This window comes from Notolabrus celidotus, chromosome 1 (assembly GCF_009762535.1).
Source record: "Notolabrus celidotus isolate fNotCel1 chromosome 1, fNotCel1.pri, whole genome shotgun sequence".
In the NCBI taxonomy this organism is placed as follows: domain Eukaryota; kingdom Metazoa; phylum Chordata; class Actinopteri; order Labriformes; family Labridae; genus Notolabrus; species Notolabrus celidotus.
The window spans coordinates 1,880,010-2,024,188 of record NC_048272.1 but is presented as its reverse complement, the minus strand read 5'-3'; the positions used below and the strand labels follow the sequence as shown (position 1 = coordinate 2,024,188).

Here is a 144,179-nt window from a genome sequence, read left to right as displayed (position 1 = left end):
TTTATTCACATACTGAGACCGACTTGCTGTATTTCTAAAATACACTGTTTTACCATAGAGTGCAGACAAACAGAGCAAACAGAGCATTAAGGACCACTCAATTGTTTACTGTATTAAGGCACCACACTAATTAGCCCCAATACAAAACATCTGTGTATCAGGAAAACAAGATCTCATGTTGCGTCATGCCATGTGGTAAAAATTTGGTGTTTACAACAAGTTGTTTACAACATGCAGGTGTTAACCTGAGAGCCGTTTATGTAGGAGTTTCAATTACTGAGTTGGCTGATGTGAAATATCCACATTTATTTTTTCCATATAGTATAAAAGACCAGGCAGGATATGGTACAGCTTCCAGAAAGTCATAGTCATATGATAATGCTGGGATGATGAAATGGATGTTTGTAATCTGCTTAAATGGCGTGCCAACTACCTCTGCCAGGAAAGCTAAGCTCACATTAGCACTGTGCTAGCAGCACTCTGAAAATGTCAGACTAAAATGAAAATTAAAAAAAGTCAAATGATATCTGGTTGATTGAGAAAACCTTTGTCTGTCACTTCATTCTAGCTATCCATTGTTTGAGCAAGTTAGCATAACCTGCTTCACCATTCAATGTACAACCTTGTTTGAGGACAGACTGGAGTGGCGTTTGAAGGGAACCCCTCCCCTCTCATGACAATTTGTGTCTTGGGCACACGATTCTGATGCATCAATGGAGCTAGTTATTCATGCAAATTAAGAGAGTAAACAAAATATTCTGGCATTTTGTTTCAGAAACTCCAGTTTCTTAAAGGTGACATATTCTGCTCTTTTTCATCAAAATATATTGGTCTAAGAGGTCCCCAAAAACATGTCTTTAAAGTTTATTGCTCAAAAAAAACACTTTGAAATCAGATTTTGGTCTGCCTGTAAACCCCTCTTTTTCAGCCCTGCTCAGAACAGGCTGTTTTCTGTGTCTGTGCCTTTAAATGAGAATGAGCTCTCTGACCACGCCCCCTCAGGAAGTGGATGTGGCCTCAGCTGTCCAGCACGTTGATCTAATGTTTACATGTTGGCTGCTCACTGACCCGCTTTACTTCAACCCTCTGAATCTGATCCGTGTGTCTTGGTACACAGCTACGAACATGTAGCTATGTGGCTATGCTAATTGACTTCTACAGCTTAAACATTTAGGAGGATGAAGAAATAAAGTTTGACGAGCTGAGTAAGAGTGGACCTGTGAATTTAATTTGAAGTGAGACTTGAAGTGATTGGGGATATTCCTTTCACGTTGCATTTTATACAAAAAAACACATATTTGAAAGATTTTGATGTTATAGATATTGAAGGTGACATATCATGCAAAATCGACTTTTTAATGGTTCTCTACCTGAAATATGTGTCCCTGTCTACAAACCCCCTGAAAATGAAAAGAATCCATTCTGCCCCTGTTCTGATTTCTCCACCTTTCTGTAAATGTGTGCTGAAACGAGCTGTTTCAGTTTTCAGTGTTTTTCATACGTCACAACGCCATCCGGTCTGTAACAGGAAGTCAGAGCTCGGAGCTTGTTCAGCCCATAGACTGTATAAAATACAAATCAACCCCTCCTCCGTTTTTCATTCCTGCACACACGTGTGCTAACAAGGAGCTTAGGAGGGAGGCATGCTAGTTGTAGGCTGTCTTAATAAACACAAAGGTCGGTTTTACTCCCCACGTCTGCAGATTTGAAGATCTAGTGGATGATTTTTATTTATCATGGAAAAGTGCTAGCGCTAGTTAGCATAGCCACATAGCTACATGTTCGTAGCTGTGTACCAAGACACACGTCGACATACTGACATATAAAACAACAAGAAACACTAAATCTGTGACCAATGGTTCAGAAAGGTCCTGCTGCAGGGCCTCTCCATCAGGATCAGATTCTGGATCAGATTCAGAGGGTTGAAGTAATGCTGGACAGCCGAGGCCACATCCACTTCCTGAGGGGGCGTGGTCAGAGAGCTCATTCTCATTTAAAGGCACAGACACAGAAAACAGCCTGTTCTGAGCAGGGCTGAAAAAGAGGGGTTTACAGGCAGACCAAAATCAGATTTCAAAGTGTTTTTTTGAGCAATAAACTTCAAAGACATGTTTTGGGGACCTCTTAGACCAATATATTTGATGAAAAAGAGCATAATATGTCACCTTTAAAACAACCTGACGACCAAAGTCAGCTTTTTGCTTCTGTTAAAATACTCAAATAACATCATAGTTTCACACAAACCATGAAAAGCATTACCTTATTTTCATGGTTCATCATATCTCAAGAGAAATTTCCTACATGACAGTAGTTTCTGTTCTCACAGGGATATTTGCCTACCAGATTATACTCACACTAATGCTTTGTCATTCACCCGACATTAACTCATGGTGATCAAGTGTTTATTTTTGAACAGCTGTTATCTAATAAGAATGCTGCCAATAAATGTTGGCAGTATCGACCTGTTCCAGCATGTCTGTCTCTTTATACCATGGCGTATGAAAAAGGTTTTAAGTGTCACGTCATCAAACGTGAAGTCATCTTAATGCAAAGAGTCAAAGACATAAAGACAATACAACTACACAGCAGGATGTGTTGGTACCAGCACATGTGATAGCTGTACATGTGTGTGAGTGGCGGGTTGAATGTCAGCTGTCAGATCGTGCCTGACAGTATCTCTTCTACCACATATAGCTGCATGTGTGAGTAGAGAGGAACCATCACTGTCCAGTCACGAGGTCTGCTGATACTTTATCAGCTTTACAAACAAAGAAGGTCTGAATAGTTTCGTGCCAATGTGACCAGAAAAGAAAGTGACATAGAGATCACAACTTCTCTAGGAACAATGTCCTCTCCTCAGGCTGCAGACGCTGCTGGTGACAAACAACTTCAAAGTCACTCATTTGGGTGAACTCAAATTCATTGGTTGATTATTATCTCTCAAATTATATATGTAAACTTATGTTGGAACATTATTGGAGCACTGATCCATGAAACTTTGAGTTGCACTATAGGAAACAAGTGTGTATTTTCTGAAGGCTTTACAAGCACACAGCACGTGATTACTTACTTGCAAAAGTTCCCTTTCCCTGTGTACACTTACTCTATTTGCAAATACTCCCTGAGCAAACAACTAAGGTGAGTTTGGTTGTTCCAGCAATCAACATGCAAACACCCACAGTTGTGTTTTGTGTAGCTTTGTTTATTGCTACTGTTTCTATCGCTTGCATCTCAAAGAAGAAAACACAGCATGAGTCCCATGGCGCTTGCAAAGAGGTCCCACAAGGTGTACCCGCCTTGAGATAAGGAAACTGAAGCCATGTTTTGAAAATGTGATTACAAAATGTGCATAAAGAATGATGCGACAAAAGATACACTGATTGGTATTCTTTTTCCAGAGAAGGGTCTCTCTGGTGTCATTACCCTAAAACAGAACACTGCACCCACTTCCTGATCAAAGTAACATTTATCCTAGAAGTGAGGCCTTGAGGTCCCATTTCAAAATGACACTGAAAACTGCCACAGAGAAAGAGAGAGAGAGAGAAAGGCCGTTAGCTTTGGCAGAAATCCAGCTGTGCCGAGGAGGTTGTCAGTATTGCGAATTCCTCTACAGCATCTGGAGGATTTGGTTGACATTCTCCATGCACCCACTTCGGGGCTCTGGGGAAGTGTCACACAGTAGTTCACACAAACACTGGGGAAATCCAAGAACATTTATGTAACTGTGAGTGTGGATAGTCTTATTGTCTTCTTTATGTTTTGCAGGCAAAATCCACCCAGTGGCACACATTTGTCCTCTCTCTGGAGTACTGTGGCACATTTTCTAAGATAATAAAAGATTTCAGGGTATTGTAAAAGTGAGATGAAGCTCTGGTTGCATTTGTTAGATATATGTTTATCTGTTGATAGCTTCCTTTGTTCACAAGACATACCGCCACACTTGTAGTCCTGTCTTTTCAATCACAGTATAAGCTCATCCAGACTACACTGTGCAAAGCTATCATACTGCTACTGCTAGAAAACTTTCTAAAGGCCTGTGTCCAGCTGTGATGTGAATGTTGTACACTGTAAAAAAAGGACTTTAGGTTGTAGTTACCTCAGCTCACTTTCTTTAGTCAGTTCAACTTAAATGCCAGTTGTACTTGAAATATTAAGTAAAATAGTGTCCAACTAATCAGTCCAACCAGAGTAGTTCAGGTAACATAGATTTCCTTGTTGATACAACTAGATGTAAGTATGGCCCCTGCACAAATGCACAGGAAACCCCTTATAGTGACTGGAGTGACCAACCTTTACAATGCCATGTGCTGCAAGAGACACTCTGATTGGATCAATGTTTGAATACTTCTCTGCATGCAGTGCAGAAGCTAAGTGTTTACCAGAATAGAAATGTTCAATGTGTGATATTTATAGACTTTTTTACTCCTTAGTTTCTATTTTTATACCTGCATAGTTCTTATATAGTGAGAGCACTCTTCTGTTATTCTGCTTACAGTGTTAGTGTAAGCTAAGTGTTTACTTCTAGATCAATATTGAACATAAGGCATATTAATCCATTCTTCATGATAGCATTCTGATGCCAAGTCAAATTCATACAGAAAAGCTGTTGTCAGTTTTGACATTGAATACAGTATTTTGAATGTTGTCCCATGTTGAGAAATCATTTTGATGTAGTATTTTTTTGAAAATTGAGGCTTAGGTTGTTTTACTAGTTTTACTGTGGGAAGTGAGACTTTGCTCCAAGTGGGGGAGTTTAAGTATCTCGGGGTCTTGTTCGCGAGTGGGGGTAAAATGGAGCGTGAGATCCACAGACGGATTGGTGCGGCGTCAGCAGTGATGCGGACGTTGTATCGGACCATTGTGGTGAAGAGGGAGCTGAGCCGGAAGGTAAAGCTTTCGATTTACCAGTCGGTCTGCGTTCCAACCCTCACCTATGGTCATGAGCTGTGGGTCATGACCGAAAGGATAAGATCGCGGATACAAGCGGCTGAAATGAGTTTCCTGCGAAGGGTGTCTGGGCTCGGCCTTAGAGATAGGGTCAGGAGCTCGGACATCCGGAGGTAGCTCGGAGTAGAGCCGCTGGTCCTCCGCATCGAAAGGATTTAGCTGAGGTGGTTCGGGCATCTGATATGGATGCCTCCCTGACGCCTCCCTTTAGAGGTGTTCCGGGCACGTCCAACTGGGAGAAGGCCCCGGGGTAGACCCAGAACGCGGTGGAGGGATTATATCCCCCGCCTGGTCTGGGAACGCCTCGGGATTCCCCAGGAGGAGCTGGAAAGTGTCGCCGGGGAGAGGGATGTCTGGGTCAATTTGCTTGGACTGCTACCCCAGCGACCCGACCCCGGATAAGCGGAAGAAAATGGATGGATGGATGGATGGATGGATGGATGGATGGAGGTTGTTTTAAGAAATGACTTGTTTTTTTAATGAACGTAATGTTACAAGTAAGATGAAGAAGTCAGGAAAAAAGTGACCTTGCTGCCTTAAAAGGAAAAGTTGATTCAACAGAACACTTTGTTGAGCTAACATTTTAGACATGTTTGCAGAAGTATTAATTATAAATTGATCCAACAAGATGCTTAGATCAGGCATGTTACATTTTCATGTTTTTACAACTGAATATACCTGTAGAAACATGTTGATCTAATTTTTTTTGTCATGTTGTTTCTGCTAAGATTTAGGTTTGTCAAACTTAGAATTGCTTGTTGGTGTCACTGAAAAGGCTTGTTGATTAAACTTAAAGTATGAAGTTGATAGAACTAATTCATCAGCGCTGTCTTTGTCACCCGAACTAATAAAACTAAGTTTAATGAACTAAGACAAAAGTGGAAACAACTTAAATGAACTTAACATTTTAAGGCAGCCAGGTTACAAATGATTTTAAGTTGAACTAACTTATTTTTTATGATCTCAGAAGACTACTTTGTAACCCAACAATATTTCCCTGAAAAAATGTTCAATATAGCCACAAAACAATCAAAAAGACAGCTTAAAAAAAAAGAGTGTTTTCAGCCTGCCACTGACATACTGTAGTTCAGGCTCAGAGAATCTGAAGAGCTGATGAAAGTGTGATAGTTAGTTGAATGAGGGGTGTGTTGAGTTTACTGAGGGCTTAATCCTAGCAAAGGATTCGACTGTTTACAGATCTGTTCCTGTTCCTAACAGGACATTCTTATCACCAACATGGGACCTGTGTGTCCAGGAAGTGTATGTACACACAGACACACACACACACACAGAAAACACTGCACTGTGGCGTCTCTCAATAAAGACACGCTTACTGCCACTATCCAAGAACTGGGCGTGACCTCAGAAATCCACTGTGCAAATTCTTTGCAAAAAGTTTAAACACAGACAGAAGCAGCAACATCATTTTCATGTGTGCAGCCTTAAGCTGCGTAAATATTTACCTGCTGATTAAACAACATACTTTTCACTCACTCAATGTCTGTCTGTCGTCTAATCTATCTCTGAATAAGCTGTTTGCTTGAAATACACAGGTGCTGTTAGTTAGGGAGTCTCTGTCACTACAAGCAACCTTTTCATGTGAGCATCCCACGACGCCTCACTCGGTGCATCAAAGGAATTTAAGACCAAGGAATTAGGATCTCAAATGCCACCATGCAATCATTTGTGCACACTCCCATAAACCAAACACACACAGCTCTAAGTCTAACATGTAAAAGCAGACCAGTAAGTCATAACACAACCAGCAAAAGCTCTAATACAAAAACAACAAACACCATAAACATGTCATCACTATGGGCTATGAGGACTTAAGATGTGTTCAGTTTCAGTACTTTTTCTTTCTTTGATTTTTCTACCTCTATTGATGGGACAGCTGTAGACAGACAGGAAACATGGGGAGTAGAGAGTGGGAAAAAACATGCAGCAAAGGGTCATGGCAGGGAGTCAAACCTGTGACCTCAGCGACGAGGACTACAGCCTCTGTAGATGGGGTGTGTCCTTAAACCCCTGGGCCAACTGGCGCCCCTACAGCCTTTTCTCTTGTTTTGATAACAAAGAAGCTATCCTTGTTTGCTAGTTCTTTTTGAGAAAACAGACCTCCCTTGACTCTCTGCCATGTATTATTTTCACACATTAGTCCCACATTTCTCCTACTCACAACAATTGTGCCATCTGTCCTGCTGGGACATTGAGGAATACGGTATAAAAGCTGATGACAAAATGGTAACTGTGGAAAGGTCAGAGAAACATAGGGAAGGACCATCTGGTCCAATGAAAAACTGAGAGATGCCCAACTGTGATACTGGCCCAAAAACATAAAAAGACCATCTTTGCTCTGTGGGCCATCCAAATACAGAGAACCATACAACCAAACCTAGATTTGGTGCTGGGACACTCTTTCCATTAGTCAAGTCAAGTAAAATGTATTCATAAAGCATATTTAAAAAGCAGCAGAGGCTGACCAAAGTGCTTTTAAATTCATAAAAGCATTAATGTCAAAAACCTTTGTGAAATATGAGACCGTAAAAGGTCATTTTTTCATTATCAATCAATCAATCAATCAATCAATCAATCAATCAATCAATCAATCAATCAATCAATCAATCAATCAATCAATCAATCAATCAATCAATCAATCAACCAACCTTTATTTGTATAGCGCCAAATCACAACAAACGTTATCTCAAGACTCTTTTACAAACATAGGAGGTCTAGACCACTCTATGTCAAATTATGAACAGAGACCCAACTTTAAGACAGGGTAAGACTCAGTCTGACCCCACCTTAATCCATCATGAGCATTGCACATTGCAGTATTTAGCTAGTTACAGTGGAGAGGACAAACTTCCTTTTAACAGGCAGAAACCTCCAGCAGGACCAGACTCATGTTAGACAGCCATCATGCCTCGACCGAGTTGGGTCTTGGAAGAGGGATAGAGGGGAGTAACAATGCATCAAGAGGATCAAAGTCATCAAATAGGATTTTTTATTTATTATTTGGATATAAAAACAATTAAAAGATCAAGTAAAATAATAAAAAGGAAGTGTTGGGGATTGACTATAAAAGCACTAAAATAAGAAGAGCAGATGATACAAACGATACAATAATATACACAGGTTAACCTAGCTTAAACAGTTACAGAGCGGGGTTGAAAGGTTAAAAATTAAGATTCTGAATTGTCCAAAAGTTAAAAGTGCATTTAATTCAAGATGCTGCAGCAACTTGTTCCAGGAGTCAGGAGGAGAGAAACAAAAGGCAGCTTTTCCCAGTTCTGACCGAACTCGAGGAACATGCAAAAGTAGCTGGTTGAGGTGCGAGTCTGATAAAAGCAGTCTAGGTATTGAAAAAGTTCAGTGAGGTATGGTGGTAATTGTCCTAAAACAGCTTTATAGATAAAAACATTCCAATGGATATTGCGTCTTTCATGGAGAGAGGGCCAGCCAACCTTATATTAAAGGTGACATATTATGCTCTTTTTCATCGAAATATATTGGTCTAAGAGGTCCCCAACAACATGTCTTTAAAGTTTATGCTCAAAAAAACACTTTGAAATCAGATTTTGGTCTGCCTGTAAACCCCTCTTTTTCAGCCCTGCTCAGAACAGGCTGTTTTCTGTGTCTGTGCCTTTAAATGAGAATGAGCTCTCTGACCACGCCCCCTCAGGAAGTGGATGTGGCCTCGGCTGTCCAGCATGTTGATCTAATGTTTACATGTTGGCTGAATATACACGGCTGCTCACAGACCCGCGTTACTTCAACCCTCTGAATCTGATCCAGAATCTGATCCTGACGGAGAGGCGCCTGCAGTAGGACCTTTCTGAAGGATTGGTCACAGATTTAGTGTTTCTTGTTGTTTTATTTGTCAGTATGTTGACGTGTGTCTTGGTACACAGCTACGAACATGTAGCTATGTGGCTATGCTAACTAGCGCTAGCACTTTTCCATGAAAACTAAAAATCATCCACTAGATCTTTAAATCTGCAGACGTGGGGAGTAAAACCGACCTTTGTGTTTATTAAGACAGCCTACAACTAGCATGCCTCCCTCCTAAGCTCCTTGTTCCAGATATCAAAGCAGTTTCACTGCAGACTTAGTTTTTTTTTAGCTGTTTCTAATGTAAAGTAGGTTGCACACTGGAGCACTCAGTAAGGCATTAATTGAGTTAAGGCAGCTAAACGGCTAATTTGTTGGCACACTGTTGCTCAAAACCACCACACTGTCCTTTCATTGGTGTCATGTTTCCGGCCGCCTGACCGGTTTTAAGTCCAACATTTGCTCTGTATTTGGCTGCATTTTCATCTCCTCCAACTCCTAAGGGGAATATTTGCAGAATGGTTTCAGCGTGCTAGGTTTTTTAACATTTTTAAACAGCTTGTTGCTTTAGTGGGTCGGTCAAGGATTACTGTTGTTTCTATTGTGTTTTATTTATTTTTTATTCTTTGGTTAGAAGTCTGGCCTCTTGTTAGAAACTGAGTGACAGCTGTGAGATTAATCTAGTTAAAGAATGAACTGGTGCTGCTTCACTGACCATTATACTACAACAGTGAGCAAAATACGGTTAATTCTCTGCAGAGCCGCTGAGTGGATTTTCAGTTTACTCAGGCGTCTTCACTTATCCATCCATCCATCCATCTTCTTCCTCTTATCCGGGTCTGGGTCGCGGGGGCAGCAGTCTCAGCAGGGAAGCCCAGACACTCCTCTCCCCGGCCACTTCCACCAGCTCTTCTGGGAGGATACCGAGGCGCTCCCAGGCCAGCTGAGAGACATAGTCTCGCCAGGGTGTCCTGGGCCTTTCCCGTGGCCTCCTCCCAGTCGGACATGCCCGAAACACCTCCCCAGGGAGACGCCCGGGAGGCATCCTAATCAGATGCCCGAACCACCTCATCTGGCTCCTCTCAATCTGGAGGAGCAGCGGCCCCACTATGAGCCTCTCCCGGATGTCTGAGCTCCTGACCCTATCTCTAAGGCTGAGCCCAGCCACCCTGCGGAGAAAGCCCATTTCGTCCGCTTGTATTCGCGATCTCGTTCTTTCAGTCACTACCCACAGCTCGTGACCATAGGTGAGGGTCGGAACGTAGATGGACCGGTAAATTGAGAGCTTTGCCTTCTGGCTCAGCTCTCTTTTCACCACGACAGACCGGTACAGCACCCGCATCACTGCAGACGCCGCCCCGATCCGTCTGTCAATCTCCCGCTCCCTTTTCCCCTCACTCGTGAACAAGACCCCAAGATACTTGAACTCCTCCGCCTGGGGCAAAGACTCCCCTCCGACCCGGAGAAGGCAGGCCACCCTTTTCCGACTGAGCACCATGGCCTCAGACTTGGAGGTGCTGATCCCCATCCCCGCTGCTTCACACTCAGCTGCAAACCGTCCCAGCGCGAGCTGGAGGTCACCGCTCGATGGAGCCAATAGGACGACATCATCTGCAAAGAGCAGAGACGGAATCCCAAGGCCACCGAACCGGAAACCCCCCGCCACTTGGCTGCGCCTAGAAATTCTGTCCATAAAAGTTATGAACAGAACCGGTGACAAAGGGCAGCCCTGGCGGAGTCCAACCCCCACTGGGAACGAATTCGACTTACTGCCGGCAATGCGAACCAGACTCTGGCTTTAGTTATAGCTCCTATTAAAACTAGCCACCCAGGAAGAGTTGCAAACAGTCCTCAAGCAATCTCTCAGTCTCTTTGGATGGTCTATCCAAAATATATACAGGAAAGGCATTGGGAGTCTTTCTTTTTGACCGGACCCATTAGAAATGCTTGTTCATGCATCTGTTTCCTCACGGCTTGACTACTGCAATTCTCTCTTCACCAGCCTCAATTAATTCAAAACGCTGCCGCAAGACTGTTAACCAGGTCCAGTAAAGCATCCCACATCACTCCCATCTTATTCTCCTTACACTGGCTACCAATCAATTCAGAATACAGTTTAAGATCCTCATATTAAAGGTGACATATCATGCTCTTTTTCATCAAAATATATTGGTCTAAGAGGTCCCCAAAACATGTCTTTAAAGTTTATGCTCAAAAAAACACTTTGAAATCAGATTTTGGTCTGCCTGTAAACCCCTCTTTTTCAGCCCTGGGTGGCTAGTTTTAATAGGAGCTATAAGTAAAGACGCCGGAGTAAACTGAAAATCCACTCAGCAGCTCTGCAGAGAATTAACCGTATTTAGCTCACTGTTGTAGTATAATGGTCAGTGAAGCAGCACCAGTTCATTCTTTAACTAGATTAATCTCACAGCTGTCACTCAGTTTCCAACAAGAGGCCAGACTTCTAACCAAAGAATAAAAAATAAATAAAACACAATAGAAACAACAGTAATCCTTGACCGACCTACTAAAGCAACAAGCTGTTTAAAAATGTTAAAAAAAAAACCTAGCACGCTGAAACCATTCTGCAAATATTCCCCTTAGGAATTGGAGGAGATGAAAATGCAGCCAAATACAGAGCAAATGTTGGACTTAAAACCGGTCAGGCGGCCGGAAACATGACACCAATGAAAGGACAGTGTGGTGGTTTTGAGCAACAGTGTGCCAACAAATTAGCCGTTTAGCCGCCTTAACTCAATTAATGCCTTACTGAGTGCTCCAGTGTGCAACCTACTTTACATTAGAAAGAGCTAAAAAAAAACTAAGTCTGCAATGAAACTGGTTTGATATCTGGAACAGCAGATAAAATCCACAAGAAAAGTGTTCCCAAGCAGCTTTGCCGATATGTGGACAGCTTGTAACTTTTAATCAAGTGGGGAATACGGGCAATGAGGGATTATAATGAGAAAGACTGTGGGAAGATGAACATGACAAGCCTGCAAGTGTACTTCAAATTATTAGAGGGGATACATTGCTGTGAGCAGATGGATATTCATAAGTGGGCCAGACAGTGGGCATACATGTGTGTGTGGTGTGTGAATTCCAGGAACAGCAGGGTATGCCATGCTGAGCTGCTCTGTGCTGAGATGAGAGCTTCTGTTTGAATTAGGTCAGACCAGGGCTGAAGGGCTGAGGGTGCTATAAGCGGGGATGGATTTTCAGGATTGGGTCGGGAGTTGGAAAAGGTCCCAAGTTGTCACTTTTCAAAAGAACGGATAAACTCTCATTGCTATGACTGCAGAACAAATCTGATAAGGTCTCCAAATGAGCCAGTGGATGTTCTTATTGTTGCCCTTTCAATGTATTTCACATTTTCAGACAACTAAAACGCTGACCAGGAGGGCTTGCATGAATGATATCCAGGATCTAGTTTTACAAAGATGTAGAGAGAAGACATGAGTAGGCAGATGAAGGGACAGAGAGTAGCGTGCCACTGGACTCACTCATTACTCTTTTGCTGTCTTAGCACTGGCTGAGACAGAATTACAAGGGCAGACACAGCAACATGTTGTCCTGCGCTTTGAGGTCCACAGGGCACTTTATAATGAAGGAAGGTCTTAGCTCTATCTTATCCAACAGCTTAGTCACAGTCACGCATAATGACAAAAGAATTGCTAAGAAAAGCAATGCGAGAAGCAAGGAAAAAGATAAGTGAATATAATGGGATAAAACTGATGAGTCGTAGTAAATGATGAGGAGCGAGGGAGAGTTAGTACAGAGCCAGCAAAGAGAAGCATGGAGGGAGATGAAAAATAGATGAAGTGGGACAGCTCTCATGCTGTGAGACTCATCTGCTCTATAAAGGTGGCTGTTTCCTTTTTCTCTGAACTGCTTTGTTAATCATTATTTTGAATTCATTAGATTCTGACTCTTCACACAAACAACAAAACATCAAAAATTGCTACAAAAGGACGCTAAAATTCCCTCAAATTCCTGTTTCTGCTTTCCTCGCTGTGTCTGCACATCAATTAACTTCTAGATTTGCATGATGACATTGAAGAGTGATGACTGAGGGATGTGTATGCTTCCCACTTAGGAAGATATGCATCACAGTAATGAAGAGAATAACAACATGGAGAGTCAGAGTCATCAGCAGTTTCACTGCTAGAAAAAAAAATCTGTGTTTCTCTGCCGCTCTCTTCATCGCACACAGGATGTAAGGACAGGCTGGGAGATGAGCTGCCACTAGCTTGTTTGATGGTAAGCAGGCTGTTTATGTGCTGTATGATTCGTTCAGGATTTCTTATTTAAGGGTAGAATATTGGCAGAGGTCGCCATCTTTTTCTCAAATAAAAAATAGTCATGAAAATTGTTAAAAACACTGAATTAAAAAACTGTGCAAAATTGAAAACTCTGTCTTCCCAACCCTCTTTCACTAGGATGTAGTCTCGGCTAGGAGCAGCAGTGCTGCTGATGTGATCTAAAGGTAAGTGAATAGTTGGCTGGTAACATCTGGCTGTCAGCTCTCATCCTTATGTATGGTAAAATATGAGACTAATGTAGCCCGACAAAAGATTTCAGAAGAATAAAAAGTGTAACAGCCAAATTCAATTTGAAAAAATTGTTTCTGGGTAAAGAAAGGCCCTGATCTGAGATGTTAGCAGTTTCCAGAGGTCTGGAAAAAGGTTTAACTAACTTAAGTAGCCTTTTAAAGGTGACATATCATGCTCTTTTTCATCAAAATATATTGATCTAAGAGGTCCCCAAAACATGTCTTTAAAGTTTATTGCTCAAAAAAACACTTTGAAATCAGATTTTGGTCTGCCTGTAAACCCCTCTTTTTCAGCCCTGCTCAGAACAGGCTGTTTTCTGTGTCTGTGCCTTTAAATGAGAATGAGCTCTCTGACCACGCCCCCTCAGGAAGTTGATGTGGCCTCGGCTCTCCAGCACTTTGATCGTTACTTCAACCCTCTGAATCTGATCCAGAATCTGATCCTGATGGAGAGGCGCCTGCAGCAGGACCTTTCTGAACCATTGGTCACAGATTTAGTGTTTCTTGTGGTTTTATTTGTCAGTATGTAGACGTGTGTCTTGGTACACAGCTACCAACATGTAGCTATGTGGCTATGCTAACTAGCGCTAGCACTTATCCATGAAAACTAAAAATCATCCATTAGATTTTCAAATCTGCAGACGTGGGGAGTAAAACCGACCTTTGTGTTTATTAAGACAGCCTACAACTAGCATGCCTCCCTCCTAAGCTCCTTGTTAGCACACATGTGTGCAGGGAATGAAAAACGGAGGAGGGGTTGAGTTGTATTTTATACAGTCTATGGGCTGAACAAGCTCCGAGCTCCGACTTCAGTTACAGACCGGATGGCGTTGTGACGTATGAAAAACACTGAAAACTGAAACGGCTGGTTTCAGCACACATTTACAGAAAGGTGGAGAAATCAGAACAGGGGCAGAATGGATTCTTTTCATTTTCGGGGGGTTTGTAGACAGGGACACAAATTTCAGGTAGAGAACCATTAAAAACGTTGATTTTGCATGATATGTCACCTTTAAAGATATACTACAATTAATAACCAGAAGCTGTATTTTGCACCACACTGTAAGAAAAATTAAGTTAGTTCAACTTAAATAATTTGTTACTTGGCTGCCTTAAAATGTTAAGTTCAGCAAGCCAAGAAATTTAAGTTGTTTCCACTTTTATCTTAGTTCATTAAACTTAGTTTTATTAGTTGGGGTGACAAAGACAGCGCTGATGAATTAGTTCTATCAACTTCATACTTTAAGTTTAATCAACAAGCCTTTTTAGCGACACCAACAAGCAATTCTAAGTTTTACAAACCTAAATCTTAGCAGAAACAACATGAAAAAACAAATTAGATCAACATGTTTCTACAGGTATATTCAGTTGTAAAAACATGAAAATGTAACTTGCCTGAACTAAGCATCTTGTTGGATCAATTTATAATTAATACTTCTGCAAACATGTCTAAAATGTTAGCTCAACAAAGTGTTCTGTTGAATCAACTTATATTTTTAAGGAAGCCTGGTCACTCTTTTACTAACTTGTAACATTACGTTCATTAAAAACAAGTACTTGTCATTTCTTAAAACAACCTAAACCTCAATTTTCAAAAAAATACTACATTAAAATGATTTCTCAACATGGGACAACATTCAAAATACTGTATTCAATGTCAAAACTGACCACAGCTTTTCTGTATGAATTTGACTTGGCATCAGAATGCTATCATGAAGAATGGATTAATATGCCTTATGTTTAATATTGATCTAGAAGTAAACACTTAGCTTACAACACTGTAAGCAGACTAACAGAAGAGTGCTCTCACTATATAAGAACTATGCAGGTATAAAAACAGAAACTAAGGAGTAAAAAAGTCTACAAATATCACACATTGAACATTTCTCTTCTGGTAAACACTTAGCTTCTGCCCTGCATGCAGAGAAGTATTCAAACATTGATCCAATCAGAGTGTCTCTTGCAGCACATGGCATTGTAAAGGTTGGTCACTCCAGTGACTATAAGGGGTTTCCTGTGCATTTGTGCAGGGGCCATATTTACATCTAGTTGTATCAACAAGGAAATCTATGTTACCTGAACTACTCTGCTTGGACTGATTAGTTGGACACTATTTTACTTAATATTTCAAGTAAAACTGACATTTAAGTGGAGCTGACTTCAGAAAGTGAGCTGAGGTAACTAAAACCTAAAATCCTTTTTTTACAGTGTAGTAATGCACTCATCCACACAGGGAGATTTACAAAGCAGATATTCTGATGCTTTTTATTCTCACTAAAAATAACTTGTTTTTCCTTTATTAAACTGGATTTGACATTTATCAAAGCATCATTTTTTTTGTCATACATCTTAGAATCTTTAAAAAGCCCATCTCAAGTGCACACAAAAACAACCGCTGAGTGGGGAGATACTTTTACTTTCCATTCGGAGGCAGAGAGCTCTCAGACAGCGTGCTAAATCAATGTCAAAACCTGTATAATGTAGCCAAGAGGGAACAAGAGGAGCAGAAGGTTCCTCTTTCAACTGCAGTTCAACAACAGTATCTGTGTGTATCATTGTTGTATCAGCAATTCTAAAACATTTAAAATAATGGAGCATGAAACCCTCTCAAACAGAGCTTTAGAAGAGATGTCTTCATAAAAATGTCAAGCATTAAAAAACAAGTTGTGTTTTAATTATTGTGAAAGTGTAGAAAGGCTGTAAGGATTACGTGATGTACAAAAATGTGTGGGAGATGTTGAAACGACAGCTTTTAGTCAGTTATATTAAAAAATTACAAGTCTGCAAACAAGAGGGCTTGTTGCTTTGTAAAACCAAAGGATATGCGTGTGTGACATGTGCTCATACAAAATGAAAACACAACACATTACCAAATATTACTTGTTCTGTTGTTGTTGATGTTAAAAGCCTTTCCCTCTCTCTGGCTCACCCAAGCGTACTCACACATGAACCCCTCTTTCCAAATCAATTGTGGCCCCACAGGCAGGGTACTGGGTCACTGTTCGACCTAGGCTACAGACTCAGGCCAGGGCCAATCCATCAGCCCAATTGATTTGAACTGATTATACCACTCTTTCCAACTCTCACACTCAACTTCTGTCGCTTGTTGCTCCATCCACTCTGTGTTTTGTAAATTATTCAGAGCTGTAACGTAGAATATTTCACTTTGCTGCTCACGGCATGAGAAGTTGGCGAGGCTTTCAAATGCCAGTGCAGGAAACATTGCTCATATGTGCAGCTTGCCATCATTAGACAAACATCTGAGTGAGGGAACAAAGCCATGACGATGCAGGCGATGATCTAATACAGTTGTTTTTTTTGCAGTATTTTACAGTTAAAGCAATAAAGCAAAGTTTGCACCTGATGTCTATATCTGTCGTGATACTTCCAAGCTATTCCTGGTGGATATGAAAGAAGAATTGGTGCAATGCTAAAAATAGTACCAGCTGTCACATCAGGAAACTGCTGCTTTTACCAAGAAATATCAAAAGCAATGTTCCAGGAATGGACCGATGAAATTATGATGAGCCGGGTTTGACTGTGACACGCTGTAACAACATATGCAGGAGAGTGCAGAAGAAGTCAATATTTGAACAACAGCCAAAGGAAACACTGGGAAAGCCAAGAGATCATAACCTTATAAGCAAGAAAGTCAGACTGGCTGTTTGTGTGTGTGTGTGGACTGGAATAAATATGATTTTAGACATATTCTATTTTTAGAGTTAGTTTTGGTGTTGCAGACAGATAGCTGTGAGGTTCCAGTTTCTAATTTTACCAATAGTTAAACTGTGAGACCAGATAGTAATTGACTACGCTTTGAGGCTTATTGTGGGGATTCCAATGAAACCAGAAAACATTCAGGGAGCAGGTGACAGGGCTGGAGAGCTGAAATGGAGCTTTACTCCTGACAGCAGGGATTTGGCTTTGGGTGGGTTGGACAGATAAAAATGAAAACAGGAAAACAAGAGAGAGACAGGGAGAGGGAGAGGGAGAGGAATAGATTAACATAAGTCACAGAAATGAGAAAAGAAGGATGGCTAAAGAGGATTTCAGTTGATTGCAGGGAAAGTGCTGTTGCCTGCTCGTGCATTATTAATTCCCATCTGTTTTGATTACAAATACATGTGGCAGCAGCTGGGGACTTAATGCGTAAACCCACACATGCCACGGCTGTGAGTACCAATTCATTCTTAAGAAGTAATCAAATATGATTTGTCATGTTAGCATGCAATTAAAAATGTCTGTATTGTATCATATCAACATACACCCAATATAACCAGATTTATAGTTTGTGTGAAGAAGCACAGAACATCTTGAAGGTGCTTATTCTTAATTGGTACAGACTGCCAGATATAGCATGTTTAAAAGACACATAACACTGTTTTCCAGTATCTTTACATCATAAAGTGAAAGCCTTATTCTGTTTGGGTTGTGCTGAAAGTGTGACTCAGAGATGAGATGATTCACAGCACCTACATTTCATTTTCATTAACATACGAGTGAAGCTTAAGTTCCTCTCTGGTGTGTGTCTGTCTTTGTGTTCTTGTAAAGACACAGAGAGAGGGTGAGTTTATGTCTTGCACAATGCACACATGTGAACCCGGTGGTGGATTATTAATAGCAAATCAAAAAACTTTGTTTCCATAGTGACTATTTGAGTCCATTATGGAAAGTGTTTCCTGTTGTTACCTAGACAACAATCCGGCAATGGCAAACGAATGTGGCACGCAGCTGAGTGATGCGGTGAGCGGGTGATCTCTCAATAAACAAGCTCAGCAGCAGACAGAGGGCAGGTAGAACACTGGAGAGGAGACAGTGAGAGGGTTGAAAGGATGGAAAAAAGCACGTTCTTTCTTTGCACCCTTCAGTTGTTCTTGTACGCTGATACATCTTTACTTTGGCTTGATTTTACAATATTTTCCTGTACTATAATATCCCACTATTGTTAATAAACATGAAGTCCTGGCAAAGTAGTTGTACTATCTCACCCTGAAGTATCTGGAAGTGCTACAAAAGCTGAATTTAGTTCCTCCTCTTCTTTATGAAAATGTTTACAGTAGAGATACAGACAAGAAAGAGGGGAAGAAGCTATTTAGGTGCTGACTGTTTGACTTTGTTAAGGTTTAAGTCCTCTTTATTGGTGCTTACAGTATTTCTTTTGACGCTCTTTGCATCAGTGCCTAAAGCCTATGGATGGTTGCATGACCTCGCTAAACAAGCTTGGATTTCATCTTGGATTCACACAACTTAATCCTGGATACACAAGGATGTGGGTGTGTGTAAGAAGTGGCACACCTTGGATAAACATCCTGTCTCATGTCACTCTGCATCCATGTTGGCGAGTCAAACAAAGGGTACCAGGATTTTAAAAAGTTACCTTTGACTGCTGGTCACTCAGGGGTTAATTTTTTCAATTGATTTTTTTTTCTGCTGCTAGTTTGGGAGAGTCAGAAAACATTTCATCCAGACAGGAGGACAGAGTCAACACATGAGGGAATTTTGGAAGACAGACATGATCCTGTCTCTGTGATGGAATATGCTTAGTTATTGCAAAAGACAAAACAACTTGGGGCTACCAGCATTGTACCCCAGCTTGCTTGCATAAAGAACAGACTGCCACATAAGTATATTGACTAGAACTAGGAAGAGGGAGCACATCTCTCCAGTGTTAGCTTCTCTTCACTGGCTCCCAATAAAATGTAGAATAGAATTTAAAATCCTTCTTTTAACCTACAAAGCCCTTAAAAATCAGGCACCCTTGTATCTTAAAGAGCTCATAGTGCCCTATTACCCCTCTAGAACTCTACGCTCCCAACATGCAGGCTTGCTAGTTGTACCTAAAATCTCTAAAAGTAGTATGGGAGGTAGAACCTTCAGTTATCAGGACCCTCTCCTTTGGAATCATCTACCAGTCAGGGTCCAGGAGGCAGACACCCTCTCCACTTTTAAGAGTAGGCTTCAAACTTTCCTTTTTGATAAAGCTTATAGTTAGAGCTGGATCAGGCTTGGACCAGCTTTTGTCATGCTGCTATAGGCCTAGACTGCCGGGGGAACTGGCACACTGACACACTGGGATCCTAGCTCACCCCTTTCACCCCCCACCCCCTCATCACTTACTTTAACTCTGCCTGTCCCATTAAAGTTACTAACCATAGACCTTTCTGGAGTCCCTGAGCTCCCTTGTCTCGTAGGTTCCTCTGAGCTGCCGTAGACGTCCTCCTGCTGCGGACGTGCTGGACTCAAGCTGATACGGACGTGCTGGACTCCAGCGGCAACAGCTTCTACTACTCGTCTCATCACTATCACCTCTCTCTCTTACTCCCCTCTATCTGTCTATCCAGACCCAACTCGGTCGTGGCATGATGGCTGTCTAACATGAGTCTGGTCCTGCTGGAGGTTTCTGCCTGTTAAAGGAAGTTTGTCCTCTCCACTGTAACTAGCTAAATACTGCAATGTGCAATGCTCATGATGGATTAAGATGGGGTCAGACTGAGTCTTACCCTGTCTTGAAGTTGGGTCTCTGTTCATAATTTGACATAGAGTGGTCTAGACCTCCTATGTTTGTAAAAGCGTCTTAAGATAACGTTTGTTGTGATTTGGCGCTATACAAATAAAGGTTGATGGATTGATTGATTGATTGATAAGTTGGGTTTGAGATGTGCAGGACATTAGTCACAGTCCTACAATTGACAAACAAGGGGCAGGCCATCTGCTCTGAAGTAACTAAGCATGTCCATTTCGAGACAAATGAATAACACCCACTCACACTCACACGCACAAATATTCAAACACTGTGCTTAAAAGTCAAGAGGTTTAAGAGCGATCCCAAGAAAAGCAGAGCAGAAGAGCAAACAAAAGTCAGGACATCATACACCATTAGCCTTCAGGATACATATGAGGACTGCCTCACATACTTAGGCAAAAACAAGCTAACAACAACTATTGTAGATGTGCCAGTTTTACAGCCAACAACCCTCTCCTTTTAATGAAAACTACACTGATCCCTTACAGTGCAAGAGAAGCCCAACCCCCCCTCTCTAAACTGTCTGACACTCACCAGCTATGCAGACATAAACACTGTGAAAGACTTAGAGGGTACAGTCCTTGACAGGAGCCAATGTCAAGTAAAAGTGATTACTATAAATATGCGGGGTGTGTCTATGGATAAGATGTTGAACGAGCAAAAAAAAAAAGGCATATGTTTGATGTAAGAGTTCAGTGAAAGTCCTACAGTCAAGGATACATTTCATGGTGAAAACATGCTACAGCAGAAGATGTTTTTTCTTCAGATTCCCACTTTAGGCTTTTCATGGCGTTCTTTACTATTGTTTCATGTTATGTTTAGCAGTATGATGTCTTTTTAAAGTCTTCAGGGGAATCCTTTAAGAGTTACAAGTCTCCCATCACAACTCTAAACTCTGATGTAATCCAGTCCAGCAGCTTGGCTATAGCTCTTATCGTTGTGAAGGGATAATGTTGGGTACTGTGTCAGAGGTGTGGACTGAACTCCACAATGCTTTATGGCAGCTGCATGTGTAGTGCTGTGTTTATCTAGGAGGTGTTTTCTACACTTCTGTGTACAATCATTTACATGCAGAGTTACTGACCTCTCTGTGTTAAGCCTGCGTGTTGGTTTGTGACACTGTGTCCAAGAAGTAAATGTACTATGTCAACAAATTACCTAAGGGTCTTTATAAAGATATACTGCAGAACTACTCTATCACAAAAAAAGTAGGGTTATTGAATTCAGCTGAATTATACTACACACACTGACCTCTCTCAATCTATCCTGTTTTCTTGATGGAAAATGTCTTTTTTTTTATTATCCAGAGGGATGGTTTCTGGACTTTTGCCCACACAAACATGTCACTAGATCTGTAATGGTGCTCAGGTCACATCCTGCTGACACCTCCTGCAGTCAAAATGATTCACTGAATAAATGTTTACCAGCAGAGAGAGGCTGTGTCTGTTGCTTTAAAGTGTGAGCTGCTGAGTAATGGTTAAAGCCAAAACAAATACTGAACCTTACTGCACCACCTTAACTAATCTAATACAAACTCTCCTGTGTCCCTCAACCTGGTGTCATTGTAAGATTTCTTTGAAGCTTTATCAGTGAAGAAGGTGCTAAACATGGCCCTAGGAACTATCACCAACACAGTCCTGGCTATACCTGGCCACATACCTGTGCAGCTTGCACCCTCTCTTTATCAGGTTGGAGCCTGATATGTCCAATTAGGCATGATTCCTGTTTATACTGGAGTATTGACTAGAGCAGCACTGCATTAGTTTACCTTAAGCAAAGACACATTAACAGAGTCAACAAAAACCCTGTCATGAGGTGAGTTTCACAGTAATAAATTCATTTGCAGTTGCTCCTTTGCAAACATCCAGTCATCACACAGACAGTTTTCTTTGCAAAAAATTGCACAATGATAAAAAATGAATCCATATTACCAGGATCCAAAACAAATGCAATTGTATAGTCTTCTGTCCATCTGACAGATCTGTGGAACCTCCTATAATGCTTCATTAAAAGTATACAGTGCGCACCCTTGACTCAAATGTTTTCAAGAATTCAAAAAAGCCACAAAAAAAAAACCAAAACTCTGAAATGAAAGGTCTTTAATATGCTGCTGGCACTGACACACTTACGTTCCCAAGACCTCCTTAAAGTCGTACTGATCCCTAACATCGGTGGTCTTCTTTTTCCAGGCATGGCAGTCATCCCCAAGAGGCATCTTCTTGTTGTTACGGTCAGAAACAATGCTGGGGAAGAAAGAGAAGAAAAGAGGAAGAGCTTGTTAGTGCTGACAGTTGAGCTGCCTGCAGGAAATGCAGAACTGACCTGACAGTTTTAGTTGTGTTGTGTTGTTGAAACTGAAAGCTGTTTCAAGATCTGCCACGGGACAACACAGTTATAAAATTGCCTTATGTGTGATGTCAATTATGACAAAAAAAGAAAAAGATATTTTAAGTGAGTCAGGTTTTTTTTAAAGCTCTTTTTAAAAAAAAGTGGAAATTCCCAGCACTTGATAAAAAACCATATGGAAAAAAACCCACCATGTAAAGGCAGGTCTCATTGTTGTCACGCTGTGAGCAGTGTTATAAATATGTGATGTGAATATTTTATTCTCTGGCCTTAACTGAAGATTTTTTGCAGAATTCATGAGGTAAAAAAGTTTCATCTGACACATTGAGGGTAGGAAGGAAGTATTCTAAAGGAAGTAGAGACATATTTATAAACAGCCAAACAGGTTGTTGCAAAATGGTGTCAGTTTGTTGCAAGGGACCAAAGAATGTGGTAAAGCCTGCCTCTTCTCTTAAACATTTCTTACACACATACATATCATAAAACACAGGGTACTAAACACTGAGACCGGACTGCATTACATCCACCTACAAAAAAAGGAAGTTGTGCATCCGTATCACAAGGGTGTTCAGTCCCTTCCAACACTGCAATGACTTCCATAGGAAAATAAATTTACAGAGGAGATCTCAAAAGTGTTTCATTCATGTCTCCTAGACAACAATGAGATCTGGTTGAAAGCAAAATGAGACTATAGCTTATGTCTCCTGTTTCTCATTCTTGCCTCCAGAAAAAAAGTTGCAAAAAGTCTCAGCTTAGTCTCCCTTTCAGTTCAAAAGGAGATCTGGTCAAAATCTGAAATGATTCTCAGGTATTTCTCAAGTGTTGTGACTCCTTTTGAGCTCAGGTGGAGAAATCAGGGAGCTCTCTCAATTGTCTCAATCTAACCTCATCCATTTGTTTTTGTCAGACTCAGTTTTTGTGTCTCAAGTTGAGCTCAGATGGAGCAAAGAAAGCGCCTGAGCTCATCTTTTCATGAACATTTATAGTGCCCTGCAAAATTAACATTTCAATGTAATTGTCCACAAACTTACAATTCTCATTAAAACAATTTAACTACTTGCAAGATCAGATATTTAGATGTGAAATGATCTCTTCTTTGACTTTACAATATGGTCCTTCCTTTACAAGTCTGTTTGGAACAAAACAACTTCACAAAGATTTAGTGGATTTGAGAGAAATTGCAAAAATAGAGATTTCATACCAGGTATGACAGACCATTTATTTAGAATATGGGCCGCAAAGGGCTGACCAGATTTAGACAGATTATTACAATTAAAGGGGTGGACTCTTTTGGGCACTGGTGGCATAGCGGTCTAAGCGCCCCACATACAGAGGCTACAGTCCTCGTCACAGGGGTCCCTGCTTTGATTCCCGGCCGGTCGACCATTTCCTGCATGTTTTCCCCCGCTCACTACTCCCCACATTTCCTGTCTCTCTTCATCTGTCCTGTCAAATAAAGGCAAAAAGGCCAAAAATATATTTTAAAAAAGAGAAGAAAATGAGCCATTAATGAGATCTCTCATTTAAGTCTCAAATAAGACTCATGTCATGGTCTCAACTATTTCTCCTAGTGAATTTTAGGAGAAACTAATGAGAAACAAATGAGAACAATTTGAAACTTGAATGAGGCTGAAGTGAGAATTTCAATTTTGTCTCCAGAGACTTAGAAGAGAAAGCCTTGAGTAGTAACATTTTCCTCTGGGAAACAGTGTAGATCTGGTCTGAATGTGTAGAGTTTCTCTTCTCCGTGCGTGCACAAAAGTTATGAAGAGTTATGTCATATTCAAGTATTTTATGATCAGTAAAAGTAACATTTATGACACGGCCGGTTGAAAGTCAAATCTGTCAGGTTAATATGTAAACTCAGTCTAAAAACAAATCCTCCAATTCGTATTTCACAGCAGAGCTGTCAGACCTGCTCACAGCACTGGTTGTAAGCTTGGCTGTGGATGCTGCTCGCATAACAAAGGTTGACAAATTCCTAATGACAACAGGCGAAGGCTTCTTCCTGGAGCTTACTTTGGCCTAACAATGGTATTGTTCAACTAATAGTGAGGCAGAAACTTGAGCGTTTGAAGAAGAACCCAAACGCATTAGCCCACCAGTCTATAAAATAGACTAAAAAGCAAGTGTAATGTGTGCAGGACTTTACTGAGCTTCAGTGAAGCGATAAGAATAGACTTTACAAGCTGTGCCCCATAAAATATCAAGCCAAGGTATAGAGTATACGAACTCTCCTGCACTAATGAGTCAGGAAAAGACAGAAATTAGTCTTTGGTTCTTTCTTTCTCAGCAGAAGCTCCAGATGTTTGTCTTCACCATAAAGAGGATCCTGCTGTTGTATTTTTTTTTCTTCATCTAAGCCATGAATGTGCCCATAACTCAAGACCTGAAGGACTAAAATAGCTCTCTTCATATCAGCATGCCTCCCTCCTCTTCTGTCCCTGCTGCCTGTCTGGCAACTTTACAGTCTGTCTGTATCAGATGATGTAACCTTTTGTTCTGGATTATACAGGAGATGTTTTTTTTTTAATAGCCAATATAACAACACAGTTTATCACGTTCTCAGGAAACAGACTATAAAAACTAGCTTAGGTGTGTATATGAGAGGCATTAAACAACAGACAGAGGAAAGGGCTGAACACTATCGTTATCTCAGAACAAATGTCAGTAGGACATGGCCTCTTCTAGCTGCATTGATTGATGCACACGTGCACAATGTAGCCTAGATCCAGTGACATTCTCGCACACACTCACAAACAGACACACAAATGCTTGGCCGTATGCTGCCCTCACTAATGTCAGAAGTCGGCTTCATATCTGTTGTCATGGGAACCCCAAGGAACTGCTATGGTAGCCGAGTCTCTAAATTGCGTTAGTGTCTAAAGGATTAGAAGGAGATATTACACACAGTACATATATATGCTTCTACATTTGTTCATAGACACTTAACTCTGTGTACTGATTTAAAGGTGACATATCACGCTTCTTTCATCAATATGTATTGGTCTAAGAGGTCCCCAAAACATGTCTTTAAAGTTTATGCTCAAAAAAACACTTTGAAATCAGATTTTGGCATGCCTGAAAAGCCCTCTTCTTCAGCCTTCCTCAGAACACTCTGTTTTCCCTCTGACCACGCCCCCTCAGGAAGTGAATGTGGCCTCTAATGTTTACATGTTGGCTGAATATACACGGCTGCTCACAGATAGCGTTACTTCAACCCTCTGAATCTGATCCAGAATCTGATCCTGACGGAGAGGCGCCTGCAGCAGGACCTTTCTGAACCATTGGTCACAGATTTAGTGTTTCTTGTTGTTTTATTTGTCAGCATGTCGACGTGTGTCTTGGTACACAGCTACGAACATGTAGCTATGTGGCTATGCTAACTAGCGCTAGCACTTATCCATGATAAGTAAAAATCATCCACCAGATCTTCAAATCTGCAGACGTGGGGAGTAAAACCAACCTCTGCCAGAAAGGCAGCAGGACCTTTCTGAAGGATTGGTCACAGATTCTGTGTTTCTTGTTGTTTTATTTGTCAGTATGTCGACGTGTGTCTTGGTACACAGCTACAGCAGCTACAGCTACAGCTACAGCTACAGCTACAGCTACAGCTACAGCTACAGCTACAGCTACAGCTACAGCTACAGCTACAGCTACAGCTACAGCTACGACATGTAGCTATGCTAACTAGCGCTAGCACTTTTCCATGAAAAATAAAAATCATCCACTAGATCTTCAAATCTGCAGACGTGGGGAGTAAAACCGACCTTTGTGTTTATTAAGACAGCCTACAACTAGCATGCCTCCCTCCTAAGCTCCTTGTTAGCACACATGTGTGCAGGGAATGAAAAACAGAGGAGGGGTTGAGTTGTATTTTATACAGTCTATGGCCTGAACAAGCTCCGAGCTCTGACTCCGTTACAGACCAGATATTGTTGTGACGTAACAAATCACAGAAGTCTGAAACAGCTGGTTTCAGCACACATTTACAGAAAGGTGTAGAAATCAGAACAGGGGCAGAATGGATTCTTTTCATTCTCGGGGGGTTTGTAGACATGCCAGGGACACATATTTCAGGTAGAGAACCATTAAAAAGTCGATTTTGCATGATATGTCACCTTTAAAACTTACATTGGTATCCGAGAAGTTCATCACTTCCTCCATGGCAATTTTCATACAATTTAAAGCAACTGAAGTAAAAGGAAGTGGCGCTAAATTAGGCACGAAACAGAAGCATGCAAAGTAACAAGGAAGTCCAGTGAAATGTGTGTAAAAGCTCAACTGCTTACTCTGGCGTGTTTAACTTCTGATCCTCAAGTCTATTAACTACTATGGTGGACCAAAACAATATGCAGCAATTGTAACTCTATTCCTGAGCACATCTTTAACTTGACACCAGTCTCTTTCTTTTAAAATTGAGGATCTGTTACACAGCATGATGTATTTCCCTTCAGGGTTTTCCATGTTAAATGGTCAGGAGTAAGCCAACATAATAACACCACAGTTTATGTGCTGAGAAAAAGGGGATTGCAATGCTTTTGTAAATCCAATGCTGAGTTTGAAAGGAAGGACTTGGACTTACTAAGTTGTAGCTGATTATATGCTTGATATTGAATTTCAGGATTTAGGGCATTTACAGACTACATGATGAATTGATGATACAGTTCTGACTTTGTTTCCTGGTCAGCGTTATTTGGACAGGACCTTGCATTTGTCATGTTCAAGACAAGCCACCTCTAGGTTAAAAATAACAACAAGAAGAGCAGGGCTAGTTTTGAGGACACTGAAGAAAGAGTGAAAAAGCCTCTCACGCACTGCTTGTTTGGAGCATCTCACCTTGCCCATATGGAGATTCATGGAGATGCATGGTAATTCATGCACTGAAAATGGTTGATATTCAACATCAAAGTCATTTAAACCCATAAATACATCAACCTTTTGCTTGTCCCTGGCTGTGTTCATTTTAGAACAGCAACATGCATCTAAATATACTCTATAACATTTAGATTTCACAAACACCTGGATATGTCTTAGATTAGGCGTCTACACAACACATTTTTAAACAACACATTTCAGAGGGAGTGTTGAATGGCATTGTTAAACTTGAGCAAGGGAGACTCAAACAGGCATATGCTATTAAGATTAAGGTTCAAGTGTAGGACACGTATAGGGGCAGATGGGGGCACGTTTGTAATATGTGGGAAAGTAGAGGAGAGTCACATGCAGATATCTGGTGAGCATGTAGAGGGCGAAGACAGCCCCTCCATGTCCACTGATGACATGACTTTTGGCTAGTGGGTGAAGATAAGCTGCTGACAAATTAAAACAAAAAAAGAAACAGGAAGCGACAGGATTGAAGAGGCTTGAGCTAGGGTAGCTACCATAACCATTACATCCCCTGAATTGAGTATGTCACATGCAGCATTCACTCTTGTTCAAGGTTTACACAGAAGAGAGCTGCTGTACTCACTGGTTTCCCATTCCTGTGATGTGCAGTGGACAGAAGAAACACACATAAACACATACACGTACTGGTACACACAACCAGAGTTAAATGTAACAAATGACAAACAGTTAGTGTGAAATTTAATTTGCAGAGGCGTGAAAACTTCAGCAACACTTGTATACACACTCTTGCACACAGAGTCAAACAGACATGTTGTAAATTAAAAGAAGACACATGATGTTCAAATGAAAAGAGACCAAACCGAATTATTGAACACATCACAACAAATCCACTTGTTCTTTCTGTGGGTCTCAAAGTAACATCCATACAAACTGGTCTTCTTTTATTTTAACACAACAGCAACACACATTGTGATTAAGCCTCCAATATACCAGGAATTCAGTTGCCAAGTTATGATACAGACCCAATCCCTGCCAGAGGTTGCGTTTCCATTAAGTTAGGTTTGCTTCTTTCTTTCTTATTAGGAAGCAAAATTGCTTTTTTAATAATTAGATTTTCCTCCTTCTTTCAGGTCTTAAAAAGGTCAGGCCTATGCATAGCCACATCCCCTGTCTTAATTTCGTCTTCAGAGCTCCAGAGGGAAGAGCCATCTTGATCAATATGACTTGAATCTAATGTTTTTCTAAAGACAGCAACCTCCTCTCTAAACTGACAAACATGTTTTGTTACCATAATGGTCTACCTCTTTGGAGACCTGATCTTGAACTCCTCAAGATCTTTGTAGCTAAATAGAAAAAAGTAAATTGGCCACAGTGAAATGCAACTCAAATAAACTCTGTTCACACATTTATTAAATTAAATAACTATAATTCATTGACCCAAACTGTGAGCTCTTGCAGCAGTGGTGGGCGAGCAGTTTTCCTGCAACATTTTAAATGTGACGAGAAGAAGATGTGAGGAAGCAGTTTGTGACTCTGTTTCTTTCCTTGTTAGTCTCTTAGCATAAGCTCCTCAGGGAATCAGAAAACTATCCAAGTAATCTACCCAGCCTGTCCAAAACTACCTGCCTCCCCCCCCATCCTCCACCAATCAACTATCCTGCACCCATTGGCTGACAGGCAAACACAGAGAGCTTCACTAACACTCTGATTGGTCAGCTGGTGTCAGTGACGCAAAACAAATCTCCTCTCAAAGTGGGCTTATTAATTGATAAACAGGCTAACTTCTCCTTACATCATCTCATTGATAGAGGTGTTGTGTGTGTGTGTGTGTGTGTGTGTGTGTGTGTGTGTGTGTGTGTGTGTGTGTGTGTGTGTGTGTGTGTGTGTAAGAGACAGGAAGAGAAAGAGAAAGAGAGGGGGTGCAGAATTTTGGAAGAAAAAAAAAAGAAAGAGGTGAAAACAAAGCAGAAACATAAGGAGTGTAAAATGACACATCCCTGCATGTATACTGAGACGAAATAAAACACAGCCAGGCTCTCTTAGGGAAAAAGCTTGTAGGACAAGGGGTCAGACCACCGACAGAACTTACCTCATTAAATTGATCAATGAAACACTCCTGTTTTCATTTTTCTTTGTACATGGAAATATGCATGTAAGCTATTATTAACCTTTCTAAAACTGCAGCTGCAACTACACAGAGGTCCCCTTTTGTGTGCATGGGATTATACATCTGCATAATGCAACCTAAGGATGCAGCGACAACTTTGGTATTTTACCCTGTAGTAAAACAGCTCATGGTATTAAAGACAATTAACCCTCCCACCAGAGATCATCTTCAAACAGACGCTCCCGCAACCAAAGAGTGAACGCGCGTTAAATGCGACGCTTCACGTTCGCTGAACGATCTGTTAAAAAAATCTGATAAGGAACACTTCTCTTGCCTTTTAAAGAGAGTCGTGGTTAAAAGTTATTCTGCATGACTGTTCTGCGGAATTCGGTTGTACCTGAAATGTGTCCGTCGGTAAGGTCCAGCGTCCGTCAGTCCTTCTGTCTCTCCAACTCAGAGCGCTCTCACCGGAATCCGTACTTGGCAACCTCACCAACAGAAGCGCTCCTACTGACGTCACAGGAGGGCGGGACCAGGACGTTCTGATGGACCAACCAGACGTCCGAGCTGCGGCTTACAGGTACACAGGTCTGCAACGTGATTGGTTACCTCTCTTCACCCGTGACTCCCCATGCTGCTGTGCTGAGGGTAAAATGCTCGGGGTTCTTGCAGCCTTGACAGGTTATGATAAACAACACCTGCTGAAAAGGAGACATGCAGGCATTGATTAAAAGCAGCTGTATGAGACATTTATGGTATGCACATGCATGGAGTTTTTAAGTTGCTCTCAGTACAGTCAAAAAAACATTTCACAGCAAGGAGAGACAGGCCTACAGCTGAAAACTGTCAAACTATGGACTACACAAGCAGTTTTCAAAGATCTAAATGTGTCTCAGCCAACACATGCACAACCACAAAGAGAGTATATATAATGTATTGTATGAATTTATGTGCTTTGGCAATAACATGTCTTTGTTAAGATAAGATATAAGATAAGATATACTTTATTTGTCCCCCATTGGGGGAAATTATTTTGTTACAGCAGTTTATAACACGGGACAGGGGAATACAACAATGTACTAACATAGTTAGAAATATAATAACAATAATAATAGCAATGACAAAGGTAAAATATAATATAATAAAATAAAATAAAATAAAATAAAATAAAATGAAATAGAATTAAATTAAATTAAATTAAATTAAATTAAATTAAATAGAATTAAATTAAATTAAATTAAATACAATAGAATAAAATAGAATAAAATAAAATAGAATAAAATAAAGTAAACATAAAATTAAATAAAATAGAATAAAATAGAATAGAATAGAATGAAATGAAATAAAATGAAATGAAATAAAATAAAATAAAATAAAATAAAGTAAAAATAAAATAAAATAAAAGATATATACAGATATATACACACTATGTACACTTCTATCTGATAAATAGATAAGGTAAGTTATTGCACAGATTAAATTGCACCAGGTTATTTAAAAACAAACATACACAGTATGAAGAACAGTGCGATTCAGATGGATACAGTAGTTATTTGTGAATGTGCCAAGTCACATAGTAACTTCCATGTAGTGGAATGAAAGATGAGAACAGCTGATTAACGGGACACAGCAGTGCTGGTGTTAAACAGTCTGATTGCAGATGGGATGAAGGACCTGCGGTAGCGCTCCGTCCTGCAGGGTGGGAGTCTCAGTTTGCTGCTGAAGGAGCTGCTCAGGGACCCCACAGTCTCATGCAGGGGGAGAGAGGCATTGTCCATGATGGCTAACATCCTCCTCTCACCCATCTCCTCTATGGAGTTTCCAGAGGACAGCCCAGGACTAGAATAGAATAGAATAGAATGTACTTTATTAATCCCCAAAGAGGGAAATTCAGGTGTCTGGCAGATAAAATGATAAAAATCACATAAAACAAGTAATGCAGGTGTCTGTCAGCTCATCTCCCATTGGTTGGAGAGGTATGAAGACCTAATGGCTGCGGGGATGAGTGTTTTTCTGTATCTCTCAGTCCTGCAGCGCAGAGAGATGAGCCGTCCACTGCTGCTGTTTCTCTGGTCCACAAAGAAGTTGTGAAGTAGATGATCTGTGTAATTTAGAATGGCCTCTAGCTTCTTCTGTGTGTATCTCTCCACCACAGCCCCCCAGTGAGTCCAACCTGGATCCAATCACAGTGCCAGCTCTTTTCACTAGTTTGTCCAGTAACCTCACATCCTTGTGTTTTATACTGCTTCCCCAGCAGACTGCCATATACCCATGGTACTAGATATTATAACTACTATAAGCGTTCTACAGGACTTCTACTGGTTGGCTAATTGTTAGAGTCAAACCTCTTAAGGGTGTAGCCAGAGGTTCAAACCTAAAACATCTTACATGCCGTGTTTTACAGTAGACTACTTGACCCTGATCCAATTTTTTCTCTTTTAGTGTTTGATGTTGTTTTTTGGTCATGTGACATGGTCTCAATTATTGCACAACATGTTTTCTACATTGTACTTCTTACTGGTGTAATGCTCTGGATTCTGACTTGTTATTTTGGTTGCATCCAGGGGCATGTCCAGAGGGATAGTCAGGGGTGGCACAGCCCCCTCTTGAAACCTTGTTGGCCACCCCAGGTGTCACCCCAAAATCCTGAACTAACCTAACATCATATTGCCCGTGGTTGTTTTTGCATTTTAATGTAGTCCATTTTCTTTTGTTAGGACTTTCAATAGTAAAAGGTTGGCAATGTTTAGAGTATTTTTTATTTTTTTGCAGTTAGTCGGCTTTAAGTACATTAAATTGCGACTTTCAGACAAACAGATATAATGGGTGTAGACAATAGACTGTATAAAATATGGATTTGGATCCGTGACGTCACCCATGTGTTTCTGAAGAGCTGTTTTGAGGCCAATCCTCATCGGCAGCCATATTGCTGCTGTCAGAGGCGGGCTTTGAGCCTCCTAGCCAACAGCTACAGTGTTCCTGCAGTCAGCTGTGCCTCTCATTGGAAGACTCTTAATCTCAATATCTTTGAAAATGCTGCTTTAGAAAAAAATCCACCCCCGTACAGTGTGTGCCGATCCAGAAATGAGCTATCCAGACTACACTCGTCTTTTGAACCAGGCTGTAAACATGTTTATTTCTGCTGTAAAGATCGCCTTTTTTGAATTGGTGTGTATGTGACTTCCAGTACTTCCTGATCAAGCGGATCCTCAATGAACTGCAGTTTTCAGCATTTCGGCATTGGACTCATATTTTCAGACCGGAGGTTGCTGCTTGGTGTAGACAGAGAGGGTAAATAATTGAGTGCGTACACACACAAAAATCATGCCACTAGGGGGGTCTGTGCACCATCTGGCCTTCCCTCATTCAAAAAAGTCTGGGCATGCATCTTGGATGTGTCTCTTGACAAGTGAGTGAGATGTTTGTTTTGTAAGCGAAAACATTGCCGTATAATTCTGTCCATTCACCCTGCTCCAGAGTTCTTGGTTCTCAGTTTGTAGTGGTCTAATGCTCCATCTAGTGGATTACACAGCCACAAACAGAGATAATTGTAATGGTAAAGCTGCACTAATACATCAATCCAAAGTCAATCTTAATGACATAGTATGGACACGTGTTTTTGTTCATAATTCAAGCTATAATTTTAGGCTAAGTAGATTTTTATTATTGGGCATTGTGTTAACTAATTACATGAAACATGACAGAAATAATATATTACACATGTATTATCATTATTCCTTAAATCACTTGATGATTTTAGGCTTGTTGCACTTACTTCCATTCGTCATGAAATAATTTGAGAAAGTTGTAAAAGATGCTCTTAAGAACACTGCACATACAAACTTAACCCTTTTTACTTTTGCACAAATGTAAATTACTGTATACCACCTGCTTTTTAAAGGATTCATGACCATAGACTGTGTATAGAAGTATATATTCTATATACAGTCTATGGTCTCAACTTCCATCAGCCTAATAAACTTCTATGTGATATTTATGATATTTATTTTATTGCCATTGTCTTCTTTTAATCAATCTAGGGTGTTGTTCTTTTCTGTTGTCCGTGTGATGGTTGTGATGTACTGCTAGTTGTAAAACAATCTGCCTCTCTGGGATAATAAAGATTTCTTTGTTCCTATTTAAACAACTCCTTTTAATTTTTCTTTATAATTGTTCACTTATTTTTAATGTAAAGGGAAACATATCCTCGTGTCAAACAAAAATGTAGAAGAAAATAGATTAGATTTGAATTTGTAGCCAAAATAATACATCTCAGGTTAAAATAGGAACTGATAAGGAAGCCCTTCCATTCAGGAAGCCACGATCATTTGACTATTAAAGGTGACATATCATGCAAAATCGACTTTTTAATGGTTCTCTACCTGAAATATGAAAAGAATCCATTCTGCCCCTGTTCTGATTTCTCCACCTTTCTGTAAATGTGTGCTGAAACCAGCCGTTTCAGTTTTCAGTGTTTTTCATACGTCACAACGCCATCCAGTCTGTAACAGGAAGTCAGAGCTGGGAGCTTGTTACAACTCAACCCCTCCTCCGTTTTTCATTACCTGCACACATGTGTGCTAACAAGGAGCTTAGGAGGGAGGCATGCTAGTTGTAGGCTGTCTTAATAAACACAAAGGTCGGTTTTACTCCCCACGTCTGCAGATTTGAAGATCTAGTGGATGATTTTTATTTTTCATGGAAAAGTGCTAGTGCTAGTTAGCATAGCCACATAGCTACATGTTGGTAGCTGTGTACCAAGACACACGTCGACATACTGACAAATAAAACAACAAGAAACACTAAATCTGTGACCAATGGTTCAGAAAGGTCCTGCTGCAGGCGCCTCTCCATCAGGATCAGATTCTGGATCAGATTCAGAGGGTTGAAGTAACGCGGGTCTGTGAGCAGCCGTGTATATTCAGCCAACATGCAAACATTAGATCAACGTGCTGGACAGCCGATGCCACATCCACTTCCTGAAGGGGCGTGGTCAGAGAGCTCATACTCATTTAAAGGCACAGACACAGAAAACAGCCTGTTCTGATCAGGGCTGAAAAAGAGGGGTTTACAGGCAGACCAAAGTCTGATTTCAATGTGTTTTTTTGAGCAATAAACTTTAAAGACATGTTTTGGGGACCTCTTAGACCAATATATTTTGATGAAAAAGAGCATAATATGTAACCTTTAAAAGAGTGAAATGTTGATGATTTTAACCAGTGGCGTACTCAGGCTGTTTGAGGGGCAGGGGCAAAAACCCCCATAAGGGGCACTTCCTTTCAAACACCTGGTACTCACAGTTTAGGTGAATTTAAATGTATTTAAAGGAAAACACAAAACATAAGTAACATAACATAACATAACATAACATAACATAACATAACATAACATAACATAACATAATGAACTACATGGGTATCCAGAGGGCAATTTTTCTACCTTTTTCTATCAAAACCACAGCTGGAAATATTGCTCCTTAAATATGATTAAGCATATTGATAAATATGACATAAATAAGGACAGAACACAGACAGTATAAGATGCATGTACAGTCCAAAAGTGTTGTTCCTCTGTTCTTCTTTGTGTGTGTTTTGGAGCCTTTAGAGTCGATATAATAAGATTCACATATTTCAAGTGAGGGAGTTCACAGTATTACACAACTGCAGCTAACTAGCAGCGTAGCTGGCGTTTTCTTTGCATGACAGTCAATGGGACACTTGTTTGTTGTTGTTTTCCTTTGGATTTGTTTTCTCATTTTCTACTGAATACTGTTTTACTCCACCTTTCTCCGTCTGTTTTCTCTGCTTTTAAAGTGCAGAGCTATTTTTGTCTCAAGATGATGTAATGAGAATGATGATAGTGAACAGGATGAAGATATGAAAGACTGTGGCACTATGGGGATGGTGAGAGTGATGATGATGATGATGATGAAGGTTGATGTGCATGCTTTTCTGCAGAGCTCTGTGTTGTCAGTGCAGAACAGCTGGAGTGCTCGTTGACCATCGGCACACAGGGTGAACTGGTGCTTCTCTCAGCCTGCATGTCACTTTGAGGAACAGCACCTGAGCTCCAGCAGGGGGCGCACTCACACAGAGGAACACACACACACACACACACACACACACGCACACACACACACAAATGTGGCTGCACAATAAACTGACAAACAAATATGACTAAACATGTTTCATGATGGAAAGATAACACAAACATTACAGCAACGCTCACTGTTTTTTTTATTTTGTAAACAAAAACAAAAATATTATTTAAACAAAGTTAAAAATTATTTATGTTATAAAAAATATTTTGAGTTATTTTCGAAACCTTGAAGTTTAAAGATGAAAAGTAATGATGAATTAAAATAAAATGAAATATTACAAATATGAGGAAATGCTACATCAACGCTCTCTGTTGTTTTCTTTTTGCATCAAAAACAAGATGATTTCTTTAAAGAAAAGATAAAAAAAAGTGAATAATTTGACAGATTATTTACAGACTTATTTACAGATTTACTTTCAAACATTTCAAATTCAAAATGAAAAGTTTTGGTGAAATAAAATAAAATCCAAATGTTTCAAAATGTCCAAATATGACATCAAAATTCACTGTTTTTCTATTTTTCAAACTGAAACAAGATGATTCATCAAATATAAAAATATAAAAATGTTAAAGGTGACATATCATGCTTTTTTCATCAATATGTATTGGTCTAAGAGGTCCCCAAAACATGTCTTTAAAGTTTATGCTCAAAAAAACACTTTAAAATCAGATTTTGGCATGCCTGAAAATCCCTCTTCTTCAGCAGTCCTCAGAATACTCTGTTTTCCCTCTGACCACGCCCCCTCCGGAAGTGGATGTGCCTCGGCTCTCCAGCACGTTGATCTAATGTTTACATGTTGGCTGAATATACACGGCTGCTCAGAGATCACATTACTTCAACCCTCTGAATCTGATCCAGAATCTGATCCTGACGGAGAGGCGCCTGTAGCAGGACCTTTCTGAAGGATTGGTCATAGATTTAGTGTTTCTTGTTGTTTTATTTATCAGTATGTAGACGTGTGTCTTGGTACACAGCTACGAACATGTAGCTATGTGGCTATGCTAACTAGCGCTAGCACTTATCCATGATAAATCAAAATAATCCACTAGATCTTCAAATCTGCAGACGTGGGGAGTAAAACCGACCTTTGTGTTTATTAAGACAGCCTACAACTAGCATGCCTCCCTCCTAAGCTCCTTGTTAGCACACATTTGTGCAGGTAATGAAAAACGGGGAGGGATTCAGTATTATTTTATACAGTCTATGGGCTGAACAAGCTCCGAGCTCTGATTCCGTGACAGACCGGATATTGTTGTTACGTAACAAAAACATGGAAGTCTGAAACGGCTCGTTTCACACACATTTACAGAAAGGTGGAGAAATCAAAACAGGGGCAGAATGGATTTTTTTCATTCTCGGGGGGTTTGTAGACAGGGACACATATTTCAGGTAAAGAACCATTAAAAAGTCAATTTTGCATGATATGTCACCTTTAAATGATTTAATCAAAAATATTCACATCAAGTATTTAATGATCTAAATGATTCTATGGAATCTAAATGGTCCAGTTTTTTCAACAGGTTTCCATCACATCAAACATTTCCAGCTAAACTGCTTTACATCAATAATAAAGCCTACTTTTCTAGATCAGCTTATTCTGTGTCTCTGGAATATTTTCTGGATTCTTTCTTTTTTTTAATTTTTTTTTAATTCTGTTTATTCATTTTTCTACATTCTTATTCGGACAAACAGTTTACAAAACACCATAGAGTACAACAACAAAACAAAAACAAAGAACAAAACCATGCCATGACAAGGAGAGTTGCACCCACAATCTTCAATGTAACATACACATACATATCTTCCCCTTACACCTTACTCACACATCTACAGGTGGCTGATATTTGAACACAGATGAAGTACGAGTACCAATAAGTTAAATATTGTATTGACCGGACTCTAGATAGGCCATCCAGGGGTCCCAGGTCTTGTGAAACAGCTGTGGACTACCTCTGATGGAATAGGTTATTTTCTCCAAAGGAGCACAGGAATTGACCTCATTAATCCATTGGATAATGTTTGGAGGGTCTACATGATTCCACTTAGATGTAATACATTTCTTGGCAGCTGTAATGGCTAGGCTCACAAAACCCTTTAAGCTTTGGGAGGGGAGCATTTTCTGGATTCTTCGGGAACTGCTGTTAAAGAGGGCCCGCTCTGTGGTTCTGTGGTTGGCCTAGAACTGGACAGTCTGGAGTCAGTGGCTGAGAGGAGGTTGATGGACAACCTGTGAGCCATCCTGGACAACCCCTCTCACCCTCTCCATGATGAGCTGTGGCGGATGGGGAGTGTTGCATGACTATCAGAAAACTAGATTAGTCACAGAGGGGAATACAGGGATCTTTCTGACGCGCTGACTCCAAGGGAGGAAACATGAAGCCATTACTGCAATTTGAGTGTTTTATTTAACCTACTCGATAAACATAAATTCAAACATATATTTCATGGAGGTAGGCTTGCAGAATTTGACTATGTGGTGGTAAGAAGTTTCAGCGGTCAACAGAAATAGCAGCACCCTGCCTCCTCTCTCCCTGCACCAGCCAAAACAGATTCACAGGCAGTGCAGGTGCTATTCATTAGGCAATCAGTGACACACACACAGACCCACACAGACACACCCACCCACACAGACACACCCACACTCCAAGTGAAAAGTGGGAAACCAGTCTGCCTCGCGTACTGTTTCCCATAATGCATAGCGCTCGTTCTGCTTTTTCTTTTTCCTCATTTTTTGACGGGAGAAAATCCGTTTTTGGGTGCTGTGAAAGTTATCAAATTACATATAAACCACTTCCTAACTTTTTAAATCATAAATGGATGCTAAATAAGCATTTTATTTATCGGCTTCGCCCTTGTTTACTTCCGCTTTCCGAAACCGGAAATCCAGCGAAGTCTGGCTCAGCATGCTGCATGACAGATCGGACAGAACAGTCATACATACTAAATTCAAACGCAGTATGTAGTAGGCAATACCTACTGCCTACTACATTAGTAAGTAGTATGTAGCAGGCCGTTTCGGAAACAGCCAACTGAGATATTTTCCCGAATCAGTAGACATCCGGGGAGTTTTGGCATACTGCAGATTTTGCTCTTGTTCACATACTACTTACTACATACGGAATTTTGGACATATCAGTACGTACTGCTAGTATAGTAGGCGATTTCGGAAACAGCCTATAGCTTATGTCTCCTGTTTCTCATTCTTGCCTTCAGAAAAAAAAGTTGTAAAAAGTCTCAGCTTAGTCTCCCTTTCAGTTCAAAAGGAGATCTGGTCAAAATCTGAAATGATTCTCAGCAGGGTTCCCACGCGTCCTGGAAAACCTGGAAAACCTGGAAATCAGTTGACCAGTTTTCCAGTACTGGAAAACACCTGGAAAATGGGATAAAAAGTCAAATGTCCTGGAAAATCACATATAGTCCTGGAAAATGATTCCAACATTGCTGAGTTTGACCTGCCCCGATTAACAAAACACATCCCCATTCATTGAAAGTTGAGTGCACGCTGTGCTGGAAAAGACAGCGACACTGCGCAACTTTTTCACATCTTTTCTCCTTCACTTCATAATCATGCATTCACAGAAAACGGGGGTATATTGTTTATGTTTTATGGTACATTTGGCTCAATTACCGTACTCTAGCTCAGATGTTCTCAAAGTGGGGTCCTGGGACCCCTGGGGGTCTGCGAACCATAGCGTGGGGGGCCGTGAAATAATTTGAATACATTTCTAATAAATTATAAAATTGTGCTGTGTCATTATAAAACAGCATATACACCATTGTTATGATACCATTTGGTGGCTTGAAGGGATATGTGAGTCTTGTTACTGTTAATTTTCTGAAAGCGTTTAAGATCAATTACTTGAAAAGTATAAATGCTGTCATGTTGAGTCCACAAGGAATGAAATGACCCTCTGTTTTAAAGGTTACAAGTGGTTTTTCCTTGATTCAAATTGAAGTGTTATCTGTTTATCACTATGGTACAGGTCTGAAGTATTTACATTGATAAGTTTAACAATACAAATAGTTCCGAGGGCAACTAAGAGTGCAAAAGGTAGTAAACATGTGCTTTAGTGATGGGAAGTTGGGCTCTTTTCAGAGAGCCGGCTCTTTCGACTCTCAAACGGCTCTTAATGTAGGATCTTTTGTAGCCGTATGTTTTACCTTAATTTTGCAAAAAATAATAGTTTGTGTTGTAAACCCTTTACGTACAGTGTTTTATGAGAAGCCTTATAATGCCCAATTGTGTGCATTTCTTCTGTTACAAAATCATTATCACCCTGATCCTAGGGTTAGGAGTAGGATTGTGGTTAGGGTTAGGATTGTGGTTAGGGTTAGGGTTAGGGTTAGGATTAGGGTTAGGGTTAGGGTTAGGGTTAGGATTAGGGTTAGGGTTATGATTAGGGTTAGGATTAGGGTTAGGATTAGGGTTATGATTAGGGTTAGGGTTAGGATTAGGGTTAAGCTTAGGGTTAGGGTTAGGATTAGGGTTAGGATTAGGGTTAGGGTTAGGGTTAGGATTAGGGTTAGGATTAGGGTTAGGGTTATGATTAGGGTTAGGATTAGGGTTAGGATTAGGGTTATGATTAGGGTTAGGGTTAGGATTAGGGTTAAGCTTAGGGTTAGGGTTAGGATTAGGGTTAGGGTTAGGGTTAGGGTTAGGGTTAGGGTTAGGATTAGGGTTAGGATTAGGGTTAGGGTTAGGATTAGGGTTATGATTAGGGTTAGGGTTAGGATTAGGGTTAAGCTTAGGGTTAGGGTTAGGATTAGGGTTAGGATTAGGGTTAGGGTTAGGATTAGGGTTAGGGTTAGGGTTAGGGTTAGGGTTAGGGTTATGATTAGGGTTAGGGTTAGGGTTATGATTAGGGTTAGGGTTAGGGTTAGGGTTATGATTAGGGTTAGGGTTAGGATTAGGGTTAGGGTTATGATTAGGGTTAGGGTTATGATTAGGGTTAGGATAAGGGTTACGGTTAGGGTTAGGGTTAGGATTAGGGTTAGGGTTAGGGTTAGGGTTAGGGTTATGATTAGGGTTAGGGTTAGGATTAGGGTTAGGGTTAGGATTAGGGTTAGGGTTATGATTAGGGTTAGGGTTAGGATAAGGGTTACGGTTAGGATTAGGGTTAGGGTTAGGGTTAGGATTAGGGTTAGGGTTAGGATTAGGGTTAGGGTTAGGATTAGGGTTAGGGTTAGGATTAGGGTTAGGGTTAGGATTAGGGTTAGGGTTAGGGTTAAGGTTAGGATTAGGGTTAGGACTAGGGTTAGGGTTATGATTAGGGTTAGGATTAGGGTTAGGGTTAGGGTTAGGGTTAGGGTTAGGATTAGGGTTAGGGTTAGGGTTAGGGTTAGGGTTATGATTAGAGTTAGGGTTAGGATTAGGGTTAGAATTGTGGTTAGGATTAGGGTTAGGGTTAGGATTAGGGTTAGGGTTAGGATTAGGGTTAGGGTTATGATTAGGGTTAGGGTTAGAATTGTGGTTAGGATTAGGATTAGGGTTAGGATTAGGGTTAGGGTTAGGATTAGGGTTAGGATTAGGGTTAGGGTTATGATTAGGGTTAGGGTTAGGATTAGGGTTAGGACTAGGGTTAGGGTTAGGGTTGTGGTTAGGGTTAGGATTAGGGTTATGATTAGGGTTAGGGTTAGGATTAGGGTTAGGCTTAGGGTTAGGGTTAGGATTAGGGTTAGGATTAGGGTTAGGGTTAGGATTAGGGTTAGGGTTAGGGTTAGGGTTAGGGTTATGATTAGGGTTAGGGTTAGGGTTATGATTAGGGTTAGGGTTAGGGTTAGGGTTATGATTAGGGTTAGGGTTAGGATTAGGGTTAGGGTTATGATTAGGGTTAGGGTTATGATTAGGGTTAGGATAAGGGTTACGGTTAGGGTTAGGGTTAGGATTAGGGTTAGGGTTAGGGTTAGGGTTAGGGTTATGATTAGGGTTAGGGTTAGGATTAGGGTTAGGGTTAGGGTTAGGGTTAGGATTAGGGTTAGGGTTATGATTAGGGTTAGGGTTAGGATAAGGGTTACGGTTAGGATTAGGGTTAGGGTTAGGGTTAGGATTAGGGTTAGGGTTAGGATTAGGGTTAGGGTTAGGATTAGGGTTAGGGTTAGGATTAGGGTTAGGGTTAGGGTTAGGGTTAGGATTAGGGTTAGGGTTAGGACTAGGGTTAGGGTTATGATTAGGGTTAGGGTTATGATTAGGGTTAGGGTTTTGATTAGGGTTAGGGTTAGGATTAGGGTTACGATTAGGGTTAGGATTAGGGTTATGATTAGGGTTAGGGTTAGTAATAGGGTTAGGGTTAGAATTGGGGTTAGGGTTAGGGTTAGGATTAGGGTTAGGGTTAGGGTTATGATTAGGGTTAGGGTTAGGATTAGGGTTAGGGTTAGGGTTGGGATTAGGGTTAGGGTTAAGATTAGGGTTAGGGTTAGGGTTAGGGTTATGATTAGGGTTAGGGTTAGGATTAGGGTTAGGGTTAGGGTTAGGATTAGGGTTAGGGTTAGGGTTAGGATTAGGGTTAGGGTTAGGGTTATGATTAGGGTTATGATTAGGGTTAGGGTTAGGGTTGGGATTAGGGTTAGGGTTATGATTAGGGTTATGATTAGGGTTAGGGTAAGGGTTAGGATTAGGGTTAGGTTAAGAACCAGATCTAAACTTAAGCATACAGAACTAGAACCAAACTCATGCAAACAGAACCAGAATCAAACTCAACCAGAATCAAACTCAACCAGAATCAAACTCAACCAGAACCAAACCAGAACCAAACCAAACCCGGACCAGAACCCTAATAGAACTGAACCAGAACCGACCCAGAACCGAACCAGACCCGAACTAGAACCGAACCAGAACCGAACCAGAAACGTACCAGAACTGAACCAGAACCGAACAGAACCAGAACCGAACAGGACCATACCAGAACCGAACCAGAGTTGAACCAGAACCGAACCAGACCCGAACCAGAACCGAACCGGAACCGAACCGAACCAGAACCGAATCCGAACCGAACCAGAACCGTACCAGAACCGTACCAGAACCATACCAGAACCGAACCACACTTGAACCAGAACCGAACCAGAACCGAACCAGACCCGAACCAGAACCGAACCAGAACCGAACCGGAACCGAATCGGAACCGAACCAGAACTGAAGCAGAACCGAACCGAACCAGAACTGAATCAGAACCGAATCAGAACCGAACCAGAACCGTACCAGAACCGTACCAGACGTGAACCAGAATCGAACCAGAACAGAACCAAACCAGAACCTTACCAGAACAGAACCAGAACCGAACTCAAGCAAACAGAACCAGAACCAAACTCAAGCAAACAGAACCAGAACCAACTCAGGTAAACCGAACCAGAACCAAACTCAAGCAAACAGAACCAGAACCAAACTCAAGCAAACAGAACCAGAACCAACTCAGGTAAACCGAACCAGAACCAAACTCAAGCAAACAGAACCAGAACCAAACTCAAGCAAACATTATTAATGTCCTCAGGTTGGTATTGAGAAAAATCAGATGCCTCAGCTTGGATGGGCTGATCTGATTTCTCATCTCAGTGAGTATTTGCCCGGTCTTTAAGAAGACTCTCTCTGAAGGAACAGGTGAAGCCACAATACACAGCCTCCCTTCCACCACCTGTATCCTATATCCTCACATATGATTGGCCACATGGCCGCCATGCTGACCAATCAAAACAAAGTTCTGCTGTGAGCAGAGCTGGGGCTGAGCACTGAGAGAGCTAAGGAGGGAAAGGAAAAAACTGGGAGCCGTCTCTCTCTTGATGCGAGCCGGCTCTTCTGATTCACTATAAAGCATCGACTCTCAGAGCCGCAGCTTTTGATCATGACACATCACTACTGTGCTTAATCTGTGTTACAATTATGAGGGGGCCTTGGACAATTTTCTCACCTGTAAGGGGTCCCTGGCTATTCTATTATCAATTTGCCATCATTTTTAAGTATGTAAGAGATGATTTCATTGATAGCCATAGACTACATGTCTTTCAATGTAGACTTCCACTGAGAGGAACATATTAGACTATTTAGGAACTAAATTAGGAACTAAATTTAGACAGTCATACCAGCTTGATCATCAATGAAAATGTCCTGGAAAATGATCTCTGGAAAAGAGTGGGAACCCTGTCTCAGGTATTTCTCAAGTGTTGTGACTCCTTTTGAGCTCAGGTGGAGAAATCAGGGAGCTCTCTCAATTGTCTCAATCTAACCTCATCCATTTGTTTTTGTCAGACTCAGTTTTTGTGTCTCAAGTTGAGCTCAGATGGAGCAAAGAAAGAGCCTGAGCTCATCTTTTCATGAACATTTATAGTGCCCTGCAAAATTAACATTTCAATGTAATTGTCCACAAACTTACAATTCTCATTAAAACATTTGAACCACTTCAAGATCAGCTATTTAGATGTGAAATGATCTCTTCTTTGACTTCACAATATGGTCCTTCCTTTACAAGTCTGTTTGGAACAAAACAACTTCACAAAGATTTAGTGGATTTGAGAGAAATTGCAAAAGATAGAGATTTCATACCAGGTATGACAGACCATTTATTTAAAATATGGGCCGCAAAAGGGCCGACCAGATTTAGCCAGATTATTACAATTAAAGGGGCAGATTATTTTGGGCCCTGGTGGCCTAGCGGTCTAAGCGCCCCACATACAGAGGCTACAGTCCTCTTCGCAGGGGTTGCCGGTTTGATTCCCGGACGGTCAACTATTTCCTGCGTGTCTTCCCCCGCTCACTACTCCCCACATTTCCTGTCTCTCTTCAGCTGTCCTGTCAAATAAAGGCAAAAAGGCCAAAAATATATTTAAAAAAAAGAGAAGAAAATGATCCATTAATGAGATCTCCCATTTAAGTCTCAAATAAGACTCATGTCATGGTCTCAACTATTTCTCCTAGTGAATTTTAGGAGAAACCAATGAGAACAATTTGAAACTTGAATGAGGCTGAAGTGAGCATCTCAATTTTGTCTCTGGAGACTTAGAAGAGAAAGCCTTGAGCAGTAAAATTTTATTCTGGGGAGGTCAAATAAGTGTGGATACATAATTATAAGAAAGAAGACAACCGATAGCCATTACACTGTCTGCTGAGTCTGTTGACAGCTTTTAAGATATTACTAAAAAAATAATTTGTATACTCAGGCCTTTATTGAACCTCCCATCTAACCTTTACTGTTGTCTGTCTGCTGCTTGCTTTGTTTGTCTTATTATTTCTGCATATGCATGCTCCGCCACGCTTTTCTCAACACTATATATGGATAGCAACTAGACATCATATCTTCGGCTCCATGAAACACGTTAATGCTCAGTAGTACACATATATGGTTCTTTAATGTATTTGCATTGTACACAAATGCGTTTATTTTCAATGGGCATAAATGCGGCTGAAACAGGTGCAACCCAAATATTTCAACATTAACGTATTCATATAACATTGTAGTCATTATGGCCTCTAGAAACATGGTTTTTTTGGAGGTGGGGTGGTGCACTATAGGCCCCTGTTGTGTAGCCTAAGCTTTTGTCCTTAATGGCATTTCTTTCCCCTTACATTACTTTTACTTTAAGTAGTTTTGAAACCAGAAAGCTTGAGTTGATACTTCAACTTCTACAGAAGTTTTTTTAAACCCTAGTATCTATACTTCTACTTGAATACTTTTGACACCTCTGATTACCATCAAGAAAACACGGGCTTCACTCAGGGCCGTAACCAGTATTTGACAAATACCGAGGTCAAAATTTGGTACAGATGGCACAAAATTTTGCATTCAGATGGCACAGTATGCACTATCTTCTGACACTGAATACCCCAACCATGGATATTTATCCTCCCATTTATTGCTGTATTACTTTCTTTGGGGGTAACTTTGATTAATCCACTTGTTGTTCAGAAGCCTGTCCTTCTCCTCATCATTTAGCTTTTTATTTCTGTATCTGGCAGGATCCAATTCATGTAGACAGACTCTCCCCTCTTCTGTCATCTCTCTTCCATCTTTGTCTCCCTCAGTGCTGCTCTCCCTCTCTTGTCCCTCTGAGTCTGCTTCACTCTTTCCCTCAGCCTCCTTTTCTGTGTCTCTCCCTTTCTCTCTTCTGCCTCCACGCTGTTCTCTTTCCATTCCTCCATCCTCTGTCTGTCCCTGTCTGTCCTCACTTGTCTCTCCTGCTAAATAGTAAGGAGGATCATGAAGTTAAATAAAATACACCTCCTTCATATCAACATTGAGACACATTTAAATCATTCAAATACTAAATAGTGACACAACAGCACAAGAGTAAAAGTAAAATGTAGGTTATGCAATGATCCTATTACTCTTACAGTTGTTGTTAAATTTAGGCTATATGAGTTCCATTATGATTGCCACAGAAAACCTCTATGGTCATTACATTGTTTGAACTGGATGAGGACAGTATTGTTTGTTTAACATCAGTGTGTGTGTACAGTATATGGTACAAGGATAATCCTGTCCTGGGTGGGGAACTGTGGGCAGCACTTGACTTCTCACTCCTCACTTTTCTTTGTTAAAAATACAGAGGACATGACCTCGGTGTCCTCAATGGTAGTTACAGCCCTGAAACTCACTGTAGCTTATTATCGTCCCAGTTAATACACTGCAGTACCCGGCGCATCCGCTAAGTGGCGCTGTGGTCTGGCCTGGCCTGTGTTTGGACTCCTCTTGGACCCTCTCATCGTCGTCGGCTGTGAGCTGCCAGTTGCCTAGTGACGAAAAACTATCGACTGCAGCTAATTTCCTGCGTTTTGAAAATCTTTTCTCTGGAGCAAAGTTTTCAAACAGACTTCATGTGTTTCTGTCGTTTCTGGAGCGTTTCTATGGGACGTGTTAAAACCTTTACTGTGGCTGAGGATGTCGTGTAACGTCACATTGTCTCAGGGTTTATGGTCGTACAGTAAGAGAGCTGCTGGAGGATGATGGATAATTATATTTTCATCAGGGTCGTTGGGAAAGGAAGCTACGGAGAGGTGAACTTGGTGAAACACAGAACAGACCGAAAACAGGTGAGACTCTAAAAAGAATGTTTAATAAAGCAACGTATTGTGTTAGTAAGTGTGTGGCTGCATGAACTTCTATCATAACAATGATGTCCCTCCTGACTTAGCTAGCTTAAAGTTAGCCAAAAATACAAAATAAAAGCATGCAAGTAGAAAAGAAGGAAGAGTTATACAACAGAAACAAAATGAATATTAACAAGCAGTGAAACAATTTACTTTACTTGTGAGAAAAGGAGTAGGAAGAAGTTAAATCTTATCTAATCCTCCCCCTCTATTCACTATTATCTGTCCTTATACAAATGCACTCCCACAAGTCAAATCTTCATATACACTGCGTGCACAATTATAAGGCACGTGAGTATTTTTGTGAATATATGTTAAAAACTATGTTAACAGTCGTTTTCAAATTTGTCAAGAAGTCAGATAGTGAATATATTTCTTCAACTGTGTGGTTAAAATTATGTTTTTCGGCTGTATTTTTAAGTCAATGCAGAATCTGCAGAAATGAGCGTGCCAAGTTATTATGCAAGTTGGTGATAAGAGCATATAACTTGTGAGAATTAAAAACTAGGCACCATTTTAAACGTTCTGTTGATTAAAAACAATGATATTTACTACAACTGTATTCAAACTTCAACAAAAACAACAGTTTTCTTTACATTTGTGTACAAAATAAAACTGTTAATGTCTTTAAAACATTTCAAATCTAAATCGTTCTCAAATGTCCAATATAACCTCCTTTTCTTTCAGTGAGGGTCAGAGGTCACTGTAAACTGATTTAGTGAGGTTTCTGATGACTTCTCTGCTGACACTGTGAGCTGTACCTTGTATTGCTTTCCAAAGAGGCTCTTTTGAGCTGTTTTTCTTGCCATTACTGTAAATTATATCCTTTATTATTGACCACAAGTTCTCAGTCGGGTTGGAATCAGGTGAGCAGGCAGGCCAGTTCATGAGGCGATCCTCTTTAAAGCCCTGAGATGCCATCCTGTCCTGAGAATAACGTGAGGCATGTGACGGTGCATTGTGCTCATGCAAGAACACTAGCATCTTTTTCACTTTAGCTGAATGTCTTTTCCTCCATGCAGGAAAATATAAAAGAGGATCTCTCTTTTGGATTACTGTAAATTATCTCCTTTATTATTGACCACAAGTTCTCAGTCTGTTTGAGATCAGGTGAGCAGGAAGGCCAGTTCATGAGGCGATCCTCTTTTGTACGTTGGCTGTATTTTCAAATAAATGCAGAATCTGCAGAAATGAGCGTGCCAAGTTATTATGCAAATTGGTGATAAGAGCATATAACTTGTGAGAATTAAAAACTAGGCACCATTTTAAACGTTCTATTGATTGAAAATAATAATATTTACTACAACTGTATTCAAACTTCAACAAAAACAACATTTTTCTTTACATTTGTATACAAAATAAAACTGTTAATGTCTTTGAAACATTTCAAATCTAAAGTTTTTCTTAAACGTCCAATATAACCTCCTTTTCTTTCAGTGAGGGTCAGAGGTCACTGTAAACTGATTTAGTGAGGTTTCTGATGACTTCTCTGCTGACACTGTGAGCTGTACCTTGTATGGCTTTCCAAAGAGGCTCTTTGAGCTGTATTTCTTGCCATCACTGTAAATTATCTTCTTCAGTATTGACCACAAGTTCTCAGTCGGGTTGAGATCAGGTGAGCAGGCAGGCCAGTTCATGAGGCGATCCTCTTTAAAGCCCTGAGATGCCATCCTGTCCTGGGAATAACGTTATGCATGTGACGGTGCATTGTGCTCATGCATGAACACTAGCATCTTTTTCACTTTAGCTGAATGTCTTTTCCTCCATGCAGGAAAATACAAAAGAGGATCGCCTCATGAACTGGCCTTCCTGCTCACCTGATCTTTTAGAAATATTGCACAAGTGAATATAGGCTTGTTGCTCTTATTTCATTTTGGCTTGTTTTCATTCCGGCTTGTCATCTTTAAAAAAAAAAAAAAAAGAAGTCAGCTCATGAATTTCCTCTTCTTTTCTGAAATCTGATCCCTAAGACAGTAAAATGTGTTTGTGTAGTTCTCCACGGTTGAATGTGGAGCAAACACAGAGCAAATTTCACTCAGATCAGGCAGCTCATTTAGAAGGTGGTAATGATGGCTATAATTCTCCACCTGAGCACCCATGTCCATATCTTCAGCCTGTGTTAGAGGTTTTTGAAATGAAGAATGACACATGTCCTTTAACTCTGCTCTTATGTATTCTTGACTGCACTTATGTATTGTGAAAATACAACATTTTGAGACATTTTTAAAAGTATTTGGAATACCTAAGTATTTTTAAAAGCAAGTACTCAAGTACTTTAACTCAAGTATTAATCTGACAGAGCAACTTTAACTTGCATTGGAGTAATATTTTGACCTGGATGATCTATACTTTGACTTAAAGGTGACATATCACGCTTTTTTCATCAATATATATTGGTCTAAGAGGTCCCCAAAACATGTCTTTAAAGTTTATGCTCAAAAAAACACTTTGAAATCAGATTTTGGTCTGCCTGAAAAGCCCTCTTCTTCAGTCCTCCTCAGAACACTCTGTTTTCTCTCTGACCACGCCCCCTCAGGAAGTGGATGTGCCTCAGCTCTCCAGCACGTTGATCTAATGTTTACATGTTGGCAGAATATACACGGCTGCTCACAGATCACGTTACTTCAACCCTCTGAATCTGATCCTGACGGAGAGGCGCCTGTAGCAGGACCTTCCTGAAGGATTGGTCACAGATTTAGTGTTTCTTGTTTCATTTATCAGTATGTAGACGTGTGTCTTGGTACACAGCTACGAACATGTAGCTATGTGGCTATGCTAACTAGCGCTAGCACTTATCCATGATAAATAAAAATCATACACTAGATCTTCAAATCTGCAGACGTGGGGAGTAAAACCGACCTCTGCCAGAAAGGCAGCTGGACCTTTTCTGAAGGATTGGTCACAGATTCTGTGTTTCTTGTTGTTTTATTTGTCAGTATGTAGACGTGTGTCTTGGTACACAGCTACAGCTACGACATGTAGCTATGCTAACTAGCGCTAGCACTTATCAATGATAAATAAAAATCATCCACTAGATCTTCAAATCTGCAGACGTGGGGAGTAAAACCGACCTTTGTGTTTATTAAGACAGCCTACAACTAGCATGCCTCCCTCCTAAGCTCCTTGTTACCACACATTTGTGCAGGGAATGAAAAACGGAGGAGGGGTTGAGTTGTATTTTATACAGTCTATGGGCTGAACAAGCTCCGAGCTCTGACTCCGTGACAGACCGGATATTGTTGTTACGTAACAAAATCACGGAAGTCTGAAACGGCTGGTTTCAGCACACATTTACAGAAAGGTGGAGAAATCAGAACAGGGGCAGAATGGATTCTTTTCATTCTCGGGGGGGTTTGTTGACAGGGACACATATTTCAGGTAGAGAACCATTAAAAAGTCCATTTTGCATGATATGTCACCTTTAAGTAATGAAGCTGTGAACTTTGTCCACCACTGAAATTGATTTAACCTAAGTTTATTTCATCCTGCTTGAACCACTTCAGTTCCTTCACATTGACATGTTTGATTTCTAGCATCTTTCTTTCTGAAGTGTCCATGCTCACCGATACAGATTAACAAACACTGCATATTTGTCTGGATTGTAATTCACACTGATTGATTACATGTCCCCTCTTTTTTTTTTTTGACAGTATGTTATTAAGAAGTTAAACTTAACCACCTCCTCCAAGCGTGAACGTCGAGCCGCAGAGCAGGAGGCGCAGCTTCTGTCCCGGCTTCGACACCCTAACATCGTGACGTACAGAGAGTCGTGGGAAGGAGACGACTGCCAGCTGTACATTGCGATGGGCTACTGTGAAGGCGGCGACCTTTATCATCGACTCAAACAGCAAAAGGGGGAACTCTTACCTGAGAGGCAGGTGGTGGAGTGGTTCGTTCAGATAGCCATGGCGCTCCAGGTATGGTGAAAGATTGAACGTGAAGGCCAGATGATTGATGATGATCAAACATAATTTGTTTCTTCCTAAATTGAAAGCATCCAACAACACTTTTTTTTTGCAGTACTTGCACGAGAGAAACATTCTTCACCGGGACCTTAAAACACAGAACATCTTTCTGACAAAGACCAACATCATCAAAGTCGGTGACCTGGGAATCGCACGAGTATTGGAAAACCAGAATGATATGGCCAGCACACTCATAGGAACTCCATACTACATGAGTCCAGAGCTCTTCTCTAATAAACCTTATAACTACAAGGTAAATCAGATCCCTCTGCATCTGTGTAGGTTATTTATAAATGATCATAATAATGGCCTTACACTTCTTTCTTTTATTTCTACAGTCAGATGTTTGGGCCCTGGGCTGCTGTGTGTATGAAATGTCCACTCTGAAGCATGCTTTTAATGCCAAGGACATGAACTCACTGGTCTATCGCATTGTGGAAGGAAAGGTAGGCTTCATCTCTTTCCAAGCTACAACCATATTAGTCAGGCTGATATATGGCTAATATATGGTCTCAGAATGATTTATAAGATTGTTCTCTGGTTTCCTCATCAGCTGCCACAGATGCCCAGCAGGTATGATCCCCAGCTGGGGGAGATAATCAAGAGCATGCTGTGTAAGAGACCTGAAGACAGGCCTGATGTCAAACTGATTCTGCGGCAACCCTACATCAAGAAACAAATTGCCATGTTTCTCGAGGCTACTAAAGAGTATGTAGCTCTGTCATCAGACCTCTCTATTGTTATCTGTAACTTCTTTAAAGGTGACATATCATGCAAAATCAACTTTTGAATGGTTCTCTACCGGAAATATGTGTCCCTGGCATGTCTACAAACCCCCCCTGAAAATGAAAAGAATCCATTCTGCCCCTGTTCTGATTCCTCCACCTTTCTGTAAATGTGTGCTGAAACGAGCCGTTTCAACCCCTCCTCTGTTTTTCATTACCTGCACACATGTGTGCTAACAAGGAGCTTAGGAGGGGGGCATGCTAGTTGTAGGCTGTCTTAATAAACACAAAGGTCGGTTTTACTCCCCACGTCTGCAGATTTGAAGATCTAGTGGATGATTTTTATTTATCATGGAAAAAGTGCTAGCGCTAGTTAGCATAGCCACATAGCTACATGTTATTGTAGCTGTGTACCAAGACACACGTCGACATACTGACAAATAAAACAGCAAGAAACACTAAATCTGTGACCAATGGTTCAGAAAGGTCCTGCTGCAGGCGCCTCTCCGTCAGGATCAGATTCTGGATCAGATTCAGAGGGTTGAAGTAACACGGGTCTGTGAGCAGCCAACATGTAAACATTAGATCAACATGCTGGACAGCCGAGGGCACATCCACTTCCTGAGGGGGCGTGGTCAGAGAGCTCATTCTCATTTAAAGCCACAGACACAGAAAACAGCCTGTTCTGAGCAGGGCTGAAAAAGAGGGGTTTACAGGCAGACCAAAATCTGATTTCAAAGTGTTTTATTTGAGCATAAACTTCAAAGACATGTTTTGGGGACCTCTTAGACCAATATATTTTGATGAAAAAGAGCATAATGTGTTACCTTTAAAGCCATTTATTTGATGTTGAAACCTCACCAATGTTTTCTGTTTACTCTCCCTTCTGTATACTTTTATTCTAACCATTTTCCATGGGTGTGTAGACTCATTACTATCCTGTTAAGTTGAGTGAGTCTCATTTTCTGAGATGTTTTTGTGTATTCTTGTTCCAACCAGAAAAACTGCCAAGTCAAGAAAGAAAGCTGTGGGTGGCGTTGGAGATTGTAAGGGTAACAGCGTATCACCCCCTGTGATGTCATCTCAGCCAAAACCTGAGAAAAGTCCCCAGCATGGAGCGCAAACCAGGGTGAAACGGGTGAGTGACTAGAGGATAGAGAGCAGGGTTGCAAAATACTGGGAGTGTGTTTGTCTGCCAGTGTGTTTGTCTGCCAGTGAACTGGCCCTCACTCCACTCTTGCAAACAAACACACTGGTTTCTATTCATTTACAAATCCCTCACTGGTAAAACCCCCTTATATCTACAGTCACTAATCAAACTTCACAGCACAAACTGTAGCCTGCGCTCAAGTAGCTTTATCAACCTCCATTTGGGCGGCAGTAGCTCAGTCCATGGGGACTTTGGCTTGGGAACCGAAGGGTCGCCGGTTCGAGTCCCGGTATGGATGAAGTTTGGCAAGTGGACTGGTGGCTGGAGAGGTGCTGGTTCACTTGCCTGGGCACTGCCGAGGTGCCCTTGAGCAAAGCACCAAACCCCCAACTCCTCTGGGTGCGCTGGTTGACGGCAGTATCCTCACTCTGACATCTCCCCCTAAGCATGTTCACTGCATGTGTGTGCATTTATATTTATATACCAAAAAAACTGTATGTGTAGCATGTCCAAAATAGCATAAGTGAAAATTGAATTTCCCCCCTGGGGATCAATAAAGTACCTTTCTTTCTTTCTTTCTTTCTTTCTTTCTTTCTTTCTTTCTTTCTTTCTTTCTTTCTTTCTTTCTTTCTTTCTTTCTTTCTTTCTTTCTTTCTTGTGGTCGCACCTCCTTCCAGGTGTTTGTCTGCAAGAGTGGCCCTCACTCCACTCTTGCAGACAAACACACTGGTTTCTATTCATTTACAAATCCCTCACTGGTAAAACCCCCTTATATCTACAGTCACTAATCAAACTTCACAGCACAAACTGTAGCCTACGCTCAAGTAGCTTTATCAACCTCCTTTTGGGCGGCAGTAGCTCAGCCCATAGGGACTTGGCTTGGGAACCAAAGGGTTGCCGGTTCGAGTCCCGGTATGGACGAAGTTTGGCAAGTGGACTGGTGGCTGGAGAGGTGCTGGTTCACTTGCCTGGGCACTGCCGAGGTGCCCTTGAGCAAAGCACCAAACCCCCAACTCTTCTGGGTGTGCTGGTTGACGGCAGTATCCTCACTCTGACATCTCTCCCTAAGCATGTTCACTGCATGTGTGTGCATTTATATGTATATCCCAAAAAAACTGTATGTGTAGCATGTCCAAAATAGCATGAGTGAAAATTGAATTTCCCCCCTGGGGATCAATAAAGTACCTTTCTTTCTTTCTTTCTTTCTTTCTTGTGGTTGCACCTCCTTCCAGTGTGTTTGTCTGCAAGAGTGGAGTGAGGGCCAGTGAACTGACACACTGGTTTCTATTCATTTACAAATCCCTCACTGGTAAAACCCTGTTATATCTACAGTCACTAATCAAACTTCACAGCACAAACCGTAGCCTGCGCTCAAGTAGCTTTATCAACCTCATCACACCCAAAGCCCGGACCTCCTTTGGATGCACCTCCTTCCAGTGTTCCTCTGTAAATGACTGGAATCACCTTCAACAATCCCTAAAGCTGAGCTCTCTCATTCCACTCGCCACTTTCAAAAACGTATTACATCCCATAACTCAACATCACTGCACTTGCTTTTAAATTGCTTTTAATTTGTTCACTGCTGTCATATTTTTGTGTTGTATTGTTCTGTCTCTAGGTTTCTCTGTATGTCCTCTCTGTTTTTTGTTTTGTCTTTTATATATTGTCATGCCACCTGTGTTGCCTTCTCGCCCAGGTCGTTATTGCAAATGAGAGTTGGTTCTCAATTAACTCACCTGGTTAAATTCTATTCTATTATTCCTGAGTTGCTGTTATTACTTGATATTTATCCTGAATATGTGTGTGTAGATTTATCTTGGTAATCAAAATTGTGAAAGTAGTCCAGTCGACTGTGGAGATTATTGTTGCAGTTGAAGCTTCTTAACTTTAATTTTCTTAAGGTTTTCATTTTGTTCCTTTCATCCTCAGAAAGAAGAAAAATCTCGACAACATAAAGTGCAGAACGGCGTCCCAGACTGCACCCCAGTCCACTCACCTCAGCCACCCAAACCCCCCTCACCTGATGCTCTTAAATCCAGCATTGTATTAACGGCAACAGTCAGCAACATTGACATTGATATCGAACAGCCGGAAGAAGAGGGTCTGGTAAGGAGAAAGGCACAGGGGCCTCAATCAGTAGCGTCACATCATCAAACAGGTAATGAGCCTGTGACTCACAGCGTGCACAATGAACACAAGGCAAGAGGGAAACCAGATCCTTCTCCTCTTCCATCCCCTCTGAAGCCCCCACTGAAGTCTGTATCGGGTGTAGGCAGTAAGGGAGGAGGAGAGAGGAGGTCCTCTAGTGAGTTGTCAGACATTCACTCAGAGGACAAATCAAACTCTGGGGAAACGATCTCTGTGGGTGCAGAAAGGAAAACGTCACCAGTGGATGACAAGGATGATACGATGGAGTTGCTCAAGGAGGCTGACATGCAGAACCCAAAGGTTGAAGTGGGGAAAGAAGCTGCTCTTTGTTACCCTCAGAGGAGAGTGGCGCAAAAATCAAACATGGAAAACACTAGAATGACTGTGGAGATGATTAAAGACAATAAAAGTGACACTGTTATGCTTCCCAGGGGAGCTCAGACACAGAACCATACCGCAGACATTCAAGTAAGTGCTCTTAGATCCAGATCAGTATTTGTGTTGTTTTATATTTTTCTATGTTCATTAATATATGTTCTTTTATGTGTTTACAGGAACACCTAGAGTCTACTGAAAAGCTGTTAGAGCCATTCCCTCCCATCTTGGTAAGAATATCAACACTTGCACTCACTAACTGTGAACTCTTTTTTAAACTATATTTTTATTAGGTTTCTCTGCTGTATACATCAATCAAAAAGTGCATGTTACCCAGTTTTATATTTTTTACAGACAAACAAGAACACGTCATACAATGACAACCACTAGAGTCCAATCTAATGTGTTTTGAATGTTATCTTAAAAATAAGAAAGCAGGAAGGACACATGGATCAGAAAGAAGATATGAAAATGAAAAAAAAAACCAAAAACCCCCAAAAACAAACAAAACAAATAATAATAATAATAAATACATAAATAAATAGATAAAATAAAAATGATTTCTTACAAACAAAAGCTTGAAATGAATTTCCACAACTTGGCCCACGAAACATACACCACATTAGTCCTCAAGAGAAGGACCCCAGCAGCCTGTTGCACCAGCTGTGTGTAAGTTGTGTCCTAAGTTAGGGTGTAAAGTCCACCCTAAACCATACATTGAAACTAGTTAGTTTGTAACTTAAGTTGTGTCATTGTTTGGCTGCAACCCGGAGACATAAGGTTCATCTTAAAGCTGGGGTTGGTGTTCAGATTTAGATCCACTTTTTGTTATACTGGTTAAAATGATCTTTATGTCCTGATGGTAATCAATACATAATGTGTTCTTAAAAAAGAGCGAAGAAAAGCTGCTATCTACAGCCGGAGTAAACCTGGGAAAACACCAATCAATCACCTGATGGCGGTTTAGGATCCTTCCATTGTAGAAGAATGCATCTGCGGGCCACAAGAGAGGCAAAAGCAATGATATTTCTTTCCCTAATAGAAAAGCAAGTTAAGTCCTCAGGGACACCGAAGATCAGAATCAGAATCAGAATCAGAGTCAGAATCAGCTTTATTGGCCAAGTATGCTTGAACACACAAGGAATTTGACTTTGGTAAACTGTGCTCTCTATGTACAAGGCATAAGAATAAGACATACAAATAAAAATAAAAATATAATAACAATAACATCAGCTATAAATACAAAGAACAACAAATAGGCATGACTAATATGTACAGACTAAAATAATATGATAATAGTGCAGTGGTGAGTAGCAGAGGTAGTTTTTACATTATGAAAATAGTAGTTAAATAATAAAATAAATAAAAATATGGAATTCTGCTTGGAGAATTGTTGCATTGTATATTTACAGAGAGTATTGATCTGACAGGTATGACACTGTTATGGTTTAGTGTTCATCAGAGTGACAGCCTGGGGGAAGAAACTGTTCTTATGGCGGGTTGTTTTGGCGCACAGTGATCTGTAGCGCCTGCAGGAGGGGAGGAGTTTGAAGAATTTGTGTCCAGGGTGTGAGGGGTCAGCGGTGATGCAACCTGCCCGTTTCCTGGTCCGGGACCGGTACAAGTCCTGGATAGGGGGCAGGTCGACATTGCTGATTTTTTATGCAGCCCTCATAATCCGTTGCAGTCTGTGTTTGTCTAGTTTGGTTGCAGATCCAAACCAGACAATGATGGAGGTGCACAGAACAGAAGATTGAGATTAAGGGGCTGGGATGTACAGGTTTACAAAAAAAACTTTTGATAATTTCTCATAAAAAGAAGACCAGAATGATCTTAGTTCCAGAGAGGAGAAAAAACTCTGTGAACTCTTACTAGAATTACACCCCTTTGTTCCCCGCTTACATCCACTGTCACAACACACAGGAGGTTTTTTTTATATTGTTGGGAAGATTTTTGTGTGAAAAGTGTCAATGTGTTGGTTCAGGAGCCTGTACAAGAAGAACCATTGCTACCAGTTGGCGAGCCGGTTATGGCCACTCCACGCCAATGTCCCCTGCCCTTTCCACCAGAACCTTCTGTATCTCAGCCGCACAGAGGGAGACCGACACACGGAGAGCAGGACAAGGTGAGGTGACATCTACAGAGTTTTTCTTTGTCACTGCTGCAAAAAGTGCTTGCTTATGGTGGATAATGATGGGCCTTGCTGTAAGTATGTTGACTTTATGTGCTATACAAATAGAATTGGAGTAGGAGCAAATATTTGTATCTGTAATTATAGGAAATATGAATACAAATCTGGACTTTCTATCAAAATAGAAACATCTTAGGATGCTCTTGAATTTGTTTAAGGGGTCAATACAGCAAACATTAGAAAAAATTGCTAGTAGGAAATATCCACTTTGCTAACCACATTTCACTGTTGTACTGTAGATATATGAGACTTAAAACAACACAAACACAGTCAGATCTCTCTTAATACTTCCATGTAAGTTATCTTTTTTTGGGCTTTTTCAGCCCAGGGTTGCTGCTCCTCGACCTTTACCTCCACCTCCTGTTGTGAGCACAGCTGTAGAGGGGAGGAAGGGGAGTAAGAGGAGCACAGAGAGCAAGAAAGCCAGTGGAGATGCAACGTCCTCGTCAGTGAGTTCCAGTAAGGACAGAGTCTTACCATCGGTGAGATAGTTTCTCCACTCATACATTGTGTGTTGACACATCACTGCAAAGACAGTTATATATATATACTGTATGAATGTCCGCTCTGGCTGAGAAATACTTATGTATATCAGTATTAGTGCAATCTTGTAATTTGTTTTTTAAAATGTAGATTGTTTAAGTTAAAGGGATATTTCAGTGTTTTTGAAGTGGGGTCGTATGAGTTACAGTACACTATTGCTCCTGTTAGCCACAATGAGTGCCGGTGAGCTCTTCCCCTTTAATGAGAAAATTCCCAGAGGACCGGCAGGTAAGCTAGGCTACAATTCTCTGCAGACGGGGCCTTCTATTTCATGTAATTTCACTAAAGTTAAGAAAATATGGTCCAGGAACTCATCACGGTGCAAATGCATGAACCAGTAGAGAAAAATTGGAGCTCTTCAGTTTGCCGTCAGAAACCCCCTTTGTTTTGTTTTGGCACTATTTTCAGACGCACCTCACAGACCGGTGTTCTTCCGCTGCATGAGCACGGATACACGCCGATCAGCTGTTTGGATCAACAAGCACGTAGCATTTTTAGCAGTAAACACTTTTAGGAACAAAAACTACAAACTGCAGAAATGAGTGATTCTGACAGCGACGATGACATGCCGTTTACTGTGGACACAAGAGGAACCCTCTATGAACCAGAGTTTACAGAGGAAGAACTCCAGATGCAGACCCAACGTACCAACGAAGAAGAAGAGAGGGGAGAAAGTTCTGTGCTAACGAGTGAGCAGGAGAGATCCCACGTTACCTGGTGGTGCCGGTGTGTAAACTGTGAGCCCATGCCAACGAACCCAGAGAGCTTCTGCTGTCAGGAGAGGGACTTAGTGACAACAATACTTCAGGACCTTTCTGAATCAGAGGATACCAGCGGCTCACATACGGCTCCAGTCTGCATCACTCATCATCCAGAGTTCCCTGCCTTACAGGAGGTTTGCTTGTTTGAACAGCTGGGATAAAGACAGGTACGTCCCATCTTTTAAATGTGCAGAAAAGTGAGTTTAATTCACTCTAAAGACCGAGACCGCTACTTGATCCTGCCACGTGCTTGTTGATCCAAACAGCTGATCGGCGTGTATCCGTGCTCATGCAGCGGAAGAACACCGGTCTGCGAGGTGCGTCTGAAAATAGTCCCAAAACAAAGACTGACTGCAAACTGAAGAGCTCCAATTTTTTCTACTGGTGCATGCATTTGCACCGTGATGAGTTCCTGGAACATATTTTCTCAACTTTAGCAAAATTATGTGAAATAGGAGGCCCCGTCTGCTGAGAATTGTAGCCTAGCTTACCTGCCGGTCCTCTGGGAATTTTCTCATTAAAGGGGAAGCGCTCACCGGCACTCATTGTGGCTAACAGGAGCAATAGTGTACTGTAACTCATACGACCCCACTTCAAAAACACTGAAATATCCTTTTAAAGTTTTTACACTCAATTTGAGATTTGATTTATGTATGGTGCCTTTTTCTTTTTAAACTACAACTGCAGCTTATTAATCACAACATAATTAATGTCATATTTTTCAGGATCGTCCTCTCTCTGCTAGAGAAAGACGAAGGCTTAGACAGTCCCAGGAGAGTGCCAGTCAACCAGGTATTTCCTGCTTTTTTTTTAACTGAACCACAATATTGTGGTTTCAGATAAACTTGAGCTATTGGAGATTTGAATTGAAGGGGGAAAAAAATGGTGATTGACTTTGTTCCCATTATATCTCTACTCCTTCCATAGGTGCTAATGTTATAAGAAGGGCATCTTATGATGTCACCTCTACCAAGGATGAGAACTACAACAGCCCAGTTTCCAGATCTGTTCCTGACATTCTCACCGAGTCCAAACGAAAGGTAGTGAAACCTCATACTAACTTCCTATCTGATGACTTTACAGTTGACTTGAAATAGAAGTCAGCTTCAAGTGCTCTCTTAAGACAGTGGGATGTGTTTAATCACAGCAGGATAAGCTGCAGGAGCGAAGGTCAGATGAAGACGAGTGCAGCTCATCCACAAGTTCCACAGAGCGCTTAGAGGGAGACTGCAGGGAAAGGTGAGAACATCTGTTATCACCTTGCTTTCATATTTATAACCTCTAAAGTCTGTGTTAACAAATGTGCCTTTTTCCATGATTATTGTTTCATCTGCAGGAAGACTGAATCCAATGACATGCAGGATTTAGTCCACATGATGACTCAAACTTTGAGAATGGATATTGGAGACAGCATGAGTGAGGTGGACAAAGACAGATTTGGCTCTTCTTCAATCCCAGAATTCAAACTAAACAGGAAGTACAGGGACACCCTGGTGCTTCACGGGAAGGCTCGAGAGGATGCTGAGAACCTGTCACTGGGTGAAATACCAACTGGTCAGATACTTTTTATCAATCTATATGATCAAACTGCCATTCTGAAGTGTCTTGGTGCGTAACCGTTGTGTGTCTCTAAAAGGCTCCACATCCGGTCCAGCCAAGATCAGGAGAGCCATTGAACACCTGAGGACGGATGTGGTGAAGGGCCTGGGGGTGAAGCTGCTGGACAGGGCCCTGGAAATCATGGAGGAAGAGGATGACACCAAACGAGAAGTAAGATCACACCAAATCACTTCACTTACCTTTGCACAGTGCAGTCAATTAGCTTACAAAGCTACTTATGTTACACTTAAGAAGAATTAGGGTTACCAGTCTTTAGTTTATCAAATAATCAAAGTGAGGTACCTCCAGATCAGAGATTTTATAGTCAGAAAAAACACTCTCTGTTTTAATGCCACAACATCACCCATAGAGCAGCTACTGCTTCAGTGTCCAACTAAAACATCTATAACTCATTTCTATAATGTCTTAAGCCAGACTGATGAGTTGAACGTTCCAGCTGCTACAAAAACATGGGATGATGAACTTGGAGTGAATATTTGTGAGGATAAATGGGATGTGATATGGAACCATACAAGAAAGATATCGGTTTGTAATCGTGCTGGACTACTGCAATTTGAAATCCTGCATCGCCTGCAGATCTCTCCCAGTCAAAGACATAAAATGAATCCCCAACTCTCACCTCTGTGTTTAAAATGTAAGATTTCAGTAGGGACCTACACACATTGTGTCTGGTTCTGCCCTAAAATTCAAGCATATTGGGGTGACATTTTGCAAGATATGGAAAAAATTCTTGGTGTGACTTTGTGCATGAATCCTGTCTCTCTGCTCCTGGGTTATCCATGTCAAGATGCTACTGTTGGTACCTGCTCTGGCAGACTGTATAATATTCTTACATATGCTGCCAGGAGGAATATATTCTTGTCATGGATAAGTGAAAAACCACCTTCTAGGGCTAACTGGCACAAGATAATCTTGGAGTGTTTTCCTGTTGAGTTTTACTTGTTTGCTTCACTTGTTACGGCTGGCTCGAATGCCGAACATAGTAAGGGACACAACACAAAAGGGTTAAGTTAGTTCATTGTATTTTATTGAAAACCAAACAGAAAGTAACTTGAAAGCTGGAAACAAACCACTGAGGTGCTGCTGCTGCCAAGTGAAGGGAGAGAGTGAGTGTTAACTGAGGACCTGCCCAAATAGACCGCCACATGTAAACCGTCGCCTGATATTTGCCACCACATGATGTGAAAGCAAGATCTCAGAGTATATACTGCCTTAGGTGGTGCAAATGTTCCAAGTTTTTGGCAGATTGCCAAGAAAACCTCCAAACTTGACAGTGTGCCACGCCCACAATTTTAGTCTGAACAGAATGCCTCTAATAATTTTGGATCGTCAATATGTCTGCTATAGAATGTGCCTTGTTTGGACTGAATTAGAGAAAAACACTAGGAGGAGCTCTCAAAAGTATGCACCCTTATTTGGGCGTCATTCTTCACATTCAAAGCTGTATGTGCGTTTGATGCACCGCCTGAACGCCTGCCACGCCCACAATTTTTGTCTGAACAGAATTCCTTTTATAATTTTTAATCGTCAATGTGTCTACTATATACTATAGGTTGCCCTTGGTTTGGACTGAATTAGAGAAAAGCCCTAGGAGGAGCTCTCAAAAGTATGCACCCTTATTTGGGCGTCATTCTTCACATTCAAAGCTGTATGTGCGTTTGATGCTCTGCCTGAACGCCTGCCACACCCACAATTTTTGTCTGAACAGAATTCCTTTTATAATTTTTAATCGTCAATGTGTCTACTATATACTATGGGTTGCCCTTGGTTTGGACTGAATCGGAAAAAAGCCCTAGCAGGAGATAGCAAAAGTATGCACCCTTATTTGGACGCCTTTGGGCGCCATTTTAAATTTTCAAAGCTAGGTGGCGCTCTTCCTGTTAAGTTTCGGATATGGGTGTGAGAGGCTTTTTTGTGCGTCCTGATGCCATGAATATGCGTATTGATTTTCAAGCATGTAGCTCAAAATAACCTCTATTGGGAGGCGTTTTTGAAAACTCTAGGGGGCGCTAGTGAGCACATTTTTGAGAACTTTTGCGCAAGACCCATAAATTCGCAAATTTTTCACCAGGCCTGAGGAGTGTGCAAAAATATCCGTGCTTTCATGCATGTTCAGGGGTCCAAAAATTAGTGATGTTAGAGATGTGCCGAAGCTTCGAAGCGTGTGTCGAGTATTTGAGGGGGCGTTTCCGCGAAGCGCGTATCGAGGCTTGCTTCATTGAGGGGAGGGGCCGAAAATGATGACGTTCGAAGCCTCGCGAGCCGCCTGTACCACGTGACTGATTCAGGAACCAGTTTGCAGGGTTGGTGCGCGATTCGAAATATAAGGGGCAGCGCACAGTCACAACCTTATCCCCAATTTGTTTCCACTTTCCCTTTTGACCATTGAATCATAAAGACAGACACCATATTAAGAAGTTCATTATTTATGTGTTGGCAGCACAAACATCATTCACTTATTCAATTCAAAGCTTCAGACACCAAAGGGATGGTGTCATTATAATCACTGCTCTTATTTTACATTTATTGTCCACTTGATGGCGCAGTAGAGCAAATGGAGCACCATGAACCTTCGGCCCATGAGTGAACCAATTGGATGGAAAGCCTCAATGCTTCAAGAAGCTTCATCTCGCCATCACTACCAAAAATGCGTTCGAAGTGGCGTAACAAATAAAAAGAAAAATCCTTAGGGTTTCAATGGGGCCTTCGCCGCCACTGCGTGTCAGTGCTCGGGCCCTAATAATAATAATCTGAGTGGTCATTCTCTTCTTTCATTGCAGCTGTGCCTTCGTGACCAGATGGGGGATGAAAAGTACCACACTTATGCTGTGATGGTGAGGCAACTGAAGTTCTTTGAGGATATGGCCTTTAAGGTTTAGAGAGAGCACTGCATCAAGGAGCCTTTTTACACATGTTGTGAGTTAAATTGCCATCCTGCCCCTCATTGCTTTGCAAAATTTACCTCCTGCTTGTATGCATATCACCATTTCAATATACAACTTTTGTGAAATAATGTAATTTTTTGTACCTATCGAAAACTGAGTTTGTAATTATTTTCTGGATGACTATGCAAGTTTTAGTTGTTAAAGCACTCAATATTTGTCTGTGGTTGATAGTCTGTTCATAATGTGAGCCAGAATTGTAATTGTTTTTGAAGATGCCAGATTTCATTTCTCATGCTATATTGTATTTGACAAATAAAATAATGAAATGTGATGTAATATAGATGCATATTAACATTTGAACTTTCTAATAAATGAATAATTTTTTGTTTGTTTGTTTTCTTGATGTTGACATGAGCAGGTGAAAGGAAAATCATCTTTTACAATCCTCAGTTTATCATGCAAGGCAAAACAGCATTAATAATACATGTGAAAGACACAATTTAAAAAATGCAGTATCAGATGTTTATTATTTTTTGTATTCCCTCAAACACTAACAAATGTTACTTCACAGATGCTTCAGATGTGAACTGAGACTGAATTCAGAATAACTTGAATATAAAAGAATGTATCAACAAGCAGGCAGGTGGGGGTTGTTCAGAGTTATTTGTGCTTCTTCTTCTTGAGGCTTTCCTGAGGTTTTTGGCTGGGTTCTCCACAGATCTCTGGTAAGGCTGGCTGCCAGGACAGAGGATTCTGTCTGTACATCGGCCATGGAGGAAGCGTCATCTAAAGTTAAAGAAATAGGAATTTATTACATTTTTGGAAGTTGTTTATTGCCCTCCAGGAGGTACAAGCTTTAAAAAACTGAGAAAGCATTGTGCAATATTTAGTTTGAATGGTCATTGAAGGTGATGACCTATGTTAACTATGGGGCGCCGTTTGTAAAGTTGTGCACACTGAAAATAAAGGAAACATTTCTCCACATTTAGCTCCAAAACGTCATAAAAATGTAAAGTGAATTTTTAAAAGTCACTTTTTTGTTTTATCACATTTAGAGGAATATTTGTGATCTTCTTCACATTTAATTTTCTTGTGAAAAATATATTAAGTTAAAATCATTGTTAAATCCAAATGTTAAAAATAAATCTAAATGTTAAATATAAATATAAATGTTGCGTCGAGATCCTAAATATTTAGCTGATATGCGGCAGTGAAAATTTGCATATCAGCGAAATATTTAGGATCGCAGAGCAACATTTAACATTTTGATTTAACATTTAGATTTATCGTTGAAATTGACACTCTGTCTGATCGGAGATGCTCCTCTACAGGTTCTCCACAAGGGTGCGTGCTGTCACCTCTACTGTTTATCCTTTACACTAATATGTGTCAGAGCAGACATGAAAACAGATCCATTATAAAGTATGCAGATGATTCTGTCATTGTTAGTCTGCTCTATGATAATGAAACCAGCCACGGTCCAGTCGTTGATCAGTTTGTTGAGGGGTGTGAGGAGTCTTACCTTCAGCTCAAAGTCATGGTTATTGATTTCAGAAGGAGTAATCACATGAGTGAAGTGACTCAAATCAAGGGTCAGCCTATCGAGTCTGTGCAAACTTATAAATACCTTGGGACCATCATTGACATGAAACTGAACTTTGAGGAAAACTGTGCAGCAGTGTGTAAAAAGGCTCACCAGCGTCTGCATTGCCTGAGAAAACTACCTTTCTTTCACATTGATGGAACAATCATGACCATGTTCTACCATGCTTTTATTGAATCTGTTGTGTCCTTTTCTTTAGTCTCATGGTTTGGCCAAATCACTCTAAAAGGAAAGGAACTCATTAAACCAGATAGTTAAATGGTCATCCATCCATCCATCCATCTTCTTCCGCTTATCCGGGTCCGGGTCGCGGGGGCAGCAGTCTCAGCAGAGAAGCCCAGACACTCCTCTCCCCGGCCACTTCCACCAGCTCTTCTGGGAGGATACCGAGGCGCTCCCAGGCCAGCTGAGAGACATAGTCTCGCCAGCGTGTCCTGGGCCTTCCCCGTGGCCTCCTCCCAGACGGACATGCCCGAAACACCTCCCCAGGGAGACGCCCAGGAGGCATCCTAACCAGATGCCCGAACCACCTCATCTGGCTCCTCTCGATCCGGAGGAGCAGCTGCTCTACTTTGAGCCTCTCCCGGATGTCTGAGCTCCTAACCCTATCTCTAAGGCTGAGCCCAGCCACCCTGCGGAGAAAGCTCATTTCGGCCGCCTGTATTCGCGATCTCGTTCTTTCGGTCACTACCCACAGCTCGTGACCATAGGTGAGGGTCGGAACGTAGATTGACCGGTAAATTGAGAGCTTTGCCTTCTGGCTCAGCTCCCTCTTCACCACGACAGACCGGTACAGTGCCCGCATCACTGCAGACGCCGCCCCGATCCGTCTGTCAATCTCCCGCTCCCTTTTCCCCTCACTCGTGAACAAGACCCCGAGATACTTGAACTCCTCCGCCTGGGGCAAAGACTCCCCTCCGACCCGAAGAGGGCAGGCCACCCTTTTCCGACTGAGCACGATGGCCTCAGACTTGGAGGTGCTGATCCCCATCCCCGCTGCTTCACACTCAGCTGCAAACCGTCCCAGCGCGAGCTGGAGGTCACCGCTCGATGGAGCCAGTAGGACGACATCATCTGCAAAGAGCAGAGATGGAATCCCAAGGCCACCGAACCGGAAACCCCCCGCCACTTGGCTGCGACTAGAAATTCTGTCCATAAAAGTTATGAACAGAACCGGTGACAAAGGGCAGCCCTGGCGGAGTCCAACCCCCACCGGGAACGAATTCGACTTACTGCCGGCAATGCGAACCAGACTCTGGCTCCGACAATACAGAGACTGAATGGCCCGTAACAACAGGTTAAATGGTCAAGCAAGTTGATTGGTGAGCCACAGGCATCCACAGCATCCCTGTACACTAATCAGTTACAGCGGATAGCCACCTCTATTTTAAATTATGCCTCACACCCTCTGCACAGTGATTTCCAGCTTCTTCACTCTGGACGACGGTTTGTAGTCCAAAGGTGCAGGACACAGCGTCACAAGAAAAGCTTTGTTCCTGCTGCTATCACTGAGCTGAACAAGCAATAGCTTCTATTTTCCCACACAGTCAGCCTACAATCTTATGACTTGAGCCCAGATTGTCTTATTTATTCATGTGATTCCATCGTTTTTATTGGTTGACTGTTTTCTGATATGCTTTTTAAACGGAACCTTTAGCACTTTTATCATTTTATCATTTTATCATGTCTATTCATTTTACCATTTTTAGTGTTACATTAGTTTTTAGGATATTTTTTGTATGTTTTGCACATTAAGTAGATTGTTCTGTCTGAAGTCTATCTTGTAATTTTGTATCAAGCTAACATCTCACTGGCTGCAAAACAAGTTTACCTACGGGTACAAATAAAGTAACCTGAACCTGAAAATTTAGATTTATCGCTGAAAATTTAGATTTATATTTAGCATTTGGATTTAACAAAATTTTAACTTAATATAATATAATAATAATAATAATAATGCATTTTATTTATAAAGGTCACCATACAGGGCAGAGTTTAAAAAACAACTTAAAAATTAAGCTGATAAAATCAACAAGGCATGATACAGTGTAATTAAGATACAAATAAAATGAACAGGATCAGATACAGAGCAGTGAAGAGGTGTAATCAGAGTGAATATGACAGTTTAAAAAGATGTGTCTTGAGATGTGATTTGAAAATGGAAAGAGAGTCGATGTTGTTGGGAGGGAGTTCCAGAGGCATGGGGGGGGGCAGACCGGCTGAAGGCTCTAGACCCCATGGTGGTTAAACGGGCGGGTGGTGTAGTGAGGTGAATGGAAGAAGAAGACCTGAGTGAGCGGCTGGGTGTGTTGATGTGGAGAAGTTCAGAAAGGTATGGAGGAGCGAGGTTATGGAGGGCCTTAAAAGGTGAGGAGCAGGATCTTGTAATCGATGCAGGTCTTGATCGGTAACCAGTGAAGCTGCTGAAGGACGGGGGTGATGTGATTAATGGATGGGGTTCTGGATTAGAGTTCTGGACCAGTTGGAGTTTATGGATGGATTTGAGAGGGAGACCAAAGAGGAGGGAGTTACAGTAATCAATGCATGAAGTGACCAGGGTGTGAACGAGTGTGGCAGTGCTGTTGGGTGTGAGGGACGGGCGGAGGCGGTTGATGTTATGCAGATGGAAATATGCAGACCGGGTGACATTATTAATGTGGGATTGAAATGATCGTGTGCTGTCAAGGATGACACCCAGACTCTTAACCTGGGGGGAGGGAGAAACTGAGGAGTTGTCAATGGTAAATGAAAAACTGTTGAGCTTGGAAATGGTGGATTTTGTGCCCATGAGGAGAACCTCGGTTTTATTACTGTTTAATTTTAGAAAGTTGAAAGTGAACCAGGATTTTATTTCATTCAGACAGGCAGAGAGGGAAGTGGCAGGGAGGGAGGAGGTGGGTTTGGTTGACAGGTAGAGCTGGGTGTCATCCGCATAGCAATGGAAACTGATGTTGAATTTACGGAAGATAAATTATATTAATATATTTTTCACCACAAAATTAAATGTGCAGAAGATCACAAATATTCCTCTAAATGTGACGTTTTGGTGCTTAATGTGGAGAATTGCTGCTGTTACTTTCTGTGTGCACAACTTTACAAACGGCGCCCCATAGTTAACAACAGACTTGCACAGTAATGTGATCATGGGGACACATTCTATCAACTTCTATATTTCTTCCCCAGAGGTGAAGAAAACAATAATGGAAACCAAACTTACCACACAGGACACTGCAAAACCAGCCAGTACAATGTACACCGTCCACCCAAACTGTTCGATGATCAGACCATACACGAATCCAATCATCTGCAAGGTCAGCACACATGACATCAGTCAATTTGAACCAAACAAAACTCAATCCATATAATGTCTTTGAGATGGTTTACATGTGTTGAGGGTAGTTACCGCTGAGATGAGAATTATTCCCTGGAAAATCTGCTCAGCTAGCTTCTGGCCTTTGTAATCCTGCAACACAAGGAGAGGGGGAGTCATGATTATAGTCACACTGTCAACACAAGGGGAAAATAAGCAGTCCAGTTCAGGGTGAGGATGTCAATATGTCCACTAGTACAGTGTTTCTCAACTGGTGGGTCGCGACCCAAAAGTGTGGGTCGCGGGTCTTCGGCTTAATTCTATGGGGTGATGGTGGATCCCCAAGCCAGACCAGTTGAGAACCACTGCACTAGTACATGGAGGAAAATGATGCCCGATTGCTTCGCTTAACATAACGTTGTGTGTAACATGTTAAAACGCTACAGTAACTGATAGACCAGTCACAGAAGTATCTAACTATCAACAAACACCGTTTTAAAACTTTGCATTCAAAACGTGAATCAATGAAACAACAGCGAATCACCAAAGCACCGTTAGGCGGATGGATGGTAGGTTAGCTCGCAGCTGTTACCAAAACACTACCTAGCTAACGAACGAACGTTAGCTTAATACAAACACCTGAAACAAATAAGCTCAATATTTCTCACCATGTGTGTAGGAATGTTCTTAAACATAGCCAACATGTTTCCGATTTTAATGGAATAAGAGTAGACTGAAAGAAAACGCGACAAACAACGACTGACTTCCTGTTTGAAGGCTACGTCGTGTTGTGGAGGACCCTGCGAGCATTAGCTGCGCAGCTTTACACCTCTAAACACACTAGGGATGGGGTAAAGCGCTGCGTGGTGATCACACACTTGGTATTGTATTTGTGGAAATCCTTGACTGCCTAAGTAACTGCCTGTACATAAGTCAAGCTTATTTTGGCCATTATACTTTATGAATATAATATTTTCAGCTTTTTGTTTTTAAAATCTACTTCGTCAACTGTAAATAGTTAATTTAAGCACTGACTGGTTTAAATTCGTCATAAAAGACAACCGGATTTACTTTTACAATCAGGCATAAGCAAGGGCATCTATTGCTACGTGCAGAGTAGGGATGGGATTTCTGGCTCTTTGAAGGGAACCGGATCTTGAGGAGCCGTTCCTTTCAAAGAGCCGTTCAAAAGACTGGCTCTTTGGCTCATTAATATATTTATTTATTTTTTAGAAGTTAACCAGGGGTAACTTGTTTTTTTTTATCAAGGAAACAATCACTTGTAACAGTTATAAGATAAGATTTGGATCAGAATAATTCAAACTTACACATCCCACCAATATATCAATCAATCAATCTTTATTTGTATTGCGCCAAATCACAACAAACGTTATCTCAAGACGCTTTTAAAAACATAGGAGGTATCTAATCTATCAGAATATATATCTAAAAAAGGAATGTTCATCAAAGACGACAGATTGGCCATAATCCTCCTGTCAGCCACCACTTCCACAGGGTGTGTGTGTGTGTGTATTCCATCATTGTTTTAAATAGTAAACAGTTTTTAAATATTAATCCCTCTTATTAATGTTTTTTTTGTTTTGTATGTAGATATTCTGTTTCTACATTGATACTTTGTCTTTGTGTTGATTATTATCTATGGAGGGCCACTCGACAAGCCTGTTAGGGTTTTTTTTGGCTCCTCCTGCACATAACATGTTAATGGTTAATTTTATTATTAAATTTTATCTGTTATATATTGGCTCGTGTTATTGAACTTGCAATGTTTGTTTTGTACTTTTATATGTGCAATAAATAAATAAATAAATACATTGGTGGGAATTATTCTGAAATATTGATTAAACATTTTTTATTTGGCATTGTAAAAATTACATAAGATGGTGCCATATCCCAGTGCTTCGACAGTGAGATCACTATTTTGAATTTTACCTCACCTAAAAAACATATGGCACTATAAAAACTACGCAGGCTACAGATAACTTCCATGCAAAACAACTTTACTGTAAACATTTCCACACAAAAAACAGAAAAAAAAATAAGAATAATAAATAAGAATAAACATATATATATATATAAAAAATATAAATACAACTAGAATAAAAAAAGAACATTATAAAAATGTAAATTGTGCTACCCCACCTGGAGTTTCAACACCTGAACTACTTTAAAAACAGGAGCTCAGCTCCTTGACTCGAATCCACATCAAAACAATGTAAACAACGATAAGTGTGAACAAAAGACTCATGGCCCATAGGAAAATAAATTCAGAGAGGAGATGTCAAAAGTGTTTCATTTATGTCTCCTAGACAACAGTGATATCAACTTGAAAGCAAAATGAGACTATAGCTTATGTCTCCTGTTTCTCATTCTTGCCTCCAGAAAAAAAGTTGTAAAAAGTCTCAGCTTAGTCTCCCTTTCAGTTCAAAAGGAGATCTGGTCTAAATCTGAAATGATTCTCAGGTATTTCTCAAGTGTTGTGACTCCTTTTGAGCTCAGGTGGAGGAAATCAGGGAGCTCTCTCAATTGTCTCAATCTAACCTCATCCATTTGTTTTTGTCAGACTCAGTTTTTGTGTCTCAAGTTGAGCTCAGATGGAGCAAAGAAAGAGCATGAGCTCATCTTTTCATGAACATTTATAGTGCCCTGCAAAATTAAGATTTCAATGTAATTGTCCACAAACTTACAATTCTCATTAAAACATTTGAACCACTTGCAAGATCAGCTATTTAGATGTGAAATGATCTCTTCTTTGACTTCACAATATGGTCCTTCCTTTACAAGTCTGTTTGGAACAAAACAACTTCACAAAGATTTAGTGGATTTGAGAGAAATTGCAAAAAATAGAGATTTCATACCAGGTATGACAGACCATTAATTTAAAATATGGGCCACAAAAGGGCTGACCAGATTTAGCCAGATTATTACAATTAAAGGGGGGGACTCTTTTGGGCGCTAGTGGCCTAGTGGTCTAAGCGCCCCACATACAGAGGGTACAGTCCACATCGCGGGGGTCTCCAGTTTGATTCCTGGCCGGTCGACCATTTCCTGCATGTCTTCCCCCGCTCACTACTCCCCACATTTCCTGTCTCTCTTCAGCTGTCCTGTCAAATAAAGGCCAAAATATATATTTAAAAAAAGAGAAGAAAATGAGCCATTAATGAGATCTCTCATTTAAGTCTCAAATAAGACTCATGTCATGGTCTCAACTATTTCTCCTAGTGAATTTTAGGAGAAATGAATGAGAACAATTTGAAACTTGAATGAGGCTGAAGTGAGAATCTCAATTTTGTCTCCAGAGACTTAGAAGAGAAAGCATTGAGCAGTAAAAAAATTCCTCTAGGGGGCGGGCCCGCAGGTGACACGTGAAGGCGAATCGGTTCTCATCGTTCACTTAAAAGAGCCGTTCAAAAAGACCGACTCGTTCGTGAACGTCACATCTCTAGTGCGGAGTGGATAAAGTTGTTGATGTTGAGTTGGCAGTTTGGCTCTAGCGTAGACTTCTTTATCTGCTGTCCTATGTCTCTCTGAAGGTGGCTGTATTTATCCTGCATGTATTGCACATTTAAGAACATGAACACACAGTTAATGCCACAAGTCTGCTGTGGGTAACGTGGTGTGTTTGTGTGGTCGCCTAGCAGTGGTGTAGCTTCAGTATTAGGGTTCATCTCAGTCCTGTAGCTGATCACCATCGGGCTGCACTCAGATCAACTTTGACCTCTCAGTGTCAACGTGTTTGTATTTGTGCATTTATTATCATTTCACTGTGTGCTGAGATCGGATGAAGCCGATACCATGACGACGAGGAAAGGTGAGCATTTCCAAATCATTGATGTCATTAAATTTGGATGCAGAATCAGAAACAGAGTCTTATTTGCTGGACTAACTCTGAGGCAGTCAGACTGCTGTGTATGTGTATTGTGTTATGTGTTGTGTCTTCCACAGTTCCCAGCTGACCCTGTTACCAGGTGCATCTCAGTTACTATTAACTTCAGCTCTTTATTGTGCCTTTCAGTGAACGTGGTCATCCTTGTGCTGCTGGCTGTGGCTTTTTTGATCATAGTGCAACGTAATCTCCTCAACCTCAGTGACTTTTTACACAAGGAACATCCAGGTATTTGTATGTTTGGTGTGGGGAGGGGATTTTGGGCCCCATGAAAAAATATCACATTGGGCCCCCATATATGTGTTGTCATATACCATTTATAATAACATCATAATCAAAGTTACAACAGTCTTTAAAAAATGAATGCACAACAGAAAAGAGCAGCACTGAATCATGCAGAGTAATGGATCTATAATGCTGTTCTGTATCAGCAACACTAGATCTGATACTTTATTGTGTTCAAGGTTATTATGAGGCGCCGTTTGTAAAGTTGTGCACACCGAAAATAAACAGCAACATTTCTCCACATTAGCTCCAAAACGTCACAAAAATGTAGAGTGAATTTTTAAAATCACATTTAGAGGAATATTTGTGATCTTCTTCACTTTTAAATTTTGTTGTGAAAATAAATTAATTTAAAATAGTTGTTAAATCCAAATGTTAAATCTAAATCTAAATATTAAATATGAAATCTAAATGTTAAATATAAATATAAATGTTAAATGTAAATGTAAATATGGCAGATTCACACTGCTAGGCGGCAGTGTGAATCTGCATATCAGCTAAATATTTAGGATCGCAGAGCAAAATTTAGATTTAAGATTTAAGATTATATTTAGCATTTAGCTTTATATTTAACATTTAGATTTATATTTAACATTTATATTTATATTTATCATTTAGATTTAGATTTGGCATTTAGATTTAGATTTATCATTTAGATTTATATTTAACATTTATATTTATATTTATCATTTATATTTAACATTTATATTTATATTTATATGTATCATTTAGATTTAACATTTATATTTATCATTTAGATTTATATTTATCATTTATATTTATGATTTATATTTAACATTTATATTTATCATTTATATTTATATTTAACATTTATATTTATATTTAACATTTATATTTATATTTATCATTGAGATTTATATTTTTATCATTTAGATTTATATTTATCATTGAGATTTATGTTTAGCATTTAGATTTATATTTAACATTTAGATTTATAATTAGCATTTAGATTTATAATTAGCATTCAGATTTATATTTAACATTTAGATTTATATTTTTATCATTTAGATTTATGTTTAGCATGTAGATTTATATTTAACATTTAGATTTAGCATTTGGATTTAACAACTATTTTAACTTAATATATTTTTCACAACAAAATTAAATGTGAAGAAGATCACAAATATTCCTCTAAATGTGATTTTAAAAAGTGACTTTTAAAAATTCACTCTACATTGTTATGACGTTTTGGAGCTAAATGTGGAGAAATGTTGCTGTTTATTTTCAGTGTGCACAACTTTACAAACGGCGCCTCATAGTTTATCACATCAAGTTTATTAATTACAATTATTAAGAGGTTAAAGCTACTTAAACAAATTGCCCCTTGTGGGACCGCCCAAAATTCAGTCAGCATCAAAATCTCTGATTTGAAGGTATTATTTGAGTCATCTCTGTGACATTAAAACAGACTAAATCACTCAATGCCTCAACCTGCCCAGGATCCAAAACAAGACTATAGGCTGTAGCTTATGTAGCTTAGCTATAGCTTTGTTTTTATAGGCTTTAGTAATAGTACAGATAGAGAGAGAAACAAGAGATTCCCACAGACCCCCTTCAATAATGCTAATTGACATGCTACGTTGCTCACCTTCTTGTTCATTGGGTTGGGGGGAGTTGTGGGGAGACAGTGTACCTGCTGACATATCAGCTGCTGAGTCTGGTAGGGAGGGCGGGGAAACCCATTTAGTATAATGAGCTATGAGCATCTCATTGTGGACATCAAACTAGCAAACAGGTTGATTTTAACCACTCAAAGACTATACCAACCTTTCCTGGAGAAGAACTGGGTGACATACTGTCGCCCTTTCTTCTCTCTCTCCACTCTCTCCTTTCTTTCCCTCCTTTTCTGGGACTCAGACTTTGTCTTTCCAGACCTTTTTTTTGGGCCCCCTGTCAGTCATGGGCCCCTTAGAATCATCCTAACTCCCCCCCCCCTATATGGCGCCACTGGGTGGAAGTATGATGAATAGTGTACTTCATATTTCACCAAAAGGAGTTAGTGTAATGAAATGAATCTCAATCATGTCCATGTCCAGATGCAGGAATGATCCTTCCCTTTGAAGCGGAGCTGTCACCAGACCTCAAACTGCAGCTGGAGAGGAAAGGAGAGGAGATCCCTGTTCTCATCACTGCAGCTGAGGAGAGACTGGGCGCTGTGGTTGCTGCCATGAGCAGCATCTACCAGAACAGTAAAGCAAATGTGGTCTTCACCATAGTGACTCTAAATGACACTGTGGAACACCTGAAGTAAGACAACACAGCAAGTGCTACTTAATGCAAACATGTCTAGCCTGTGGTCTACTTGTGAAAGAGCTTTTTGTCTCCACTAAAGCTAAGAGAAATGAATGTGATTGTAATGGATTCACCTGATTACAAACCTGTTTCCCCTTTTTTTGCCTGCAGAGTGTGGCTGAGCAACACTAAGTTAAAAAACGTCAATTATAAGATAGTTATTTTCCAGCCTGAGCTCCTCAGTGGAAAGATATCAAAGGATCCCCAGACACTTGAGGCTACAAAACCGGTGAGACATCTGCATGTAGTGTTAACTATTTTGCATGCTACTATAAACTTATCATCATCTCTTGCTAATTTAATTTGAATTGTCTGTATTGCAGTTGACTTTTGCAAGGTTTTATCTACCTGCATACTTACCAGAGGCAGAGAAAGCAATCTATCTGGATGATGATGTTATTGTTCAAGGTAAGACACTTGGGTATGTTTTTTCTATGCATCACACATAGCCCTTTAACTTTCAGAAATGATGGTGATACCAGTAAGAAAAGGGTCCCTTGAAAGTAGGGAAGCACCGAAATGAAAATTCTTGGCCGAAACCGAAAACCGAAAATGAGGAAACCAAGGCTGAAAACCGAAATCAATTATTATGCTAATTATTAGTACCATTGCATTTATGGCTATGACTGTGTACTAACCTCACTAAAATCAAGGCATTGCAATATCATCAATTAATATTAATACTTCAAAGAATAAATCAATTACAAAATTGACACACATAGACACACATACATGGGTCATTGACAAATAAGTATTTCCAGAATGGTTGCAATGCACATTTTTGTGTCTGGAATAATGTGTTCTAACAAGGCTTGTACGTTAAACAGCTTTTTTAAGTGTTTAAATAGTTGTTGTTTTTTTTACCCTTTTCTTAACTTGAACACCCTAAAAATATCAGGTGGTGCAACCAGATATTTGTCAAAATATATGTACTTACCTATCATTTATTCTAACTGAAACTTCTAGGAAGTATCCCTTAGAGTGGTTACAGTGCTTTACACATTTATATTTTGTGAGTTTATTTTTTATTTACAATATATTAGGATTTTTGCATTCTATTGGCCAGGTATAAAATATAATTTTTACAGTTTTAGGTGGGTTGTACCACCTGACATGGAAAGTGTTACCGTCCACCTATAAGTTGATAAAAGCTATTCTATTATTATTTAAAGGTGACATATTATGCTCTTTTTCATCAAAATATATTGGTCTAAGAGGTCCCCAAAAACATGTCTTTAAAGTTTATTGCTCAAAAAAAAACTTTGAAATCAGATTTTGGTCTGCCTGTAAACCCCTCTTTTTTCAGCCCTGCTCAGAACAGGCTGTTTTCTGTGTCTGTGCCTTTAAATGAGAATGAGCTCTCAGGAAGTGGATGTGCCCTCGGCTATCCAGCACATTGATCTAATGTTTACATGCTGGCTGAATATACACGGCTGCTCACAGACCCGCATTACTTCAACCCTCTGAATCTGATCCAGAATCTGATCCTGATGGAGCATAGACCGTTGCACAGTTCTGAAGCCAAAAAATCCCCCTCCTGGGCGCCGCCATTGTGCAGCCAGAGCCTGTGAAGCCTTTGTACCCCGTTTTTTAAACTCTAATAACTAACGAAAAAGAAACTTTTCAGAAAAAAGAGGCCTTGGACACAAAACACTCAGATACTAACTACATATAACCACAGCATACGGATGTGAGAAACATTCGTACGACGTGTATTTATTTTTTAAAGTTTGACTGCTCCCCCATTCAAATGAATGGGGGAGACAGATTTTTTTACCTATACTGCAGCCAGCCACCAGGGGGCAGTCACACTGCTGAAAGCCTCACCACCAGGGCCGTATCAGGCACGCTTGTGATGGAGAGGCGCCTGCAGCAGGACCTTTCTGAACCATTGGTCACAGATTTTGTGTTTCTTGTTGTTTTATTTGTCAGCATGTCGACGTGTGTCTTGGTACACAGCGACTATGTGGCTATGCTAACTAGCGCTAGCTAACACAACTGATGGTCCCAATCCTATTGATAAAGCAAGAAATTCCACTAATTAACCCTGATAAGGCACACCTGTGAGGTGGAAACCATTTCAGGTGACTACCTCTTGAAGCTCATCGGGAGAATGCCAAGAGTGTGCAAAGCAGTAATCAGAGCAAAGGGTGGCTATTTTGAAGAAACTAGAATATAAAACATGTTTTCAGTTATTTCACCTTTTTTTGTTAAGTACATAACTCCACATGTGTTCATTCATAGTTTTGATGCCTTCAGTGAGAATCTACAATGTAAATAGTCATGAAAATAAAGAAAACGCATTGAATGAGAAGGTGTGTCCAAACTTTTGGCCTGTACCGTATATTGTGTATTACCTCAACCCAGTCCTCAACCTTAGGTTGCCTCATTCGTCCTCTATTTTCTGGTGATTGCTTTTTTGCTTGCAATCAGCATTAGTCTATAAATATATCTATCCCCAAATCTTGGAAAGTTGATGTCCAATTTCCCCAGGTATAATACCTCAAATGTATGCGGAAGGTTCTGAAATAAGCAGGTTTTATAGATGTCTTAAAAATAACTAATTATTTCAAAAGAAAATAATGGATTCAAACACAAAAATCTGCACGTCATGTCAATGACCCACATACCTATTTATGTATTTATTGATCGATTGATTCCTTCATTAATTAGTTCATTTGTTTAGATATTTTTCAATTAGTTTGTGATTAATTCATAATTTTCCTTTTTATATAGTTGATTCTTTAGGTAATGATATTTTGCGGTGTCACAAAATGATAAGGGATCACGCATGTGAAAATATGTTCACTCACTATGACCCCTATCAAACAAGTCTGCAATGCAACACTATACTCATGTCTGAGCCTGAGACCACAGAGAGAGGATTTTATAATCCTCTTTAAGTTCAGAACTCAGGACTTTGTAGCTTCTTACTAAATCTGTATTATCTGACTTTCCTTTCCTCTCCTCCTCCCCTGGTAATATTTGTTATTCATTTAGCTTCAAGTCACAGCTACAGACATTGATCCTACACGTTTTGGACTTTAGAAAACCAAGTTTTAACACACTTTGAAGAAGGTAGAGCCGTGGCAACAGATGAAAATCCCTGCATCAGTGTCTCAGGGTAACACAGAGAGGAGGAGGGTCCAGATCTACGTTGTTGTCTGTCACATATCACTCTGCTACCCTACTATGTTTACCTGCCACTTCACATATATCACACATTCACATAGTTAGCCTGGTTAGCATTTCGTCACCACAACATTCTGTTTCAGCCGAAAACCAAAAATGCACTTTTGGGCCATTGTCTGCCGAAATTTTCAGTGGCAGAATTTTTCGGTGCATCCCTACTTGAAAGGGAGTTTAAAGGTGGGTATCCTGTTTCATTGTATCACAGGGGACATCCAGGATCTCTATGAAACCCACGTCAAGCCAGGACATGCAGCTGCTTTTTCAGATGACTGTGATTCAGCGTCTGCTAAGGGTATCATTCGTGGAGCTGGAAATCAGGTGGGCGTCTCTTGTATGAGTTGACCTTTCTTCAGTTATGGTTAGATCCATCAGAATGGATGACAAAGGCTCTTTGTCTTAACAATTCATCTTTCCAATAGAATAACTACATAGGCTTCCTGGACTTCAAGAAGGAGGCTATCAAGAAGCTGGGGATGAGGGCCACCACCTGCTCCTTCAACCCAGGAGTCATCATTGCCAACCTGACCGAGTGGAGGAACCAGAACATCACTATGCAGCTGGAGCACTGGATGGAGCTAAACACACAGTATGTTACTAGAATTGTCAAAACATGGGTAAAGAGGAGGCACATTTTCCAGCTAGACATACAAAAATATGTCAAAAATCATTTTAATTATTGATTTAACAAACTAATGAAGTGGACATGCTCTGTTTGTATTCACCAGAATTCATTTTTGTTTGTTTTTCAGGGAAGATCTGTACAGTAAGACACTTGCGGAGAGCATAACCACGCCTCCTCTTCTCATAGTTTTCTACAAACGCCACTCCACCATCGACCCCATGTGGCACGTCAGGCACCTAGGTAAGTTCTAATTAGTCACCAATAGGGGTGTAACGGATCAAAAAACTCACGGATCGGATCGGATCACGGTTTTGAGTCACGGATCGGATCATTTTTCGGATCAGCAAAAAAAGTAAAAAATAAAAAGACAAATATAACTTTGTCCTCCATTTATTTTGTAAAACACTTTTAAACTTTTGCCCATTAAATAAAAACAACCATCAACTCAAAATTTACTCTGGGCCCAGTCCTGCCTCATTCACTGCATTTCATGGCATGGCAAGTGAAGGAGCAGAGGAACTTCAAAACTTTCACTCCATTCGTCTTTCATTTGCTGATTTTCACCATCCACTTTTCTTTGAGATGCAAACTGAACACACCGTTTTCGTGCATTCTAGGGTCCTACAGCTGGCAAAGTGCAAATATGCGAACTGCTTCATAAATGAAAGTGAAAGTTAAAAATTGCACTCGCAGCAGTGGACTCTAAGGCTGTTTCCGAAACGGCCTGCTACATACTACTTACTAATGTAGTAGGCAGTAGGTATTGCCTACTACATACTGCGTTTGAATTTAGTATGTAGTATGACTGTTCTGTTCGATCTGTCATGCAGCATGCTGGGCCAGACTTCGCTGGATTTCCGGTTTCGGAAAGCGGAAGTAAACAACGGCGAAGCCGATAAATAAAATGCTTATTTAGCATCCATTTATGATTTAAAAAGTTAGGAAGTGGTTTATATGGAATTTGATAACTTTCAAAGCACCCAAAAACGGATTTCCTCCCGTCAAAAAATGAGGAAAAAGAAAAAGCAGAAGGAGCGCTGTGCATTATGGGAAACAGTACGCGAGGAAGACTGGTCCGATGCACACTGAGATATTTTCCCGAATCAGTAGACATCCGGGGAGTTTTGGCATACTGCAGATTTTGCTCTTGTTCACATACTACTTACTACATACTGAATTTTGGACATATCAGTACGTACTGCTAGTATAGTAGGCGATTTCGGAAACAGCCTAAGTGACCCAGTAACAGCCTGTCTGTGTATCGTTGACATGGAGACAAGTCCCGGTAAACACGGTGTGACCCGACCAAAACACAGAGTGAAGGAATAACAGTTCGGGGGCCATGAACAGGCGGCCGGATGCGGTCCGTGGGACGCGTATTGACGGCCTCTGGTCTAGTTAGGTGCGCGACGGAATTTCATAACGTGGCTCAAGCACATTCAGCCTTCACTGTATTTCACAGGGAAACCAAAATGCTCCCATACATGTGACTTACAAGATGCAGGAGGGTTTTCAAGTTCCTCTGCTCCTTCACTTGCCATGACAACAGCTGCGCTTGGCGAGTGAGTGTGGATTGAACATGCGGTCATCAAGTGAACACGCACAACTTTTTTCATCAACCGATCCGCGGACCACGTCCGTGCCGATCCGTGGAGAGGCACCCGTACGGATCACGGATCAACAATGATCCGTTGCACCACTAGTCACCAATAATAAACAAAAAAAGGAATTTTCAATTTATCTGTTTTTACATGAAGCCAACCAAAACTTTCCTGCAAGCTTTGTTTGATGCTGTCAAACCCACAATTGTGTGTGTATGGTGGCAAGGCAAGGCACAATTGTGTGTGTATGGTGGCAAGGCAAGGCAAGGCAAGGCAAGGCAAGGCAAGGCAAGGCAAGGCAAGGCAAGGCAAGGCAAGGCAAGGCAAGGCAAGGCAAGGCAAGGCAAGGCAAGGCAAGGCAAGGCAAGGCAAGGCAAGGCAGTTTTATTTGTATAGCGCATTTCATACACAAGGGCAACTCAATGTGCTTTACATTAAAACATTACAAGCATTGGAGACATTCAGACAGGCATAAAAGCACATAACTAAAATGACAAATATAATGAAACAGAAAAGAAAAGGAAAATTAGAAATATGTTAAAAATAAAATGAGGTTAAAGTGAGTTAAAATGAGCTAAGATAGGAAGGCAGTAGCAAATAAAAAAGTCTTAGTCTTTGATTTAAAAGAGGTGAGAGTTGGAGTGGACCTACAGCTTTCAGGGAGTGCGTTCCAGATATGTGGTGCATAATGACTAAATGCTGCTTCACCATGTAGGGACTGAAAGCAGACCAGTACCTGATGACCTCAGAGGTCCAGATGGTTCATAAAGGAGCAGCAGATCAGCAATGTATTTTGGACCTAAACCATTCAGTGCTTTATAAACCATCAGCAGGATTTTAAAGTCTATCCTCTGACAGACAGGAAGCCAGTGTAGGGATCTAAGAACTGGAGTGATGTGGTCTACTTTTTTGGTCCTTGTTAGGACTCGAGCAGCAGCATTCTGTATGAGCTGCAGCCGTCTGATGGACTTTTAAGGGAGTCCTGTCCTGTAGTCTAGTCTGCTAAAGATAAATGCATGGAGGAGTTTTTCTGCATCCTGCTGAGACATGAGTCCTTTAATCCTTGATATATCCTTAAGGTGATAGTAGGCTGACTTTGTAATTGTCTTAATGTGGCTGCTGAAATTAAGGTCTGAGTCTAAGACTACACCAAGGTTTTTGGCTTGGTTTGAACATTTCATCTGTGCAGATTGGCGCTGAGCAGTAACCTTTAACCTTTCTTTACAATAAACTGATGGCAGATATAAGAGTAGTATCCATCTAAATATATTCTTCTGTGCAAGAAAGCCACAAGCTTACTTTCCAAAAGTGCTAACTCAGCTTTTTTTAACAGACTTGGACCGTGTAACATAAATCGTATAATGGCACAAATTTCGTTTTCAGGCACCACAGGCGCTGGGAACCGTTACTCCACTCAGTTTGTGAAAGCTGCCAAACTCCTCCACTGGAATGGACACTACAAGCCGTGGGGGAGAACATCCTCTTTTTCAGACGTGTGGGACAAATGGTTCATTCCAGACCCCACAGGAAAATTTCATCCTGTCAGAAAACATACAGATTGAAAAATCTGGTTTCAGGAACTTTAAAATTTTTTTTTTTAAACCAGCAGAGCCAGCCCCCGTCCCAGCAGGAACACTCCTCTGAAATCTCAGGAAGCCTTGTCGTATGTTAGCCCTGTACTTCTATTCTTATAGTCTCAGAACATGTGCACCTGTGTTTAATCACATTCCCTTGAACATATACATTTAACTTTTCTTTCACCGGTGTAGCTTAACATTGCTTAAAGGTGACATATCATGCAAAATTGACTTTTTAATGGTTCTCTACCTGAAATATGTGTCCCTGGCATGTCTACAAACCCCCCGAGAATGAAAAGAATCCATTCTGCCCCTGTTTTGATTTCTCCACCTTTCTGTAAATGTGTGTGAAACGAGCCGTTTCAGACTTCCGTGTTTTTGTTACGTAACAACAATATCCGGTCTGTCACGGAGTCAGAGCTCAGAGCTTGTTCAGCCCATAGACTGTATAAAATAATACTGAATCCCTCCCCCGTTTTTCTTTACCTGCACATGTGTGCTAACAAGGAGCTTATGAGGGAGGCATGCTAGTTGTAGGCTGTCTTAATAAACACAAAGGTCGGTTTTACTCCCCACGTCTGCAGATTTGAAGATCTAGTGGATGATTTTTATTGATCATGGATAAGTGCTAGCGCTTGTTAGCATAGCCACATAGCTACATGTTCGTAGCTGTGTACCAAGACACACGTCCACATACTGACAAATAAAACAACAAGAAACACTAAATCTGTGACCAATCCTTCAGAAAGGTCCTGCTACAGGCGCCTCTCCGTCAGGATCAGATTCTGGATCAGATTCAGAGGGTTGAAGTAACGCTATCTGTGAGCAGCCGTGTATATTCAGCCAACATGTAAACATTAGATCAACGTGCTGGACAGCCGAGGGCACATCCACTTCCTGAGGGGGCGTGGTCAGAGAGAAAACAGAGTGTTCTGAGGAGGACTGAAGAAGAGGGTTTTTCAGGCAGACCAAAATCTGATTTCAAAGTGTTTTTTTGAGCATAAACTTTAAAGACATGTTTTGGGGAACTCTTAGACCAATATATATTGATGAAAAAAGGGTGATATGTCACCTTTTAAAGAAAATTATTTCACATTCCTTTTATCCAGAAACTTGGAGCCCTTACATTTTTCATGGCCTACACTTCTTAGTTTTTAATTAACAGACTGTTTTCTTCTGCATGCATCCAGAAGGTATGACCTTAACACACCAATCCCACTCAGCAGTATTGAGCTTGTGTTACAATGTGCCTGCACAACCATGTAAATCCTAAGTCATGGTTATGGCGACAGTACGTGTGTATTCCTTTACTTTGCTTGCAGCCACAAGAAGTTCATAAATCACCTCAGCTATGATGTTGTGGAACAGTTGGACCTATGAGCGGCTTCACTGCACAGACGTGTCATATTGTTACCTCAGTTCAAAACCTCCTGTGGAAAAATTATGACTTATACAGAATTGGAAAAAGGCTCATCAAAAAGGTCCTTATTAGGTATCTGTAAGCAGTAGTCAGTGTATTGTTTAGAATTTTTCTCACCAATCCAACTGAAAATGTGATCTAATTTTTCCAGTTAATGCATTCATTTTTATGTCTATCCATTAACTATGCCATGAGTTATTTATTCAATGTTCTTCTGCCTCTCATACTGAACTGTTTATGTGTTTGATTGTTTTTAATGCATGGACCACTAAGCAAGCTTCTGCTAAAAATCTGAAGAAAATATAAACCTTTGTCATCTCCATCAGGGTTTTGTATCTACCAAAAAGCATTCACCTTGCTGGTGTAAATATGTCTTTTGTATAGAAAGTGTAATAAAGTTACATTTTTATTGTTTTAATCTTTTGTTTCTTCTTTAACATTGATCTGTAATTGGATTAGATATAACTAATTTGTACCTCTGGAAAGTAAGGGAAACTTGAGAGACACAAATGAAGAAAGTGCACTCATGGTCCCAAGGGTATTAAAACCACACAGTACAGTCATGGCCAAAAGTTTTGAGAATGACACAACTATTAATTTTCACAAAGTCTGTTGTTTCAGTTTTTATAATGGCAATTTGCATATACTCCAGAATGTTATGAAGAGTGATCAGCTCAACTGCAATTAATTGCAAAGTCCCTCTTTGCCTTGAAAATGAACTTTATCACCAAAAACACATTTCCACTGCATTTCAGCCCTGCCACAAAAGGACCAGCTAACATAATTTCAATGACACACAGGTGTCACACACATTAACACAGGTGTGGATGTTGATGAGGACAAGGCTGGCGATCGATCTGTCATGATTGAGTGACTGGACACTTCAAAAGGAAGATGGTGCATGACACCATTGTTCCTCATCTGTTAGCCATGGTTACCTGCAAGGAAACACGTGCAGCCATCATTGCATTGCACAAAAAGGGCCTAACAGGGAAGTTTATAGCAGCGAGTAAGATTGCACCTCAGTCAACCGTCTATCGAATTATCAAGAAGTTCAAGGAGAGAGGTTCAATTGTTGCCAAACAGGCTCCAGGGCGCCCAAGAAAGTCCAGCAAGCGCCAGGACCGTCTCCTGAAGGTGTTACAGCTGCGGGATCGGGCCACCACCAGTGCAGAGCTTGCTCAGGAATGGCAGCAGGCAGGTGAGAGTGCATCTGCACGCACAGTGAGCCGAAGACTTTTGGAGGAAGGCCTGGTGTCAAGGAGGGCAGCAAAGAAGCCACTTCTCTCCAGTAAAAACATCAGGGACAGACTGATATTCTGCAGAAGGTACAGGGACTGGACTGCTGAGGACTGGGGTAAAGTCATTTTCTCTGATGAATCCCCTTTCCGATTGTTTGGGGCATCTGGAGGAAGGCTTGTTCGGAGAAGACGAGGTGAGCGCTACCATCAGTCCTGTCTCTTGCCAACAGTGAAGCATCCTGAGACCATTCATGTGTGGGGTTGCTTTTCGGTCAAGGGAGTGGGCTCTCTCACAATCTTGCCTAAAAACACAGCCATGAATAAAGAATGGTACCAGACCGTCCTCCGAGAGCAACTTCTCCCAACCATCCAAGGGCAGTTTGGTGATGAAGAATGCCTTTTCCAGCATGATGGAGCACCTTGCCATAAAGCAAAAGTCATAACAAAATGGCTCGGGGAACAAAACAGTAAGATTTTGGGCCCTTGGCCAGGAAACTCCCCAGATCTTAATCCCATTGAGAACTTGTGGTCAATCCTCAAGAGGCGGGTGGACAATCAAAAACCCACAAATACTGAAACTCCAATCATTGATTATGCAAGAATGGACTGCCATCAGTCAGGATTTGGTCCAGAAGTTGATTGACAGCATGCCAGGGAGAATTGCAGAGGTCTTGAAAAAGAAGGGTCAACACTGCAAATATTGACTTATTGCATGAATTCTGTGCAATTCTCAATAAAAGCTTTTGATACTTATGAAATGCTTCTAATTGGATTTCATTATACCATAGAAACATCTGACAAAAACACCTAAAAACCCTGAAGCAGCAGACTTTGTGAAAATGTAATATTTGTGTCATTCTCAAAACTTTTGGCCATGACTGTATGTAAATGTTTAAAATACAATGATGCCAGGAGAGAAATATCAAATCACAGGTGTAGTCTTGTAGAGGTTTATTACATATAGTATGTCATCTATTTACAGTTTTCTGCACAAAACAAAGAGATTACAAATGACCTTTGGGACCCTTTACAAATTGTTTCCCCAACCAATAAATCAAGGGCAAAGTGGATTTCTACAGAACCACTGAATGAATGAAGTCCATTTCCAAGGCAGGGACTACTCTGAGACAGATTTTAGGAGTTCTTAAGTGAGAAATGTAGTCTTTGATAAAGGTTGATCCAGGACTGGGAACTGTCTCACTGCCCCACTGATGCCAAGATTGAAGTACAGGCCTAAAAAACACACATGACCTGCCTGACACCACACAGATTCTTATTGCGGGCAGATCCAGGTTTGCATGAAAGCCAGACCACATGAGTGCACCTTCCCAAACAGTGAGGCAAAGCTCATTTAAAGTCTGTGTTGAAGTCGTAGGCGTCGTCTGAAGTGAGGCTGAGGTCGATGGGGACCGGCTGGAACTGTACATGGGCTGTTTTTTCTGTTAGAAGAGTCAAGATGTTAAAATAAGGTTCTCTCGCATTATCAAAGAAATTTAAAGCTGCTTGAAGTAAAACTCACTTATTGGTTGTGCCCTATGTGGGCTCTCCGGTGCTTCTGATTCTTTATCATCCACAGCAGTTTGTTCAGGCTGCAGGAAAAAGCAGATGTTTCAAGTCAAACAATCCTCAAGAAAGACAGAGTGATTTCTGATAATAGAAGGAGGTCTAGCCATCAGGATCAGAGTTGGATTAGAAGTCTTCATAAACAAATCAAGACTTGCGTGTTTGTCCTCATTTCCGGTGACAAAACTGAAACCACCACATGAAGCATAAATCCAAAGTTACCTTATTATTCTCATCATTCTGCTCTTCTCCTTCATCGATGGCGACGGTGGTAGGAACAGCTTTTTCTGCAGAGACGTCGCCGACACTCAGCAGTCCTGCAGTTGGGCCTTTAGAGATGAAGCTTATACTGCTGGCCTGGTTCGGGAATTTAACTCCTTAAAAAGACAATACAAAAATGGAAAAAGTGTTATAAGACTGCTCTCAAGCTGACCAATGCTTGCTGCATATACTATACTATATTATATTACTATGATATTTGGTGCAGGTGTACTAACACAAGAAATCAGGGAACAGTGATGCAAATGTTCCCTGTTTAAATGACTTGTGTTACAATGTTACAATGTTAGCAGACGCTTTTATCCAAAGCAACGTACATACTAGGTCAAGAACAACACAAGCAAAGATCTAGACAAGAGGAAACAAGATCAGTAAGAGGAACAAAGTGCTTCAAGTCCATTTGGGTGCAGGTACTGCCAAGCAGTGTAAAGGCAATGCACAAAAGTAAATAAGGAACATCTACAATGAAGCAACCAAACCATTTAAGACCTTCCATTATCATCATCAACAATTAACATCACCACAATAATGACCTAAGTACCAAGTGCTGGGTCACTCCAGACCTGAACACAGATTCCCAGAGTAGAGCAGGACAGTGTGAGTCAACTGTAGCTGGAAGACATGATCTACCACTGGGGACAACAGTGGAGAACAGTCTAGCTAAGTGCATAGTGCTTCCTAAAGAGCTGGGTCTTTAGCTGTCTTTTGAAAGTAGAGAGGGACTCTGCAGATCGAATGGAGTTGGACAATTCATTCCACCATTTAGGGACAACAGAAGAGCTAGTCCAGCTAGTGATTTTGAGGCCTTGTGTGCTGGAAGCACTAGGCGCTTTTCAGAGGCTGAGCGTAGCGGGCGAGAAGGGCAGTAGACCTGGATGAGGGGTTCCAGGTAAACTGGAGCGGTTTTGGTGACTGCTTTGTAAGTCATGATTAGAGTTTTGTATCTGATGCCAGCAACAACTGGAAGCCAGTGTAGCGAAATGAGCAGGGGAGTGACATGAGCTGTCTTAGGCTGGTTGAAGACCAGACGTGCTGCTGCTGCGTTCTGGATCATTTGCAGAGGTTTAACTGTGAATGCAGGGAGGCCTGCCAGTAGAGAGTTGCAGTAGTCAATGTGTGACATTACAAGAGCCTGAACCAGGAGCTGTGTTGCGTGTTCTGTCAGGTAGGGTCTGATCCTCTTGATGTTATAGAGGGCAAAACGGCAGGACCGAGCAATCGAGGCAACATGAACCCTGAAGGTTAGCTGGTCATCGATCATGACACCAAGATTTCAGGCAGACTTAGTGGGCATGAGGTTTTGAGATCCAGACTGGATATTGATCTGTGGGTCCACAGTGGGACTGGCTGGAATGATAATAAGCTCAGTCTTGGACAGGTTGAGCTGTAGGTGACGTTCCCTCATCCATTTAGAAATGTCAGCAAGGCAGGATGAGATCCGGGCTGAGACAGTTGTGTCGTCAGGTGAAAAAGACAGGAAAAGCTGTGTATCATCTGCATAGCAGTGATAGGAAAAGCCATGGGTTATCATAATTCCTTCCCCTTTCAGGTTATATACACAGGTTAAAACAAAGATAAGTAAGGACCCCAAAACAATGACAGTCTGTTGCTGTTAAAGTAACTTCTAAGGGTTTAAATAATGAAATTAAATCCCTGTACCTTTCAGAGTTTCCTCATTGCCTGTTTTCAGATAGTTCAGATCCCAGCCACTCTTCATCTCAGTGACCACAGCATCAGACACGTATGCAGGCAAGCCGGAGTTCTCCTGTGCCTTACAGTTGTAGCTACACTTGGCCCTGAGGAGGCATCAAACCAAAGACACAGATTTCTGTTAGATCAGGATATCTTCAGTTGATCAATTTAAACAGTTGCGGGTTTCTGGCACAGTGTTAGGATCAGAGTTGGATTAGAAGTCTTCATTATGAAGTCTAGATTTGCGTATGTGTCCTCATTTCCTTGTTTGCCAAATAATTGCAGCCGCCCGCCTTCCTGAATGAGATCACAAAAACTCACCCTGTCCAATCAGTGAGGAAAGCTGTGGCTGCATGCTCCGAGTTTGGAAGTCCTCCCTTCTGCAGATACCCTCGCTTCTTGGCGAACAAGGTTAAAAACTCAAGTGAGTTTCTGTAGTCGGGGATATTGTACTGTAGCATTATCTGAAACCACAACAACAAGTAATCTGAAGTTAACAAATCAATAGAAGAACATGCATCCTTCCTGCAACAGCTCCTCCTCCTACCTGTGTTTTATCACACTGTTTGAGCACAGTCCTAACAGCCTCCTGCACACTCTCCTGACCCTCCTCCACCTGCAGGCTCCTCAGAGCCAGAGAGGCAGGCGGGTTGGACGGTAATGCCAAGACTCCTGGGCTGTCAATTAGCTTCACGTTCTTCAGGATGTGCACCTCCTGCATGGATCTGACAGGGATACAAAAAGGGGACAACTGACTTTAGGAGGAAGCTAGAAACCAGGTGGTTTAAAAAAAATAAGTGAGAGAATGCTGTCAATGCAGTCAGGGGTTTTATGCTCACTTTGTGATGCCTCTCTGTACTCCAGCATTGCAAGCAAGGATCCCTTTCAAGCTGTTGACAAGACTGCTTTTCCCAACGTTTGGAAAACCTGAGAGTAAGGAGATTACATCAAAGATTACAATTCTGAACATGGACTTTAAAATGTCAGGACAGCCATTGGTTAGAGCTGACCAAGACTTTAGGATTTGAATCCACTTAGAACTCTTCCTTAAGCTGAGGAGAGTTTTATAAGAAAACGCTGTACCTACCTACTACGCCCACTTTGAGTGTGGCATCCTCCTCTAAGTTTGCAGCAAACCTCGACAGTAGTTCAGTGAGACAACTGCTTCCGAAGCATGCTGCTCCTCTGGATCGGTCCAAGACCTGATTAGAGGCCACAAACCGGCTTTTCTTGGATCGCTGATGAAGACAGAATCAGACATGTAAATTAGATTACTGTACACAACTAACTATAAATCAACACTCCTCAGTTCTTTGATATGTTCCTTTATTGGATGATAGAGTATTTATAATCTGGGCAACATAGCATGCACATGTGTGTATATACATAAAAAAGGAAACAGTTTTTGGATTGTTCACAAACACACACATCAGCTCTGCTTGAGACAGAGCCAAATACAAAATGTGGTTTGTTAGTTAGTCTTGGAGGCTATAACCAGTTATAACAGCACAGCACAAGCTGATCAACCTTCTCAGTCCTCCATGTTACTGGTTAAAAATACAGAATGAGCTTCACGCCAAAATTTGAGTTTAAAAGCCTTTACATAAGAAGTGTCATTAAGATGCACCCCTTACCATTGTTTTGTCCTTGAGCTGTGTTGATGCTTTGAATGCCACCACTGGAAACTCCTTTTGTAACCGCTGTATCCAGCTCTCCACATTTTCCTTTGGTACTAGATCTGCAACACACAAAATATATATATATATATATATTTCAGTGCAGGAAATCACCGTTTCATCTAATTTCACATCACATGCTCATCTCTGTGCAGATCGTCACAGATCATGTCCATTTACCTATTTTGCTCAAAAGGAAAAGCAGTTTCTTTTTGCCGTCACTCTGCAGCACCGCCTCCTCCAGCTGTGGACACCTGCAGCCCAATGGATCACGAGCATCGAGGACTTCTATTACTACATCTGAGGCTGTAATTACCTGAAAGGTAAAAGGAAAGAGGGAGGTCAGAGAGATGGTGATCTGATAAGTCATCTCTTCCTAAAGTTAAATGCTGTTTTACCTTGTTTAATTCAGAGCACAGATACTGTTTGGAGCTCTTGTCTGGTCCACTTTTGTTCTCTGATTGCCTTTCAGCCTTTTCCTGTGGAAATAGATACATTAAAGTGAGCAGACAAGTGAGTCATTTATTTCTAACCTGACTGATGATTTCAGTTTTTACCTGTCGAGCTCTCTTAGCTGCAGGCTCTGTCCCTTTCTTCGCATCCTCCTTCTCTTTTTTCCTTTTCTGGGCTCGCTCTTCTACCTTGGCTTGTCGTTTTTTCTTTTTTTCTTCTTCAATCTGTTGGACAACAAGAACGATTTGTATGAAACATAGGACTAGGCAATATTCTGAGTTTTTTCAAGATGGAAGCGAAATACAAGAGTAATATTGTCAATGTTGTGCAGCTCAGGCAGAAGATGTAGCTTTTTGGTCAGACATCTGGATACCAGATGATACTAGACCTAATGATCAGTAAAGTTATTGTTGACAGTAGGGGTGACCCCAAATAGTGGAATATTGGACGATTCGTTCTAACGAGTCTTAGTCGACTGCCAATCTCATAGCTGAATATTTGCATATGAAACGTGGATCATTCCATTCAAACCATGGGGGTGCTCAATGTCTAATTTTACATTATTTTCCTGTTTCCCTTAAAAATAGTGTGTCATATATCCTATTTTGATATAAATAAACTTATTTAATGTAATTCTGAGAACAGCTCTTGAAGTGTTAAATCTCCTTAAAGCGGTAATTAAATCTCCCCTGGTAATTAAAGGTGGACTCTCCCATTTAGCGGGAGCTGCGGGAGCTCGTACCTCAGCTGGTCTTTAAATCTTTCTACATTCATAGCAGCTCAAAATGTCAAAAAATAAAACTTCAGTTGATCCTAAAAAATAGTGATGAAGATGAGGAGCAGCTTCATGAAGAGGGCTGTGAGATCAAGGATTACCGGACCACACAAAAACTGTACGGGGCCAAAAGAACGAGGAGGGATACCCAAAGCTGCGCAAAGCCTCAAAAACAATCCACAGCCTCCCATCCACCTCCACATCATCAGAGAGGATATTCTCAAAGACAGGATTTACAGTCAACAGAGCAAGGAGCGCACTTCTGCTCGTACACACGATAGTTTTCCTCACGTACAGTTTGAAAAGACTCAAGCGGACAAAGACGTGATGAAAGACTGTTTTAAAAGGTTCTGTTAAGAGATTTAAAAACCTTTTCGCTGGTTCAGGTTTGATTTTGAACATTCTAAACATGTTTAGCCTTAAGTTGGACAAACTACTCTCCACTGTGTGAACACTGTTTAAATATCTCCTGATTACTTTCTCTATAGTGGAGTGTTGTTCCATGTTTAACAGATGGGGCCTTATTTGAGTTTTCTCTCCTTCATCACTTCGTTGTTTTTGCAATATAGATTTAAAAAATCTAAGTTTTATGCTTATAATATTCTGTTGTCCCTTTTACTTTAAGCTATGAGTCTCTTAATTGTAAAGGGTTATGTGTAATATTGTCATGCGGTCACCATCATGCAGACTTTGGGTCAATAAAAAAACAAAAAAAACATTCCACTATTCGTCGACTATGGGCAAAATCTGATGAATCAGATTCGACTAAGCAAATCCTTAGTCGGGCTCACCCCTAATTGACAGTAACAAAAACACTTACCACAAGCTATCTATTTGAAGTATTGAGGGTAAATGTTGAATTATCATGCTGTATACAAGTGCAGCAACTTTTATACATGTAGTTCTATTCAGGTTGATTCCTTTTAAACACAGATGGAAGTGGATTTGCCTTAATTGATCTTTCTCTTCACATTGACATTGCGCAACAGACTGTTAATAGAAGTACATGTGTGACTTTATATATCGTATATAGGTAGAATATAGAGGCATAATGTCTTGACTGCAAAACAATTCTGACACATTTTTAAAAAAGTACTTCCAGTGATCTGGTAATGTATAGTGACAAACCTGTAGCATGCACTTATGTGTTTATACAAAAACAAAGGAAACAGTTTTTGGATTGTTCACAAACACACATCAGCTCTGCTTGAGACAGAGCCAAATACAAATGTGGTTTGTAAGTTACTCTTGGAGGCTATAACCAGTTATAACAGCACAGCACAAGCTGATCAACCTTCTCAGTCCTCCATGTTACTGGTTAAAAATACAGAATGAGCTTTAAGCCAAAATTTGAGTTAAAATGCCTTTAAGCTTACAGTCAACTTAAATGAACATAAGAAGCTACAATACTATCAAATACAACTACAAGTGCAGCAACTTTTATACATGTAGTTTATTCAGGTAGATTCCTTTTACTGAATCTTTTTTTTTTTTATACTGCCTGTAATTACTACTATTTAATCTATATTCCATTGTAACATTGTATATATCTAAATTGTATTCTAGCTTTATTTATCTGTTTTTATTTTTACTTTACTTATTGAAACTTCTTCTTGATTGTACTTATGTCTGGGTTGCTGTAACAACTGAATTTCCCCCCACAGGGGATCAATAAAGTGATATCTTATCTTATCTTTAAACACAGATTGAAGTGGATTTGCCTCGAGTGATCTACCTCTTCACGTTGCGCAATAGACTGTTAATAGAAGTGCATGTGTGACTTTTGGTTGATATATGATTTGAATTAGAGCAGGCTTTGTTTTTGTTATTTCTTTACAACTAGGTGCAAAAAGTGCACTTTATCACCGAAGCCAGTACGTGCTTGTCTGGATCAGGGGTGCATCTCACTCGGCTGGAGGTGAGGCTTTCAGCAGTGTGACTGCCCCCTGGTGGCTGGCTGCAGTATAGGTAAAAAAAATCTGTCTCCCCCATTCATTTGAATGGGGCTGCAGTCAAACTTTAAAAAATAAATACACGTGGTACGAATGTTTCTCACATCCGTATGCTGTGGTGATATGTAGTTTGTATTTGACTGGTTTTGTGTTCAAGGCCTCTTTTTCCTGAAAAGTTTCTTCTTCGTTAGTTATTAGAGTTTAAAAACGGGGTTTTACTTCCTGGTTTCCTTTGATTCACAGCCGCCGTAGAGGGAAACTTCAAAAGGACACACAGCGTCTTGTGACGTTACGCTGTAGGGTGGAGCTTATTACAGTGGCTTCACAGGCTCTGGCTGCACAATGGCGGCGCCCAGGAGCGGGATTGTTTGGCTTCAGAACCGTACAACGGGAAGAGGCGGAGCAACGCTGTCCATTTTTATTTACAGTCTATGGTCTGGATAAGGGCCAACATGTCTGCATCCGTTATTCCTTTAATCGCAGCACTAAAGCGTCTTCTAAGCAAAGAGGTTGAGACGGACCACGGAGTGAAAACAATGAAAAGTACACTCTTAGAGTGTCAGCACACGTTTCACTGAGATCTATTCGGATCTTCTGCACTGCATTGCGACTGGACTTGATCCACGTTATAAAGATCATTACTTGGATGTGGGAATAAAGCAGTGCACACGAGAAACGATCCATGCCGCGATGGATGCGGAGAACCCGCTTGGAGATGAAGCGCACAGCGCAGGAGAAGGAGAAAAGGACTCGTCTCTCTGAACCAGATGAGGGGCATGCACCCTTGTTGTCTGTTACATTCAATGAGTCAGAGGTAGGGGAGACCGGGGACAGTCGTAACATTTTTGACATTTCTGTCTGTAACTTTGAGCTCTTTTAACCCACTGTGTTCAAACTGCTATACAAACTAGCTGCAACTAAACTGAGCATGTGCAGAGTGAATCAGGTGATTCCTAACTTGTTCCTGATTGGAGCAAGTGTTACAAGTGTCCCCGGTCTCCCGACTAATAATTTGCATAATAATTTATTTCAGTGTTTTGGTTTTCGGCCTTGGTTTCCCCATTTTTGGTTTTCGGCCAAGAATTTTCATTTGGGTGCATTCCTATTTACAACCAAAAAGTAATGATATATGGGTCATTGACATGACGTGCATATTTTTGTGTCCGAATCCATTATTTTCTTTTGAAACAATTAGTTATTTTTATGACGTGCATCAATTGATTCTATAAACCCTGCTTATTTTAAATAGAATTTAAGTACATTCAAATATTGAGATTTATTTTATTTTAAGTATCTCAAACCCTCAAAATGTCAGGTGGCTCAACAGTCAAGTGGACTGACTTAAAACACTATAAAAAATGTATTTTAAGAATAATAAATTCAAATTAAAACACCATGGCATGATTTTACATATAAGAGATTTGAAATAAACATAATCTCATAAATATCAAGAGGTTATTTAAAAACTTAAGCAATTTGCATGTTCTCAAATGTCAGGGTGGCACTACGGTACTCATGGAGCTTTTATTTTGAAAGTAAGTAGTTATAATGGACTTCAACATATTAAATCATTCAGAGGACTCTACTAATTGTCATGGCTGAGTTAAGAGGTTTGTAGATGTCTCTTATATGATAATAGAAAAGCTTTTATCAACTTATAGGTGGACGGTAACACTTTCCATGTCAGGTGGTACAACCAACCTAAAACTGTAAAAAATTATATTTTATACCTGGCCTGATCACGATCTAGATTTCATCACACTTCTTCCCATCACTAATATGAAGCTTTTTGAGACATTTCTGGATTGACTTGAGTTTTTTTGGTGTGCTTGAAAGAAACTGCAAATGTACAGATGATTCAGAATGTGATTAATTTCTGTGTTATAAATAACACAATATAAGATGGAAGCTTGGGGCCATAAATAAATGGAGGCCCCCGGGCCTTACTTTGGACATGCCTGTGGTAAAGTCTAGTGACAAACCTGTAGCCTCCTCTGCTCGGCCTCCCTCAGGACCTCCTCCTTGAACGGAGCACTGCTGGGCACACCGGGGTCTTTCTTCACTCTTTTGCTCACTCCTTTCTTCTTTGCCTCCTTTCTGAGCTTCCTCGTGTGCTCCCGGACCTACACACATAAATATGACTCAATATTTCTGACATGAGAAATAATAAAATATCCCCAAAGTTAGAATTACACTAGCAGTCCAATCTCATCCACACAGGCCTCAACTACAAAGTGAAAAGTTATAAAGTCGAACACTTACCTTCTTTTGTATTTTAAAGCGTTGGGAACATGACACACGTTTACTCGCTTTTTTAAGCTCTGAGGAGGAGAAACAGAAACAGAAGAAAAGGTTATATTAGTTGACTCGTGAGCTAGCTTGAGCTCAAAGCTAATGCAAACTGAATAAAAGTGTCTCTGCTGCTACACAGTTAGCTTGTTAGCAAGACTGACAGACTTAGTGAGTGCGCCACTAAGGCTAAATATGTATAACATGGTGTATACAATGTTAAACGGAGAGTTGTGAAAGGTGTTCACTCACTTGGTCTCTTCATCGTGGCGCTGCTGTCCTGCCAATGTGATTTCTATCCTCGCACACGTGCAGTGCAGAGCTGAGCGAGCTTGTTCTGTAACTTCCGGGTTTGGCATTGGCACGTGTCGCCCCCTGCTGAACTGGAAGACTTCTCGTCTTAGTTTCCGCCATTCATCCCTCACTTTACGGCAGTCCTTCCCACCAGAGAAGCATGCAGCAAAGATGCAAGCAGAGCCGGCCCTAACCAACTTGGTGCCCCAGGCAAGATTTTAACTGGTGCCCCTTGTATCAGAAGAATCAGAATCAGAATCAGCTTTATTGGCTAGGTATGCTTGAACACACAATGAATTTGACTTAGGTAAACTGTGCTCTCTTTGTACAAGGCATAAGAATAAGACATACAAATAAAAAAATATATATAATAACAATAACATCAGCTATAAATACAAAAGAACAACAGATAGGCATGACTAATATGTACAGGCTAAAATAATATGATACAAGTGCAGTGGTGAGTTGCAGAGGTAGTTTTTACATTAAAAAATTGTAGTTAAATAATAAAACAAATAGAAATATGGAATTCTGCTTGGAAAATTGTTGCATTGTATATTTACATGTATATTTACAGAGAGTATTGATCCAACAGGTATGACACTGTTATGGTTTAGTGTTCATAATAGCAATGACAAGGGTAAAATAGAATAAAATAAAATAAAATAAAATAAAACATGGCAACTATTACAGATATATACACAGTATGTACACTTCTATCTGATAAATAGATAAGGTAAGTTATTGCACCAGGTTATTTAAAAACAAACATACACAGTATGAAGAACAGTGTGATTCAGATGGATACAGTAGTTATTTGTGAATGTGCCAAGTCACATAGTAACTTCCATGTAGTGGAATGAAAGATGAGAACAGATGATTAACGGGACACAGCAGTGCCGGTGTTAAACAGTCTGATTGCAGATGGGATGAAGGACCTGCGGTAGCGCTCCGTCCTGCAGGGTGGGAGTCTCAGTCTGCTGCTGAAGGAGCTGCTCAGGGACCCCACAGTCTCATGCAGGGGGTGAGAGGGAACTTTACTGTCAGACTTCTCCTCATGAAGAAAATGAGAACCAGTGATCAGTTATTCCTCCTGTTCGTTTCCCCGTTTGTTCTCGTTTTCTTCATGAAGAGAATTCAAGTCTGACAGTAAAGTTTGTCTGTTAGTAAAAACACTTGTTATATTTCCTGTCAGGTTAATAAAGTTTCATATAAGGCTGATCATTAATGAGCACGGGGTTTGAAAAGAGTTGCATGGTTTATATTTTCCCTTGAAGTAGTAAATAATTTAATAATGAGGCATTTTACCGGTGAATCGATCAGTGATGCTTCAGGACAGAATAAACAAAGAGCTGATTCTCTTCATGTGCAGCTGTGTGTTAAACAGGTGAGGATGGACGTTCAGAGCTTTGAGATGCACCCCTAGTCTTATTGGAGTTCGACCTCAAGTTTCCTCCATTCATCCCTCACTTTACGGCAGTCCTTCCCACCAGAGAAGCATGCAGCAAAGATGCAAACAGGGCCGGCCCTAACCGAATTGGTCCCCTAGGCAAGATTTTAACTGGTGCCCCTTGTATTATAACAAACTCCAACAACCACATCACATATGCACTTAAAGACCACTGGCATACAGCTTTTTGTTTTACACGCTTTCTCATTTTAAAAGAACATTAATACATTGGTAACAACACTGATATTAAAGTGATACTTCAGTTTTTTTTTAAGTGGGGTTCGTATGAGTTACAGTACACTATTGCTCCTGCTAGCTACAATGAGTGCCAGTGAGCTCTTCCCCTTTAATGAGAAAATTCCCAGAGGACCTGCAGGTATGCTAGGCTACAATTCTCTGCGGATGGGGCCTCCTATTTCACGTAATTTCACTAAAGTTGAGAAAATATGGTCCATGAACTCATCATGGTTCAAATGCATGAACCAGTAGAAAAAATTGGAGCTCTTCAGTTTGCTGTCAGAAACCCTCTTTGTTTTGGGACTATTTTCAGACGCACCTCGCAGACCGGTGTTCATCCGCTGCATGAGCACGGATACACACCGATCAGCTGTTTGGATCAATCATGTGGTCTGACACCTACCCCCCACTGAGTGGTTTAAGGCATTAAAAATGACAACAGAGAAGGTATCAGTGTTGTTGTTTATGGTTTTGTTTGCTTTAAAGAGGCATCAGTGTTGGTTTCAGTCTGTTTCTCGGCTGGTGAAAAACTCCTCATAGTGCCTTTAAATAAATAAATAGCTCTCTAAAGTTTTCTACAGTAAATTAAGTTTTCCAAACTGAAATGTTAATCTTTCACATATCTTTGTTTTAAAGGGATATTTCAGTTTTTGTGAGTGGGGTTGTATGAGTTTTTAATCACTAGTAGTTGTAGGGGCCACAATGGATGCTGCTCAGCTCGTCCACAGTGATGAGAAACTGCAGGGAGAAATGAGCCAAAATAACCCAGTTTTAAAGTGATCTCTTATTGGCCGTCTGATGTCCTCTCTTTATTTTATTTTCATGTGGTCACTGTTTTTTTAATTTTATTTATTTATTTATTTATTTATTTATTTATTTATTTACTTAGTAGCTCAGTCCATAAGGACTTGGCTTGGGAACCAAAGGGTCGCCAGTTCGAGTCCCAGTATGGACAAAGTTTGGCAAGTGGACTGGTGGCTGGAGAGGTGCTGGTTCACTTGCCTGGGCACTTCCGAGGTGCCCTTGAGCAAGGCACCAAACCCCCAACTGCTCTGGGTGCGCTGGTTGACGGCAGTATCCTCACTCTGACATCTCTCCCTAAGCATGTTCACTGCATGTGTGTGCATTTGTATGTATATACCAAAAAAACTGTATGTGTAGCATGTCCAAAATAGCATGAGTGAAAAAATTGAATTTCCCCCCTGGGGATCAATAAAGTACCTTTCTTTCTAACAACAACAAAAATAAAAATAATGATAAGATAAGATATTACTTTATTGATCCCCAGGGGGGAAATTCAGTTGTTACAGCAACCCAGACATAAGTACAATCAAGAAAGTAGTTTCAATAAGTAAAATGAAATAAAATAAAATAAAATGAAATGAAATGAAATGAAATGAAATGAAATGAAATAAAATAAAATAAGTAAAAATAAAAATAGATAAATAAATCTAAAATACAATTTAGATATATACAATGTTACAGTGGAATTTAGATTAAATAGAAGTAATTACAGGCAGTATTAAAAATGTTGGTTGACATGGTGTGATTATGGTTGGTAATAACAGATTAAGCAATAAATTAAAATTAAAATTAAAATATGGGTATGTAACAACACCAACAACAATTATAACAATAGGAATATTTTTTACTATTACTATGTTTATTAGCATTATTGTTATTACTGTTATTATTTGTTTGTCACAAGAAGAAGAAGAAGAAGAAGAAGAAGAAGAAGAAGAAGAAGAAGAAGAAGAAGAAGAAACTCAAAGTCACGTGATTGGGTCGAGCATCTTTTTGGTCCATTTTGGATGGTAGCAAGACCTCCGTTTCAGCCAAGAAAATGACCAAACTGCAGTTTCTGAACGTCTTTTTAACTGAGCGGCTCATGCTCGCTGCGCAGGAGATTTACAAATCTGTCGAGGACACAATTCTGGAGTACCAGGAGGAAATAGCGATCAGGGAGCGGGAGAACGACCATCTGAGACGCAGACTGAGAGACGCAGGGATTGAAATATGGCCAGGTTAGCTCTGCTGAACGCTAACGGTGCAGGAGCGCTTCTCCATGCATGAGGAGAGCTTAGTGTGGGGGGCATGTGTAGAGAAACTGCAATAACTGCATGCAGGGAACAGGGAAGACGAACTATACAACACACTCAAAACAAGCCAAGCAAGCTAACCTTAGCTGTTAGCAAGCTAGTTGAAGTTAGCTGCTGTTGTTGTGCAGCGGCTAAAGTGTTAGCAACCTTTGTTCATTAGCTAGTAAGCTAGGTTAGCTTGCACCCGGGTTAGCTCTGTTACCCATACAGGGGTCCCTGTAACATTTTGGGGGGAGTCATCATACTTACTTCACTTTGTGTTTGTCAGAGACTTCAACAAGAGGAATTAACCACAACAAACACACACCAGACACCTGTTGTTCCACAGTTTGTTCACAAACTCCACATCCACACAGAGCTAAGTCAACTTTAAAGAGTGGAGTCCTCACTTCAATCATTTCATGAATATCTTTCACAAGCACATTAAGTTGGAATCATTCCATCTTATATATATATGTGTCAATTTAGTTTTTTTTTTAACTCATTTTTGATATTAGAACAGTATTTGGGTGGAAGCTTCAAATAAGCTCTCTGAGTTTTCTGCCTCTCCCTGCACATTCTATTATTTATCTTTGCTATTTTTTTTGTATGCATTTTCTTTTAATTGTGCAAATAAACATTACTGTTAGCATTGGTACATATCCTGGTTAAATTCACTGTAATATAGTGGGGTATTATTCTTGTAGATCCAAGGAGGTGAAGTTTCTATTGTTATCATGTGAAGTAGAGATACACAGATGTGTTTTTTTCAAGGCTGATACTGATTGTAAGTAGTCAAGGAGGCCACTAAGAGATATTTGGAGCCGATATTCATTTGCAGTAAAAGGGAAAATATTGTCAAAACTTTGAATCAAACAAACTCAAACACTTAACTTTGTTTAAATGCCGTTAAGCAGATGTTTTAGTGATGGGAATTCCCGCTCTTTCGGCTCCCAAGTGGCTCCTCAGATTTTTCCTTGTTTAAATGAATGTATTATATAAAATAATGTAAAATGAGTAACTAATGTAAAAAAACATACATTATATCAAATGTGTGTTATTTATGAGGCTTTATTTATATACTCAACATGGAGCAGAGTGCTACAAAAAATGTATTATAAAGCACAAAAACAAGACTCATCACAATTAGACAAAAAGGTCCAATCTCTAATTGCATGTATATTATTTATAAACTTTTAAACACCTTCATTAACAGCAGGTTCCCTTCACTGTCTTTATTCTTCACTTATTGCACTGATGGATAAACAGCTCTAATGTCCATGACCTGGATGACTGAGATCCTTCACAGACACTTCTAATGTGCCTTTGCAGGTTTTTTGTGGACCCCGATTGATGACACTTTCACCTTACACAGTCTACACTCTGCCTTTTAAGAGTCTATGGCGTTTCAATGTGTCTAAAGTTTACTGTGTTTCTTGCAGTCACTTGTTTTCTCACCTTTCCAGTGCGTTCTCTCTGCCGTGCACGTTCTCCCTCTCGTCTCCCTCCTGTTGGTGTGCTCACTGTGCTGTGTGTGTCTGTAATCTTTCACATATCTTTGTTTTAAAGGGGTATTTCAGTGTTTTTGAAGTGGGGTTGTATGAGGTTTTTAATCACTAGTAGTTGTAGGGGCCACATTGGATGCTGCTCAGCTCGTCCCCAGTGATGAGAAACTGCAGGAGAAATGACCCCAAATAACCCAGTTTTAAATCGATCTCTTATCAGCCGTCTGATTGGCCGAATATCAGCGCTGATAATCGGCCTGGTGGATAATCGGTCTATCCCTAATGTTACGGCTGTAGGTCTGGTTCTGTCCCCCTCCCCCTTGATCACCTTCTGCAGGAGCCTCTTGATTGAGGCACCGAGGTTCACCTGGCATGGGCCTTAAAGTTAAACCCTTTAAGTTAACCCTTTTTGTGGTTTTATATTAAATTCCCTGTTGTTAAGTGTTAAAAGGTGTTTTGTGGTTTCTATGGGTCACGTGTTGGATCATTGTTAGCCCCACAGGGCCGGGGTGTATCACTTATATTAAGTATTATTGACTCTGTATACCTTTTGTATATTATTACTGAACCATTAGATTGATGATGAACAAGTTAATTCAGGAGTTTTGTGCAGGGACACAGGTACAGTCTATTGACCTGTAATCTAAGACATGTTGTGTGTCTCTTAGGGATCAGACGGCCGATAAGAGATCAATTTAAAACTGGGTTATTTTGGCTCATTTCTCCCTGCAGTTTCTCATCACTGTGGACGAGCTGAGCAGCATCCATTGTGGCCCCTACAACTACTAGTGATTTAAAACTCATACAGCCCCACTCAAAAAAACTGAAATACCCCTTTAAAACAAAGATAAGTGAAAGATTAACATGTCAGTTATATTGACATTTTGGAAAACTTTATTTACTGTAGAAAACTTTAGAGAGTTATTTATTTATTTAAGTTTTTATTTGACTTTATAAGACATGCTGCTGAGCCTGGGAGCTCCCTGCACCTTGTGTTAGAATGTTAAAACAAAGATGTCTACTGTCTAAGTTAAAAAAGAAAACCTTTAACATGTTGCAAATCTGAAAAGCTTGTTTCATTAACATATGCTTAAATGCATTTAATGCATCCTCCAGGAGACCATAACAACACTAAGTAGCTCGTTTAATGACAGACTTCTTCACCCACGGCGTCTCAGGGAGAGATACAGCAGGTCTTTTCTTCCTGCAGTGGTCAGACTATAACCAATAATATATATAAATATATATATGTGTGTAAGATATGCTTATTTTTTTACCTCTTTAATTTGAATTTGAATTGCTAATAACTTTTTAATAATTGTTAATTTATAGGCTCTTGTTTGCTTTATATATTTCTTTTGCACTGTGTACTCTGTTACTGTAACACTTGAATTTCCCCGTTGTGGGACGAGTAAAGGAATCTCTTCTCATCTTATTGAAACAAAGTTAAGTGTTGGAGTTTGTATTATTCCACATTTTGACTAATAATAATCGGTATCGGCCCTGAAAAAAACACATCAGTGCATCTGTAGTGTCTCTATTTATTTATTTATTATCAAAGACAACATTTTTAATAAGAACTAAGTTGTCTGGTACAGGTATGTGTATGAGAAAAAAACAGCATTTACCATTCTCATTTGCTCTACTAGCTCTGCCTGAGCTTTGAAGTCTCATCCCCTTCTGTTCAACTACATCTAAGTTGAGGACCAGGTCAGTTTAGAAGTTCAACTACATGGGTAAACTAAAAAAAAGTAAGTAAAAGTGTGTGTGCCGCCTGGCATAAATTACTAAACTGGAGTTGCTTTGTGTCATGGACATAGTAATGTAGTCATTTGAGATTGAAAAAGGTGCCTCATGCCCACTAAGTCTGCCCGAAATCTGGGTGTCATGATTGATGACCAGCTAACCTTCAAGGTTCATGTTGCCTCGATTGCTCGGTCTTGCCGTTTTTCCCTCTATAACATCAAGAGGATCAGACCCTACCTGACAGAACACGCAACACAGCTCCTGGTTCAGGCTCTTGTAATGTCACGCATTGAGTACTGCAACTCTCTACTGGCAGGCCTCCCTGCATGCACAGTTAAACCTCTGCAGATGATCTGGTCTTCAACCGGCCTAAGACAGCTCGTGTCACTCCCCTGCTCATTTCGCTACACTGGCTTCCAGTTGCAGCTCGCATCAGATACAAAACTCTAATCATGACTTACAAAGCAGTCACCAAAACCGCTCCAGTTTACCTGGAACCCCTCATCCAGGTCTACTGCCCTTCTCACACGCTACACTCAGCCTCTGAAAAGCGCCTAGTGCTTCCAGCACATAAGGCCTCAAAATCACTAGCTGGACTCTTCTCTTCTGTTGTCCCTAAATGATGGAATGAATTGGCCAACTCCATTCGATCTGCAGAGTCCCTCTCTACCTTCAAAAGACAGCTAAAGACCCAGCTCTTTAGGAAGCACTATGCACTTAGCTAGACTGTTCTCCACTGTTGTCCCCAGTGGCAGATCATGTCTTCCAGCTACAGTTGACTCACACTGTCCTGCTCTACTCTGGGAATCTGTGTTCAGCTCTGGAGTGACCCAGCACTTGGTACTTTGGTCATTATTGTGGTGATGTTAATTGTTGATGATGATAATGGAAGGTCTTAAATGGTTTGGTTGCGTCATTGTAGATGTTGCTTATTTACTTTTGTGCATTGCCTTTACACTGCTTGGCAGTACCTACACCCAAATGGACTTGAAGCACTTTGTTCCTCTTACTGATCTTGTTTCCTCTTGTCTAGATCTTTGCTTGTGGTGTTCTTGTTCTCGTATGTACGTCGCTTTGGATAAAAGCGTCTGCTAAATGACATTGTAACATTGGAAAAAGGTAGTGGTCATTTTTTGAACCTTTCACTCTCGTTATATTCCCAGATCGGCCATCCATGGCACTGTTGGATGAGGAGGACGGTGAGCATCCACGCAGAGAGTGGAGTCCCAGCATGGGGCACGAAGAGCGCATCCCTATCCAGATTAAAGATAAGCGAGATCTGCGGGGCAACCAAGGAGAGGATCAACTTCGAGGCCACGGCTCTTGCAGCACACCAGAGAACATGTTCACTCCTCCTCGTGTTGCAAATGAGTACCCCCAGGAAGCCCCCCACACATCCAACATCCCCCAGAGCCAAGGTGTGGAGAACAGGGAGCGGGACCCTGGTTCTCGAGGCTCCCAGAGGCATGTGAAGGTAGAGAGTGGAGGAGGCCACCGAGGCCCTGCTTCGTCCAACAGCGGTGCCCAGCCTCTTGCACCAGTCAACCCAAACTGCCCAAACGAGAACAACATTGATATCATCGGGGTGGAGAATGGAGGGCAGATGGTTGGTGTAAAGGGAGCTGGAAACGGAGCTAATAGAGGACAGGCGTCTCACATGCGTAACCAAGCAGCCAATGCAGTGGACTGCCCCAATCAAAAATCCCCCGTACAGGCCCATATGTCGTCGTTTTGCTGCAAAGTTTGTGGCGAGGCATTTAGTCACGTGGGCCACTTGCATGTGCACGTACAGGTGCACACTCGGGAAAAACCTTACCGCTGTGGAGTGTGTGGGAAATGCTGCAGCTCCTCTGGCAGACTCCAGGAGCACCAGCGTAGCCACACAGGAGAAAAACCCTTCCGCTGCCAGATCTGTGGAAAGGGCTTCACACAGATGGCTCACCTGAAGGTACACATGAGGATCCACACAGGGGAGAAGCCGTACAGTTGTCCCGTGTGTGGCAAATGCTTCAGCCGCTCTGACAAAATCAAAAGGCACCTCCAGACCCATAGCCGCGAGGGAACCTATTTCTCAGGGCAATGATGAAAGTTTGTGAAACAACTTCAGTTTGTGAATCATATTGATGTTGGGAACTTTCTTACAAAAAGCTAAAATTGCTGCCATTAGGACATGTCTTTTTTCTACTTTTCAAGAACTAGGGATTCTGTTAATCTGAGAGTTTTCTTATCTAATACTTCTCCAAAACTTAGTCCCTCCATTAGAATTTACATTAGAACGTCACACGCCTAATTTTGTACTTGTCACTGAGCATTAAAATATCTACGCCACACTTTTAGTTATTAGCAAGCCTTTCTGAATAATCTAGCCTTTCCTTAGTCATAATTAGCATGATGAAGTCTTCCACATATGCCTTGAAAGTGAGATGTATCAAGAATTGCAAGTGTCCAGCACAGTCATTGACTTGTTATCAACTTGTAACTTCATGTCCACATTTTGATATCAGAGTTCAAAATCAGCTTATTTGACACCCCTCCTGTTATCAGTGTTTTCTTACCTAATTATGAGGAGGAAAATAATCTAATTTTCTACATATACTGATCACCAGACAAAAGAAGCCTGTGCGCTCAGTCTTAAACTGCCAGTGTTTGGTTTTTTCTTACCTAGCAGCTTCATATAAACACACAGGTAAAGCTACACAAATGCCTGTGAACTATGGACTTTAACAGGTTTTTAACTAGAGGTTTGACCAGGCACTTGTCTCAATCTTCATCTTTATTTTGAGCTTCCTTTCCCTTTTAATTGTGTAACATTGCTGCAGAGCTAAATACTGCCATCACACAGTGTCAGTGCTTTATGTTGTCCATGAAAATATGGACCAATCGATTGTGAGACTGCTCCACTATCTTGTGAAATAACGTGATACTCTGTAAAATACCACTTGTCTCTATCTTAAATACATCTAGGGTTTTATATTTTTTTTTAGTGTCCTTTTTCATCCTGCACTATTGCATCTGTCTATGATGATGCAGAAATTCACTCTCAAATAGGGCCAAACAGTATTAGCTGAACCTGTTGGTGGGTTTTCAGGGGTCTCAGTCTGTGAAGATTTACTTTTATGTTGCACCACAAGAGTCACTCATGCTAGGTGTTTTTTTTGGAGTGGCTTCAGTTTTGCTTGATTTTTTTTAAGAAGGGATTGTTTATTTATCATAGAATCAGGTACTTCCTCTGCCAACCGATTAGACTGAACCCCTGGGCATTAGACCCTTCAGTTTCCCTTCTCCTCTCAGGACCACTGCTGCATTCATAACATGAGGGCACACCAGAAATACTCATTTCTGACTTTTCACAGCTTACAAGTCAGAATCTCAGGGGTTGCAAGTTTTCCTGTTTAATTTTACTCTACTTTTTTTGCAGGGAAAGAACATGAAAACAAAAACAGAAAAACCTAATGATAACAATTTCCATCTGAATGTACAGCAAAAACTGATCCGAAGAGATATAATACTCAAAGAGTGTGTCAAAGGTGAAATGTTGCTATTGAAAGCACACCAGCGATGCCTATATGTGCAATGAATGCAGCATGAAACAACGACAGCACGTCCTCACAGCTGACCAGCAGCCCTTCACTTACAGTCTTCTCTGGGACTCCTTTGCTCCCTCTGCACACACTCTACTGTACAGTGTTGTATCATTGCATATTAAATGTTATTTTTTAATAAAGTAGTAATTAAGTATTCATTCTACTTGTCATTTATTATATGTTACTGGAAAAAAACTTTCACGAGATGGTGCTAATGATCAGTGATATTCAACCTGATGAAATATAGAGGGAAACCTCCAGGTACTTCAGGTGATGTTACACCGATCCTCTCAGAAGTACTGGAATTGTAAAAGAGGCGGAGGTGTACTAGATGCCACACTTGAGACCTCAGGGAGATGAACTCTTTGCAGGTGATTTTAACTGTAAGGCTGCAATCATCACAGTTTGTCTGGTAAGAACATGGATGTTGTGGATGGCAAGATATTCAATGGTGACACACTCTCTTTTGATTTCCACTCCTTTTATTTTCTTTGTATTTGAATATGAAGGTGAAGGTGTGCGGTTTCTGAAGGAAAGAATAGAAATATATATATACATGAAGTCTGTGCAACTTAATTAGAAACTCTATATGATTATAAACTATGAAAAACAATGAATAAAGCTAAACTTTCTAGGGACAATCAACAAATTACCATAATGACAACCACTACCTCTCTCTCTCTCTCTCTGTCTCTCTCTCTCTCTCTCTCAGTCCCTAAGTGGACCACTGCATGCTCAGACATAGTGGCACCAATCAATTAACTCTAAAACTTTATCTAGACAACACATTATATGAACATAAATGATGATAAATAACTACTAATGCAAACTGATGACTAAACTATGGTTAAAACTACTCACAGTCTTTTAGCCCCCAGAACTAAAGGTTCCTGTTTCCCCATTGTTGTCTTTGTTCGACCGTGGGCTGAAGTCCCGGGTAGATTGTGCAAATCAGGCCAGTGACGTATGGAGAAAAAAAAATGATATTAAATAATATTTTGAAATCTTAATTAAAAACTAAACTCGTATGCATTCCCAGGAACTCCCTCTGTGTTTCAACAACTGTGTTAACTCCACAAACACCGTTACGTTCAACCGAAAGTCCCAGGACCTTTGAAAAGTAGGGGAGAACAGTGGATGGTTGTCACACAGGTTGGTTGGCACACTCGTTATATCTCGCCACCAGGGGGCGCTGTCTCTCAAATTGGGGTATGGACATTTCCAGAATTAGGATCAGAGCTCACCTACATAGTCTTCTCTGGAGTAAGACAGCTGAACTTGAGGTGAGAGGACTTTTTGTGTTTTTCATGTCAAATTGTAAATATTCAGCTCCTCAGTATTTTTCTTATAGGCTTTTAAACGATGGGTTTATAACAAAACAAGTGTTACCCTTACAAAGTGTGAGGGGAAAGCTATAGTTTAGATTTTTATTAGCTAGCTAACTACTTGTTAGATGGTTGTTAGCCTTGATGCTAGCAAAAAATTCCAGTTGGGGTTGTTCGTCACATTCTCTTTGGGGTTGGTTGTCACATGTAACAACCAACCCCTATGTTGGCAAAATCATGAATGGTGAAATGAGTTGGAGTGTGCAGACCCTACATTTGCCATCACTGTAACTCAGACAGTGACTGCATATAGCCTAGTTGAGTCGGCCATTATTGTTAGGCCTATTTGTTTTGTTCTTTATGTTGTTATATAGGCTGGCCTAAAGATGTGTTTCCTGTTCATGTTCCTCATTTTATGTTAAAATGCATTAAGTTATGTAGGCCTATCACTTGTCAGTGCAATTAAACTTTCAAATTTAGTTCTGCCTTCTTGCATTTTTTAAAAGATTTTTCCCATTGAAATACCATTGTGACAACCAACCCCATAGTGTGTGACAACCAACCCCATAGTGTGTGACAACCAACCCCATCTCTGTCACAATGTGTCAGAGTGTCTTTTATAGTTAGTTGCCTTTTTGTTACAATGAGTTGGAAAATGAGAGGGATACACATTTCAAGCCAACACCTTAAACTTCAATTTAATGTAGGAATGACTATTGAAAGATGTTTTGATGATGAGCAATCATCAAAACAGCAGAAAGTGTGACAACCAACCCCGTTCTCCCCTACTACCCTCAAGCAGGGGCTCTTCATGGGGGAGATTATCTCCACCTGAACTAAATTTAGACCCTGGTTCCTCTGGTTGAAACGCACGTAGTTCAGGGGTGAAGTCCCTAGTTTCAGGGTAAAGTTCCTGCGGTGGAAAAAACGCCTTAAGTAAAGTGTGAGCCAAATAAGGCTCAAATTTCCTGAGCAGGAACTGGCTACAGTTAAGTCAATTAATGTATGGGTGAAGATGTGTGCAAATGTAAGGGGCCAGACCTCAGAGGGATTATTGTTAAGTACTATGTTGGGTGCAAATGTCATTATTCATTTTTTTCCCCTTCAGTTTCAGCAATGAAATACTTTTCCAAATCCTGCTACATTTTATGAAAATTCCCTTAAAATCTTTCCTTCATTGAAGTGTTTTGACTTGAAATTTGTGAGGACAAGACAAGTAAGGATGCTCTGAGTAATTCTGTAGTAACAGATATGCAACACCTGGTGGAGTACTTCCCATTCCAATGTTTTCCAAGATGTTACATGATGGTTTGGAATACGACTGAAAGGAGAGGTTTTAGTACTTCTCTGTTTTCTTTAAGATGATGTATTGAAAGAAAACCAGTGCTGGCAAAAATGCAAAAAAAGAAATGGTTTATTACAGGTACTGGAGTAAGTATTTCAAGTTGTTTTACACAATGTGAACTCAAAGCTAAGTAGAATGTATATGGTTGTGTGCAGCCCTGCAGTGGGCAATCTATTTACATATGATATGACACATACATATTTAATAAGTCCATAAAAAGTCCATCAGAGAGAGACAGTCACTGGAAGCCCAATTAAGATTTCACTATAAGTCTTTCAGGTAGAGCCACTTCATTATGTTTACAACGACAACGTCATGTTTTGTGACCCTTGAGATCATATGACAGATAATCCCTTATTTCCATGAAATTTCTCACAGTCAAAACACTGTTCATTGTTTTATATACAGACACTAAATGTCTGCTGTTGGCTGCTGCCATAAAAATTGACACTAATTAAAAAAAATCAAGGGGAAGACAAGCCTTGAACACAGCCTTGTAATTAGCCGAGCGATACCACATCCTGAGGCGCATGCAGGCAGTAAATGTTGGAGTCATGCTGTAGGAAGGCTTAATAACACAAGGGCAGGAGAAAGAGAGAGATGCAGCTGTTGATATACTCCATTTAATTTTCTCACATCAGATTTCATAAACTGCCTAACAGAAGGTTGAAGTGAAGTCCTCCTCCTCCTCTGTTCGTATGATTACTTCACCTTCTTACAGGTAATGGAATCAAACCTCTGTAGTGTTGCCAGCCAGTGAATCCAGATGAAGGCTGCCTAGATTGATTATTTTGGGGATCTTTGCATATATAGAGGTGCTTGTGTTGACTGCCAACTTTATTACAATTATGTCTTCCTTACTTCTGCATAACAGTTAATATTAAACATTAAGAAGCTCTCATTTGTGAAAGCAGTTATAAACTGAAACGTAAGAAATTCATTAATAAATCTACACCTTGATGATTTCAGTTATTTACCTCTGTGGACACATTAATAATAATATTGCCTAATAAGAATTACCAAGAGGTTAGGGTTCGGTTAGGTTAACCTTTAGGGGTTGGTTGTAAAATGTCATGGAATACCTAAAACATGTAATGCATTTTGAATTCTAAAAAAACACATAAAGGGATGGTTGTCACACGGGTTGGTTGGCACACTCGTTATATCTCGCCACCAGAGGGCGCTGTCTCTCAAATTGGGGTATGGACATTTCCAGAATTAGGATCAGAGCTCACCTACATAGTGTTCTCTGGAGTAAGACAGCTGAACTTGAGGTAAGAGGACTTTTTGTGTTTTTCATGTCAAATTGTAAATATTCAGCTCCTCAGTATTTTTCTTCTAGGCTTTTAAACGATGGGTTTATAACAAAACAAGTGTTACCCTTACAAAGTGTGAGGGGAAAGCTATAGTTTAGATTTTTATTAGCTAGCTAACTAGTTGTTAGATGGTTGTTAGCCTTGATGCTAGCAAAAAAATCCAGTTGGGGTTGGTCGTCACATTCTCTTTGGGGTTGGTTGTACCATGTAACAACCATCCCCTATGTTGGCAAAATCATGCATGGTGAAATGAGTTGGAGTGTGCAGACCCTACATTTGCCATCACTGTAACTCAGACAGTGACTGCATGTAGCCTAGTTGAGTCGGCCATTATTGTTCGGCCTGTTTGTTTTGTTCTTTATGTTGTTATATAGGCTGGCCTAAAGATGTGTTTCCTGTTCATGTTCCTTGATCATTTTATGTTAAAATGCATTAAGTTATGTAGGCCTATCACTTGTCAGTGCAATTAAACTTTCAAATTTAGTTCTGCCTTCTTGCCTTTTTTAAAAGATTTTTCCTACTAAAATACCATTGTGACAACCAACCCAATAGTGTGTGACAACCAACCCCATAGTGTGTGACAACCAACCCAATAGTGTGTGACAACCAACCTCATAGTGTGTGACAACCAACCCTATAGTGTGTGACAACCAACCCCATAGTGTGTGACAACCAACCCCATAGTGTGACAACCAACCCCATAGTGTGTGACAACCAACCCCATAGTGTGTGACAACCAACCCAATAGTGTGTGACAACCAACCTCATAGTGTGTGACAACCAACCCTATAGTGTGTGACAACCAACCCCATAGTGTGTGACAACCAACCCCATAGTGTGACAACCAACCCCATAGTGTGTGACAACCAACCCCATAGTGTGTGACAACCAACCCTATAGTGTGTGACAACCAACCTCATAGTGTGTGACAACCAACCCTATAGTGTGTGACAACCAACCCCATAGTGTGTGACAACTAACCCCATAGTGTGACAACCAACCCCATAGTGTGTGACAACCAAGTCCATAGTGTGACAACTTACCCCATAGTGTGTGACAACCAAGTCCATAGTGTGACAACCAACCCCATAGTGTGTGACAACCAACCCCATAGTGTGTGACAACCAACCCCATAGTGTGTGACAACCAACCCCATAGTGTGTGACAACCAACCCCATAGTGTGACAACTTACCCCATAGTGTGTGACAACCAACCCCATAGTGTGACAACTTACCCCATAGTGTGTGACAACCAACCTCACAGTGTGACAACCATCCCCATAGTGTGTGACAACCATCCCCATAGTGTGTGACAACCAACCCCATAGTCTGTGACAACCAACCCCATAGTGTGTGACAACCAACCCCATAGTGTGTGACAACCAACCCCATAGTGTGTGACAACCAACCCCATAGTGTGACAACCAACCCCATAGTGTGTGACAACCAACCCAATAGTGTGTGACAACCAACCCCATAGTGTGACAACCAACCCCATAGTGTGTGACAACCAACCCCAAAGTGTGTGACAACCAACCCCATAGTGTGTGACAACCAACCCAATAGTGTGTGACAACAATCCCCATAGTGTGTGACAACCAACCCAATAGTGTGTGACAACCAACCCCATAGTGTGTGACAACCAACCCCATAGTGTGTGACAACCAACCCCATAGTGTGACAACCAACCCCATAGTGTGTGACAACCAACCCCAAAGTGTGTGACAACCAACCCGTGATGGGGTCAGAGTGTCTTTGATAGTTAATTGCCTCTTTGTTACAATGAGTTGGAAAATGAGAGGGATACACATTTCACGCCAACGCCTTAAGCTTCATGATGAGCAATCATCAAAACAGTAAAAAGTGTGACAACCAACCCCATTCTCCCCTATATCTTGCCTTTGCTTGTGTGACCTCTAGATCTTTGATGTGAAGAAAATCTCTTCAGAACCAGACAATCACCTGAGAACAGCACAGCAAAAGTGGAAAACGACAACAAAATTGAATGAGTTGCCATGTAAGCTATTGATCTGGAACCTGTATTTTGCAGGGTCCTCTTTCAAATGTTGATGGATGTCTGGTTTAAGCATTCAGTAGAAAGCCAGCTCATAACTGGTGAGTGTGGAACATATATATACAACACGTTTCATGAAGGCAGCTTGTGGTTAGTAGCAGCATACATGTTAGAGCATACAGCAAAAGCCACAGAAGATGAATGTGAGGGAAGGCACATATAAAACAGCATAATGTGACTGAGCGAGATGGAACACAGTGAGAACTACATCACATTTGTACCTGGATCTCTGATGGAATATATTTCACCATCACAATAAAGATGAAAAGCTTTCTATACCAAAAAGTGATGTTGCTGTAAGTAATAAATAATGTTGTTATATAGGACAGGAAAGAACAGAATGAAATACGTTGTTTCTGCTTTCAGTTGCAGATTAATTCAGCCGCCACAGACAAGCTTGACATTCAGCTTTGACATTGAACAACACAGACGTGATGCAGTTTGATGTATGTTGTGGGAGCCAATAGTGGTGTTACTTTGTTAGTCAGTTGCACAAGTCTTCTGGACATGTATTGATTTTTTCTGCCACTCCAGGGTACCAGTATTCATCTCTTCAGAGAAGCCAACAGGGGGCTTGTACTCTCTTTCCTGTTGCTCTGTGGGACACCACTCCGGGAGATCAGATCCTATCACTCAGATCTGAGCTGTTTTATATTAGACGACACAGTGCATGTAAAACCTTCAATTTACTATGATGCCAAAAGGAAGTAATACGACATATTCATAATTATTAAACTAATTCATGCACATAATGACAAATAATGACAATTGATGGTAATTGGAATAATTACCACTGCTGTATTTTCAAAGGTTAATAGCGTGTGCACAAGGTAATAATCTTTTATGCACTGAATAATTATCTTGAGAGCACAACATAATAACTTGTGTGAGAACAACATGTGTGAACAAATTAACTTATGCACACATGATGAATATCTTATGCACTTTATATAATAACCAAGATAATTACCTTGTGCACAAACAGTAACATTTATCAGAATATGAGACTCAGGAGCACCATAATAAAGAGAGCCTTGCTAGATGTTCCAAACTTTGAATGAATTGCATTTATTGTATTTATTTATTATTTAAAAGGACCATGCATATTAAGTAACACGTCTGTAAATACGCCAGAATTAGCCAAAAGGCTAGTTTACATCCATAGTCCCTTGCCAGATGTTAAAAAGGCTCCCTAAAAAAGATCAAGATTAAACAAAGATAAAATAGAGTCAAATAAGAAGGTAGAGGAGAAACCAAAACACAAACAAACAAGCAAACAAACAAAGAAGAGAGGAAAAGAAAAGTACAAAAAGCACCATATGATTAAAAATGACTAAAAGCTACATAAGGACATGATATGACCGTCTTTGAGAAAGTGTCCATGGACATGGAGCAAGACAATCAGGAAGCAGCAATCAGGAAATGTTAAAGAAGACACATGCAGACACAACATGACATTTAACAGTGCTGTATACATTTGCATCAGACAGTGACTATCAATCATTGAACTAGCTGCATGCAATTCAAATGAGGCAATGTATAGACAACACAAGCAAGCAACAGTAAGTTCAAAATCATTGTTTATTGAGTCCTCATTTTCAGAAACTCCACAGGAGGCCATGAACTAACAAGCTTACTTTATATTTTCCAAAAGAAATAACAGTGACATCAATCTTCTCATCTCACTCTGGACAAACAGAATAATACAAATAACTGAACTTCCAGGGAGCTAACAGTCACATGATGAAACATCTCTGCTTCACTGTGACAACAGAACATCATTTGATATTCATGCAGTGTAAAATGATTGAAAGACACTTTATCAGGATATCTTGCAGTATTTATTATTCTTGTTATTCAGTCGAATGGTGTCCAGTCATCACTTCCTGCGTGATGCATGATCACTCAGCATTTGTGGCATTGTGTTCAGTCAATGCCAAAAACAGCATTTCCATACGCTCAATATAATGATGCTCACTGGCCCATGATGATTCCATGGAGAAAGGACACCATGCTGTCAACTACAATGATGTTTCAAGAGGAATGTAAAGTGGAGCAACTCTCTTGGAAGTGTCAGATAGCAGGTTGGTAATTTTGTCTCAAACAGTCAGCTCGCATCTCATCCTGCCTTGCTGACATTTCTAAATGGATGAGGGAATGTCACCTACAGCCAAGACTGAGCTTATTATCATTCCAGCCAGTCCCACTGTGGACCCACAGATCAATATCCAGTTTGGATCTCAAAACCTCATGCCCACTAAGTCTGCCCGAAATCTGTGTGTCATGATTGATGACCAGCTAACCTTCAGGGTTCATGTGGCCTCGATTGCTCGGTCCTGCCGTTTTGCCCTCTATAACATCAAGAGGATCAGACCCTACCTGACAGAACACGCAACACGGCTCCTGGTTCAGGTTCTTGTTATGTCATGCATTGACTACTGCAACTCTCTACTGGCAGGCCTCCCTGAATGCACAGTTAAACCTCTGTAAATGATCCAGAACGCAGCAGCAGCACGTCTGGTCTTCAACCAGCCTAAGACAGCTCATGTCACTCCCCTGCTCATTTCGCTACACTGGCTTCCAGTTGCAGCTCGCATCAGATACAAAACTCTAATCATGACTTACAAAGCAGTCACCAAAACCGCTCCAGTTTACCTGGAACCCCTCATCCAGGTCTACAGCCCTACTTCCAGCACACAAGGCCTCAAAATCACTAGCTGGACTCTTCTCTTCTGTTGCCCCTAAATGGTGGAATGAATTGTCCAACTCCATTTGATCTGCAGAGTCCCTCTCTACTTTCAAAAGAAAGCTAAAGACCCAGCTCTTTAGGAAGCACTATGCACTTAGCTAGACTGTTCTCCACTGTTGTCCCCAGTGGCAGATCATGTCTTCCAGCTACAATTGACTCACACTGTCCAGATCTACTCTGGAAATCTGTGTTCAGCTCTTGAGTGACCCAGCACTTGGTACTTTGGTCATTATTGTGGTGATGTTAATTGTTGATGATGATAATGGAAGGTCTTAAATGGTTTGGTTGCTTCATTGTAGATGTTCCTTATTTACTTTTGTGCATTGCCTTTACACTTCAGGTGTATGATATTTTTCACAGAAAGACAACAGGACTTTTCATTAGGTTCATTCGTGTTTTCATTAGCTTTATAGCCTCTCTAACTGATTCTAAAATTGAAGTGTGAGAGTTTATGTTTTAAATTAATATCACATATTGACAAGAATTTAATAGGAGAGCAGTTTTAAGGATTAAAGTTGAGTGTTTTTGTTCCTACAAATTGAGATCTTTTATCTGCTGATGAGATTTTCTTTGTGTGATCAAATCGATCCAGTAGCACTAGTGGAAAACCTGACATCTCTTGGGATGTAGTAATTTCCCCACTTTTCTCTCTCTCTCTCTCTCTCTCTCTCTCTCTCTCTCTCTCTCTCTCACACACACTCTCTCTCTCTCTCACGCGTGCCTACACTTGTCAGTGGAGGAAATTAATGATTAAGCCATTAGTTTCTTACACCTCACATATCCTGCTGCTCCGGTCTGACTGATCTCTGACACATTGATCCGTTGTTCACAGAGAGGAGGTGGCAGGATTAAGCCTGCATTTATATGATCCTGTTTTATCTTGAGATACATCACGGCCTCTTCATCTCTGTGAAAATGAAAGCATATATTGTATGTTGGCAGGAGCTTTGATTTTAGGGCCAGTCTGGAACATGTGGCTGCTTTCCTCTGTATCTATGAATGTGTAGTGAGTGAGTCAGTGGGAAAGCGCACATGCAGTATTGATTTAGATATCTACTTCTTCAAAAGGGTCACAGCAACCAAGAAAAAAATGGATTCTGATGGGTCACACAGGTAACCACATATCACAGAGTCCTGATTTATGGGGGTAAACCGGCGTTGGTTTACACCTGATGTAAAAGCATAAACAGTAGAACAGAAGAGGATATCTTTAAAGAATGGATGGTTGAATCACATACTCTTTGGGTTTTTCCCAAGATAAGTGTTACCTCTTAATAGTCCTGAAGTGTGGCATATATAACAAACCTCTGGTACATTTACTACATGTGTTACTTCTGTGTTTTATGAAATGATTAATTTGTACTTAGCAACATGATCATTTATGGATGGTCATCTGTCTTATCTCTTTATGAATCAAAGTTCAAAACTTACTCATCTTTAAACTTCCCACTAGTTCCTAAGGAGAGCATCTGAGTCTTAGACAGCTTAGTACTTCACTCTGTTCATTTACTGGATCCTTTTTTGACTGTCTGCTGTTTGGTGCTGTGCTGACTGTGTGAAAAAGTGTCTTTTCTTATGTTTTAAAGCTGGGGTAGGTAAACAGATTTAGATCCACTTTTTGTCATACTGGTTAAAATGATCTTTATGTCCTGATGGTAATCAATACATAATGTGTTCTTAAAAAAGAGTGAAGAAAAGCTGCTATCTACAGCCAGAGTAAACCTGGGAAAACACCAACCAATCACTGTTTTTGGGGTCCAAAATTTTAAACCAATCAAATCCCGTCCAGCCGTTCTGCCCGCCTCCTGCAGAGCGTACATTTCCCCAGCGTTCACTCCCAGTCCCCTGCCTCTGCTTCCCCTGACTCTACTGACTGCCCCTCTCGCTCCACCTCGGGCCTGTACCCTCTGACCCGATGAGGTGCTTTGCTCAGGACTGTAGTCCGGATCAGAGTCTAAAAAGCTCTCACCACCGGGGGCTCTGACAAGCAGAAGAATTAATAAGATAAGATATTACTTTATTGATCCCCAGGGGGGAAATTCAGTTGTTACAGAAACCCAGACATAAGTACAATCAAGAAGAAGTTTCAATAAGTCAAATAAGATAAAATAAAATAAAATAAGATAAGTAAAAATAAAAATAGATTAATAAAGCTAGAATATAATTTAGATATATACAATGTTACAATGGAATTTAGATTAAATAGCAGTAATTACAGGCAGTATTAAAAATGTTTCAGTAGTGACAGGTTGACATGGTGTGATTATGGTTGGTAATGACAAATTAAGCAATAAATAAAAATAAATATGGGTATGTAATACGACCATGAGTTGTAATTACAATAATAATGTAATATAAAATAATAAATTACATACAATTAATGACATTCAGTAAGTCCTACAGAAAATGTAGATGTATTGTAGCGTCCGTCCGGACGCTGTAGGGATGACGAGCCGATTCATGAACACGTTGATCTTTAATAACCGGTCACTGTCGGCCGTGATCACGCCAACAAACAAAGCAACAATCAATGTTTGAATGAATGAAGAACTTCTCCTCTTGTCTCTCCTCTCTCCCGCTCACACACTCTACACCTCTCCTGATGCCTTCACTGACTGTCAACACTGTAGGAATTAAGAACATCTACACTGAACAGGTTTAACAAACAGTAGAGCTGTTACAGTATTATATATGTGTTATAACTTTTCTCCTGATATCGTGTCACCAGTACAACTGGATAATGCTAGCATGACAGTTGTGAGTACTAACAGCAGCCATGTTTGTTTGTGTTTTTAACTTTCACTATGAGAATGTTTCGGGGGGAGGGGTTAGACGGAGTCCTGAAGACATGCTACATTCAAATTCATGCTAGTTTTTTGAGACTACCAACCCCAGCTTTAATGACAACACACCTTTCCTCTTGGGGAATCTATTGTATACGCTGATCATGTGAGTAATTCAACATTTTAAACAATCATTAAAAAGTAAAGTGGAGCTACTCATGCTAAATGCTAAATGCAATGCTAGGCCCGATGTTCCCTGCGAGCTGAGGAGAAGGAGGCGAGGACGACGTGCTGGTACTGAGGTGCAAGCTAAGAAAAGACGACATGGATCTGTCCTTCCACCCACCGTTATGAGGAATGTAAGATCTATCTACGATAAGGTGTACGAGCTAACCCAGCACCAGAGGGAATACTGGCAGAGTAGCATCATGCTAACAAAGCTAACACCGGACACGAACGCCACATTGGAAGGATTTCACCTGCTGTGGGCGGACAGGATACAGGAGAGCAAGACTGAACTAACTGGTGAAGAAGGCCAGCTCAGTCCTGGACCCTGTGGAGGAGGTGGCTGACAGGAGAATTTGCCTTTGATGAACATTTTTTTTCTATATATATTTTGTTGAAATTCTTGTACTGTACGCCTTTTTGTTTGCTGCTGTAACTCCATGAATTTCCCAGTTGTGGGGTGAATAAAGGAGTATCTTATCTTATCTTATCTTATCTTATCTTATCTTACTCATGCATGATCCTTGTGTGAGAGATAGATTTGAAAGTGGTTGTCTAACATCATTTACTTTCTACCCACAAGTCATTGAGGCCAAAGTCTCCCATATTATAACGACTTGTGGCTTTGCACTAATATGATTTGTCATGAGGAGTAATTACAAGGCTATAAATAATCTCCTGGAAAATCCTTAATAAGCGTTGCTGGAAATTAATTTGTCCATAATAGGATTAAAGTCCCCTGTCACAAATACCATCAACAGCGCAGTGCCACTTGACTCTTTTTCCCTTTGCATTCTGCCTGAACTATAATAATGTGAAGCTCAGGGGCTCATATGGGTTAAACATTTAGTAGTTAAATTGATCAAAGGTTAAAAGGAATTTGTAGATTGTTTTTTGTTGGTTAGAGCTTTGCCAAGCATTGAAGTCTGTTTGAAGCAAATAGTGCAGGAAATTGTCAGCACACATTACCTTAACCATTCTGACAGAGCGGTTCCTCAGCAGGGCTTTTCCTAAAGAACAGCTCAAGAAGAGACTGACAAAAGATTGGGATCAAGATCTCTTTTTTTATCCCCCAAAGAAACACGTGAACAAAAAAATAAGCATATACAGATTTATACAGAGACCGAAGCACAGACTACTTAAATGCAATTCTATGATAAGAGAGGCATATGCAAATGTGATTGCAAAAATGCAAATATAACCTTTTAAAATGGAGAAGAGAAGTAAGAAAGTGCAAGATCATTTTTCTCAATCTTTCCATTACTTTCTTTCTTTCTTTCTTTCTTTCTTTCTGCTTTCTTTCTTTATTTATGGTCACAGTTTCACATGGTTACATTATAGTGCAATCACAAAATCCAATGGAGCATGTTTCTCTGTCTTTTATGAGTGACTTGAATTCCCCCAGAGTTACAAGATGTGTCAGTTTCAAGTCCTTCTGCACATCATTCCAGGTAAACAGGGCTGAAAATTGAAAAGCCTTTTTGCCCAGTTCAGCTCTGACTCTCAGGACCTGCAACTGTATGATGTCCTGAGAGTGCAGGCTATATCGGCTGAAGTTTCTACATATGTGTACACACAGATATTTAGGGAGAAGTCCAAGAGTCCATTTGTGTGTAAAATATTCCAACCTACTTTTATAAAGTTTGGTGAGATCAAAAGGTACAGCTAATGTTTGCCCCATAGACGATTTATGAGAGTAATGCAACATTAAATAATCTATGTTCCCTGCATCCCAGTCTGTCATAATCATGTTTCATAGCATGCATTGTTCAACTGAGCAGTCACGTATCTGTCTTATCAGGGTTGAGTCTGCCCCCCAATCCTGCTCTGCCATCCCATCTCTTTTTATATTTAAACACCTTTTCACCTGCTGAGAAGACTGAGGTCCTTCGGAGTGTGCAGGACTCTGTTACGGACATTTCATGACAATGTGGTAGTGTCTGCTTTCTTCTATGCAGTGGTCTGCTGGGGAGCAGGGAGCACAGACAGGGACAGGAAAAGACTTCACAGACTGGTCAGGAGGGCCAGTTCTGTCCTGGGCTGTCATCTGGACTCCATAGAGGAGGTGGGTGAGAGGAGGATGTTAGCCAAGCTGACATCCATCATAGACAATCCCTCTCACCCCCTGCATGAGACTGTGGGGTCCCTGAGCAGCTCCTTCAGCAGCAGACTGAGACTCTCACCCTGCAGGATGGAGCGCTACCGCAGGTCCTTCATCCCATCTGCAATCAGACTGTTTAACACCAGCACTGCTGTGTCCCGTTAATCAGCTGTTCTCATCTTTCATTCCACTACATGGAAGTTACTATGTGACTTGGCACATTCACAAATAACTACTGTATCCATCTGAATCACACTGTTCTTCATACTGTGTATGTTTGTTTTTAAATAAGCTGGTGCAATTTTATCTGTGCAATAACTTACCTTATCTATTTATCAGATAGAAGTGTACACAGTGTGGATACATCTGTAATAGTTGCCATATTTTATTTTATTTTTATTTTATTTTATTTTATTTTATTCTATTTTATTTTATTCTATTTTATTTTCATTTTATTTTATTTTATTTTATTTTATTTTATTTTATTCTATTTTATTTTATTTTATTTTATTTTATTTTATTCTATTTTATTTTATTTTATTTTATTTTATTCTATTTTATTTTATTTTATTTTATTTTATTATATTATATTATATTTTACTCTTGTCACTGCTATTATTACTGTTATTATATTTTTTTACTATGTTAGTACATTGCTGTATTCCCCTGTCCTGTGTTGTAAGCTGCTGTTACAAAAGAATTTCCCCCAACAGGGGACAAATAAAGTATGTCTTATCTTAACTAAATCTATACCTCATATAAAATAAAACCCCTTTTTATTTATACCTCCATCACACCTCCCCCTCCTCTCTCCCCATCCATCTCCTCCTCCACCTCTCCTCTCTCCTCTCTCCTGCAGCCTGGCTGTCTCTTGGCCCTGCCGACATTTTTCATGGTGGCCCTTTAATGTAGATGTTTGCCTTTGTTGTGCACTTGCACTGTATGAACCTCTTAAATCTCCAGGATTACATCATGTCATGTTTCTGATCCCTTACCCTGGCGAACAGGGAGATCCATGTAGTATTCCTCCTCATGTGGTAAGTGGCAAAATAAATCAGCCAGTTTCAGAGTTTTAAGGTACAATGACAAGTAGCATCTCTTCAGGAGGTGACAAAAAGTAAGCATTAGATGATGAATGTGTTTTTAAAACCACCTGCAGTTTGACAAAAAGATGAACTATCCAAATAGCCTGCTAGCCATTAGAAAAAAAAGGTTGCATTAGTTTTGAATAAGGTACACTGTGTGCAATCAGTCGCTATATCTGTGTGCGATTACTCACAATTGTATCTATGCACAGCAGGCCTGTCAAGATGCAAATTTCAAGTTGGAGCTGTGCCCCATGGAAGATTTTTAGAGGGCATTTTCAAAACAACAAAACAAGAGCTAAACCATAAACCAGGGTTCCCACACGTCCTGGAAAACCTGGAAAACCTGGAAAACAGTCGACCAGTTTTCCAGTACTGGAAAATTATTCCAACATGACTGCGTGCAACCTGACAAGGTTAAGAAAAACACATCCCCATTCAACATTTGTGGCCATTTTTGTAATTCCGTTCTATTTAGGTCAATTTATGCACTCATCCTCTGATATTCATTATTATTATTTATTTCAGTAAGGCAGCTTCTAAAGTAAAAAAAAAAAGTTATATGTATTTTTTCACTATGAAACTTCTGCTTGGCTTAATTAGTGTGAACAACATAAAAAATGAAAATGGTTCATTTCACATATTTGCAACCCCCCCTGCATGTTTATATCACATACTGTTTGTGGGTCAATTTGACCCTGCAGTCAAAGTGGAGGCGAAAAAAGGTCAGAAGTGTCAAATAGTAATTGCTTCTTTGCAACTGTGTGACATATTTCACTCAATTCACTTTCCAATGTACATTAGAAAAAGTTTTAACATGAATTTTGATGAAATATTGATTTAAATGGTTAGTAATGGAGTTAACAATGAGATTTAAAGGTGACATATCAGGCTTTTTTCATCAATATATATTAGTCTAAGAGGTCCCCAAAACATGTCTTTAAAGTTTATGCTAAAAAAAAACACTTTGAAATCAGATTTTGGTCTGCCTGAAAAACCCTCTTCTTCAGTCCTCCTCAGAACACTCTGTTTTCTCTCTGACCACGCCCCCTCAGGAAGTGGATGTGCCTCGGCTGTCCAGCACGTTGATCTAATGTTTACATGTTGGCTGAATATACACGGCTGCTCAGAGATCACGTTACTTCAACCCTCTGAATCTGATCCAGAATCTGATCCTGACGGAGAGGTTCCTGTAGCAGGACCTTTCTGAAGGACTGGTCACAGATTTTGTGTTTCTTGTTGTTTTATTTATCAGTATGTCGACGTGTGTCTTGGTACACAGCTACGAACATGTAGCTATGTGGCTATGCTAACTAGCCCTAGCACTTATCCATGATAAATAAAAATCATCCACTAGATCTTCAAATCTGCAGACGTGGGGAGTAAAACTGACCTCTACCAGAAAGGCAGCAGGACCTTTCTGAACCATTGGTCACAGATTTAGTGTTTCTTGTTGTTTTATTTGTCAGTATGTCGACGTGTGTCTTGGTACACAGCTACAGCTACAGCTATGAACATGTAGCTATGTGGCTATGCTAACTAGCGCTAGCACTTATCCATGACAAATAAAAATCATCCACTAGATCTTCAAATCTGCAGACGTGGGGAGTAAAACCGACCTTTGTGTTTATTAAGACAGCCTACAACTAGCATGCCTCCCTCCTAAGCTCCTTGTTAGCACACATTTGTGCAGGTAATGAAAAACGGAGGAGGGGATTCAGTATTATTTTATACAGTCTATGGGCTGAACAAGCTCCGAGCTCTGACTCCGTGACAGACCAGATATTGTTGTTACGTAACAAAAACACGGAAGTCTGAAACGGCTGGTTTCACACACATTTACAGAAAGGTGGAGAAATCAGAACAGGGGCAGAATGGATTTTTTTCATTCTCGGGGGGTTTGTAGACATGCCAGGGACACATATTTCAAGTAGAGAACCATTAAAAAGTCCATTTTGCATGATATGTCATCTTTAATAAATGTTTATTGGGATTTTTTGGGGTTCTGACACTTTTGAATCATTAAATATGCTCGGGTCAAGCTGACCCAGGAACATTATTCTTGTTCCTAAGAAACGAACATAACAGGAGGGTTAAAAGAAAATGTGTTGATGGCTAACACACTTGAACCTAGTGTTGTAAACATATTGCCAAAACTAAGGAGCATACGTTGATTATTTCATGAGGTATCTCACCCAATTATTCCTGTAAAAAGTTGCAAAGTCTGACCAAACTATAGTGTCTCTGTCATTCTCTTACCTTGGATTTGGTAAGTTTGCTTTCAAGAAGCTCCATCCAAACTAACCCCTGATCCATGTCCAACAGTATTATACTGTAATGATACTGTTCCTAAACAGCACCAACCTGCAAATGTCTTGCAATACCCATCCAATAGAATTTGTGCTGAACCTCTTTGTATTTCTCAAATTTAAGGTTTGCTCTTTATTTGCCAAAGGTGCTACACAGATGTGAGGAGATAGATACTGCTAGTTTCAGCAACAAGGTTCAGGGTGTTCAGATAATGAAAAGTTATACAGGCTGTGTTGAAAATGAATTAGACTCTCATTAGAGTCCTCAATAATTGTCCTATTATCCCCCCCAAAAAAGCAATTTTCTTGTGACTCATTTTCTCATTATTTGGAGGATTCTAATTTGTTCTCCCAAGAAAAATGTGAGACTAAACAATTATCAGAAAAAAAACAAGCTTTGTTATCTTGAGTTAATTAAATAATCATCTTGTGAGCTCAAGATAATTGCATTGAGAATAACTGCAAGAATTCAAAGGTACTGTTATCATCCACTTGTAGCCATGCTAACTTTTGTCCATGTAGACATGAGGACATGTGGATTTTGCCTAATGAAGCAGGTGATCACATGAAAGACCTTTTGACATGGGGCGTCAGTTTAAGTCAGTTAAATCCAGGGCCCCATGTACAGAGGGAATTGTCCAGGAAGCTAAAGGTACAGTATGTAACATTTGACAGCACTTTTAGCCAACTCATACTGTTATAGTCAGTATATGAAAGGTAAAATGTTGGTGGCTAACAAAAAATGAGAAGATTAAAGGTGACATATCATGTTAAATTGACTTTTGAATGGTTCTCTACCTGAAATATTTGTCCCTGTCTACAAACCCCCTGAAAATGAAAAGAATCCATTCTGCCCCTATTCTGATTTCTCCACCTTTCTGTAAATGTGTGCTGAAACGAGCTGTTTCAGTTTTCAATGTTTTTCATACGTCACAACGCCATCCGGTCTGTAACAGGAAGTCAGAGCTCGGAGCTTGTTCAGTCCATAGACTGTATAAAATACAACTCAACCCCTCCTCCGTTTTTCATTCCCTGCACACATGTGCTAACAAGGAGCTTAGGAGGGAGGCATGCTAGTTGTAGGCTGTCTTAATAAACACAAAGGTCGGTTTTACTTTAGTTTTCATGGAAAAGTGCTAGTGCTAGTTAGCATAGCCACATAGCTACATGTTCGTCACTGTGTACCAAGACACACGTCAACATGCTGACAAATAAAACAACAAGAAACACTAAATCTGTGACCAATGGTTCAGAAAGGTCCTGCTGCAGGCACCTCTCCATCAGGATCAGATTCTGGATCAGATTCAGAGGGTTGAAGTAACGCAGGTCTGTGAGCAGCCAACATGTAAACATTAGATCAACGTGCTGGACAGCCGAGGCCACATCCACTTCCTGAGGGGGCGTGGTCAGAGAGCTCATTCTCATTTAAAGGCACAGACACAGAAAACAGACTGTTCTGAGCAGGGCTGAAAAAGAGGGGTTTACAGGCAGACCAAAATCTGATTTCAAAGTGTTTTTTTGAGAAATAAACTTTAAAGACATGTTTTGGGGACCTCTTAGACCAATATATGTTGATGAAAAAGAGCATAATATGTCACCTTTAAAAGATGAGTAAAAACAGGCTCATATATGAACTCTCACCTCTTATGGTCTTGTTTTAATTAAAAAGAGTCTACCAGATAATAGTTGATGTGATTGTAAAGACCTCCATCCTCTCTGGAAGTTCAAATGTACTTCAGAGATCCTCCCTTTGTGTTTCTTCTGTGCTATTGTCTTAACATTATATTTACCCCCTTGACTTTCAGCTTTTATATAGTATCCCTATGAAAGAGGTGGTTGTTATTTATTGAGGCCAAGTTAATGTCTTTATCCATCCCCTTCCTAATTACATTCTTCTTTTTATGTTTTAGTTCTTGGAACATTACAGTGTCTTTCCCAGCCTGTCAGTAAATAATTTAATTCAACTGTCACATAAAGCTTGTTGTTTTTTGAGTTATTGCTGATGGCTTAATATCAAGGCAAACTGAAGCTTGGTTTATACTGCTGCGTTGACCTTTGTCAATAGTGGCCCATGCCGTCATGAGGACTTCATACTTGTATGATAGTGTCCATGTTGCTCTGCTGCACTCCACCTAAACACTAATCATGTCAGAGTATTATGTTGGAGTAGTGGTTCATCCTAGTGCAATTATTGCAATGAAGAAAAGAGTGGCGATGGCAGAGGAGATTTAACATACAGCCAATGTGCAGTGATATCAGAAATGTTGCAAATGCAGGAAATTGCTACCCAGGTAACCAATCACAGGCTTGCATTTACATTTTTTAAGAAGGTGCACGTCAGATTACGAGCGTTGGCAACAGAACCACATGAACCGACGGAGTATGATAAGGCATAGGTTTGATGCAGAAGTGTGAATTAGGTGTGAGTTAACTCAGGTTGTGTACATTTATTCTATTTGTGAAGAGCAGTAGAGTTAACCCAGGGATGCTGTTTCATAATGCACATACAGTATCTCACAAAAGTGAGTACACCCCCCACATTTCCTCTAAAGATGATGCACAAGAAAGTCCGCAAACAATCTGCTAAAGACAGCAGACTAAGGACATGGATTACTGGAACCATGTCTTGTGGTCTGATGAGACCAAGATAAACTTATTTGGTTCAGATGATGTCAAGCGTGTGTGGCTGCGCCCAGGTGAGGAGTACAAAGACAAGTGTGTGTTGCCTACAGTCAAGCATGGTGGTGGGAGTGTCATGGTCTGGGGCTGCATGAGTGCTGCCAGCACTAAGGAGCTACAGTTCACTGAGGGAACCATGAATGCCAACATGTACTGTGACACACTGAAGCAGAGCATGATCCCCTCCCTTCAGAAACTGGGCCACAGGGCAGTATTCCAACATGATAACAACCCCAAACACACCTCCAAGACGACCACTGCCTTGTCAAAGAAGCTGAGGGTGAAGGTGATGGAGTGGCCAAGCATGTCTCCAGACCTAAACCCTATTGAGCATCTGTGGGGCATCCTCAAACGGAAGGTGGAGGAGCGCAAGGTCTCTAACATCCACCAGCTCCGTGATGTCATCATGGAGGAGTGGAAGAGGACTCCAGTGGGAACCTGTGAAGCTCTGGTGAACTCCATGCCCAAGAGGGTTAAGGCAGTGCTGGAAAATAATGGTGGCCACACAAAATATGGACACTTTGGGCCCAATTTGGACATTTTCACTTAGGGGTGTACTCACTTTTGTTGTCAGTGGTTTAGACATTAATGGCTGTGTGTTGAGTTATTTTGAGGGGACAGTAAATTTACACTGTTATACAAGCTGTACACTGACTACTTTACATTATATTATGCCAACTTTGGCAGTTTTTGGCGTTGCTCAGAGAGATCTGAATCTCACACAAGCTCAGGTCCACGCTGTCACTTTTAGCAAGACGTATAATTCTATTTAATTGGACATCTAGCTCCTCCCCTATGCACAGCCGCTGGGTTGAGAAGGTAATGAGCCATTTGAAGCTGGAAAAGCCCAGATACACCACTCAGGGTTCAGTTAATAAATTCCATAAAATATGGAAACCATTCCTGGACTATTATAATAACGTTTACACTACAAGAACTGTAATTTAAAGCCTGTAGCAGCTGACTATAAGAATTGCAGAATTGCTGTAGAATCCTGACTTTTTAGTAAACTGTAGTTATTTTATTTTATTTTATTTTGTATTTTTGTACGTTCTGTCTTGTATTTTGCTTAATTTCCTTTTGTGATTCATTTTATATATATGTGTGTGCATGTATGTGTATACATATTATTATTATTATCATTATCTCTATTATTATATTTTTGATTATTTTTGCTGTTATCTACTCATGTAATTGGTTAATTATCCTTTTTTACTCTTGGTTTGTTGGCCAGTCTCCCAGGGGGGTGGGGCGGGTGGGTTGCACATTTTTGCATAATGTATAACCTGTAACTGCTTGAAAAAATCCAATAAAAACATTTGAAATAATACATTATATCAAAGTCTCATTTTTTCAGTGTTGTCCCATGAAAAGATATGATTACAAATTTACAGAAATGTGAGGGGTGTACTCATTTTTGTGAGATACTGTATCAGCCCATAGGAAAATACATTTAGAGAGGAGATCTCAAAAGTGTTTCATTTCTGTCTCCTTGACAACAATGAGATCTGTTTGAAAGCAAAATGAGACTATAGCTTATGTCTCCTGTTTCTCATTCTTGCCTTCAGAAAAAAAGTTGCAAAAAGTCTCAGCTTAGTCTCCCTTTCAGTTCAAAAGGAGATCTGGTCCAAATCTGAAATGATTCTCAGGTATTTCTCAAGTGTTGTGACTCCTTTTGAGCTCAGGTGGAGAAATCAGGGAGCTCTCTCAATTGTCTCAATCTAACCTCATCCATTTGTTTTTGTCAGACTCAGTTTTTGTGTCTCAAGTTGAGCTCAGATGGAGCAAAGAAAGAGCCTGAGCTCATCTTTTCATAAACATTTATAGTGCCCTGCAAAATTAACATTTCAATGTAATTGTCCACAAACTTACAATTCTCATTAAAACATTTGAACCACTTCAAGATCAGCTATTTAGATGTGAAATGATCTCTTCTTTGACTTCACAATATGGTCCTTCCTTTACAAGTCTGTTTGGAACAAAACAACTTCACAAAGATTTAGTGGATTTGAGAGAAATTACAAAAATAGAGATTTCATACCAGGTATGACAAACCATTTATTTAAAATATGGGCCGCAAAAGGGCTGACCAGATTTAGCCAGATTATTACAATTAAAGGGGAGGATTCTTTTGGGCACTGGTGGCCTAGCGGTCTAAGCGGCCCACATACAGAGGCTACAGTCCTCGTCGCAGGGGTCACCGGTTTGATTCCCAGCAGGTCGACCATTTCCTGCATGTCTTCCCCCGCTCACTACTCCCCACATTTCCTGTCTCTCTTCAGCTGTCCTGTCAAATAAAGGCAAAAAGGCCAAAAATATATTTTAAAAAAGAGAAGACAATTAGCCATTAATGAGATCTCTCATTTAAGTCTCAAATAAGACTCATGTCATGGTCTCAACTATTTCTCCTAGTGAATTTTAGGAGAAACTAATGAGAACAATTTGAAACTTGAATGAGGCTGAAGGGAGAATATCAATTTTGTCTCCAGAGACTTAGAAGAGAAAGCCTTGAGCAGTAACATTTTCCTCTGGGAGAATACTCCATTTTTGCAAAGGCAAAGTAAATCTGCCAGTTTTATAATACATTCTATGAGCTGTGAGAAACTGCAAACACCACAGGTGCAGATAGTAACCAGAGAATGGGGGCAGAATCTTTACAATTCTCTCCTCCAGATAGAACCATATACATATTGTAAACTCAACAAAACAAGGACCTGCTAGTCTTCTTTGCCTCTTATTATTGTCGCACCTCCTGATGGTTTTGTATTCATACTCTGCATCACATGATGTTTTTTTACAAGATCTTTTTATGGTCTTTCTGCTTCACTGGGCAGTTTTAAGTGGAAGACCACATGAGGGATGCAAACAAGGAGGGGTGGGAGACATGCAACGTATGATTCACACACAGAAGCCAGTTTGATCTACAGTAACAACCTCCTACATGTTTGCTTGGTGAAATAATCAGCACCCCCTTACCCTAAAATCCCCTTTTTGGATACTAGATAGTGTTTCAAGCTGTGCCGTGCGTCAGTTTTCCAGAAAAAAATCAAATGTAACCTTAATGTCATTGTATAATTTAGGATTGTTATCAGTTTGAGTCACAGCATGCATTTTTATAGGCAAGTAATTCAAACCGAACGTCATGGTTTGTGTCAAACATGTGGAAAGACTTCTTTGGCAAACTGCTATCAGGTTGTTATTGAAGATAGGACTCTTAGATAAATGGATATAAAGCTATCATTGCCTTTTTGTCTTCTGGACACTGCTCTGTGTTGAAAGTATGAGAGTGAGAGAAAAAGGGGTCAAAAAAGAGAGAAAGAGAAAGCAAATGAGAGGGTAAGGGAATCTTGGTTCACTGGGCAGATAGTTCAGTGGGCCTCATTAGGGATGAAGCTTCATTATGGTGGACTCTCATAACAATCCTCATGTTTTGATCCTGGTGGGGCGACAGGGTTCAGAGAGGACAGGCTTGAATGAATCCAACAAGATTGGGTGCCTTACTCGGGGTCCCTTGGGGTTCTTCCTCCTGCTGTCTCACTCTCCTCCATTATTTATTCAAACGAGAGAAAGAATTATCCACAGAATCAATACAATAAATAGACTAAGCCATTAAACGAAATGGGCCGGCTCCAGGAGGGGATAAAGCGTTTTGGCACACTTTGAGTAAGGCATTTCCTGAAATCTTCCTCTAGGTTTCTGCCAAAAAGAGGCACTTAAAAACAATTGAGAGCTAAATGATGAAACAAGAACGAAAGAACATTTTGAGAAAATTGATGAGGATGTGAGCTTCCTTAAAACTTTATCAAGGAATAGCTGCCTTTGGAGAATGGACTCATCTGTCTTTGAAGAGCTTTAACTTGCTGATGTTAAGACGTGAGTTAGAGACTTTTCCACATATGCCATTTCCTTAATGCAAGCTTTCAAAGAGGCTTCTTGGAAGTCATATGTCTGCAGAGTATAGATGCAATTAGTTTCTGTTAGAAAATTTTTCAAAAACAACTGCTAAGATCGATATCTTGACTTGAGAGCATCATCAAAGCTGTCCCTTCATCTGCTCTCCATCAAAACAACCATCTCTCTTTCATCCGCATCCCTGCAATTTCACGGTGTACTGCATCTTTTTCAGGTCCTCAAAGGCCTTCTACTGTTGTATAGCAGCTCTGAAGAGATTTGTTTTGGAATTATAAATAAAAAAGTTTAAAGTAACCTTGGTTCAGGACAGAGTCCTCAGACAGGCTGAGTGGATATAATTCAGTTTGGTAATTTGTTTACTGTAAGAGATCTCCTTCTTCTTCTAGCTGCTGAATGGATGATGTCACATTGGATAACAAATAAAGGAGGAGGACCAATGCACAGAGCTATGAAGATTTATTACACCAAAGGAAAATGCAAAAGGTCAAACAAAAGCCTAATTTAACCCTCCTGTTATGTTCATTTCTCAGGAACAGCAATAATGTTCCTGGGTCAATTTGACCCGGGGCATATTTAATTATCAAAAAGTGTCAGAACCCCAAAAAATCCCAATAAACATTCTTTTAATCTCATTATTAACTCCATTACTAGCAATTTAAATCAATATTCAGTGCAATAGAGTCCTTCAGCAACAGTCCTTGAGCAACACAGAGAGACTAATGCACGCTTTTATAACCAGCAGGCTGGACTACTGCAATGCTCTCCTTTCTGGTCTTCCAAAGAACACAATTAACAAACTGCAGTTAATACAAAATGCAGCAGCTAGAGTTTTAACGAGGACCAGAAGGAGAGCACACATTACGCCTATTTTAAAATCTTTACATTGACTGCCTGTTGCTTTTCGTATTGATTTTAAAATTATTTTACTAGTTTTTAAGGCACTGCATGGCCTTGCACCAGACTACATCTCAGAGATGCTTTTAGTATATAAACCAGGTAGGTCTCTCAGATCCTCCGGCTCCTCTCTTTTAGCTGTTTCTAAGAGCAGAACTAAAACATTTGGTGACGCTGCTTTCAGCCACTACGCTCCCAAACTATGGAACAGCCTGCCGGAGGATCTGAGAGGAGCTGATGGAGATATTGAGACTTTTAAACGTAAACTAAAAACGTATTTATTCAGTCTGGCTTTTATGTAGGGTTTAACAATTTTATTACCTACCTTTTACTATAATATTGATTTAAATGTTGCTTTCTTATTTTAGTAATTTTAACTGTTATCTTATTCTATTTTTATGTATTTATTCATTCATTTATTTAATTTTATTTATCTACTCAGTTTTATTGATATTTTTCAGCCTTAGTTTTATTTTTCAACTCTTATCCTTGCCTTTTAAATCTATTTATTTTAACTATTTTTATTTCTTAATTTTGATGCTTTAACTTATTTTAATTACACATATTTTATTTTGGTGTGCATTGGTCTCTATTTTATTTTATTTTTATGTTGTTCTTATTTTTAATTTGTATTTTTATTAGTTTTATTATTATCATTATTATTATCTTCCACTAAAATGTCTTAGCATTGTTTCATTTCTGCTTCTTTCTTGTTTTCAATCACTGTAAAGCACTTTGGGTTGCATTTTATTTGTATGAAAGGTGCTATATAAATAAAGCTTGATTGATTGATTGATTCATCCTCACATATCATGGTTTAATGAGGATACATCATTCTTTTTCCCCCATGGAAATTCATGTTAATAATAAAAGTGTGTGTGTGTGTGTGTGTGTGTGTGTGTGTGTGTGTGTGTGTGTGTGTGTGTGTGTGTGTGGGGTGAAATATGTCACACAGTTGCAGAGAAACAATTAGTATTTGACACTTCTGATCCCTTTTAGCCTCCACCTTGACTGCTGGGTCAAATTGACCCACAAACAGTATCTATATCTATAAACATGCAAGAGGGGGTTGCAAATGTGTGAAATGAACCATTTTAATTGTATATGTTCATTTCACCTATTAAGCCAAGCAGAAGAAGTTTCATATTGAAAAAATATGATTATTGTTGTTAGTACTTTAAAAAGGGTCAATTTGACCCACAACAAAACAGGAGGATTAAATGTCCATGATAAAATGGAATCCAAAAAGTCCAAAGGAAACACAAGGGAACCATGGGGGGCCGGGGAAGGTAAACAACAAAGAAGACTGGAGGCAGGAACTACAGGTTAACTCAGGCTAAAGCATGAGAAAGACTCAAGTAAGAATCAATGATCCAACAACACAAGAGAGGAAACACAGACACTCATTACACACTTGGTAACGAGCAACAGGTGTGGACCCAGGTGAAACTAATGAGGGTAATCAGAGTGGAGGGAAACACACAAAGGCAGGAAGTAGAACCAAGCCAGACACACAGGGATCAAGACCAACTAAATAAAACAGGAAACACAATAGACTAAACTAAGAAACTTAGGTGAAAGTACACACACACACAAACACACACACACACACACACACACACACACACACACACACACACACACACACACACACACACACACACACAGAAAATAAGTATTTGGTCAATAACAAAAGTTCAACTCAATACTTTGTAACATAACCTTTGTTGGCAATGACAGAGGTCAAACGTTTCCTGTAAGTCTTCACCAGGTTCACACACACTGTAGCTGGTATTTTGGCCCATTCCTCCATGCAGATCTCCTCTAGAGCAGGGATGTTTTGGGGCTGTCGCTGGGCAACACGGACTTTCAACTCCCTCCACAAATTTTCTATGGGGTTGAAGTCTGGAGACTGGCTAGGCCACTCCAGGACCTTGAAATGCTTTTTACGGAGCCACTCCTTCGTTGCCCGAGCGGTGTGTTTGGGATCATTGTCATGCTGGAAGACCCAGCCACGTTCCATCTTCAATGCTCTCACTGATGGAAGGAGGTTTTGGCTTAAAATCTCACGATACATGGCCCCGTTCATTCTTCCCTTAACACGGATCAGTCGTCCTGTCCCCTTTGCAGAAAAACAGCCCCAAAGCATGAGGTTTCCCCCCCCATGCTTCACAGTAGGTACGGTGTTCTTGGGATGCAACTCAGCATTCTTCTTCCTCCAAACACGACAAGTTGAGTTTTTACCAAAAAGTTCTATTTTGGTTTCATCTGACCACATGATATTCTCCCAATCCTCTTCTGGATCATCCATATGCTCTCTGGCAAACTTCAGACGGGCCTGGATATGTACTGGTTTAAGCAGGGGGACACGCCTGGCGCTGCAGGATTTGAGTCCCTCTCGGCGTAGTGTGTTACTGATGGTAGCCTTTGTTACTTTGGTCCCAGCTCTCTGCAGGTCATTCATCAGGTCCCTCCGTGTAGTTCTGGGATTTTTGCTCACTGTTCTCATGATCATTTTGACCCCACGGGATGAGATCTTGCGTGGGGCCCCAGATCGAGGGAGATTATCAATGGTCTTGTATGTCTTCCATTTTCTTACAATTGCTCCCACAGTTGATTTATTCACACCAACCTGCTTGCCTATTGTAGATTCACTCTTCCCAGCCTGGTGCAGGTCCACAATTTTCTTCCTGGTGTCCTTGGACAGCTCTTTGGTCTTGGCCATGGTTGAGTTTGGAGTCTGACTGTTTGAGTCTGTGGACAGGTGTCTTTTATACAGATAACCAGTTCAAACAGGAGCCATTAATACAGGTAACGAGTGGAGGACAGAAGAGCTTCTTAAAGAAGAAGTTACAGGTCTGTGAGAGACAGACATCTTGCTTGTTTGTGGGTGACCAAATACTTATTTTCCACCATAATTTACAAATAAATTCTTTAAAAATCCTACAATGTGATTTCCTGGATTTTTTTTCCTAATTTTGTCTCTCATAGTTGAAGTGTACCTCTGATGAAAATTACAGACCTCTCTCATCTTTCTAAGTGGGAGAACTTGCAAAAGAAGTGGCTGACTAAATACTATTTTGCCCCACTGTAAGGATAACTCATTACTAATACAAACAGGAAATCAAACACAGATTGAAACACACATATGTGGACATATAGTTCATGCAAAATGGGCAAATGATTTTAACTTGAGTGGTATTTCATTAAAAGTTGTAATGAATGTATTTGGTTTATTCAGACGGTCGAAGAGAATTGGTTATGATCTTCTTCTTCAGTCTCATGCTACTACGTATTTTACTACTCACAACACCTGAAACACGTGAGGAAAGTAGGCCTGCTTCTTGAGATCCTTCAGAAATGAAAATGTCATGGCAAAGCATTTTAAAGCTCCTGTGAGGAGTTTTTAGCTGGCCATGAAACAGACTTTTAATGCCTGTTACTGTTGCCTCTAGGTGGTTGTCAGACAAGGGGAATCACAGCATGGATGCAAGATAAGATGGATGAGAGCAGAAAACACTGCTTGGGCCTAAGATTGACTTACTGTTTGACCTTGTGTTCACACACAACAGTAACTGTGTCATGAATGCAATTACACACAATTGATGATGCACTACTCGTCATACTGGAGCACATCTGTTGAGGACACACTTGAGAGCTCAGGCAATATGCAATTGGTCTTGGATTTGGATTTAATATGAGACTTGACGACACTTGAGGAGGGTACTTGTATGCTAATTCTGTGTCTCAGTGGCCTGGTGAGTAACAAACTCCTCAGCTAAATCAGGAAATTGATTACAGTTGCAATGGTGTGGACAAAACACACAGTCCACACAGACCCCACTCAGTTTTTGCAACATTTTCCTTTATCCTAGGATGTAACAGCTCCAGACTCGTTTCCATTTAATTTTGCAGGTTTCCACGCTGACTTCTGAAATATAACTTATCTCTCTTCTGCTATTTGATAGGCATGTGTTTTTGCTATTTCACATTGTACTGATGTGGGTAGTTGCAGACTTGGGGCCTGATCTACTAAGATCCGAAATAACGAGCGCTAATTTGCGCATGCAAATAATAATTTTGCACGTGTTATTTCTGGGCGTGTTGCGGGTGATCTACTAAGACTGCATGCGCAAATGATAACAAGTGCAAAAGTGGTGTGGACCGCCCTATTTTACAAGGATTTTGCGTGTGCTATCGCCTGTCACCATGGAGAGTTTGAGAGAGCAGAGTGGCCTTAAGCGATAAATGAAGTTTGAAGCCATGGAGTTGGAGGTCTTTGTGGAGGAGGGAAATAAACACATCGGTGAACTCCAGCAAAGGTGAATGCTGTGAGAAAAAACAGAAAATCTGCCGATGAAATAAACACGTCTACTCTACTCCAAAACGCAATCTGTGTTTTGATGGAGTTTAGAGAGCAATTTGATGAGGCTTAGTCTCCCACTCTTGCTCTAGAAAAGTTAGGCGTCACTTGGATGAAGACAGTCGCCTCACTGACGCAGGGAGCAACTTTCGGGTGAACGTTTTCAATGCCTGATATCATCATCCAGCAACTGTCCCAAAGATTCACCAGCTTACATGGAACTGGGAACATGTTTGAGGCAATTCACCCCAACACACTGCTGCAAGCACGAGATGAGGAGTTACGCAGAGCTGCCCGGCGGCTCAGTGAGCGCTCATTCTCCAAGTTAAAACTAACTAAAAACCCCTTGAGGAGCACGATGGGACAGGAGAGACTGTCAGGTTATCTATTGAGAATGACAGATCAAAGAAAATGGACATACAGTGCATCGTGGACAAGTTCGTGGAGCTTAAGGCTCGTCCAGACAGTCGTGAGGAGGCCGAGTACTTCATGTTGATTTTTTGTTTGTATGTGAACATGTGGGCCGCTGTGCCAATTTTACTAAACTTTATATCTGTTGATACAGTGACCTGCTGTGCTCTCATTAGTTGAAAAAGTTAAAGTGGGTGTCAGAATGATGCGGTCGCTATCCGTGGTGCTGAACTGCTTTGAATTTGTGTTGTTTTATTATTATTATTTAGTTCTCTTGGTTTGATTGACTAAAACATGTAGTAATGCTTGTAAGCCCAGCTTTTGCGGGCATGTTGTAAAGCGATGGTATGATGAGCTTTACAGTGACAGCAGCCATGTGTGCGTAACGCTGTGCCAGTTTGCACCTGCCTTTCAAACGTGCTAAATATACATGCAAAAATACTGCCCGCAATCTGCTTCAGGTTTGATAAATCACATTGCTTGTGCTAAATGATCACATTTGCATCTCCTCCTCCCAGTATTTTGTGCGTTCTAATGATCTACATGTATTCTGCATATTCATGAAGGCAAACACGCTAAATGGATAGCGAGTGCTATTTTGCTCATTTGAAGACGCAATCCTCGGTGCACCCGGTTAGTACGTCAGCTTTGCGGGCTCTATCAAGTTTGCACGTGTTTTTATACATGCAAACCTTTAATAGATTGGGGCCCTTGGTCTATTAGCTTGTCTTGAAAACTTTCTGCCATTGTTGTTCCTGCTGCTGTGTTGACTGTTATGTCCCCTCTGCACCCGCACTGCTCCTACTTTTCATGTATACTGCATCTTACATCTGCCTCAAGTTAATTTTTGAAGACATGCACAGCTGACATGCCAATCAGATGCAAGGGACACATGGCAGCTAGATGCACGTGTATCTGTAGTTAGCGTGGATATCTCCAGCCATAGCTATTTAAGGGTACAGTATGTAGAAATGGGAATATTCTGCAGTATCTAGTGGTCAGATTCTGGATTGCTCACCTCTGGTCCGTGAAGTGATGGTGAACTTCAAGGACAAGAAGCTCCCATGAACAATCATTCTCTTCTTCTTCTTCTTCTTCTTCTTCTTCTTCTTCTTCTTCTTCTTCTTCTTCTTCTTCCTCTTCTTCCTCCAACTGGAGCACTTTATGCAGCTATTATTTAAATACAAATATTAGTATGTGACTGTTTCTTCTATCCTGTGCTATGGTAGAAACAGTGCGGTGCAAGATGGTAGTCTCTGTGGAAGAAGACTTGCTCAAATTACATACAATTTAACATACTTTTGAATATTATATTCCATTTCTACCAAGTCTCTTCTGCTAAATGCAGCTAAGTACTACTCACTGCACCTTTAAAGGAAGGGATCAGGGAAGATTTAAGAGCTTTGTCCAATGGGAACACCAAGATTGACACAAAATAAAAGTTTCTCACAGTAGCTTTATATATACCTTGAATCCTTTCAAAATTAGCATCTCTATGTCATGCCATACATTTGTGAAAAGTGAACAAAGTGAAAACATCTTGTTAACAGGATAAGTTGGTCGAATCTATACAACTGTCCTCAGAGATACGTCTCCATTTAGCCCAGTCAGTCAGTGAGACGGGTCAATCAAATGTCAGAGTGAAAGAGGAGCAAGCAGAAGCAGAAACATGGAGGCCTGTGAGCCTGTGAGCTCCTCAACTGAATTCCTCTGAGAGGGAGAACCGGTCAGTCACGGCTGTTTCTGCTCCAGTGATCAGGCTGATCTTTGAGGCAGTGATGTATCAAACAAATGTCAAAGCAGCGACCACAGCATTTACAGCAGTGACACCGCCAGAGCCCAAAGCTGCCTGAATATTTCAGATAACATTCAGCCCTTTCTTTTCTCTGTGTAACTTTTACACACCGCTTTTATAATCTCTAGACTTCATCATATAAAGTGTAGAGCTGTGAAAAGTGAAGTACATGGCTTTTGACTTATAGATCCTCAGTATAACTGTGGTGTCTGAGACAGTCCAACTGTAATAGCCTCCTTGCTTCGTGTAAGAAAAGCCTTCAGTGTGAAGTACAAAGAACAAGATGTGATGTTTTTCCCTTCTCAGGTCAACCTTTTCAAAACTAAAGCTCACCTGGAAGTAGGGTGACATTTTCTTTGTCCTCCTCATGCCCTGTTGGCAAATTCTTCAAACCCACAGTCTGTACCCAACATGGTGTCTAAACCCTGGAGTGCTGACATTTGTCGCTGCAAAGTGTTGTATCACAGACACTTACCTGGGGAGAGAAGGACACAGACCATGTGAAGCCATTTAGTTCCACTGCCCTTTTATGTTTATCAGTGAGGTGCAGAAAACAGAAAGTGAATCTTCAGAAGCAGTATTATCCTATGATATTCAGCAGAGACACTGAACACTAACCCCCCCATGGCTGCATACAGATCAGAGGAGAGCAGGCATGGAGCCTCCTGATGGCTCCTCACAATGTAACAATCATATCACACTAAAAGCATGACAACAATCATAGAAGAAAGACTCTCTGGATAATGGAGACAATTCAACACAGGTGGAGGTTTGAATTTACAGCACAAACTACTAATTTTAATGAAAATTCATGCTTTTAAAGAAATAGATCCACAATTCGGGAAATATTGCTTTTCTCTCTGTGAGGAGATCATCTACACCACAGTGGCAGATGCTTAGCTTTATACACAAGGAAGCTATAGTATGTTATGTTGTGACATTAAGAAGTGCGGGTAATGTGATGTGAATGTTTGTGTGCAGAGTCATGCTAGCTATTTCCCTTGTTTCTTGTCTTAATGCAAAACCTAACTAACTGTCTTCAGGAAATTGTGTACTTCTATGTCTCACTATAGGCCCTAGATTAAATTGACTTTACTTAAGCATGGCATTACTTGGTGGTCTCTATCATTAAACATTGTGAGTAGAAAGATAAGTACTGTACAATTCTGAAAAAAAGATGCAACATTATATGAGGTGCAGAATGTCTTGGGGGCAAGCGAGGAAAATGTTACTGCTCAAGGCTTTCTCTTCTAAGTCTCTGGAGACAAAATTGAGATTCTCACTTCAGCCTCATTCAAGTTTCAAATTGTTCTCATTGGTTTCTCATTAGTTTCTCCTAAAATTCACTAGGAGAAATAGTTGAGACCATGACATGAGTCTTATTTGAGACTTATATGAGAGATCTCATTAATGGCTAATTATCTTCAAAACATATTTTTGGCCTTTTTGCCTTTATTTGACAGGACAGCTGAAGAGAGACAGGAAATGTGGGGAGTAGTGAGCGGGGGAAAACATGCAGGAAATTGTCGACCGGCCGGGAATCAAACCGGCGACCACTGCGACGGGGACTGTAGCCTCTGTATGTGGGGCGCTTAGACCGCTAGGTCACCAGCACCCAAAAGAATCCACCCCTTTAATTGTAATAATCTGGCTAAATCTGGTCAGCCCTTTTGCGGCCCATATTTTAAATAAATGGTCTGTCATACCTGGTATGAAATCTCTACTTTTTGCAATTTCTCTCAAATCCACTAAATCTTTGTGAAGTTGTTTTGTTCCAAACAGACTTGTAAAGGAAGGACCATACTGTGAAGTCAAAGAAGAGATCATTTCACATCTAAATATCTGATCTTGCAAGTGGTTCAAATGTTTTAATGAGAATTGTAAGTTTGTGGAAAATTACATTGAAATCTTAATTTTGCAGGGCACTATAAATGTTCATGAAAAGATGAGCTCAGGCTCTTTCTTTGCTCCATCTGAGCTCAACTTGAGACCCAAAATCTGAGTCTGACAAAAACAAATGGATGAGGTTAGATTGAGACAATCGAGAGAGCTCCCTGATTTCTCCACCTGAGCTCAAAAGGAGTCACAACACTTGAGAAATACCTGAGAATCATTTCAGATTTAGACCAGATCTCCTTTTGAACTGAAAGGGAGACTAAGCTGAGACTTTTTACAACTTTTTTTCTGGAGGCAAGAATGAGAAACAGGAGACATAAGCTATAGTCTCATTTTGCTTTTAAACAGATCTCATTGTTGTCTAGGAGACAGAAATGAAACACTTTCATAGTGTGTCACAACCAAACCCATAGCGTGTGACAACCAACCCAATAGTGTGTGACAACCAACCCCATAGTGTGTGACAACCAACCCCATAGTGTGTGACAACTAACCCCATAGTATGTGACAACCAACCCCATAGTGTGTGACAACCAACCCCATAGTGTGACACAACCAACCCCATAGTGTGTGACAACCAACCCCATAGTGTGTGACAACCAACCCCGTAGTGTGTGACAACCAACCCCATAGTGTGACAACCAACCCCATAGTGTGTGACAACCAACTCCATAGTGTGTGACAACCAACCCCATAGTGTGTAACAACCAACTCCATAGTGTGTGACAACCAACCCCATAGTGTGTGACAACCAACCCCATAGTGTGTAACAACCAACTCCATAGTGTGTGACAACCAACCCCATAGTGTGTAACAACCAACTCCATAGTGTGTGACAACCAACCCCATAGTGTGTGACAACCAACCCCATAGTGTGTAACAACCAACCCCACAGTGTGTGACAACCAACCCCATAGTGTGTGACAACCAACCCCATAGTGTGTAACAACCAACTCCATAGTGTGTGGCAACCAACCCCATAGTGTGTGACAACCATCCCTGTGATGGGGTTGGTTGTCACAATGTGTCAGAGTGTCTTTGATAGTTAATTGCTTCTTCGTTACAATGAGTTGGTAAATGAGACGGATACACATTTCAAGCCAACACCTTAAGCTTTAATTTAATGTAGGAATGACTATTGAAAGATGTTTTGATGATGAGCAATCATCAAAACAGTAAAAAGTGTGACAACCAACCCCTTTCTCCCCTACTTATATTACCCTCAAACTGTAACATTTCCTACACCAATATGAAATTGCCCAAATAAAGAAGAGATCTCTGATATACATTTTCTGAAGACAACCGGACCGTTTTTTTAAATGACCTTATTCTTAATAAAAATATTGATTATAGTTTTTTATTTTTTATTTCTTTTTAATTATTATTTTCGGGCCCCCTGTCAGTCATGGGCCCTTAGAATCATCCTAACTTTCCCCCCCTATACGGTGCCACTGGTGTGTTGTCCCTCCTGTTCTTCTTTGTATGTTGCAGTCTCCCTTATTGAGCCTGTGTAGCATTGTTGTTCAGGCCACCGTAACAATTGGTATAACAAACTGGCCTTTGTTAGTTTTTCAGCACTCTCAGCAATCTGTAGTTTTATAGAGTACAATTTGAGCTTTGACTCCATGCAGTGTAAGAAGGTTGAAGTAATTTATCAGATTTTCCTTACGTCATACACACCTCAAAATCAATCTTTCTTCAAACTCTGAATCAAATGAAAAGGAAAAAAAAGGCTTATTTCCCAAAAGTTTAACTATCCTTATAATGTTAATTCCAACACTTCTCAAAGGTCATCAGCAGCAGGTCGTGGCAGCATAATGTCAACATGCCAAAAGTCCACTTAGCTTAGATTAGCTGTTGTCCTGAGCAGTCCTCAGAGAGTGACATTTCTGAGTGCCCTTTGAAGTATAAAAATAACAGAGGCCTTTCAACCTCCATCAAATGTTCATAAGTGATTGTGTGCAGTCAGTGAAGCTCCTATAAGTGAATGAACCATGCTTTTTTTTTTATCTCAAGAGAACATACTTCTGCTGTTTGATTAGTGTCTTCAATGCTCAAAAATGTGAAGCGGCAATGTCATGCACAGCTCATTGAATATCTTGGCAATGTACATTTCTCAGTTTAGAGATTTCGATGTTTGGGACCTATAGGGAGAGGATAGAGTACAAATTGACATCCACATTTACCACAGATTGATAGATATACATGGAGGTCATTCGAACAGTTCACATGGATGAGACAATCTTCTTCCAGTGCTTCTGTGTGCAGCATAACAATGAGCCTCAGCTCTCAGTCTGTCTGAGTCAGTCCTGAGACCAGAGGAGGAGAAATACAAGAAAATACAAGACGGGAGAGACAAACTTGTGGGGTGAGGGGCATCAGGTGAGAGAACAAATCAAACTGGAAACAGGTTCATATGTTCACTCTTTATCTAGCTTCGTTCATGTTCACTCTTTATCTAGCTTCGTTCATGTTCACTCTTTATCTAGCTTTGTTCTTTGTGATTGTTTTCTGAAGGGAGAGATCACAGCATGTGGAGATCAAATGAGATAATTTCCTTTTTCTATTCCCACTCAGCAACCCTTCAGATGTTAAATGACTTCTGATTGAATCATCAAAACAGCGCCTAATATTTCAAAAGTAGTTTCAAATTAAGGATTTGACAGCATCTGAGACATACCTGTCCATCACGAGGGCGTCCTTGTCATCCTGAAACTAAGAAAAGCACAGTATGTTTTCTGCAGCATGAAATATCCTACATTTTCAGATTATCACCATTTGAAATTAAATAACTTATTCAAATGGTAAATCAAGTCAGCAAATGAAAGGAAATCAATACTAATGGCAGTAACACAAAATACTCAAATCCCAAACCCCCAGAGTCCATTCAGTCTAAATCAAGACAAAGAGGTTAAATAGTTCCAGCTCGATTTGTTGCCGCAAAGGAAGAGCGGCTGCATGCAGCGGTCCCATGAATCGGTCCCACGAATCGGTCAGCCTGCCTCGGCTAACCAACAGCTAAAGCCCCCAGACTGGACCAACAGCTGGGCTTACAAGCAGGGATCTGCACCGAGGCGTGTTGAAGGCAGGCAGGCAGGCAGGCAGGCAGGCAGGCAGGCAGGCAGGCAGGCAGGCAGGCAGGCAGGCAGGCAGGCAGGCAAGACGGCTCACAGGCAGGCAGCAGCAAACAGCAAGATGGCTCACGGGCAGGCAGCAGCAAACAGCAAGATGGCTCACAGGCAGGCATCAACAAGCAGCAAGACGGCTCACAGGCAGGCAGCAGCAAGACGGCTCACAGGCAGGCAGCAGCAAGCAGCAAGACGGCTTACAGGCAGGCAGCAGCAAGCAGCAAGACGGCTCACAGGCAGGCAGCAGCAAGCAGCAAGACGGCTCACAGGCAGGCAGCAGCAAGCAGCAAGACGGCTCACAGGCAGGCAGCAGCAAGCAGCAAGACGGCTCACAGGCAGGCAGCAGCAAGCAGCAAGACGGCTTACAGGCAGGCAGAAGCAAGCAGCAAGACGGCTCACAGGCAGGCAGCAGCAAGACGGCTTACAGGCAGGCAGCAGCAAGCAGCAAGACGGCTTACAGGCAGGCAGCAGCAAACAGAAAGATGGCTTACAGGCAGGCAGCAGCAAACAGTAAGATGGCTCACAGGCAGGCGGCAGCAAGCAGCAAGACGGCTCACAGGCAGGCAGCAGCAAGCAGCAAGCCGGCTCACAGGCAGGCAGCAGCAAGACGGCTCACAGGCAGGCAGCAGCAAGCAGCAAGATGGCTCACAGGCAGGCAGCAGCAAGCAGCAAGACGGCTCACAGGCAGGCAGCAGCAAGACGGCTCACAGGCAGGCAGCAGCAAGCAGCATGACGGCTCACAGGCAGGCAGCAGCAAACAGAAAGATGGCTTACAGGCAGGCAGCAGCAAACAGCAAGATGGCTCACAGGCAGGCAGCAGCAAGCAGCAAGACGGCTCACAGGCAGGCAGCAGCAAGCAGAAAGATGGCTTACAGGCAGGCAGCAGCAAACAGCAAGATGGCTCACAGGCAGGCAGCAGCAAGCAGCAAGACGGCTCACAGGCAGGCAGCAGCAAGCAGCAAGACGGCTTACAGGCAGGCAGCAGCAAGCAGCAAGACAGCAGGCAGGCAGATAGGCAAAGCTAAGCAGTGTCACAAGACAGAAAAGACTGCAGTACAGCCAAACGGGAGTTCAGGAAACAGAAGTGAGGCAAAACAAGGGCTCCGCAAACAGCAGTGGATCCCGGCCAATTGGTCACAATAGCATCTAATTAGCAGACAAATAAAGGCCATTTCAATGAGAGCCACATGATTAGCAGGTTCAATTAATTAAAGACTGTTCGGCGTACATACCAGACAGGCGGTTCACAGCATGAACCGAGGGAGAGGCAAGCTTCCTGCTCCTAAGGCAGGGAGCTGCAACATCACAAAAGCACAACAAAACAATGCAGCATGCTGACTGACAATTCAAATACAGACAACGACGGCTGCTGCCAACCTACCTGGGTCGGTGATCACTTGCAGAAGTGAGGCAACAGGATGGGGCGGATCTGCCTACCAAAGAGCAAGAGGGGGCAGACTAGCCTCTGCCTCCCTTTTATAGGATGCCCCTAGGTGGCGATAGGCCAGCATTACCAAGAGGTAATAAGTTGCAGGGCTCATCCTGCTACACATGTTTATTAATGCTGTAAGGATTGTCTTTTTTGAATTGGTGTCTATACTTATCTTTTGTCTCCTACTTACAATGCTGTTTTGAATTCTCTGTCAAAACAAGTAAGACCATACGCACACCAGAGACCATGTGACTCTAAGAACTCACAGCTGATCCATCACCCTAACGGCTGTCAGGAACTAGGCTCACGACTGCCAGGAGGTACTGAACGACTGTCAGTTGATAGGAGAACAGCTGCCAGGAACTAGACAAACGACCCTACTTAGGACCCTTTGTGACTCCTGGACACACCCATGACTGTTAGTGGCTTATATCTTTGAGCTCTTCCCCAGTCTGGTCAGAGCTGAAGAAGCCTTTCAGAGGAGAGGTGCAACATCTTCAAGAATTTTCTACCAGTCCAGTTGCCTTACGGATCAAGCTTTGGATTACCATGCCCTGGATGACTGAGAACCTTCACAGACAGTTGGTGTCTATGTGGTTTCGAGTGTTTCTGCAGCCAGCCTCAAACACTTACGCATGGGCTTAAAGCTGGGGTTGGTAATCAGATTTAGATACACTTTTTGTTATACTGGTTAAAATGATCTTTATGTCCTGATGGTAATCATTACATGATGTGTTCCTGAAAAAGAGTGAAAAAAAACTTCTATCTACAGCCGGAGTAAACCTGGGAAAACACCAACCAATCACCGTTTTTTGGCTCCCTCCCCAAATTTTAAACCAATCAAATCCCGTCCTGCCGTTCTGCCCTCCTCCTGCGCGTACATTTCCCCGGCGTGCACTCCTCCGAGTCCCCATCTCCTGCCTCTTATTCCCCTGACTCTATTTACTGCCCCTCTCGCTCGTCCTCGGGCCTGTCCCCTCTGACCCGATGAGGTGCTTTGCTCAGGACTGTAGTCCGGATCA

The 144,179-nt window shown here is 40.8% G+C and overlaps 6 protein-coding genes and 3 non-coding genes across 12 annotated transcripts in view; 3 read left to right on the top strand and 6 right to left on the bottom strand.

Annotated features, from left to right (window-relative positions):
• Positions 1-29,694, bottom strand: part of camk1b (calcium/calmodulin-dependent protein kinase Ib) — a 51,868-nt gene extending 22,174 nt beyond the window's left edge. For both annotated transcript variants that reach the window (XM_034694588.1, XM_034694597.1), the window contains exons 1-2: positions 29,558-29,694; positions 21,986-22,099 (exon numbers count right to left, since the gene is read on the bottom strand). In XM_034694588.1, the coding sequence (XP_034550479.1) occupies positions 21,986-22,071 (86 nt within the window). In that variant the 5' untranslated portion in view covers positions 22,072-22,099; positions 29,558-29,694. The remainder of the gene's footprint in view (positions 1-21,985; positions 22,100-29,557) is intronic.
• A 16,256-nt stretch (positions 29,695-45,950) lies between these two features.
• On the top strand, positions 45,951-62,822 carry nek4 (NIMA-related kinase 4). 2 transcript variants are annotated; one of them, XM_034687672.1, is made up of 16 exons: positions 45,951-46,274; positions 49,982-50,248; positions 50,352-50,549; positions 50,635-50,742; positions 50,850-51,004; positions 52,021-52,159; positions 54,101-54,787; positions 54,874-54,924; positions 56,679-56,819; positions 57,209-57,367; positions 58,915-58,981; positions 59,117-59,229; positions 59,340-59,428; positions 59,526-59,743; positions 59,826-59,959; positions 62,590-62,822. In XM_034687672.1, exons 1-16 carry the CDS (start codon positions 46,185-46,187, stop codon positions 62,686-62,688), a joined length of 2,715 nt encoding a protein of 904 aa, XP_034543563.1. In that variant the 5' UTR covers positions 45,951-46,184; the 3' UTR covers positions 62,689-62,822. The 2 variants fall into 2 exon arrangements, with proteins under 2 accessions (XP_034543563.1, XP_034543556.1); XM_034687665.1 differs by having other exon boundaries at positions 59,337-59,428.
• Positions 62,823-63,193: 371 nt separating this feature from the next.
• spcs1 (signal peptidase complex subunit 1) lies at positions 63,194-68,448 on the bottom strand. The gene is made up of 4 exons (XM_034687686.1): positions 68,276-68,448; positions 67,701-67,760; positions 67,515-67,601; positions 63,194-63,480 (listed from the first exon to the last, which is right to left on the bottom strand). Exons 1-4 carry the CDS (start codon positions 68,309-68,311, stop codon positions 63,355-63,357), a joined length of 309 nt encoding a protein of 102 aa, XP_034543577.1. The 5' UTR covers positions 68,312-68,448; the 3' UTR covers positions 63,194-63,354.
• Positions 68,449-71,048: 2,600 nt separating this feature from the next.
• On the top strand, positions 71,049-82,939 carry glt8d1 (glycosyltransferase 8 domain containing 1). Of its 2 annotated transcripts, XR_004631818.1 has the most exons (10): positions 71,065-71,436; positions 71,641-71,739; positions 73,854-74,064; positions 74,221-74,338; positions 74,433-74,517; positions 77,507-77,619; positions 77,721-77,887; positions 78,051-78,163; positions 80,908-81,310; positions 82,183-82,939. XR_004631818.1 is itself a non-coding variant. In XM_034687152.1 (9 exons), exons 1-9 carry the CDS (start codon positions 71,421-71,423, stop codon positions 81,084-81,086), a joined length of 1,101 nt encoding a protein of 366 aa, XP_034543043.1. In that variant the 5' UTR covers positions 71,049-71,420; the 3' UTR covers positions 81,087-82,939. The 2 variants fall into 2 exon arrangements, 1 of the variants encoding a protein (XP_034543043.1); XM_034687152.1 differs by having other exon boundaries at positions 71,049-71,436; positions 80,908-82,939.
• Positions 82,940-84,698: 1,759 nt separating this feature from the next.
• Positions 84,699-94,823, bottom strand: gnl3 (guanine nucleotide binding protein-like 3 (nucleolar)). The gene is made up of 15 exons (XM_034697920.1): positions 94,694-94,823; positions 94,415-94,473; positions 94,135-94,275; positions 89,530-89,649; positions 89,371-89,451; positions 89,153-89,288; positions 88,931-89,034; positions 88,384-88,534; positions 88,136-88,223; positions 87,844-88,021; positions 87,618-87,760; positions 87,264-87,400; positions 85,548-85,702; positions 85,282-85,351; positions 84,699-85,201 (listed from the first exon to the last, which is right to left on the bottom strand). Exons 1-15 carry the CDS (start codon positions 94,704-94,706, stop codon positions 85,110-85,112), a joined length of 1,668 nt encoding a protein of 555 aa, XP_034553811.1. The 5' UTR covers positions 94,707-94,823; the 3' UTR covers positions 84,699-85,109.
• Positions 87,487-87,561, bottom strand: LOC117823367. Its single transcript, XR_004633382.1, has one exon. It is a non-coding gene; the product is annotated as a small nucleolar RNA SNORD19 (small nucleolar RNA).
• On the bottom strand, positions 88,755-88,838 carry LOC117823382. Its single transcript, XR_004633387.1, has one exon. It is a non-coding gene; the product is annotated as a small nucleolar RNA SNORA47 (small nucleolar RNA).
• On the bottom strand, positions 91,426-91,509 carry LOC117823377. The gene has a single exon (XR_004633386.1). It is a non-coding gene; the product is annotated as a small nucleolar RNA SNORA47 (small nucleolar RNA).
• A 3,339-nt stretch (positions 94,824-98,162) lies between the features above and the next one.
• LOC117822952 (zinc finger protein 835-like) lies at positions 98,163-105,491 on the top strand. The gene is made up of 2 exons (XM_034697932.1): positions 98,163-98,446; positions 102,915-105,491. The coding sequence occupies exons 1-2, from the start codon at positions 98,266-98,268 to the stop codon at positions 103,832-103,834; spliced, it is 1,101 nt and encodes a 366-aa protein (XP_034553823.1). The 5' UTR covers positions 98,163-98,265; the 3' UTR covers positions 103,835-105,491.
• The last annotated feature ends 38,688 nt before the right edge of the window (positions 105,492-144,179 follow it).

Coding starts and splice junctions, on each gene's coding strand:
- LOC117822952 (XM_034697932.1), top strand. CDS start 98,266: ATGACCAAACTGCAGTTTCTGAACGTCTTTTTAACTGAGCGGCTCATG. Junction 98,447..102,914: donor AGGGATTGAAATATGGCCAG/GTTAGCTCTGCT, acceptor TTATATTCCCAG/ATCGGCCATCCATGGCACTG.
- spcs1 (XM_034687686.1), bottom strand. CDS start 68,311: ATGTTGGCTATGTTTAAGAACATTCCTACACACATG. Junction 67,761..68,275: donor AGAACATTCCTACACACATG/GTGAGAAATATT, acceptor CTTGTGTTGCAG/GATTACAAAGGCCAGAAGCT. Junction 67,602..67,700: donor GAATAATTCTCATCTCAGCG/GTAACTACCCTC, acceptor CTGACCTTGCAG/ATGATTGGATTCGTGTATGG.
- gnl3 (XM_034697920.1), bottom strand. Junction 89,452..89,529: donor CAGCTAAGAGAGCTCGACAG/GTAAAAACTGAA, acceptor CTATTTCCACAG/GAAAAGGCTGAAAGGCAATC. Junction 88,022..88,135: donor GTACAGAGAGGCATCACAAA/GTGAGCATAAAA, acceptor TATCCCTGTCAG/ATCCATGCAGGAGGTGCACA.
- glt8d1 (XM_034687152.1), top strand. Junction 74,065..74,220: donor GACACTGTGGAACACCTGAA/GTAAGACAACAC, acceptor TTTTGCCTGCAG/AGTGTGGCTGAGCAACACTA. Junction 77,620..77,720: donor TTCGTGGAGCTGGAAATCAG/GTGGGCGTCTCT, acceptor TCTTTCCAATAG/AATAACTACATAGGCTTCCT.
- nek4 (XM_034687665.1), top strand. CDS start 46,185: ATGATGGATAATTATATTTTCATCAGGGTCGTTGGGAAAGGAAGCTAC. Junction 54,925..56,678: donor AGCCATTCCCTCCCATCTTG/GTAAGAATATCA, acceptor GTGTTGGTTCAG/GAGCCTGTACAAGAAGAACC. Junction 58,982..59,116: donor GGAGAGTGCCAGTCAACCAG/GTATTTCCTGCT, acceptor CTCCTTCCATAG/GTGCTAATGTTATAAGAAGG.